Below are 139,477 nucleotides of genomic sequence, written 5' to 3' on the forward strand. Positions count from 1 at the left end.
CAGCCCCGCGCCCATTCAGTAAACCAAAAGCCCGGAACCTGGAGCATCCAGCCCCCCAGAGGGGCTGAGCTGGGGACCTCCTCCCTCTTTCACAGGTTGTATGTTGCCAGCCCCCCTTTCCTGGGAATGTAGCCCCTGCTCCGATTGGGTTTTTACCCAGTCCACCCTCTGCGGGTTGGGTCTGCTTGGTCTGTCCCTGAGCTTGGGGCACTGGGCCCTTATGTGACCTCGTTGGCCACAGCGATAGCAGCCCATATCTCGTGGGTCCCCTTGAGTGGGTCGGAGGGACCTGACGCTGGATGTTCCCCTTTTGGGGGGGTTCTCCATAGGCCCCCTTTGGGAGGTCCCATGATGACTCTCTCTCTGCGTTGAGGCAGGCCTGCTCCTTCGAGACTCCTCCCTGCCATCCCCTGCCCGACTGTCCACAAATTGGTCGGCCAGCTGGCCTGCATGCTGTGGGTTCTCCGGCTTCTGGTCCCTCAACCACAGGCTCAGGTCGGACGGGCACTGCTCGTACAGGTACTCCAGTATGAATAGGTCAAGCAGGTCCTCTTTAGTTTGGGCCCCAGCTGTCCACTTGCGGGCATACCCCTGCGCCCAGTTGACCAGTTGTAGGTATGTGACCTCACAGGTTTTACGCTGGCTCCGGAACTTTTTCCGGTACATCTCAGGAGTCAGCCCAAACTCGCGGAGCAGGGCCTGTTTGAACAGTTCGTAGTCCCCTGCCTCCGCCCCTTTCAGTCGGCTGTACACCTCCACGGCTGTGGAGTCCAGTAAGGGGGTGAGAACTGCGATCCTGTCTGCAGGGTCAACCCTGTGCAGCTCGCAGGCATTCTCAAAGGCCGTCAGGAAGGTATCTATGTCCTCCCCCTCCTTACGCCGGGGCAGCAAGTGCTTATCAAAGCTCTTTGGAGGCTTGGGTCCCCCCTCACTCACCGCAGCCGGGGCCTCACTTCTCCTCAGCTGGGCCAGGTCCAGCTCATGTTTACGCTGTTTCTCCTTCTCCTCCCGCTCATGTTTACGCTGTTTCTCCTTCTCCTCCCGCTCATGTTTACGCTGTTTCGCCTTCTCCTCCCGCTCATGTTTACGCTGGTTCTCCTCATGTTTACGCTGGTTCTCCTCATGTTTACGCTGGTTCTCCTTCTCCTCCAGCTCATGTTTACGCTGGTTCTCCTCATGTTTGCGCTGTTTCGCCTTCTCCTCCAGCTCTTGCCTCTTTAACTCGAGCTCCTCCCGTCTCAGCTCCCTTTCATATTCCAGCCGCGTCCGCTCCACGGATGCCGAGCGTCGCCGGGAGGATCCCCTGCTGGCTGGGGGGGTCACGGTGCCCTCGGTATACACTGGGCTCCTCCCCGCCCTTCCCCTAGGCATAGGAAGGGGGGGTCTCGGGAAGCCCTCGTCCGCCGCCTGACCACTCCCAGCGGGGACAGACCCTGGTGCCTGCGCTGCATCTGCCCGGCTGCTTCCCTCAGAGACAGGGCTCCGTTCATTCATGCTGTCTCCCTGCTCCAGCTGGGCAATCAGCTGATCCTTGGTGCGTCTCCCGGGGGTCAGCCCCCTCTGCTTGCACAGCTCCAGCAGGTCACACTTGCGCCGCTTGGCATACATCTTCCTGCTGGCCACTCAGAGGCCGGGGTGCTCGCCGCTCCCCACGGTTTCCAGGGGGACCCCTAGTGCACCAGCCCTTCGTGAGGTCACCACCTCTCTGCCAGGGTTGAGCTGCAGACTCCTCCGCCCCTGGGACCGCTCGCTGCAATCCCCCGGGGGACCCTGTTACTGCAAAGTCCTTCTCACTGGGCACACACTCCCAGGGGTTAATCACCCCTTCGTTTTACTGCTCCCCAGTCACTTACTGCAGGAAGCGCCGTCCACGGGGTGCAGTATCTCCCGCCGCTGCCACCAGTTGTCACGGAGTGTGGGGGAGTCCGGCCCTGCACCCCTCTTCCTGGGACCCACAGTGACTCTTAGCCAGCCAGTAAAACAGAAGGTTTATTGGACAACAGGAACGCAGGTTACAGCAGAGCTTGCAGGCACAGTCAGGACCCCTCCACCGAGTCCTTCTGGGCTTTCAGGGTGCTTGGATCCTAGCTAGGATCCCCTGAATACTGCCCATCCAGCCCCAAGCCCAAACTCAAACTGCTTCCCTCCTGCCACTCCCTTCCTTTGTCCCCTTCCCGGGCAAAGGTGTTGACCTTCCCCCTCCCTTACCTAGCTCAGGTTACAGGCCCTGGCATCGTCCATCCCCTAAAGTCCTCCCCTGCTCTCCCACTCCCCACACAGACAGTCCCTACTGCATCACAGTGGGTGAATACCCACTTTGTCGGATGCATGTGGGACTGTCCACCAAGCGGCCAAATGCAGCCCTGCTTGGTGTAAGTGTGCGCCACGTCATTGAAATCAGTGAGTCACATCTGCTCAGGCCTGAATTTGGCCCAGTGTCTTTGTTTGCTGCATTGTTAACTTGTGAAAGTTCCCTGGAACAGGGAAGAGAAATTGGATTTAGGTTCCAGGTTATGGAAATGATTGCCTAATTATTATCATCAGTCCCTGAATTCCTCTACCATTTGTCATACAATGTACCTGACGGACAGTTTAGGCCTGTATAGGAACTTAGACAGATGTCACTTCCCCCAGGAGCTACATGCAGCCATGTCTGGGTTAGAAATCTGTACAACTGTCTAGTCACCAGTGACACTGCACAACAAATATTTGATTCATCTGAAAATCCAGGCAGGGATTTAGGGAGCCAGACTGTGATTTCCTGCATTGGAATCTGGCCAAGAAACCAAGGCAAACACTCCCGCTCTTGAGAAAAGGGTCCAGGGACCTCTAGGGATGGAGCATGGGTTCTGAACTTTCTCAGAAGCTAGAGGATCACCAGTGCCACTGCCTGCAGTACCTGGGTTTTTCTTGGAGGTCTCCCGTCTAAGCATTGACCTGGCCTGCTCATGCTTAGCTCTGAGATCTAACATCATGCCTCAGCAGTGTGGCTTCGGGCTGTGAAGTCTCAGTACATTGAAACCTGATCACTGTGTGCTATTGCTGGGGTAGTTTGATATTTCAGATCAATAGCTGGGTGTGTCCAGAGTGAGTTGTTATTTGCTGCAGTTCTCACCTCCCAGGGCACCAGCCACCTAGATGAAGCAATTAACTCAGTGGTGTTTATCCTGCATTGTTGTTATTAATCCATGTTAGACTGAAAACAACTGGCTGTTTGGGATGAAAGCCATAAAGCTGCAAGGTGTGGAATACTGGAAATGCAATAGAAGAAGGTGGATCACTCAGTGCTGGCATCAGAATTGAGCCACAGCCGGGAAGAGTGGAGCAAACCTGTACTTAAAACCTGCTTCTTGCAAGGAGCCTTCCCACACAGATTTCCTCAGCAGCCTCCCACCCCGAATTGCTGCCTCTCTCACTGAGCCTGACTGGAAGCACTCTGAGGCAGGGATCTTGTCTTTCTAGGTTTCATGTGAAGAGCCACATACTGGTTCAGAGGTAGAGAAATAATGTCCAGTTCCAACCAATTTCCCCTGCATACCTTGCTCCTCAGAGTTCGGGGGAATAAGAACTATTGCCCGGCCAAGCTGCAGCTTTCAAACTTCAGCCATTTCTGGGCTTGGTATCTCATCTGCTCCTCGTACCTGGTGCATTTGTGTCCTGTGCAGGCTGATCGTGAGGACCTCCTGACATGCTTCACCCCCCACCCCCCGCCATTCTCTCACCCGCCCTCCTGTTGGCCAGTTAATTGAATGCGGAAGGTTCTCTCATTCTGCCCTGGGTATATCCGACATCACCAGTTTTCTGCAGTTGCCGATGTCCCTAGGCATTGGTGGATCTCAGTCCTTCCACTTTCCTCCTTACGTTTCTTTACTTTATCTTCCAAGGCAATTTCTAAACATGACAAGGCCCTGTTCATATCCTTATTCTGTGTGGGCAGGGACAGAGATCTGGAGCTGGCTCCTTAGAACATGGAATTAGGCTAAAATATGGGAGGTCCTTAAAGCTGCTTCCTCCCACACTGGAACCAGCTCCACCTGGGTGTGACTTTAAATTGCAGCTGGCTCAGCTCTGGGCACTCAGACCCAGCTCTTGGCAGCACCATGAAGTCAGGGGGCCTCTTTCTTCTCCTGGGGCTCTTTACCTTCTGGACAGCGCTACAGGGTGCACCAACAGAAAGTGAGTACAGGCAGAGATGGGATGAGGGCATGGAGGGTAGACCTGGCATGGAGGGGCAGGGGCAGTGGGTGCTTGGAAATACCTGACACCTTAGTTGGTTTGTCTCATCAGTGGCCTGACGCAGGGACCAGTAGAAACATCTCTGTTGTCAGAGCCACTGGCACAGGGATAGGACTGACCAGAGCAAAGACAGGGTGAGGGGATGAGATTCCCTCGGAGCAGCAGACAGGATTACAGACCAGCTGGACTGGCCGCACACTGCGAGTTCCCGAGATGCTGAGTGACAGGCACTGAGGGCCAGGCATCCGAGGGCTCAGGCTGGCAGGCTCTGGACTGTTGTAGCTGGAGCCTTTTATTATCAATATAAGAATATGCAGGTGCCCAAACTCTGCACCACAGCGTCAGCGAGGGGGAACAGGGTTGTCTGAGGTTGAGGAACCCAGGTGCAGATGGGGAGAGAAGAGGGGAGGCTCTACTCCTGGTACTTCATGTGGGTCCACAAGGCTGTTTTTGCTCTGAACTCTGTTTCTCTTCTCAAACATGAAACCCGGCAGGGAAGCCCATCAGGAACAGCCTTTTATGGGCTGCTGGGTGCTCCTGATTGCTCAGGACACACACACCTGCTTTCAACGTACTCTCTTCTTGGCAGGGTTTGTTAACACAGAGCAAGGCTTCAAGCCCATCTTGTTTGTTAGGCCAGGTGGAAGTCCAGTCCGTAATCTCCCCACCCCACCAGGTTTGATGACCCTTAATATGTTGCCTTGTAATGATGGATCCATAGCGCCATCCTCTGCTTCTCTGAATAACCTTTCCCAACAATATCTTCCCAGGCTGCTCAGAACTCAGACATGTCACTGAGGCCGGCTGCCAGGCTGATATAGTGGCTGCCTGAAGGACGAGCTGGTTTTTCAGGAGGAAGGCTGACCTGTCTCGGGTTATTGGGTGGGGGTTGTTGTGTTTGTAGGCTGAGCTGACGTTAATGCCACTGGTCAGTGGAGCTGGAGGTGTAATTTCCATCTCGGGTAGATGTACCCGCGCTAGCGCTGACTGAGCTCGGGTGCTGAAAATAGCAGTGTAGCTGAGGCTGTCTGGGCAGCGGGCCAGCTGCAGCCCCCTACATGAAGGGATGTAGAAATTCCCATCCAAGAGAGACACTCTGGTGGCAGTGCCCTTTGGAATCCATCCTTTCCAAGAGACCAAAACCCGTCTTCCCCACAGCCCTTTCCCTGGTCACCTTAATCTGGACTGTCCATGGTTCCTGACTCACTGAATGCTAGCTTTTAAAGTCCCTTCAGGACAAGAGGAAATAAACTCCATGGCCCACTGACCACTGAGACGTCTGTCCACGTCCTGCTATGGCAATGGATTCTCACTGGAGAGCGAGGTGTAAGCAGGGGAATGGTCCCATTATTGTGGGGAACTTTCCTGGCATATGCACTACCCCAGTGAAATGGGCTAGCGAACGGATTTGAGTCCTCGCACCTACTCCCTTCACCTGCAGGCCAGCCTGCCCTTGAGGACTCCCCTTCCTCCCTCCTCGTAGCCCTGACATGGCTGGGCCCAGGATTCCTGGGGGGCTCAACTCCCAACCTTGTCGGGGTCACATAGGACATGGGTTAGGATGTCCCCACTCTGGGGCACTGTCTCTGCACCAGACACTTCCTTGCCCCACTGCTCACCGCAGAGTTTAGAACAAATGCGATTTGTTAACCTGCAACTAATGAGAACACAGGAAAAGGGGAAGGTGAGAAGGAAACATGTCACCTCTCCGGGGGCCTGGGGCACCACACCCAGCCATCTCGGGGATGCAGGGACATTCCCAGCCTGCTCCTTGCAGGGCCCACACCCCTGCCCAGGCCCTGGCTGCGCTGCCATGACACCGGGGCTCACACCCTGCTCTGGCGGTGCCCACACATCTGCAGGCGCTAGGGGACAGGTCCCATCCCCCCAGCGTCGCTCCCATTTGGATCTTCTCATGAACTCCTCCCAGCCTGGCCTGCAAGGCCTTGTACCTGGGGCCTCCCTGCGCTGGACCTGGGGCCCCTGGACTCCCCAGCCTCTCACAAGCCTGGCTCTGCAAGGCCCCAGCCCCACTCACAACCTACCTCTATCTCAGCTCCTGGGGCTGCTCCTCTGGCCCCGCTCCCAGGCCATCCAGGCTCCTGCTTTCCCCTTAACTCTGCCCCTCCGGCCCAGCAGCTCCACCTCACATGGGACCCCCACACTCCTGGCTTCCTCATTGGCCTGCCTGCCCTGTCAGTCAACCTGACCTGGAGCATTGGTATCTTCCCATTGGCCCTGGGGACCGTCAGTCTCAGGGTCCTGATTTCTCGTTGGCCCGTCCCCTTTCTTTTGGCCCTGGGAAAGGGCCACTGAACAACCCCCTCTAGTGTCAGGGAGGGGCCAGCAACCCCTGACCCAGCATTATCCTGCTTTGTGTCTTAGGTCTGGGAACATGAGGTTTTCTATGGGCTGAGTACACGATACCCCAGCTGGCCTGTGTGGGGCAATGGCTGGCTTGCAGCAGAGCTGTCTAGTGAAGGAAATGTCCTGGCCTGGAGCAGGGCCTCAGGGCTGAGAAGAGGGAGGCAGAGGTCTATCATCAGTGATCTTTTGGCCCATTTCTTCAGGATCCTCTCTCATTCCACATGGAGTTGTTATTTGGCTGCCATGTGACACCTGTGAGCTCACGACTGCATGGCTCCTTCGTGGGGATGAATCAGTGACAGGAATGTTCCACGGGGTGCCAGTGCAGCAGTCACAGGGGTGTGGTCACGAATACATGGCAGTTACGCCTAGGCAGTGTTCAGGGGACAAGAAGTACCTGTTACATAGCTGCCTAGCGTCAGTGCCTTCATGATAATCTACTCTGTGTTGAGAAATGATCTGGACAAGAAACCTCATGCAGACACTGAACGTGGGAGACTGGCTGGATCTACGAGAGCCACCACCTTTGAGACTTCTTAGTGACGTGCAGGATGATATGAGCACTACGCATGGTCAGACATGGAATCCCATCGTCACTGTGACGAACTGGGAATGTTCTTAATGTTTTCTCTGAATACTGTGTTGGTGCCTCAGTGTCCCCATGGCAGTTCTTAAGTATCTGGCAGAGCAAAGGGCCAGTGCACCTAAATGCCTGACCCTCTGTCTCCTAGCAACTGATGGCCTGGGCCCCTCCTCTGCAAAGGTGCCAGCTGAAGGTGTTGGAGACAAAGGGATCAGGTGACCTCCTGGCCCGGGAAAGGAGCTGAGCAGAGAGGAGGGGCTGGGAGGGGCTGTTAGTCTGGAGCTGGCTGGGGTCAAGGGTGGAGGGCAGACCTGGGGGTCTGGCTCACTGCCCCCCAGAATGGACCCGGCCGAGGGGTCTGGTTCGCTGTACCTACAAGCTCTGTTTTAGACCCTGTTCCTGTCATCGAATAAACCTCTGTTTTACTGGCTGGCTGAGAGTCACGTCTGACTGCAAAGTGGGGGTGCAGAACCCGCTGGCTTCCCCAGGACCCCGCTGGGGTGGACTCGCTGTGGGAAGCGCACAGAGGGGCAAAAAAATGCTAAATGCTCCAAGGAGAAACCCAAAAGGTGAAGCTGTGTGAGCTGCTTGCCCTAAACAAGTCTGCTCCAAGGAAGAGGAGGCTCCCCAAAGTCCTGACTGGCTTGGTGGGGAGCAGTTCCAGAGCATCGCCCGGTGACTCCGTGACAACTGGTGGCAGCGGCGGGATGTACTGCACCCCGTGAATGGCGCTGCTTGCAGTAAGTGACTGGGGAGCAGTAAAACAAAGGAGGGATAATGAGGACCAGGCGTGCTGAAGGCTCAGAGAGGGACGGTTTCAGGGGGCGGTTAACCTCTGGGAGTGTGTGACCAGCGAGGAGGACTGTTGGAGTAACGGGGTCCCCCTGAGGATTGCAGCGAGCAGTCTCAGGGGCGGAGGAGCTTGCCGCTCGACCCTGGGAGAGAGAAGGATTTTTGCAGTAGCAGGGTTCCCCGGGGGATTGCAGGAGCAGTCCCAGGGGCGGAGGAGTCTGCAGCTCGACCCTGGCAAAGAGGTGGTGATCACGAGAAGGGCTGGCACACCCGGGGTTCTTCCTGGAAACCATGGGGGAGCGAAGAGCACACAGGCCTGTGAGTCCAGAGCCACTTGGGAACGGTGAAGTGATGGCCTATCACCATCTCCTTGAGAAGGACATTGTGATCCTGTGCACAAAGAGAGGGTTACGCATGGGGACGTTCACCAAGGCACAGTTAATCGTGCAGTTGGAGGAGGAGGACCGCTCTGAGGAGCAGATTCCTGACCCAGATGGGGCTACAAGAGGATCTGAGAGCAGCTGAAGCATCAGCCAGGCATCCCCGGGAGTCTGGTCCCCAATCAGACGAGGGTCTTCACGATTGGGTTCCCCATCAGGAGATTGAAGACGGATGGGATGGGAGCAGAGCCCGAGAGAGCGAGAGGACCGTGAGAGAGAGCAAGAGCCTGAGGAAAAGCTGCAGGAGAAGCAGCAGCAGCGTGGACTGGTGATGCTGGAGCAGAGAGACATAGGGGGCTGCCCAGGGGTCAGTGGGGAAACAAGCCTGCGGGGGCAAGACCTTGGGACAGAGAGAACTGTGGTGGTGCAGCCCCAGATGCTGAGGGACTGTGGGACCTGGGTGAAGTTCCCTGGGGTGAAGCCCCTCGCCCTGCCTATGGCCCAGATCCCTGTACAGACCCAGAAGGGGTCAGGCTGGCTGGTGGTTGGGGTTCTCCAGGATATCAGCTGGGAGGCCCTGTTGGGGGGGTGACTGTCTCCCCATGGGACAGGATCCAGGCCCCGCTCCTGTAACGGCCGAGGGTTTGAATTCAAATCCAGGGAACCAATTGGCTGGGATGGAAATTGTCAGTGAAAATGCAAATAACCTGGCTGGCAGGGGGGAGGGGCTGCTGGGCTCAGGATACCTGCCTACCTGTAACCAGCCCCCTGGGGCTGAGTGGGAGGGAGAGATGCTCCCCGCCCCCCTGCACACCGGAGAGGGGGCTCACGCTGGCTCTGATGCTGGGACCAAAGCAAAGAGCTCGCTGCCTGCCCCACTGGGACAGCAAGGGCAGCGCTGAGCACGGGGGGAGCTGAGACCCCAGCTGAGTGGGGGGACACCCAGGCAGGGCAGGTCAGCTGCCAACCAGGTTTGCCTGGTCCAGACGTGCTGCTGGAAAGTAATTACACAGCAGGGAGGGAGCTACCAGGGACAGGGCTCAGGGGGGCTGTAACCCCAGGCCCAGCCAGCAAGAGGGAACAGGTCCCACTCCCTGCCCCAGCTGCTGAATCCCAGACCGAGCTGCAGAGGGATCCCTCCTTGGAGAAGCTGAGGGAACTTGCTGGCCACAGCGCTGCAAACCCCCTTGGGGAAGGCTGCAGGGACAAAGTCCTGCAGGAGGAGGGATTCCTGTACTGAAAATGGGCTCCCCAAGGGGAAGTAGAACTGGGGGAAATCGGAAGGCAGCTGGTGGTGCCCCAGAAATCCACAGGGTTCTTCCCATTCAAGCTGCTGAATGGGAGGAGAGTAAGGGAACCCCTAGACCTAAAAGAAAAGAATTGAAAGAAGAAGGGGAAAGACCCCCTGGGGGATCTCTTCCCTAAGGTGGGAGCCAATCTCCCCATCAGGTGTTCCCCATTCAAAGTCACTGAAAAAGCAGCCAAAAACCTAAAAAGAAAGGTCAAAAACCTGCTGGCTTTAGATGTAATCCAGCCGTTTTACAGCCCATGGGCCTCACCCGTGGGGCTGATCCCCAAAAAACCCAAAATAATCTGGTTTTGTGGGGGCTATCGAAAGCTTAAAGCCATCACAGTGTCCAATGCCGACCCCATGCCTAGGCCTGGGGAAATTCTAAACAAGCCAAGGGCAATAAAAAACTTGGGCTGGCAAACACTAATAACGTGTGCATCTTTAGCCAGACCTGAAAAAAACAGGTGTCCCAGGTAAAAAGGGGGCTGGGCTGCCTCAAGAAGGTGAAACTGACGGTTAAAGCTAAACAGTGTAAGGTGAAAACGGCAAAGGTGTTTTATCTGGGCCACAAGGTGGGAGGCGGCTGCCCAAGCCCAAAGCTGGCCAAGGCCAAGATGGGGGCTCTTAACCAAAAAAGCCCAAATCACAAACCAGAGGGCTGGGAAAAGACCCAATCCCAGCTTAAACCCCAGGGGTACTGGGGTGGCAAAGGGTGTGGGCTGCATAAACCTTCTCACATGCGGCCTGCAAGTGCCATCAAGCACACCCGACCTAAGAAAGGGCGTAAAACTGAACTGTCCTGGTGTAACTCACACCAAGAAATGGAAAAGATGCTGGTGCATCCATGAAAACGTTGGTGGGTTCGAACTTCCCCAGGTCACTGGCTGGAGTGACCTCGCTCAGTTCGGTCTCGAAGGGGGGAGAGATGTGACGAACTGGGAATGTTCTTAATGTTTTCTCTGAATACTGTGTTGGTGCCTCAGTGTCCCCATGGCAGTTCTTAAGTATCTGGCAGAGCAAAGGGCCAGTGCACCTAAATGCCTGACACTCTGTCTCCTAGCAACTGATGGCCTGGGCCCCCCTCTGCAAAGGTGCCAGCTGAAGGTGTTGGAGACAAAGGGATCAGGTGACCTCCTGGCCCGGGAAAGGAGCTGAGGAGAGAGGAGGGGCTGGGAGGGGTTGTTAGTCTGGAGCTGGCTGGGGACGAGGAGTGAACTGCAAACGTTGGGGGTCTGGTTCACTGCCCCCCAAAATGGACCCGACCGAGGGGTCCGGTTCTCTGTACCTACAAGCTCTGTTTTAGACCCTGTTCCTGTCATTGAATAAACCTCTGTGTTACTGGCTGGCTGAGAGTCACGTCTGACTGCAAAGTGGGGGTGCAGGACCCTGTGGCTTCCCCAGGACCCCACTAAGGTGGGCTCGCTGTGGGAAGCGCACGAAGGGGCAAAAAATGCTAAATGCTCCGAGGAGAAACCCAAAAGGTGAAGCCATGTAAGCTGCTTGCCCTAAACAAGTCTGCTCCAAGGAAGAGGAGGCTCCCCAAAGTCCTAACTGGCTTGGTGGGGAGCAGTTCCAAAGCATCGCCCGGTGACTCCGTGACAGTCACTGATTGTCACTGTCTTCCAGATGAGTCTCAACCCTCTCTCCCAGCTGCAGCATGCATCTCCCCTTGCCAGCAGCACAGCAGTTCTTGGTCAGTCATATTTGAATCTTGCAGAAGGGGAGACACTACGTTCTGTGTTAGAATCTCTAGTCTGTCCTACCCTACCGTCGGAGGCCAGGAATGCTGGTGTAACCCTTCTGCCCCTCTGAGTTGGCAGCAACAAGGGCCGGATTCAGTATCCAGGGGTTCAGTTTCAATAACACAGTGCATAACCGGCTCGAGCCCCCACCCAGTGACCTGGGACACTTACATACCACACCCCCCTGGGCGCCTCTAGGAGGCAATACTTCCCCTCTTGCAAGCACGGAGTCTGAGTGTAGCAAAATCCTTTTAATAAAGGAAGGAAACAATGCGGCATCCCATTGGAGAAACACCACAAACAGGATTATAACACAACCATAAGCAAAAACCCACCTCCAAGTACGTTTGGCAATGTCCTTTCCCCCTTAGGGTCTTAAGCCCAATCACCCCAAAGTCCAACAACCAGAAAGTCTCCGGTCAGTGCCACCCCAGAATTCAAAAGTTTATCTGAAGAGTTTTACCCCCCCAGCCTGGGTGGAAATGGGGGGGGGAGTCCACACAAGGTATTAAGGGGCACCTTACATGGGCCAGGGCCAACTGCTCCACCTCTCCGTGGAGTTATGCTGCAGCCTTCACCACGACCAGCTCCACTACACCAGCTGTGGCGCTCATCCAGCCGTCCCTGCAAACCACTTCACTCCACTCACTGTTCCATGGGCTGCTCCAACATGCTGCAAACTGCTCCGCTCTGCCACCTGCTTAACGATAGGTCTTCAGGCTCCCCCACTAGGTAACACAGCACTCCGTGATTTCAGCTTTTAGTAGGGGAGCCCTGGTGCTGGGACACCATTAGCCCAACATGAATTCAGCTCAGCAACCTCTAGATGGACTCCTAACAGAGTCAAAATTAGCTGTACTCTTTTATAATGGAGAGAGGAATATGTGCAGCCCTAGTCCCCAACCTCTCTCAATTCACTGGGTATTGGAACCCATGTCCCTTGTTTAGCAAGTGTCACTTAAGTGATATTGAGACATCTCTGTCATAAAGCAGTCTCAGAGTTCCTCATTTACATAATCAGGTGGCAACACTTTATTTATCCTGCCCCAATAACACAGAAATTGGGGATCCCAGAGCTGTCAAAATAACCATCCCAGGCTGCATTGGGCTATGCTGGGCGTGCCCATGCAAATATCTGAGAATTCACACTTTTTCTGAAATTCTTTCCACACTTCCCATAATTCACCACCAGATGTCAGGGCAGAGGGCATCCTGACTCTGCTTACCCTGGGATTTCATGATGCCCTGCCTGGCCCCCTTTCTGAGCAGTGGGCGGACTTGGAGCAGAGAATGAGAAGTGAGAGGAGGGGTAGGTGCGAAAAGAGGACGCAGGGCTGAATTCAACCTTCTCTATAAGTGTCACTGCAGGCCAGAGCAGGGCCAGCAGGTTTGTATAAGTTTTAGTAGTGCCCAGAATGGGTCCCAGTCTCATCCCCCCCACCAGCTTAAGGCTCTGGGAGGGAGTTTGGGTGCTGGAGGGGTTTAGGAGGGAATTTGGGTGTGGGAGGGGTGCGGGATCTGAGAGGGAGCTTGGATGAGGGCTCTGGCCCGGGGCAGAGATGCAGGAGAAGGTGAGGGGTACGGGGCTTACATTGGGCTGCTCCCAAAAGCGACCCGCACACCCCTCTGGCAGCGACTCCTAGGTGGGGGGACCAGGGGGTCTCTGCTCACCCCTACCCACAGGCACTGCTCCTGCAGCTTCCATTGCCCACCGTTCCTGGCCAAAGAAAGCTGTGGAATTGGTGCTGGGGGCGAGGGCTGCACACGGAGACCCCCCCGCTCCCCCAGGGCCACAGGGATGTGTGGGCTGCTTCTGCGAGTGGGGCGGAGTGAGAACAGGCAGGAAGCCGCCTTAGCCTCGCTGCCCTGCCAGTGGCGGCAGCCGTAGTCAGGGCCCCACGGACACTTTTAAATCACCTGGGGGTGGCAGGTGGGGCCGGGAAGCGCGTGGGGGCAGCAGGTGGGGCTGGGGGAGAGACCTGGCCCTGAACATTGGTGGAGCCAGGCCCCCGGGCCCAGGGCCGCTGAGAGCGGGTTTGGGCCCCGGTGAAAAAGTTTTTTCAGGCCCCCCAGCAAGGATGGACCAGGCTGACGAAGCTGGGCCCAGTAATTTGTACCGGCTTCCCCCCGCCCTCATCGGCCCTGCCTGGGCCTTGAATATTCCTGGAGCGTGGGCACCACAGGCCCATATAACTCGCCACCCCTGGGCCAGTGGTCATTTTAAAAAGAGTGAGCTTTTTGCTTCTTATTCCTGGAGAGTTTGGAGAGTTTTGTAACTGTTAACAGCATTTGTAGTTATACTTGCTGAGATCAGGAAATCAAATCTCATGCTTAAAGACAGGAGCTCATCACTGTGCTGTCAGGAGGGGATTTTAGTCCAAGAAACAACAATGCACAATTTGTCAGGAGAACTATGCAGGAGGGGTTCTCCCGTTCTCAGATGCATCAGATATTGGCCACTGATGGAGGTGCGATATTGGTCTAGAGACAGATCAAGGGATCCTGAGTGCCAGTGAGACTAGCTTTTGACGTTTTTCTGTGTGCCTGTAGGAGGAGTGGGATGGTGGTAGTGGAATGGGTTTTGGTGCCAGCTGGGAATGGGGGTAGGTGAACTACAAACGGGTCAGATGCTTGGGCCTCTTTTCGTTTCCTTTGAAGCAGTTCAGCCACCTGCTAGGAAAGGTCTTCCTAGCTTGCACAGAAGGCAGGAGGAGAAAAGATCCCTGACATCCAGGAAGTCTTGTTGGCGGCAAGGATCTGATCCCCTTGTGCCAGCCAAGAACAACCTGCCTCCATGAGCTCAGCGCATTGATGCCACGAGCACTGCACATCCTGAAGGAGACTCAAGCGAAGACCTGGGAGTTGGATGCTTGTTCTTCCTGGCTAATGAAAAAGGGCCACAAGTAACTGGTGCCTCTCCGGACTGAAAGAGCTTTACTGAAGAAATCTTCCCTCCCTCCTTCAAACTCCCAAGAGTCCAGCCAACAATGAAGAAATCCACCTCCCGGGGTGACCCCTAGTTTGTATGTTCTGTAAAAGGGTAAAGAACACTCCACTTTCTCCACCCCAGTCATGATTTTATAGATCTCTATCACAGCCCCCTTGAGTCATCTCTTCTCCAAGCTGAACAGACCCAGTCTTTTTACTGTGTCCTCATACGGAAGCTGTTCCATACTGAATCTAACCATTTTTGTAGTTTCTCTGGACTTTTCCCAATTCTCATATATCTTTTGGGAGATGGGGCAACCAGAGCTGCACGCAGCATTTTAGGTGTGGGCCGACCATGACTTTATATAGAGGCAATATGATATTTTCTCTCTTATTATTGTGACAAAGTTCCTCCTTTGCCTTGGTGGGTCCTGCGCATATTGGCGGATTTGCTTGCCTCAGAGATTCATGTCAGCCCTCAGTTTGGCCAGTTTTGCTAGTGGCTCAAACTTGCCATCCACTCAGCTAACCTCATCCTTGGCCAGCATAGGGGAAACTGAGTACAATCCGCACAGTCTGTGTCCCACCTAGTGGGTCGGGAACAGACCAGATCCCTTTCCAATTTAGACCTTTCCTTCTGATGTTTCTCACCGACCAGTCAGCTCCTCCTGTGTCCAGTCAGGAGTTGAGGGGATGGGGGGAACCCAGGCCTGCCCTCTACACCAGGTTCCAGGCCAGGGCCCTGTGGATAGCAGCTGTCTACAATGTTCCCTGTATCAGCTGCGTGACAGCTACAACTCCCTGGGCTGCTTCCCCATGGCCTCCCCCCAGCACCTTCTTTATTCTCAGTGCAGGATCTTCCTTCTGAAGTCTGATCATGCTTGACCTCTTCACTCCTCCAGCAGCATGTCTTCTCACCCCCTGCTCCTTGCACACCCCCCTACTAACTGATGGGAGGTCCTTTTTAAACCAGGTGTCCTGATTAGCCTGCCTGCCATAATTGATTCTAGAAAGTTCTTAATTGGCTCCAGGTGTCTTGATTAGCTTGCCTGTCTTAATTGGTTCTAGCAGATTCCTGATTGCTCTAGGGCAGCCCCTGCTCTGGTCACTCAGGGAACAGAAAACTGTTCATCCAGTGGCCAGTATATTTGCCTTCGTCCAGACTCCTGTACCCCACTGGTCTGGATCTGTCACATTATCTATCCCTTTCCTCATGGTTCCAGGATTCTGTTCACTTTTTTGACTGCTGCTTCACGTGGAGCAGATGTTTTCCGAGAACTAGCCACGATGATGCCACAATCTCTTTCTTGAGAAGTAACAGCTAATTCAGATCCCCTCATTTTGTATGCATAGTATGAGAGGATGCAGCAGCACATCTTTGTGACGCTCCCCAGTGGTCCCCAGGATTGGGAGACACCTCACCATTCCCTGCCCTTAGTGAGAAACAGTCTTGTCTCTGTCTGCTGTGGATCAGCTCTCTGAGTCCCCCAGCCTCCGGCAACACAAGTCCTGCCTTCCAGGCTGCAACAGGTCTCGCTCTCTCTGGACAGGCAGCGATAGGCACACAACAGCCCCTGAGTTCATGGACTGTTCCACTGGACAGTCACACAATTACCAGGTCTGCTATTTCCAGAGGACCAGCCCAGTCCAGTTTGTAAGAGTCAACTCAGGACCCGTCTCAAGGAGTTTATCACATCCAAAGTTCTCATCAGCATTTTCAGCCAAGCCTAGCAGAGAGCCCTTTTTCATGAAGCAAAAGTGCTGTCATTTTCTTCCTCAGGGAAGTGTGCCTGGGTATTTTCTCTACCCCCTGAAAGTCAAGCAAACCTTCAAAGTGCACCCCAAGATAAAGGTCTCTTGACCATTGTGTTTCTCTTCCTGACAGTTTACATTCAGTATAGACTGGTGGTGGGAGGTTCATTGTGTATGAGACATTACTCCTTAATGTGAACAGAGAGATGAATAAACATGCCTTGTCTGACAGAAAACCTGTTTTTCACCTCTGCTGGTGGGCAACCATCATACACAGGCTTCAGTGTACTGTAGATTCGTAACTCCCTAGTATCTGTACATACATTTCACAATGATACTGGTGACTAACATGACACTGGCTTTCATTTGAGACCTCACATGGCATTCTTTGGTGAACCAAAGTGTACCTACCAGAATCAAGAGATTTCTGCCACCTTTCCCTCCCCACATCCTTTGGCCACTTGGCATTGAGAGGTTCTTGAGTCACAGTCTGCTTAGCGTCACAGGGTTTCCCGAACACGTCAAACGTTCTCTACTCATTACACTAGCTTTCCATAGGCTACTGAGTGAAATCCAAGGTCTTGGGTTTTTACGGTACAAAATAGCGTGAACCTAAGACACCTAAACAATTGCCAAAAGCGCTGGGATGAGGCCTGGAGTTGACGCCTCTGCTCCTCAGGTACAATGAAGCTGTCCACTACAAGGGTAAAGCAGATGTGTACAGGAGACAGAGCTTTTCTCAGGGGCCAGTCCATGACTGGAATGAAGACCTGCACGATTTAAGAACCACCTTGAAGGTCACCATTTTCTATTTCAACTACAAAACTTGCCTGTTTGATCTGCCTTCAGTAATAAAAACACAGAGCACAGCAGATAGAAAATAAATAATAACAAAAAATTAAAATAACCCTCCCCCATACACAACATCCTCGTGGGAGAGGAAAGGTGAAACAGAGCAAGGACCATATTGTGAGATACTAGTCGTGTTACTTACTGCACCTCTGGAAGGTGCTCAGATACCACAGAGATGGGTGCAGTATAAGAACCAAAACAGAGCGGAACAGAATGAATGAGATACCATATGTACAGATACCTACAGACTATCCAAGGTAAGGGGCACTGCCCATAACCTATAGACAGGTTGCTGCAGTATAAAGAAAATGTGAAGGGTGGATTGGGAGCAGCCATATGTGACTGAGGAATATTTGGGTCTCTGATTCTCCTGTTTTCTCTCTGATTTTCAGGGATTCCTGGCACAGCTTCTCCTCTCCCTGGTGATGACCTAGGAAAACACATATCAGAGAAAGATGAGCTGAAGGAAAAACTTGTGTTGGGGGTAACAAAACCGGTGTCTGGAGCAGAACCTGAGTTTAATGGAAAACCCGTGTCTGGTGCAGAACCTGTATCCAGTGAAAACCCTGTGTCTGTTGTAAAACCTAGATCCAGTGGAGAACCTGAATCTGATGAAAGACCCGTGTATGGTGGGAGAGATGATGATGATTCTGACCTGCAGGATGGTGACTTTGCCTGGGCTGATGACTTTGATGGGAGAGATGATGATTCTAATGTGAGGGATACTCGCTCTTATGTGGATGATGACTTTGACGAGGGAGATGTTGATTCTTACCTGCAGGATGGTGGCGCTGATGGGGCTGGTGACTTTGACGAGGGAGATGTTGATTCTTACCTGCAGGATGGTGGCGCTGATGGGGCTGGTGACTTTGACGAGGGAGATGTAGATTCTTACCTGCAGGATGGTGGTGCTGATGGGGCTGGTGACTTTGACGAGGGAGATGTAGATTCTTACCTGCAGGATGGTGGATCTGATGGGGTTGGTGACTTTGACATGGGAGATGTTGATTCTCACCTGCAGGATGGTGGATCTGATGGGGCTGGTGACTTTGATGAGGGAGATGTCGATTCTTACCTACAGGATGGTGGATCTGATGGGGCTGGTGACTTTGACGAGGGTGATGTCAATTCTTACCTGCGGGATGGTGGCGCTGATGGGGCTGGTGACTTTGACGAGGGAGATGTTGATTCTTACCTGCAAGATGGTGGCGCTGATGGGGCTGGTGACTTTGACGAGGGAGATGTTGATTCTTACCTGCAAGATGGTGGCGCTGATGGGGCTGGTGACTTTGACGAGGGAGATGTTGATTCTTACCTGCAGGATGGTGGTGCTGATGGGGCTGGTGACTTTGACGAGGGAGATGTTGATTCTTACCTGCAAGATGGTGGCGCTGATGGGGCTGGTGACTTTGACGAGGGAGATGTTGATTCTTACCTGCAGGATGGTGGCTCTAATGGGGCTGATGACTTTGGTGAGGCTGATGATGGGTTTGAGGGAGCAGAGTATTGAGGGGAGTTTCCTCAGACTTTACTGACCCGGATATGGAAACCTTCTGATATCAGATCAGCCGGCAAATACATTCCTGGCAACCAGAGCCTCTCTTTTCTGCCTGACTTTTTCCAGCTCTCCCTTCTCTTTTACTAGTGATTGCCTGGGAACATGCTGCCTCATTGAATGAGAAGGTTACTGATAAGGGATCACTCTCTCTGGGTGAAGGAAATCAACATTCAGGGATCTTTGGTCCCTGGCCTGAGTATGGTGCAAGGGGATATTGGGGTTCTCTCTCTGGGCTCTTACTCTAGGCTCATCACCCTAGTGTCTGAGCACTTTGATTCAGCTTTCAGGTCATTTTTTCTTGAGATATATTTTCTTTCTTATTAAATCTTTCCTGATGGGTTAGACAGCCCCTGGCATTGGTGTTCTCCACTCCTAACAGTGTCCAGGTTCAGGACAGTTCTTCTCGGGTGCCTGTCCCATCACATGGTGCACCAAGAGCCATTCCCTCTGGACACCTTCAGGCTGGGCCTGGGGCCAGTATCTTCACCTGGGAGCTGAAATTCCAAGCTGAAGGAAAACTCATTTACTCACAAATTCTTCTTCTGATGTGGCTCTCCCTGCCCCAAGGTCAGCCAGACCTTCTGGCAAAAAGTAATCATAGCCGTGGTTTGGTATCTTATACATCCTCTGCTGGGTCCCCATGGAGTGAATGGTCTGAATGAACTAACTGGCATTTTCGATCTCTAACTACTGTGACTCTCTTCTCTAATGGATTGTATTTACTGAGGGACAACATATCCTACATTCTCAATTACTGAGGGACAGTATACACTCATTGCTATATTTGCTTTCCACAGACTACTTTTAGTATAACCTTTTATGAGGGATGTACCTGAATATTTGGCTGCTAATATCTAAACTGTACTGTTAAATTTATTAACCCTAATCTGGGATATTGAAGATTATGTACTATAGGTATTTTATGACTTTTAAACCAAACTTCCTACTTTTGCATAATTTAAGCCTCATACCCAGATGTACAGACACTCTTTCCTTAAGCTGTGTATTAGAGAATTTTAACAGTAGCGTTAATAAACATTTTAAAATCTGATACATCCTCTGCTGGGCTGGTGCCCCATGGAGTGAATGGGCTGAATGAGCTAATGGGCATTTTCCATCCCTACCTGCTGTGACTCTCTATGTTCTCAGTAAAGGCATCACTTTATTAGCACTCATGCCAAAGGATCTTCAGCAGTCCCCGGACACTGGTTATGTCGCACAACCCCATTAGATGGCGGTGTTAGGCCACGCTCACTCGGCAGTATCCTCCCCAATGGAAGCTCCCAGGTAAAGCCCAGACGTGTAGAGCTATGCTTTAACATGGTTTCCCACATTGTCTAGTGAACTGGGTTTAACCAATGCAGCCTGAAGAAGTCAGAATTTATGGAGCAGCGGCAGTCACAAGATTTTCTGGACAAATTGCTGGGTTCTGTTTTGGACAAATTCTGCTAGTTTTAATCTGTATTAACAAGCGTCAGCACCATCTGTGGAGGTCGGAATCAGCACCAGGTGCCACAGAGTCCCCCTGAGATGCCTTGATAAGTCTGGAAGATCTAGGGAATTCCACTGAGCATTGGCCTGCTGCCAACTCACTCCACTAGCTCTTAACACTCATTTCCGTTCGAAGCTGCTCTCCAGGATGTAGGCCCAGAAGATGGTCTTTTGCCATAAAGCATCTTCTCTCACCCCTGCACAGCTCTGAGTATGTAACTGCTGGAGGTTTCTGGGAAGTTCCGTCCTGTGCTGCCCCTCAGTGTGGGAGCACGTGTTGCTCTGCAGCTCATAAGCTTTAGAAGCTGGGTTTTAAATCCATTTGGGCAGCTTGGACAGGCCTCTGCGGCTCCATTCTCCTGGGGACAGTGCAGACTTGAGGTAACGTGTTGGAACCCATACGTATGACTCAGTTACCCAGCTGTGCACATCAAAACTGAGCTCCCCATTCCTGGAAGGCTCCTGAGAAAGGATTGTGGAGGGAGCAAACAGGCAGTTCACACCTGGCACCTGAATCCAGGGTTAACAGTGTGTGAATAAGTCATGTCTTTACTAAACATGCAGAAAGAGAGCCAGGATGGCCTCGTGGATGAAACCCAGGATTGGGTCTGGGTATATTCCTTCTGTGCTCTGCCATGTTTGGAACCTCAGCTCTGCCATGTGTAACTGTTTGGCTTGGGGAAGACATTGTATATCTGTGTGTAGCTTTCCCCAGGTGTGGGATGGAATGGGGGGACCTACCTCATGGGGCCTGTGGGGACTCACCAGTTCAGTCCGGTACAGCACTTAGTAAATGTGTAACTGTAACTATTAGAATGTAGGGGAAGAAATTGTGTCTAGAGCTGTAGGGGCTGATTCTCCACGTCACCAGCCCAGTGCTGGGCGCAGTCGTAGGCTGCCTGATTTCCATGAACAAGTGTTGAGGACACACCTTCAAGCTGTGTATTTGGCCAACTGGGTGTTCAAACGGCCACCCATGCAGGGCTGATCCACACGTTGCATGGACAGGCATCTTAATGGTGCCTGCAGATTAGAGACACAATTATGCTTTGTAAAAACCCTTCTTGTTTTCACTGTTCTCTTCCTTGGAGTAAAAAGTCCCCTTCCCATAACACTGTTGTTAACGGAGCTGTGTGTTTCCCTCTGCTGCTTTGCCCCCCATTCTGCGTGTAGCTGGTGCCCGAGCCACCTTCATATCTGGTTGAGGCAGCGTGTTCCCTGCCACGTGACGTGCACTGGGAGTTGGCTTGGTCTCTTTCTTTTAGGAATGAAAGCCTCTCTTCAATAAATGTGGATAATAAAAATAACCTCTGCCGCGATATCGCAGTGAACTTCTGTCTGTGGTTTCATAAGTCTCTGTGTCCCTGGCCTGTGCTCTCCCCTTCCCCTGCCAAACAGGACTCATAGACTCATAGACTCCAGGACTGGAAGGGACCTCGAGAGGTCATCGAGTCCAGTCCCCTGCCCTCATGGCAGGACCAAATATTGTCTAGACCATCCCTAATTGACATTTATCTAACCTACTCTTAAATATCTCCAGAGATGGAGATTCCACAACTTCCCTAGGCAATCTATTCCAGTGTTTAACTACCCTGACAGTTAGGAACTCTTTCCTAATGTCCAACCTAAATCTCCCTTGCTGCAGTTTAAGCCCATTGCTTCTTGTTCTATCATTGGAGGCTAAGGTGATCAAGTTTTCTCCCTCCTCCTGATGACACCCTTTTAGATACCTGAAAACTGCTATCATGTCCCCTCTCAGTCTTCTCTTTTCCAAACTAAACAAACCCAATTCCTTCAGCCTTCCTTCATAGGTCATGTTCTCAAGACCTTTAATCATTCTTGTTGCTCTTCTCTGGACCCTCTCCAATTTCTCCACATCTTTCTTGAAATGTGGTGCCCAGAACTGGACACAATACTCCAGCTGAGGCCTGACCAGCGCAGAGTAAAGCGGAAGAATGACTTCTCGTGTCTTGTTTACAACACACCTGTTAATGCATCCCAGAATCATGTTTGTTTTTTTTTTGCAACAGTATCACACTGTTGACTCATATTAAGCTTGTGGTTCACTATGGCCCCTAGATCTCTTTCTGCCATACTCTTTCCTAGACAGTCTCTTCCCATTCTGTATGTGTGAAACTGATTGTTCCTTCCTAGGTTCCCAGGAACTTCTCTTCTCTGTTGGGCCTAATTTCAGGGTACCATGAGACGCCCTTTCCGCTAGTCCCTCAGTTAGTGGCCAGGAACACAGACAGTGCTGATTCTGCACACGCTCAGTTGCTTAACTTCAATGGGACGACTCACGGAACAAAATAAAGACGGGAATGTTGGGAGGTCCAGGGCTTCCCCAGACGCAGCTGCTTCACCAGGAGCCTCAGACAGAGCAGGCAGTGGGACACATTCCCAAAGCTGCTTGTACACAAATATGCGAGTACACTTGGGAGCCCAATTCACGTGACTGTACGTGCAAATGTGTGACTTGCACTAGACAGCCAAGTGTGCAGCTGCACAGGCCAAATTAGGCACAAAAGCTGTGTAATTGTGAAAACATGGGCACTAGTGTAAAGATTGCTCTGCTCCATGTCGCTGCTCCCAGAGCACCTCATGCTTATCCCAGATCTTGTCTGTGATTACTGGGAAAAGGTTTCCCACCAGGGAAGTCAGCGTCTCTCAGTCTCTGGATTGCAGCCCTGAACTGAAGCATCTGCCTTGGATCCGGCCTGACAGACCCACGAGGGGTGGGGTGGGTTCAGCACAGGCTGGGAGAGGCCTGACCTGGAGAATGGAAGCAGACACCGTGGTGCAGGGATGTCAGGAAATGAGGAAAAGAAGGAATCCCAGGAAACCACGACCTGCTCTCCTGGCAACACCACCAGGGATGGGAGAGTCCCTTGGGGTCGGCGCTTTGTTTTCGGATTGATCCGATCTTGGCAATTATCCTGTGCGGTTCTGTGGGGCTGAGGCAGCTCATCCCCTGAGGAGTCCAGGTCCCAGCAGACGGGAGTTAGGGAGACCCTGGGAAATAGGACGAAGCCATCAGAGCCCTGGTCCCATATCGTTACTCCACGAACCCCCCGGGGCTCCCTGTGCTCAGCCACACTGTGACTGTAGGGTCTGGTGGAAACCTCCGCTGGAGTCACACAAGTGCGAAACCTGGGGAACATCTGGTTCAGCCCCACAGACCCTCAGCTATAGAGCCCCCTTCTCTGCCCCAGGGAATGAGAGGGATCCCAACCAGGAGAGCATTGTCCTTTCTCTGCTACAGCCAGGACCCTGAGCCCCTGGGGGAGTCAAATCATCCAGGATGGATTTATGGGCCTGGGTCCGGACTCTTTGCTGTGACCCCAATTTCTTCTGCTGCTCAGCTATCGGCACATACTGCCCCTCCCCCAGTTGCTCTTCTCTCAGGCCGTGGGGGCAAAGGTCCCACTGAGGTGTGGGGCACTACAAGGCCAGGCTCAGCTCCAGAGATTTTCATGTGCTGGTCTTCTTACTGCAGAACTTTTCTCCTTCACCACAAGAATTGTCCCCGCTGCACAATTCCTCGCAGAGCCCAGGATCAAGGGGCTGAGAGACACCTGCCCTGACATCTTCCCAAACTGTCGCGCAGGACTAGGGCCAGCCCAGCCCCCAGCCCTGAGCCTCACTGTGCCCGCCGCACTTCCTGAGACATTCTGCTTGAGTCTCAAAGTTGTTCTCTTCCCATCACAACCTCCGTAGGTGAATTTCTCACACTTCTTGGCCTGCCAGTCATGGAACCAGTGAGGGATCATGGCATAACAGGCCCCGGGGTCAGCAGGGAGTCTACAAAGGTCTGAGGGGCAGAGCAGAGAGAGAAGTGTCTGAAAGGCAGAGCAAAGCCAGTCGGAGCTGGGAAGCAGAAAATGAGGGTTTCTCCTCCGTCCCCTGGTCCCTTCTCCTCCACTGCCTGCTGCCTGCACTTACCCCAGCTGCAGGCAGCAGCTGGGCCTAGAGGGCCAGGAGCCCCAGGAGGAAGAAGGTGGTCCCTGACTTCATGGTGCTGCCGGGAGCTGGGTCCAGTGCCCTGCGCTAAGCCAGGCTGGGATTTAAACCCGGTGGGTCCAGGTTGGAAGGGTGGGAGGAGGCCGCAGTGATCTATCGGCTCCTGCCACGCTCCAGCTCCCAGCACGCACTGTCTGACAATAAATCAGTCCCCCCAGACGGAATGAGGAAACAAGCCGGATCCCAGGGTCTGGGAAACCCCCTCGAAGGAACCTGGAGAAACAGGAAGGTCCAGAGCGCCCTGTGGGGAGACAGCCTTGTGCAAAGTGAGGCTGATGGGGTGGTGAGCTGGGCAGCCCAGCATTCATGTGAACAGGGCACGGAGATGGGGCACGTTGTGCAGTGGGGCTGAGAAGGCCAAGAGGATTCTGGGTAGCAGGTGACACAGTGTACCGAAGGTGTGGTGACATGGAACAGGCTCGTCTGCCCGGCTGGTACCAGGGCGTCACACGCCCTGCGCTGCTCAGCCATGCTGGAATCTCCTCAGTGCACTGCTGCTGCCTGTGCCAAAGCAAACATCCTCCACACCTGGCATATTGTATGCCACACCAGGCATGGTACTGAAACCCTGCCCAAGGCCAGGGACAGGCTCCTCCTGGATGCCTACATGCAGCTCCGGCCTTGTCAGCTCCCTAGGGATGCACAAATTCTGGAGAAGGTGCAGAGAAGAGCAGTTGCCGAGGGTCTCAGCTAGAGATCTGAACCCTTGGCAGCATGGGGACCAGCAGCTAAGGAGAGGTGATGGCCTCAATGAGGATCTGTCAGGCTGAAGCAGTAGCCAGGGGTCACATGGGCTCTGCTGGGAATGGAATCCACTTCAGGCCTTTGCTTAGAGCCAATCCTGTCTGGGGAATCAGCGAGGAATGGGCTATGACCTGGCTCGCACCCTGTGTCTGGAGTAAAGGATGACTCGCACTCCTCCATGGGCCAGGTTGTCTCCAGATCTAGGATCGGAAAGGAATTACAAGTACACACACACACACACATGCCAGTGCATACAAATAGACACTCCCCCCCACCAATGTGCACATAGACACGCACACGTGTTCACCAGAGTTTCTCCTTGTCTTGGGCACTGAGCATAGACAGTCCCCTGGGATAGGGTGGGCATGTTCTCCCATCAGTCCCTGGATCTGACAGGATTTTGGAGCCTGGGCCTCCCCGTTTCTCCAGGTTCCTTTGGGGGTGTTTCTCAAACCACAAGATCTGGGTTGTTTCCTCGTTCCATGCAGGGACACTTACAGGTGGGACTGGTTTATTGTGAAATGCAGTGAGTTGGGTGCGGTGCCAGAGAAGGAGCCAAAAGGTCACCATGAACCAGCTCCCCTCTCAGCCGCAGCAGGGACAGGGTTTAAATCCCAGCCCTGCTCAGCACTGGGCACTCAGACCGAGTTCCCCACAGCACCATGAAGTCAGGGGCCATCTTCCTCCTCCTGGGGCTCCTGGCCCTCTGGGCTGAGCTGCCGCCTGCATCTGGAGGTGAGTGCGGGCAGCAGGCAGAGAAGGGAGCAGAGCATGGAGGGGAGACCTGGCATGGAGGGGCAGGGGCAGTGGGTGCTTGGAAATACCTGACACCTTAGTTGGTTTGTCTCATCAGTGGCCTGACGCAGGGACCAGTAGAAACATCTCTGTTGTCAGAGCCACTGGCACAGGGATGGGACTGACCAGAGCAAAGACAGGGTGAGGGGATGAGATTCCCTCGGAGCAGCAGACAGGATTACAGACTAGCTGGACTGGCCACACACCGCGAGTTCCCGAGATGCTGAGTGACAGGCAGTGAGCGGGGGCAGCTGTCCCAGACTCAGGCCGAGGGGTCAGAGTGGTCCTAGCTCTCAGCTCAGTGTAGGGGGCTCAGCTGCTGCAGGGATGAGCACAGAGAAAACAGCTACAGAGAGAGATGGTGACACAGATGTTAGATTAGAAGACTCCCATGATGAATGCTCTTGATAAATTGGAGAGACTTTATGAAATTCAGTAAAGGAAGGTGCAAAGTTCTGCACTGGGGAAACACACACATAGCATGGGGGGAATAACTGGCTAGGCAACAGTATGCAGAAAGGGTCGGGGGCCACAGTCAATCACAAATTGAATATGAGTTAACAAGGTGATACTACTGAAAAAATGGTACAAATCATTCTGGGTTGTATTAACAGGCGTGTCGTATGTAAGACACGGGAGGTCATTGTCCCACTCTGCTCAGCACTGGGGAGGGCTCAGCTGGATACTGTGTCCTCTTCTGGGTGCTGCACTTTTGGAAAGATGTGGAGAAATTGGAGAGTCCAGAGGAGAGCAATGAAAATAAGAGGTTTAGAAAACCTGACCTATGAACAGTGGCAGATTATCCACTGAGCCAATGGGGCCTGTGCCCAGAGGTCCTGGGCAATTGAGGGGCCCTGGAAAAATGGGAGGCCCCACCCCCCAACCCACTTCGCCTGCCCGGTGCTTCTCCTGGGAAACGGGGTCGGGGCATGGGCCCCCATGCCCCAACCCCATTTCCCTGGCAGGTGCATAGGGATGGGGGGCAAGGAGGACTACAGGCAGAATGGGTGGGGAGGGGTCCCCACTTGCTCTGGTCCAGGTCCCCACAAAACCCTAACCTGCCTCTGAGGAAAGGTTGAAAGAACTGGGCATCTTTCATCTAGACATGAGAAGACAGAGAGTGGAATCAGAAGCCCTCAGATCTGTAAAAGGTTGTTGTAGAGAGCGGGATCAGCTGCTCGCCAAGGGGAAGAGAAGGAGGAACCAGCTTAGCTATTAGGACAAGATTTCATATCTCAGACTAGTTAAGCTCTGGAACAGGTGACCAAGGGGGATTGTGAAAGCTGCATCACGGCGGGTTTAAGAGCAGATTGGACAAACACCTGTCAGGGCTGGGGTGGGTGTATTGGGTCCTGCCTCACCACAGGGGATGGACTGGATGACCTTCCAGGCCTACAAGACTCTATGATCCTGCTCTGTCCCCACGCTCCCAGGCCCTACGGTGGCTCATCTTCTGGGAAGTGCCTGGCTCAGACGCAGGGGACTGGGTAGTCCAACCCATTTCTGGCCAACACGGGCCACCCACAAGCCCTGGCCCTGGCTGGGCTGCACCCTGGGCTCCAGATGTCGCAGGGGACCTCTGTTGACAGCTCTGATCTGCAGGGATCATTAGCGTGAACCGGTCCTGTGACTGGCTGCTCCCTCAGGCCCCGCACCCCGGCTGAGAGGTAGCTCTGTGTCTCTGTGCTGTCAGCAGTGGCCCTTTGGCTCAGGTTGAGACGGGCCATCCCGCTGGGAACACAAAGTCTCTTCCAGCCAGGGCCCCCTCTTGGGCGCTGGTTTTCCAGGCCCTGGCTGGCAGCGCAGTCTTGGGAAGCAGGGGCCACACAGACGTTTGCCCCATTGGACTCCTGGGAGGAATTTGTTTTCCTGCTTTTAAAAAGCAGTGAGTTTTTTGGGTCCCACGTCACTACAAGTGGCTGAGGCGACGCTTCCTGGCGCGGGGAGGCAGTGGAGAAGTGCTGGCATTGCCACAGCGATGGTCACTCACTGGTGCTGACAAGCAGCCGGGGGGTTAAGCTGCCCTCCCTCACCTGGCCAGGCCCCTCTCCCCCCAGCGGCTCTGAGGGGGAGCAGAGGGATGAGCGGTGCCCAGGGCTCCCTGGCTGGGGTCTCTCTTCAGTCCTGCTCTGGTCCGTTTCCCTCGGCTCCCCCCTCATTCCCACAGCGAGCCGGGAGCCTTTAGCTGGGGCAGCTGAGCGTCAGGCGGGTGTCTCATGGCCACATGATCCTTCTGTGTCCCAGGGAGCCATGGGAGCTGCCCGGAGCCGCTCGGCTTTGGGCACTGCGCGGAGTTATGCGGCATTGACGGTTCCTGTCCTGAAGGAGAAAAGTGCTGCAGTAACGGGTGTGGCCACGAGTGCATGAGAGTGTCTGGAGGTGAGTTTAACGCCTGGCTCTGCAGTGAGCCTTGGCTGCCAGGGCCGGGGGTGGGTGGGGGGGATGTGCCCATATCTGAGCAGGTGGGAGGAATCGGGGGTACACAGTGAAGGGCCAGGACCCCAGCCCCATTAGCCAGCCCCTACCCCCTGGGCTTGGAGTTCCACACTCACGTGCCTCCCCTGGAGTCACTCTGGTTTACATGTACCCCAGTCATGGCGCTGGCCTGGGCGTGTGGGGAGCAGTGATATGGAAGCAGGGCTCTGACAGCTTCATGTTACTTCCCAGGGTCTCCCAAACGCCCATCTGCCTGAACCCAGGCGCCAGAGGGGACATGCTGCCTCCGTCCCTGTGACCTACACAAGACAATCGCCGAGAACGGATCAGCCTGCAAAGGCCCCACTTCCAGGGACCTCCCTCTGCTCCCCTCCCTCTGCCCAGCCCCTTTGGCTGCTCCAGCTGCCCTTGGACTCCATGTGCCACATGATGTCACTGGTGCCTCCTGCACAGAGGCTGGGTAGGTGTGGCGGGGGAGCGAGAGTGTGCCCAGCCGCTGTCCAGCAGCACCCCGTGAAGGGCTTAGTAAAGCCTGTTCCTGCATAACAAACTGTGTGTGCAAGTGCTTCGACCGTGTGGCTGCCAGGACAGGCTGGCTGGGGTGGCCAGGGACTAACCACTGCAGCAGCCCAGCCCCTGGATTCAGTCACTGCAAGCTCTCAAATTGCTCCAGGCCCAAATCCCCCATAGCCAGAACCCCACAGAGCATCTGGGCAGGGCCACTGAGGGGCTCTCCAAGGAGCTGCAGGGATCAGGCCCCCCCGTAGCTTGCTGCTCTGCTGCCAGGACCTTCACCCTTCTGCTCACCCTGTTTATGTCTTCAGCTCTGCCCCTGGCTCTGCCCTGAGGCCAATGGGGCTCGCACCGCGTGCCCCAAGCTGGGGGGCAGACACTAGCAGAGCCGGCCATGTCCCTGGCGGCACTGGGCAGAGTGGCCTGACTCCCGCCCCCCCCCCCCCCATACACTGTGCAGATCCTGGCACTGGGTCCGGCTGGGTAACAGGCAAAGGTTTGGGGTGAGCCAGGGGGATTTTCCCAGCCTGCCCTTCCCCAGTCACTCTGCTGTGAGACAGTGTCTGACAGGCTGTGAGCTGGGGGCTCTCTCCCCCGTGGGGTCTTTCTCCTCCCAAGTGGGGCCCAGGGGATCAGGCCTTTGGGGACAGGCACTTGCTCCATGTGTCTGGATCTGGGTTGAATCCCGGGTGGCGAGTGCCTCTCTGGGGAGGATGGTGGTGGTGGCCTGCTGATTGTGCAAGGTGGGTAACCCTCTTGCCCTCTCTGGCGGGTGCTGCTGACTACCCAGGAATGATTCGGGGGTAGCTGACAGCACGGTGCGTCAGCCCCAGTCCATGCTGCTGTTGGAGCTCAGAGCCAGAGCCAGACCTTTCCCAGACAGCTGAGAGGGCCCAAATGTGGGTGCAATGTTGTGCTAACGTGCACCGACTGTAGAACTTTGTGCTGATGGGCTGCTCCAGCCAGTTCCCCGTCTGCTTGCTCAGCCTGGACACCTGCACACACCCCAAACACGCCGGCTGCCCCTCTGTCCAAGGGACCACACCAGAGACGGACTCTGCCCAGCCCATGCAGCATGGCAGGGCTGGTGTGCTGTGGCCAGCATGCCCCATTGCAAGGACAGGCTGGAGGCTGGGCCAGGTGGGCACCATGCACTAGAGGAGTGATGAGTCACCGGGAGCTGGGATCTGTTTAAACAAGCAGCCTGTCCCCCATGCATTCAGCATCCCCTGTCACCAAAGCCAGAGCAGGCTCTTGTTTGGGATGCAAGGCCCAGACTGAACTGGTCTCTCTCGTCAGTTCTGACCTTACCCCGCATTTGCCTGTGGCAGGGAAGCCTGATTTGACCAGCGAGCCCTCCATGCACATGGACCAGCATGGATGGCAGCTGTGGGGCGGGTGGCTGCTAGAGATTCAGCTTGTGCTGCCGACCCTCTCTCTCCCAAGCTGGGGGAGCAGTTTGGATTCCCCCAGGCCGCACTCTGCCTTGGGGAGGGCCACAGGACTCTGGCTGGGCTGCCCTGCTGGTGCCCGCCATGGTGATCATGTGACTCCCAGGGGGCCAGCAGATCCCAGGGGTCACAGCCCCACTTTGCCTCGGAGCGTCATGCTGTCCCTTTTGTGAGAGGCCCTGGGCCTTCACTTGTCCCCAGGGCTCCGCTGGGTGCTGCCCCAACATGGGGTACCCGGCTTCAGCACCCTGTTTGTGGCCAGGGCTCTTTCCACCTCAGTAGCCCAGGACAGGTGACCTCCCTTCACCCGCCTAGTGGCAATCCCTGACCCCAAGGTACAGGGAGCAGTGCCACCTCCCCACCCAATCCTGCCCATGAGAACGAGGGGCCAAGAGATCCCAGGAAGGGACAGGGCATTCCCAGAAAGAACAGTGATTTGCCTTTCGCCCAGCAGCGGCAGCCTGGGGGTTCCGGGCCGTGGCTGAGCCCGGGGGCATGGACTGAAGTGGGCTGTGAAGGAGGCAGCGTGTGTGGCTCCAGTCTGTGAGCTCGGAGCGAATGCAACCCCAGGCTGCGTGGGACAGGGGGCCCCTTTCCCCCTTGGGACTGACTCAGCACATGCCTCACCTGCTCCCCAGCCTACCTCACAACGCACGTTGAGCTTGGTCCGCTTTGCTGCCCCTGCCCTGCTGGGGCGGGAGGTTGAGCTGGGGCAAACTGCACTAGGGTTGCTTGGCATTTATCCCTGATCCCCCTTAGTCATGAGTCCTCCAAGCAGGAGGGGGCCTCAGCCCTGCCGCCCCCCAGCAGCCATGTGGGGCTGAGGCTGCAAGCCTCCAGTGGGTTTGCTGAGGGATATCCTGTTACCAATGCACTATTGTTCTAGGGGACAAAACGTGCCAGGTCATCATGGCCTGATTCTCACCCCTCTGCCGACTCTGCAGGCTGCCCAGGGCACTTGCCCTCGCCTGGCTTCCACCCTGGGGATGATCCCAAAGGAGACCCTGACCACCTTGAGTGGGACAGGGGAGAAGGAGAGGGGCCAGATCCCACATACATCCCATACATTGCTCAGATCCTCCCACCTGGCTGCCCCCCTGGACACGAGGCTTCGTGTGTCCTACATGGTCATTGTGTTGGTGACAAATGCCAGGTGGAGCAAGAACAAAGAGCACTTAAATCACAGTGAGCTGGGAGCAAACCCTGCCACCGCCGTGCTGGGCTCCAGGATGGATGTGGGGGTGGCTGGAGTATGGCGTTATCGTAACATTTCTTCCCAGATCTGGACCTTAGCGTCCAAAATATGGGGGTTAGCATGAAAACCTCCAAGCTTAGTTACCAGCTTGGACCTGGTATCGCTGCCACCAGCTAGGAATTATACAGTGCCTAGCTCTCTGTGGTCTCCCCAAAACCGTCCCTGGGGGACCCCCAGACTCAGATGCCTTGAGTCTTACAACAAAGGGAAATAACCCCCTCCCCTTGTTTCCTTGTTACTTCCTCCCGGGCTCCCCTTCCTGGACGACCCTAGGAGATTCCCTGCTTCCAGTCCTGGAAACACAAGTACCGAGAGATCTAATCTCTCTTCCCCCTCACCCAGAGGGTATGCAAAGTCAGGCTTAGTAAATCTAACACAAAGATTTTTCCCCCTGACTTCTTCCTCCCACCAGTTCCCTGGTGAGCTGCAGACTCAATTCCCTGGAGTCCCCACTAAAGAAAAACTCCAACAGGTCTTAAAAAGAAAGCTTTATATAAAAAAGAAAGAAAAAGATATTAAACATAATCTCTGTATTAAGGTGACAATATACAGGGTCAATTGCTTAAGAAAAAAAGTGAATAAACAGCCTTATCCAAAAAGAATACAATTTAAAACATTCCAGCAACTACACACATGTAAATACAAAAGAAAACAATATAAACCTATTGTCTTACTATCCTTGTACTTACAACGTGGAAACAGAAGATTAGAAAGCCAGGAGATAGAAAAATCACTCTCAGAGCCGAGAGGGTCAGACCCAAGACAAAGAACAAAGAACTCTGTGCAGGGGTCTGTTTTGGGACCGGTTCTGTTCAATATCTTCATCAACGATTTAGATGTTGGCATAGAAAGTACGCTTATTAAGTTTGCGGACGATACCAAACTGGGAGGGATAGCAACTGCTCTGGAGGACAGGGTTAAAATTCAAAATGATCTGGACAAATTGGAGAAATGGTCTGAGGTAAACAGGATGAAGTTCAATAAAGATAAATGCAAAGTGCTCCACTTAGGAAGGAACAATCAGTTTCACACATACAGAATGGGAAGAGACTGTCTAGGAAGGAGTATGGCAGAAAGAGATCTAGGGGTCATAGTGGACCACAAGCTTAATATGAGTGAACAGTGTGATACTGTTGCAAAAAAGCAAACATGATTCTGGGATGCATTAACAGGTGTGTTGTAAACAAGACACGAGAAGTCATTCTTCCGCTTTACTCTGTGCTGGTTAGGCCTCAACTGGAGTATTGTGTCCAGTTCTGGGCACCGCATTTCAAGAAAGATGTGGAGAAATTGGAGAGGGTCCAGAGAAGAGCAACAAGAATGATTAAAGGTCTTGAGAACATGACCTATGAAGGAAGGCTGAAGGAATTGGGTTTGTTTAGTTTGGAAAAGAGAAGACTGAGAGGGGACCTGATAGCAGTTTTCAGGTATCTAAAAGGGTGTCTTCAGGAGGAGGGAGAAAACTTGTTCACCTTGGCCTCCAATGGTAGAACAAGAAGCAATGGGCTTAAACTGCAGCAAGGGAGATTTAGGTTGGACATTAGGAAAAAGTTCCTAACTGTCAGGGTAGTTAAACACTGGAATAGATTGCCTAGGGAAGTTGTGTAATCTCCATCTCTGGAGATATTTAAGAGTAGGTTAGATAAATGTCTATTAGGGATGGTCTAGACAGTATTTGGTCCTGCCATGCGGGCAGGGGACTGGACTCGATGACCTCTCGAGGTCCCTTCCAGTCCTAGAGTCTATGAGTCTATGAGAACTCACACCCAAAACTTCCCTCCGCTCAGATTTGAAAAAGTCTTGTTTCCTGATTGGTCCTCTGGTCAGGTGTTTCAGGTTACTGGTGTTACCCCTTTACAGATAAAAGAACATTAACCCTTAGGTATTTGTTTATGACAGGCGTCTCCTGTCCAGCCTGACAGACTCAGCTCAGCCTGTGGCTTCTGGCTCCATGTGCTACGGGGAGCTCATCTGCATGCCTAGGCCAAGCCTGGCTGAGATTTACACGCTGTGAGGGCAGGAGGGGCCAACCAGAGGCATGTGATGGATCTGCTAAGCAGGGGCCTACAGCTCCCATCAATTCCATACAGTAATGGAAAAGTTCTTAGTTCAGCCTTGTAGCAGTGATGGAGTAAACAGCAGGTTTAAGTTAAGTCTCTGTAGTACATCCCCCACTAGGATGGGTCATTCAGTCCTTTGTGTAGAGCTTCCATTTGTAGCAAAGTCCCTCCAGAGGTAAGACGCAGGATTGAAGACCAGATGGAGATGAGGCATCAACCTTATATAGGCACTTCCAGGTGTAAGAACACTTCTTTGTTCTTACTGTGGAAAATTACAGCAAAATGGAATCTGGAGTCACATGGGCAAGTTCCTGCACACCCTGCTGAGTCACAAGGCGTATCTGCCTCCTCTCAATGGGTCAGTTGTGTAGCTGATGGTCCTTAATGGGCCATCAAGCAGGCTGGGCAGAGCTAACACCAACTTGTCTGGATCTTTCCCAGAAACACAGCACAAATTTGAAATACAAACAGTATAGAGCCAATACTCTTAACTTCAACTACAAAATGATCATAATCATAACCAGCAACCCATAACCTGGTCTTAGACACCTTATATGACCCCTTTTACATAAGATTTGGTGCCACTACAGGACCTTGGTTGCAAACCATGTTCTATATGGTCCCAGAGTATATCAATAATGTCACACAGGCAAAACCTTCCTTTCAGCCATGCTGATAGATGAGGATCAGCCCCGCCGGGTCTCCTCGCGAGCTGTGCTGCTGTCGGAGGCGCCCCTCTGCCCTGCTCTCAGCATCACTAACCTCAGTCTCTCTGCACTGCCAGGCCAGGCCAGCCCAGTGCGGTGCCTTGCGGAGGGAGACCCATGGCTGCGCAGCACCGCACTGTGGCCCAAGGCTAGGGTGACCAGATAACCCAATTTTATAGGGACAGTCCCAATTTTGGTTTTTTTTTCTTATATAGGCTCCTATTTCTGTCCCCCCCCCATCTCGATTTTTCACTCTTGCTGTCTGGTCAACCTACCCGAGGCCAAGGGCAGTGCAACTGAGGCCATGCTTCAGGTCTCAGTGTACAGCCATTGCTTCTCTCCCATGGTCCAAAGGAAAGGGACAAAACCTGAGAGCACTGGCAGCAGAGGGGGATGGTTATCTCTACCGCCTGCGTTCCTCTGTGACTCCACCAAGGTGAGCTTATCCAGAGCCCAGTGACCATGGCAGGGCATATCCAGGCTGTCCAAAGGGTGTGAACCCCAAGTCGTCCCTTCACGGCAGGACAGCCGCACCGGGGCCTGGTCTTTGTTGACTGTGGCAATGGAATAGGGAACCTAGGGCGTGGCAGGGAGAAAACCGGCCATGCAGGGAGCCGAGGCAGTTTGTGGAGAGAGAGCCTCACCCTGTGTGGGCAGATGGGAATGGTGTGACGGGTGGGGAGGGCTGCTCCGCTCTGTGCCTGCCTTCCTCCCCCTCACCAGACACAGGCAGCAGCTCACCCCAGGGGGAGGAAGATGCCCCTGACTCCCTAGTGCAACCAGGAGCTGTGTCTCAGTGCCCGGAACTGGGCCAAGCCAGACTTCAAACTCTGCCCTGGGTAGGGCTGGGACCGCAGGGGGAGGGACCTCTCTGCCCCGCAACCTGGAGTTGCATTCGCTCCGAGCTCACAGACTGGAGCCACACACGCTGCTTCCTTCACAGCCCACTTCAGTCCATGCCCCCGGGCTCAGCCACGGTCGGAAACCCCCAGGCTGCCCTCGCTGGGCGAAGGGCTAATCCCTGTTTTTTATGGGAATGCCCTGCCCCTTTCTGGGATCTCTTGGCCCCTCGTTCTCATGGACGCGACTGGGTGGGGAGGTGGCATTGGTCTCCCTGCGCTTCCATCCACGCCCTGTGACACGTCTCCTTTGCACCTGAGGAACCCCGGGGCAGGTGATCTCCCTTCCCCCATCATCGAAAATCAGGGACTTGGCAAGTGTCCCACAGAAACCTGGGGCCTTTCCTGGGCCTCTCTTCCTTCAGTGTGGCTTGTCAAAGTTAGAATCAGGACTCACAATTTGTCAGACCACTCTGTTTTATTAGCACAGCGCTCTGCCAATAACATTCAGAATATGTGAGCGCCCATGCAAGGCTCAAACAGTCTTATTTATACAGATAGAGCGGGAATTAGACAAAGGGACAAAGATACCAAAACAGTAAAATTCACCTGGGGCACAGCATGCATATCCTATTTCCTTACTAACTGTTATCGATCTAAGGCTAATGCTTCACCAATTGCCCTTAAACGGTGCAATTGTTCTATGTTAATGTCTGTATTCCTGACACCTGGTTGCAACATTCCAACATCTTTGCTTAAAGATACAGACAACATTTCTTTAATCCTTTCTATTTTCACAATATAATTCATTCTGCTTTCACAATCCCTCCTTTTGGTCAAGCGCACGCCATGACCAACAATTACTGGGTTCCACAAATTAACCGTTCCTTATCTCTTTGTTCATCAGTGATATTCAAAATCATCATATTAGCACTCTGTTTTGGGGCAGCCATCTGAGTGACACAATTCTGGATACAACAGGAGATTAACTGAAAGCATACAAAAATCACTAAGATTCCGAACAGGATAGTTAGGGCTCCCTGAAACAACCAGTTTCCTATGCCAGAGAAATTGAACAGGTTACTTAGCCACTTCCATAAAGAACTCAGCTCTTCATGAGGAAGATATGCGATTTGTTCTAAGTGGCTATAGCGATCTATTACCTCATTGGTATTGTATAAACATACAACATTGTTTTCCAGTGAGAGCACAGGTCCCTCCTTTGGCCGCCAGCACTATGTCCAATGCCTGACGGTTCTGGAGGGCCACCTGTCCGATCGCCCCTGTTTCTTTGGCCAGGGCTCTTAAACTTTCTCTGGTTTTATTTGCCATTATTTAACTACTTAGGAGCCTTTTTTTTTTTGCCTGGTGTATTGCTCCCCCAAGTGGGATAAAGGAACTGCCAATAGCCTCTTCCAGGTGTCATGACTGTTCCATATTGTGTTAAACGGACAAGGTCCTCCAGTGAGGTCTGGGGAACTGAGTGGGATAGCCAGGACAGGAACACCAGTTTGAGAGTGGGCTGGGATGTGGCTGCAGACCCAGCATTTAGAAATAATAAGGGTCTGAGCTATCCACACTTGCTGTTGGATAAAAGAATTGTCATTGTGGACTCCCCAGACCTTAAGATACCAGCAGCCGAAGAACAGGCACCACAAGAGGTGCATGTTGGAGGCAGGGCCCTTCTGGTTCTGACAACCTCAACTGAGGGAACTGCAGTCACAGTTTTATGTCCACCAGGCAGCAGGCGCTAGGCTCACTACCGCTTCTTCTTGGGCCTTGCTTTATGTAGTCATCTGCTTCTGGCAACCCTTACGAGAGCGTAGATTGTAAGTTATTGCAGGCTGTTCCTCTACATCTTCTTCTGGAGTCAAAAAAATTGACTCTGCATGGTCCTGAGGTGGTGGTTGGTTCACTGGGGGTGGTGCATTCTTACACTGCGAAGCATGTATCCACTCGCAGGCCTTGGCTACACTCACACTTTACAGCGCTGCAACTGGGGTGTGAAAAAACACCCCCCTGAGCGCTGCAAGATACAGCGCTGTAAAGTGTCAGTGTAATCAGGGCGGCAGCGCTGGGAGCGCGGCTCCCAGCGCTGCACGCTACACCCGTAAGGGATGTGGTTTACATGCAGCGCTGGAAGAGCTCTCTCCCAGCGCTGCCGCTCCGACCACACTCACACTTCAAAGCGCTGCCGCGGCAGCGCTCCCGCAGCACTGCCGGGGCAGCGCTTTGAAATTCCAAATGTAGCCATACCCTGAGATGCCAGACAGTTTAACAGCTGTCCCTTGACTCTGGCTGTAACAATGGCCTTCACACCTTGTCTTTTCCTGATGCATACATTCCTCATTCACACAAACAGATTGAGAATACAAACAGTAGTATTTTATATAGAACAAAAAAAAGCATTGCAAATTAAACCTTGCTAAGTTTTACAATTGATAACTAAGACAATTTACATTGAGACCCAGGCCTTCAATGTTTCTCTAATTTACTTAACACAGACACAATAGAGAATCCTGTCTCTTACTACCTAAATCTTAAAACAAAGAGTTAGAGAGGGCCCAATTTGTAATGCATATGGGAAAACAGAATCTTATAGTCCCAGGGGATCAGTTCTTTCTGCTATTTAAAAAAAAATGGCTAGCAGGATGAAATCAAATTATACTTTAGTTCTTATGGGACATTATAAAATCCTGCTCCTACATATCCCCCTTTTGACACTAAGATTATTAATCGCCACTGTCACTTCTTATTTAGTCCACGTAATAGAAAATACTGGGAGGTGATTTGGGCCTGTGGCTTTAGCTTTACATACATTTGTTTTATCCACCAGCACATTTTAAACATTTCAATTAAACACATACAATTTAAAACCAAAAACAATTAGGGGTAGTAACATTAGTATGCCAGTAGTTGTGGGAGACCATCAGAAAATATGTTATACCAATGCTGAGCTGTTATGCTTTTCTGCAGTGGCAATTCTTAACGTGTCCCCATTTGCGTGTATAATATGAATAGTTCAGTTTTCCACATTTTTGTTTTTATTTTATTTATTTATTTATTTATTTTAGGAACTATGTTACCTTTTTACCTTTTAACAGATGATTGGTAACTGTTTGCGATTCAATGCCAAGATTGATAGAGAACTCAGCTAATCAGTGCTCACAGTAAGCTGAGACTCTTTTGGTGTTGTTGTTGTTGTGGCAAATAGTAAATGCGATTATTGGTAAACACAGTACTTACATTACATTTACATTTGTCTTCTGGTGGGTTGCTAACACTTTTTAAACACTTTTCCCAAGAATTAACACATACACATAGTCCATTATACAGTACTTTGGATTATCTGAAAGACAAAAAGAACAGTTTTCTACCCCTTTTGGGGTGGCATTGATTATTGCTTAAGATTCCTTTCTTTACAAATACCCTTCCTGACTGCAGGCAAAACAGAGGAATTACCCCATATTTTCCTGTTTTGTTTTGTTTTTTTTTTATAGGCAGGCCAGGTTTTAATGACTTCTACATTTTAAGGGTTATGCAAAAATTATTCCACTGTTTAGTTATTAAATTCATGAGGTGGTGTACCTCAAGTTTTGCCTCTTATATAGCAGACCAAGTTTGTAATGTTTTTCCTGCTGTGTTAAGCTTTAAGTTTATTCACAGGTAATAGCTGAGAAGCATCATTACCATATTACTTTAAAGGATTTTTCCAAAAATCATACACACTACAAGTTGTTACAGGGGTACTCACTAACATTAAAGTTATTTTAATGTTTAATATTAACAGTAACATTAGCATCAAATCTATTAAAGGTATCTTGTTATACCATGCCTTTTATGTAGGCAGTTTGTTTGCTGACCAGGTATGTTCTTTATTTGCAGCTTCATTTGTGCTGGCAGTTCTCACCTTTCTTTATCAGTTAGGTAATTTGCATCAACACAGGCTAGGCTTTTGGATTCAAAGCCATCAGCAGAGCTCAGAGACTCTGGCCACGTCCAGACTAGGTATTAAAATCGATTTTAGATACGCATCTTCAGCTACGGGAATAACGTAGCTGAAGTCGAATTTCTAAAATCGAGGTACTCACCCGTCCAGACGGCGTGGCATCGATGTCCGCGGCTCTCCGTGTCGATTCCGGAACTCCGTTCTGGTTGATGGAGTTCCAGAATCGATGTAAGTGCGCTCGGGGATCGATACATTGCGTCCAGACTAGACGCGATATATCGATCCCCGAGCAATCGATTTTAACCGCCGATGCCGCGGGTTAGTCTGGACGTGGGCTCTGTCTTAACACACAGGGATCCAAAAAAGAAAACACAGCCTATTGCGGCTCTGTTTGGAGCCCTAATAGGATTTTAATTCAGCAGCATGTTTCATTTGCATTTTTTTTTTACATCCCTTTCTACAACATACGCTGCACATGTCCTACGGAAAATGCACATTCTTTCTATACTATAACTTTTCAAAAACATTAGCCATATTAATTTTTACATAAGGTATAACTGTTTGTTTTGTTTTTACAGAGTTTTCATGTACTTTTATTAAAGTGACAGTCTGATTACACAGAGTCATTTTAAGGCTCAGTGTTTTTAACATTGCTTCTTTTTGTTTTGTGCACCTCACCTCTGCTGTTGCTTCAGAGGGTCACTGTTAATTTCTTATTCTGTCATTACAGCTCTTATCTGCTATTGTTACAAAAAAAACAAACCAAACAAACAAAAAGACTCCAGAATCTCTACCTATTCTCCTGATTCTGACTGCCCTATTGCAGCCATGACTTGGTCTTTATTTAAAAACATTTTAATTTTTGTAAAGAATCAAGTTACCCCTTAAGGGTTAAATGCTAAATCCCAAAGCCAAACAACACTAATTACCTGTGTCTTGCAAAAAGGTCTGTCAGTTTTGCAACTTTGAATTAAAGAGTCAAATGAATTTTTAGTGGCATTAAAAACAAAAACAAAATCAATTTATCTTACACCTACAAAACAATAGTTTTACAAACCAGATGTGCTGGTTTAGATTCTTAGAACTTTACATATTTTCACAGACAAATAGATACATACACATTTTCTTTTCCTTAACATTTTTTTTACACTGCTTTGTTTTTGCATAGCTGTATATATATATGGATTATTTACAGGCATTCTTCTGGAAAAGGGCCCATTTTCCCTTCAGAATGGCTGCAAAGAAACCAAGAATTCTCTCTGTTTAACATGGTCCTTTTTAACATTTTCCACAAAATTTAACTGCTTAATTCTCTCCAGCCTCTATAGAGTTAACTTTTACTCTCTTTCCTTAAATCAATTGTTTATGTCCTAAAATGACACCTTTATCACCTCAGATTTCACCATTTTAAGTATTGTTCCAGGGGTTCATGCCTGCACTTACTACTTTTCTTACTCCTGACACTATTCCCTTAGGGCTTTCAACCTGTTTCTTTATCTGTTGCTTGCCTGCTTGTCTGGGCCCGATCCTGCTTTTTTTTTTTTTTTAACCATTTGTGAGTGATATTGTGGTCATTTCACAATTTTGAAAGAAATGTTCAAGGAAAGGGACCAGGAAGGGTGGGGGCTAGTTGAGGAGCTCTCCCCGCCCCCAGCCTTGCTGAATTGGTAGTGGGACACTATAAAGAATCAGTTTCTGAGGCAGACAACAAAGGGGAACAGAACAAGGGACTTTTTGTCCTTTTTACAATGAGATGGGAGTATGAAGGGGTTTGGATCGATCCGGGGTTTGGAGAACAGGGTAAAGGGGAGCGCTCGGTCTAGTGGTGGGAGAGGAGGCTTTTAATAAAGCTTTTAACTTATTATTTGAATAAGTGAGAGAGGCCAGTTTTGATTTTGTCCACCTATGATTTGCCTCTTCCCACCACTGCATGAAACAATTAACCTCTCCTTTAGCCAATTTAGTTTTAGGTTGGCCGAGTTTGTCTTTTAAGACGTCCACTCAGTCTTTGTTCCAAGATTTTAACAGTGGCCACTGAGTTTTGGGATCCCCCTGAGTTAGCCTAGACCATTTTCCCAGAAATTTACAGGAGCCTGGACCCTTTTTACAGGAGTCTGGACCCATCCTAAATACATAAAATGAGCCGGCGTTCATTTAGGGAACTGTCCCGACTTAGACGTCTGGTTACCAGTACAGGAGGACTTTCACACACCAATCACACAAGAAGGAAATTCAGGTTCGTCAGAGCGATGCCTGCTGCAACACACAAAAGGAGCTACTGCCTCAATCGCCCTTGCTTTCACACTAAGGGTTTTACCCAAGGTGTGGTGCGGCTGCAATTGTGCAGATTTCACTCACTCAGACCGTGGGGACAGGAACCCCTTGGTCGGCCGATCCCCAGACAGAGACGGCACCCAGACTCAAACACTCCACAAAAGGACAGATAGACACAGAGACAGGACAGTCCTCGGTCCGGACAAAACATAGAAATAATTACCTGACCAGATTCCTGATGTCAGATCCCGGGATCCCTACCAGAACAGAGTGGGAACCAACAGGTTCGATGGCGTAGACCTCACTGTGGCTGTGCGCCTTTCCGCTCTAGTGGGGGACCGCTTGGGCCAAACGCCCAGGTGCCGGCTGCCACGGTCATCCTACAAAAACAGTCAGGAATCACACAGCCCCAGTGAAGATGGTTGCCATCTCGGTGGAACCTCCAAATTGTCAAAGTTAGAATCAGGACTCACAATTTGTCAGACCACTCTGTTTTATTAGCACAGCGCTCTGCCAATAACATTCAGAATATGTGAGCGCCCATGCAAGGCTCAAACAGTCTTATTTATACAGATAAAAGAGCGGGAATTAGACAAAGGGACAAAGATACCAAAACAGTAAAATTCACCTGGGGCACAGCATGCATATCCTATTTCCTTACTAACTGTTATCGATCTAAGGCTAATGCTTCACCAATTGCCCTTAAACGGTGCAATTGTTCTATGTTAATGTCTGTATTCCTGACACCTGGTTGCAACATTCCAACATCTTTGCTTAAAGATACAGACAACATTTCTTTAATCCTTTCTATTTTCACAATATAATTCATTCTACTTTCACAGGCTGGATTAGTCACATGTAACCTGGACTCTGAATGTCCTGCCATGCCCTGGGTTCCCTATTCCATTGCCTCGGTCCTGGTTCTAACGGTGGGGTTGGGGAAAACTGCATCCGAGTGTGGTTCTTGCCCTGAGGAGACTGCCCCCTGCTCTCAACCTGAACTCCGACCATGGGTGGTTTTCGTCTGGTGAGGAGGCTGAAATCACCAGTGTGGGAAAAATCTGAGCAAAGTTGCAAGCTGAACTAAAGCCCTGTACTGCCCAGAGGTATAGTTTAGATGCAGCAGGAGAGAGATCCGAGAAACCATCCCAGTGGGATTTTACCCCAAGTTCCTCACTAAGCTGGGAACAGGCAGGAGACATTTCAAGCCAGGTGGGGATTTTCCCCAACAATTCTAAGTGCCTGAGAAGCTGGAAAATGGGAAGTGCCACCTCAGTGCCAGGCTCCTAGACCCGTCTCCCCGCGATAGCGCCGCTAACCAGACACTGTCGCAGCCACAGGGCGAGGCTGCAGAGGTTTCTCTCTCTCTTCACTTCCTGCTAGAGGGTCTCATGGGAGCAGCCAGGCATGGATCTGCTCAGGGCAAGCGCGTGCTGCACTCACGTGTCAGCCATGGGCTGGGGAGCAGCTCGAGCTCCCCAAATCACAGCAGCTGTTACACGTCACTCGTGATGGGCCTTGGCTGAGCACAGAGCTGGTGGCCATGCTGAAATCCTGCCAGATGAAACTCGGTGCCCTAGTTACTGGCCTGGCTGTCTGGCCCGGAGGACAAATGTGCAATGTATGCAAATCCTGCCAGCCTGGGTGTGGTTTCAGTTTGAAATGGCTGAGTGGGTGGAATAATGCTGCCATATGCTGGGAACAGGTTGGCGTAGGATGGGAGCCTCATTCCTCACTCACCCTTCTGCTGGTGGGCGGGGAGTGCGGCCATGAAAACAAGGAAGTTCTAAGAAGAGGCGGCCAGTCAATGAGATGTTTATCTCGGTTCCATTGGCTTCATCTACTGTCCCTCCTCAGGAGAGCCAGTCGTCACTGTGATGCTGGCAGACCCAAGTCTGCAGTATATGGGCCCAATCTTGTGATGCTGAGGAGACTGGAGGGAAGCAGCACCAGTCCCTAAATAAATGAATCTGCCCCATTCCAGGACAGTTTCCCCCCATTCCCCCATACATGAGCACTAGGGCTAAGCCACTGGAGAAAGTCTCTGATTTTATGCCCCAAGGGGCCAGCCAGGGCCTCCAGAGAGGAGCACATGGGGTCCGATGGGCCGAGGCAGCACATGGGAGCCTGTAACACAGATATCAGAGGGGTAGCCGTGTTAGTCTGGATTTGTAAAAAGCAACAAAGAGTCCTGTGGCACCTTATAGACTAACAGACATATTGGAGCATGAGCTTTTGTGGGTGAATACAGACCTGTGTCTGACGAAGTGGGTGTTCACCCACGAGAGCTCATGCTCCAATACGTCTGTTATTCTATAAGGTGCCACAGGACTCTCTGTAACACAGAGGTTCATGAGTGGTTCACAGTCCAGGGAACATGGGCAATGCTGAACTTCCCCTAATTCCAACAGAATTTTACTCCTGTGGTAGAAGCCTGCAGGATGATTCAGAAGCATATAAAAGCCATCACAATTGTAAGGGTCTAAATGAACTGAATGAATTCTCCCCTGACAGCTAGCTGGGAGAGGGGGAGACTTCCAGAGCAAACTGTATTTACACGAACACACCTACTCTGCCATGATATCCAGCAGCTAGAGCATGCTGCTCACAGTCCTCCACTTACAAATCCCTTTAGTACTGAATGCAGGAGGAGTGAAATGCTGTTACCAATGTTGTTGGCATTATTGTATGAATAGAGGGAAGCAGAACTGGGCTTAATGTGTTCCAAATGAGGGGGTCACCTCAGCAAAAAGGGCCTCGTTAAGCCAGGGGCTCGAATGCCAGAGCCCTGTGAAAGTAAGAGGGGAGAGGACAGGTATCCTAGCCAGAGGGTGTGGCTCCTTCCCCAAATGTTCTCCCTTGACTGGTTTAACCTGTTCCCCTCCCCTGTTCAAAGAAAGAGCTAAATAGGCTCCATCAGGAGCCTCTTTTATTTTAAATGCTCAATCAGAGCTGAAATCAGCTGTGGTAGGACTGTGTTTCTGCTCAGCTTGAAAAGAGCTGAAAATTATGAAGAAACTGATGTGCAGAGGTCACAGCTGAAAGGCAGGTGACTGGCAGGCAGCTGGTGAACGAGTGGCCAGCAGGGCGGCTGGCAGAGAGGTGCGGTGAACAAGTGCCCCAGCAGCGGAGCGTGTAAGGTGCCTTTTTACTCTCCTCCACCCAGGGTGGGAGATGAACTCTGCAGATGAACCTCTGAACTCTGGGGCTGCACTGGCCAAGGACAGCAACTGTGAGTGGGGTGCAGAAAGGGACGGGCATGTGAAAGGGACTGTTGGGTTGCTGGACTTAAGAACCTGAGGGGAAAAGGACACTGCCCACCCTACTTGGGGGTGGGTCTTTTGCTCATGGTTTATGTTTATGAGCCCTGTGTGCGGTGTTCTCCCCAAATTAACGCCGAGTTACTTCCCTCCTTTTAGTGAAAGTTTCTTTTCTACACTCAGACTCTGTGCTTGCGAGTGGGGAAGTATGGCCATGCAGAAGCACCCGGGGTGGTGTGAAATTGTCCCAGGTTGCTGGGTGGTGGCTTGAGCTGGTTCTGTGTTGTAGCGATGGAAAGGACACCCCAGGTATTGAACCTAGCTCTGGTTGCTGCTGGCTCCACCTGGCAGAAGGATCACATAATCACTGCTCCACTCTATAGATCGTTTTAAAACAAATTCTGTAGAATCTGTTGGCTTCATCCTGGCTCAGCTTCTCAAGGCCCAAACAGACAGAGTGGGGGAGATGCCAGGGGAAGAACGGGCCCTGCAGCACCCCGTGACGAGGCCAGAGGGAGAGTCGAAGGTTGCTAGGAGCCCTTCCCCGTGAAGACACTTGCAGGAGGGGATACCTGTCAAAAGAAGCAGGGAGGCCTGGAGAACTAAGAGAATTAACCTAAAATTCCCCAGGCTGCAGGTGCCAATCTCCAGCAGCTGCCCCCAGATCCCAGCTTGTTGATGTTTTGTTCCTGGATGCAACTGAGTTTTTGTACTGACTTGTGACTGCAGGTTTAATGCCTCTGGGAGCCCAGTGAGAGAGCAGCTCTGCAGGCTCTGCCATGGGACGGATTCCCCCGGCAGGGAGTGGGAATGGTGGAATCAGGATTCCACTGGAAAGGACAGTCTCAGCCCTGGCTCCACGTGCTCAGAGGAGGTGCAGTGACAGTTCTCACATCTTACAGCCTCTAACCCTGGAGTGGACCAGGGCTCAGTCGCACCTCACTCAACAGCCTCCCTACTGCCCTCAGGAGCCTGCTTGGGATAGTTACAAAGGCTATCATGTTTTGGGTGCAACCCAGCCCAGTGGAGGGTTGTGTTACTGCCTGCCTTCTAGTCCTGGACCTGAACGGTTCTGGTGGTGCGGTTCACAGCCCAGACACCAACAGCCAGCTGACAGGCATGCAGGTCCCTGTCTGCTGTGAAGCCCTGGGGCAGCACTCTGCCCCCAGCAGCCTGCCTACAGTGGTCTGCACCAGCCTGGGTTACCTTGCAGAGGCGACCCCAGCACACTTCCAGGCCCAGCAATTTCCCAAAGCCGCCTGCCCTGAGCTGTCCAGCCTCTCTGGAGCACACAGAGACACAATCCCATTTGTTTGCTCCTTTAGAGAGAAAAAAGCACATTACAGCTTAGTAACTTTACGTCTACGCCCTTCCCTTCAAGCACAGCACTGAGCTGGTTTCCTGTAAGACTAAAACAAATGTATTAACAGAAGGACATAGGAGAAGGAATAAAGTTGCAAAGGGTCATCAACAGACAGACAGTAAGAATACGCTGTCTAGTGGATAAGCCTTAACTAAGCAAGCATCAGCCTTGGTTCAAGGCACATTTCTTACCAACTTTTCCTTTCCAGTCATGGCTGACTCTCCATCAGGACCTTCCACCGCAGTGCAAGGGCTGGTTTCTCTTGTCTTTCTAGGTGAAAGAGCTTTGCCTAAGCAGCTTTCTCATGTATATTATCAGTTCCCAGAGACTTCAACCTCCTTGGCTGAAGGACCCTGCTGCTTTGTATGTAAATTGGCTCTTATTTTGCTGACATCTTGTCTCGCAGTCCCAGGACGATGCTCTGGAACTGCTCCTCACCAAGCCAGTCAGGACTTTGGGGAGCCTCCTCTCCCTTGGAGCAGACTGTCTCCAGGGCGAGAAGCTCACATGGCTTCACCTGCTGGGTCTGACCTTAGAGCATTCAGCATCCTCTGCCCCTCCGTGTGCTTCCCACAGCGAGTCCACCCAGGCGGGGTCCTGGGGAAGCCAGAAGGTCCTGCACCCCTACTTTGCAGTCAGACATGACTCTCAACCAGCCAGTAAAACAGAGGTTTATTCGATGACAGGAACAGGGTCTAAAACAGAGCTTGTAGGTACAGAGAACGGGACCCCTCAGCCAGGTCCATTCTGGGGCCCAGCGAGGCAGACAACCCCATCTACCCTCACTTCCCATCCCCAGCCAGCTCCAAACTGCCAAACCCCCTCCAGCCCCTCCTCTCTGGCCTTTGTCTCTTTCCTGGGCCAGGAGGTCACCTGATCTCTTTGTTCACCTTTTGCTATCACCTTGCAGGGGGAAGGGCCCTGGCCATTTGTTGTCAGGAGACAGAGTGTCAGTGATTTATGCACACTGGCCTTATCCCACCACCTAGAGACTTAAGACATGCATAGGGGAAACTGAGGCATCCACACAGCATTAGGGGAAACATTAAGAACAGTCCCACTTTGTCACACACCTTGCTTAGTTTCACTGCAGACAGACTGTCTTCCCTCCTTTGCAGCGCTGTTGGGAGTGGTGCATTATGGGCAGCTATCCCACAGAGCACCTCGTCCCATTTTGGCACCGTGGGTTGAGGGAAGGGGACGGAAGGGTGCGGGTCATTCCGCTTCTTGTCCCAATGCCCCGTGGTGCATCGCTTCACATCCCAGCAGTCACTATTTTTTCATCCACGTTTGGCGCCATTGTGAGTCTCCCAGTGGTTTGTGTGCAGCGCGATTTCTGTGGGAAATGGAGCCCGAGCTGCTGAGGACTTTGCTGATGAGTGTCGCCAGCACATCACGTTTGGCAGTTGAGCTATTCCTTCAGCTCCAAAGTGACAGTGAGGAGTCTGAAGATGATAGCGAGTCGCCTGACGCGTATGACACTACATTGCTCGTGGCATTCGCGGACATGCTCAGCACAGTGGAACGCCGCTTTTGGGCTCGGGAAACAAGCAGTGAGCGGTGGGATCACATCGTCATGGAAGTCTGGGATGACGAGCAGTGGCTGCAGAACTTTCGGATGAGAAAATCCACTTTCACGGGACTGTGTGCTGAGCTCGCCCCCACCCTGCGGCGCAAGGACATGAGATTCAGAGCTGCCCTGCCAGTGGAGAAGCGGGTGGCTATTGCAATCTGGAAGCTGGCAACTCCAGACAGCTACCGATCAGTCGCGAACCAGTTTGGAGTGGGAAAGTCGACTGTTGGAATCGTGTTGATTCAAGTTTGCTGGGCCATTAATCTTATCCTGCTAAGAAGAACTGTGACTCTGGGAAACGGGCAGGACATTCTGGATGGTGTGACAAAGTTCCTCCTCTACCTTGGTGGGTCCTGCGCTTATTGGCAGATTTGCTCACCTCAGTGAACTTCCCCACAGTCTGGATCAACTCTTCCTGTGTCTGATCAGGAGTGGGGACGTTTGGGGGGAACCCAGGTCCGCCCTGTACTCTGGGTTCCAGCCCAGGGCCCTGTGGATTGCAGCTGTCTATAGTGCCTCCTGTAACAGCTGCATGACAGCTACAACTCCTTGGGCTACTTCCCCATGGCCTCCTCCAAACACCTTCTTCATCCTCACCACAGGACCTTCCTCCTGGTGTCTGATAACGCTTGTACTCCTTAGTCCTCCAGCAGCACAGCCTCTCATTCTCAGCTCCTTGTGCCTCTTGCTCCCAGCTCCTCACACGCACTTCCTCTCCTCTGGCTCCTTCCCGCCTGACTGGAGTGAGCTCCTTTTTAAACCCAGGTGCCCTGATTAGCCTGCCTTGATTGGCTGCAGGTGATCTAATCAGCCTGTCTGTCTTAATTGGTTCTAGCAGGTTCCTGATTACTATAGTGCAGCCCCTGCTCTGGTCACTCAGGGAACAGAAAACTACTCGCCCAGTGACCAGTATATTTGCCCTCTACCAGACTCCTGTACCACACTGGCCTGGGTCTGTCACAATGGCTTTGCACAAATGGGTTTCCCTAACTGTGGAGGGGCGATAGATGGGACGCATATTCCTATTCTGGCACCACCCCACCTGGCATGCGAGTACATTAATCAGAAGGGGTATTTCTCTATGGTTCTCCAGGTGCTTGTGGATCACCATGGGCGTTTCATTGACATTTACACAGGCTAGCCTGGAAAGGTGCATGATGCACACATCTTTCAGAACAGTGGCCTGTTCAGGAAGATGCAGGCCGGGACTTTTTTCCCAGACCGGAAGATCACAGTAGGGGACTTCGAAATGCCCATTGTGATCCTTGGAGACCCCGCTTATACGTTAATGCCTTGGCTCATGAAACCGTATACAGGGAAGCTTGACAGGAGCAAGGACCGGTTCAACTACAGGCTGAGCCGGTGCAGAATGACTGTGCAGTGTGCTTTTGGCTGTTTAAAAGGGCGCGGGCGATCTCTATATGGGAAGCTAGACTTGGGGGGAAAGCAGCATCCCCGCTGTTATAGCCACGTGCGGTACCCTCCTTAATATTTGTGAAGGGAAGGGTGAAACATTCAGTCAGGCATGGAACTCCGAGGTTCAACGCCTGAAGGCTGAATTTGCACAGCCAGGGAGCAGGGCTACTAGAGAGGCCCAGCACAGGGCTACAAGGATTAAGGATGCGTTGAGGGAGGAATTTGAGGCTGAAAACCAACAGTAATGTTTGGTGCCTTGCACGGGAGTGAAGTGCAGTGGTTACAACGTTAGGAATCTGTTTTTCCTAAAATGATTTGCAGTGCCTGTTTCTTTCCTAGGCTACGCTATCTTTCACTTTCTGCAATAATAAAGACTGTTTTCAAAGCCAAGAATTCCTTTATTGAAAAGAAAATAACTTTCTTGACAGACACAACATTCTGGGAACCTAAAAGGGCAGGGGGGTGGGGTGGGGAACTGTACAGTCACAGGTTTGAATATGTCCTGTCTGGAGTGCTGTGCAATGACTGCTGCACTTCAGGATGCCTATACTGCATGGTGATGGGGGTTGAGTGCAGAGGGTAAGGGTCGTAGTTTTCAGGGCTGGTTGGTGAACGTACAGGTGTTGGGGGCAGCTGGTGATGGTAAGAACCTGGATGCTGGGGAAGGAGGTTTGGAGCTGACATTGGGGCCACAAGGGAAAGAGCTTTGGGACGGGATGGGGCCAGCACAGTAGTGCTCTGCCTGCATGGCTACGAGTGACTGGATAGAATCTGCTTGGCCCCCCCTGATGCTTATCAGCTGCTTTGTGCTTTTCTTCTTAGCCGCTGCGTTTCTCTGGCGGATCCTGCTTTCCCTTTCCCTCCAGTCCTGCAGTTTTTTACTCTTTCTGGCAGAGTGATCCACAACTGCTTTCAGCATGTCTTCTTTGCTTTTTTGCAGCTTCTTCCTGAGGTTTTGTAGCCTCTGAGCAGTAGATGATATGAGCAGTCGAGTAGTCAAGGACACTTTTCAAAAGGCAAAAATGGCGACAGTTAACAGAGGCTGCATTGTTTATAATCTCACCTAGATAGTTATTCCCACACAGTGAAGGAGTTTACAGCCTTCACTTTAGCATACTTTTCCCATACCAAACAGAGCGCACCTAACCCACAGGAGGCAGGAAATGGTGAGTAAGGGGGACTGATTGCTTCAGGGCTGTGCAGGGGTTTCTGTGTGTTGGGGAAAGCAAACTGCTGCAGGGTCATCTACACTGAACAGTCTCCCAACATTTTCCACAGGATTAATCCTGGAAGATATTTCGCTGCTGCGGGTCACCTGGGAAGAGCGGGAGGGTCTTCTACAGCAATGCGGATTCCACCCTGGCCCCTATGCAGCTTGCCTGTGTGCAGCAATGGTCCCCCCACCCCTCACGGCACAGTGGCTCAGACGCATTAGCCTGACTGGGACAAGGACCACAGTGGCTCTCCCTATAAACTTGCGCAAGCGCATTGCCCAAGCTCTGGCAGTAACGTTTGAAGAGATTACCAAGGCCGATTACCGTGACGTGATAGACCACATCAATGGGCTATTCCACATCTAAGCATGCATGCAGGCAGCCATAACCCCCGCTCCTCTCCTGAAACATTTGCATCCTGAAAATAAAAGCTGCTTACCGGGAACCCGCTCCTCTGCTTATCCTTCACCAAGTACCGGCTGCTGCGACTGGCTACCTTCCTCCTGGCTTGAGAAGAACTCCTGGCTGCATGCCTCCTGGGACTCCGGGGTGTCTCCCTCCACCCCAGTACCCCCACTCTCGGTTTCCTCCCCCTCCTCCCCCTCTCCCTACTCCTCCTCCTCCTCCTCCTCTCCCCCGCCGAAGTGTCTATTGTGGTCGTCGAATTGGCAGTGGGGTTACCCCCAAGTATTGCGTCCAGCTCCTTGTAAAAACGGCAGGTCGTGGGGGCAGCACCGGAGCGGCAGTTTCCCTCACGGGCTTTGCAATAGGCACTCCACAGCTCCTTCACTTTAATCCTGCACTGCACCGCGTCCCGGTCATGGCCCCTTTGCAGCATGGCCCTTGAGATCTGCCCATAGGTTATCGTAATTCCTACGGCTGGAGCGCAGCTGGGACTGCACAGCTTCCTCCCCCCAAACACTGATGAGGTCCAGCAACTCGCCATTGCTCCATGCTGGGGCTCGTTTGGCGCGTGGAGGCATGGTCACCTGGAAAGATTCTGATGCACTCCACACCTGGCTGAGCAAACAGGAAGGGGATTTTTAAAATTCCCAGGGCATTTAAAGGGCGGGTCACTTTAGGCCAGGGCAGTAGAGTGCGAAATGATGAGCAGAGTGGCTGAACAGGCATTCTGGGATAACTCCGAATACTCTGGAGGCCAATTACATCGCTTTTGGTGGCCACGCTGGTGGAGCAGTGCTGCATCACCAGCGCTGCAACCGTTATTCCCCGGGCAGAGCAGGAGTACAGCCAGCGCTGCAGCCAGGGAGATGCAACACTGTATGTGCCTTGCAAGTGTGGACAATAAGTTGCAGTGCTGTAAACCCACCAGCAGCGCTGCAACTCTGCAGTGTAGCCAAGCCCCCTGTCTTTGTAGCCCAGGCAAAGTTTCTCTCTCCTGCTGGTGTGTAGATGCTACACTGTCCTCTACTCTGCTTGTTAGCTTGCTAGCATTGCTTACTTTCTAATTAAATAGCCCTTCATTGTCTATGCCTGCCTGCGGCCCAATTAGCACACAGCTGTGGCCCAACTGCGTGCTAAAAACAATTCAAAATTTGCCGCTCTGATCTGAAAGGGGGTGGGGCTGGCTGAGGAGGAGACAGCATCTGGCAGCCTGCTGGAGTGCTTCTGCCAGCCGGGGAGGGGCGGCGGTGGTGAAGAAGAGTGGGTGTCTGGGCAGTTTTGTGGGGAGGGGGATTCTCTGGACAGTGAGGGGCTAGGAGCGCTGGGAACTAGGGGTTTGTAGGGGTGCCACCGCACTCCCAGGTTTTAGGCCATGCTCTGTGGAGGAGTCGATACCAAACTGGGAAGGATTGCAACTGCTTTGGAGGACAGGGTCAAAATTCAAAATGATCTGGACAAGTTGGAGAAATGGTCTGAGGTAAACAGGATGAAGTTCAATAAAGATAAATGCAAAGTGCTCCACTTAGGAAGGAACAATCAGTTTCACACATACAGAATGGGAAAAGACTGTCTAGGAAGGAGTATGGCAGAAAGAGATCTAGGGGTCATAGTGGACCACAAGCTTAATATGAGTCAACAGTGTGATACTGTTGCAAAAAAAGCAAACGTGATTCTGGGATGCATTAACAGGTGTGTTGTAAACAAGACACGAGAAGTCATTCTTCCGCTTTACTCTGCGCTGGTTAGGCCTCAACTGGAGTATTGTGTCCAGTTCTGGGCACCGCATTTCAAGAAAGATGTGGAGAAATTGGAGAGAGTCCAGAGAAGAGCAACAAGAATGATTAAAGGTCTTGAGAACATGACCTATGAAGGAAGGCTGAAGGAATTGGGTTTGTTTAGTTTGGAAAGGAGAAGACTGAGAGGGGACATGATAGCAGTTTTCAGGTATCTAAAAGGGTGTCATCAGGAGGAGGGAGAAAACTTGTTCACCTTAGCCTCCAATGATAGAACAAGAAGCAATGGGCTTAAACTGCAGCAAGGGAGATTTAGGTTGGACATTAGGAAAGAGTTCCTAACTGTCAGGGTAGTTAAACACTGGAATAGATTGCCTAGGGAAGTTGTGGAATCTCCATCTCTGGAGATATTTAAGAGTAGGTTAGATAAATGTCTATCAGGGATGGTCTAAACAGTATTTGGTCCTGCCATGAGGGCAGGGGACTGGACTCGATGACCTCTCGAGGTCCCTTCCAGTCCTAGAGTCTATGAGTCTATGAGTCTCTGGGCAGAGGGTGCTGGGCAGAGAGGACTGTGGGAGGTTTGGCAGAGCATGGTGGTTCTCAGCCTGTGACCCACAATGATAAAAGGTTGAGAACCACTGGTCTAGGCAGACTGGCCTTGTGCACTGCTTGCCAAAACCATTAGACCATCATTCGATCACATATCCACAACTCGTACTCAGCCTGCGCAGCCTGCACACAAGTGTGTTAACAAGTGTGAGGCACTAGTTTTCCAGTGATGTCTCACGTGCCACCTTTTAGCTACAGATCATGACACCAGTGTGTTAGCTGCAGTGAGTCTGTCTGGCCTCCAAGAGGTGCCCCCCGCAGGGAGAGCACTGGCTGAATCTCTCTTGTCGGCCCCCAGGCAGAGGGAGGGGACAAGAGCTCATGCTCTGGGGCACTGAAAGACAGGCAGGGGTGGAGGTTGCAGGGGGGCAGCAGGCCTGGGGAGGCCTCCCTTATTCTGCCCCTGGTCCTTCCTCTTTGCCAGGGCCCCCATAGGGTGAGCAGGGGGAGAGGATTCAGAGAGGTCCCTGGCTTTTACCTGAGTCCTGGCAAATGGGGATCCCTGTGCCTGCTCACAGTGCGGCCAGGTGCCTGGGTCCCTGCGGGGTGGGGCAGGGTAAGCGAGAAAGGGTGTCAATTTCTCTGTCTTTGCCGAGGAGCCAGTTAGATTTTAAAGCTGAGGCATGCTGGTAGGGGAAGTGTGATAGGCAATACCCCTTTGATGGAGCGTTAGCTCACGGACTGAACACTAGCGTTTTTTCAGGGCAGTGTTTAATTTCAACAGGATTTCTCAAACCAGGACACTGGGTTATTCTTAACCAACCTACTCACCCAGAACCACGTCAGTGCAATCGACAGATCGTTCACCACGCAAGGGTAGACACAACCACTGGTACAGGTGTGTACGACACACAATACAGTCTGGCCAGCAATTATCACAGACTAGGGCTGAGGCTCAAAGGTTACACCAAGGACCAATGTAATTACCAAGATTTCTTATTACACTGACTTATGATCAACTCTCAGCTCTTCAGTATCGAGCTGGCTCCTCACACCTCCAAGGTGCCCTTGTCTTTAAGGCACTTTGACAAGGGTGGGCCCTGCAGTTTGAATGGACAAGTTCAGACTAGCAAAAGCAATTGCTTCAAGTCATTGATTTCAGTCTCTCTTAGCCCTGCTCAGCACTACCAGTTTAGGTTGAATTTAGCAGCGTTAAATCAATTCAATCCTGCACTCGTCCACACGACAAAGCCATTTTCGATGACTCTTAAAATCGATTTCTGTGCTCCTCCCAGACGAGGGGATTAGCGCTGGCACCCACAGTGCGACACTCCGGAAGTCGATGCTAGCCTCGGTACTGTGGACGCACTATGCCAGCTTAATGTGTTTAGTGGGGACACACACAATCGACTGTATCAAATCGATTTCTAAAAAATCGACCTAACTTTGTAATCTAGACATACTCTTAGGCCGATTTGTTTGGATGTATAAAGGAGTTAAAGTGGAAACTCTGGTTACTTGGTGTCACGGAGTCCCTGGGCGATGCTCTGGAACTGCTCCCCACCAAGCCAGTCAGGACTTTGGGGAGCCTCCTCTCCCTTGGAGCAGACTTGTTCAGGGCAAGAAGCTCACACAGCTTCACCTCCTGGGTCTCTCCTTGGAGCATTCAGCATCCTCTGCCCCTCCGTGCGCTTCCCACAGCGAGTCCACTCCAGCGGGGTCCTGGGGAAGCCACCGGGTCCTGCACCCCCACTTTGCAGTCAGACGTGACTCTCAGCCAGCCAGTAAAACAGAGGTTTATTTAGACGACAGGAACACAGTCCAAAACAAGTCTTGCTGGTACAGACAACAGGACCCCCTTTAGTTAGGTCCATCTGAGGCCCCCAGGGAGGCCACAGCCCCGCTGGGAGGCCCGAGCCTTGGGGCTCCCCTCCATTTTCCAGCCAGCTTCCAAAAAACTGCCAAAACCCCTCCACGGCCAGGAACCCCCTCAGTGCCGTGTCTGAACACTTCCTCACAGTAGTTTATGGGGGAATTAGGAATACAGGAACTGCCAGATGAAGCAGATCCTGCTGTCTTTAGATGTTCACCTGTGTGTGTGTGTGCTCTCTGCATGCCAGCCCAGCTTTGTGCAAATATCTGGCACAGCAGACCTTGATTTAACAACCCAATGACCACAAGATCCGCTAAGGTACGAAGGCACCCGGCCAGGTTTATTGTTGACAGAGCACGGTTCTAGCTCCCCAGATCAATGTCTAGTTACACTAGCACATGTATGCCTGTAACAATGGATGCAGCTCATGAATGGGGGGGCTTTCCATTCCTGCCTAGTCCGGACAGAGACACTCCTTTTGAGACTCCATTTAATACACCAGTACAAGTTACGTGGTGCCCCTCTGACAGGGTTAGTTACTCTTCCCTGATGCGGGTTGCTACCACCTAGTACTTTGTACATGTTGGTTCGATCAAAACATCTCTGTCCATTATACTGTCATCCTGACCTTCCCTTTAGGAGGGATCCGTGCATTCTCGCTACTTTCAGGAGTGTGTTTATACCATACTTGGTATCGGGGTGTTCTGGTACCACCCTTCTGGAATGTGTTCTGTGCCCAGCACTTCTTAGGAATGTGTGTTTCTGCAGTATCAGCCCTGTTCTTGCCAGATTCTGTGAGCAGGGTCTGCCTCTCGTTCCTGTACTTTAGCCCAGGCCTCAGCCCTCACAGCGGACCTCTGCTACAAGGGCTTATGTCTCAGGCTCTCTTTCTACGCCACCCACTAGCCCTGTGTGTCAGAGTGGCTGGGCCCTGCTGGTCAGAGGAAGGTGGTGGGCTGTTATGGAGCAACAAGCCAGGCAATGTTGGTGATGGGATGTTGGATGGGATGAGATCTGAGCTACTGCAGAGAATTCTTTCCTGAGTGCTGGCTGGTGAGTCTTGCCCACATGCTCAGGGTTTAGCTGATCGCCATATTTGGGGTCGGGAAGGAATTTTCCTCCAGGGCAGATTGGCAGAGGCCCTGGAGGTTTTTCGCCTTCCCCTGCAGCGTGGGGCATGGGTCACTTGCTGGTGGATTCTCTGCAGCTTGAGGTCTTCAGACCACAATTGGAAGACTTCAATAACTCAGGCATAGGTTAGGGGTTTATTATAGAAGTGGATAGGTAGGGTTCTGTGGCCTGCTTTGTGCAGGGGGTCGGACTAGATGATCACATTGGTCCCTTCTGACCCTAGAATCTATGAATCTATGAATGTTCTTTCTAAACCCTCGCAGCCAGTGGCTGGCTTACGGCCTGAAATGAGGGTTTGTGCCTGACCATACTGAATGTAACCCTGGATATTTTCATTAATCACAGAAATACTTCAGCCTTTCTTTGAATCCTACGAAGGTCTTGGCTTCAGTGCTATCTTGTGGCAGTGAGTTCCACAGGTTAGCTATGTGGAGTGCAACTAAACATTTCCTTGCATCGGTTGTAATTATTGTTATTGCACCCATGTGTGGTGTCCACAGGCCCGTCTGCACCTGACTCGGTGGCTCCCACAGGAGTTGGGTGTGGGTGACTCTTGGAGCCTGTGTTTGCGATCAATTTGGATGTGCAATTGCCCACCTGCTCAGCACACACAGTCACCACAGTTGTGAGTGCATATAGGAAGATTTCACCTGGCAGCCTATGGACACAGACACCTGCGGCATGTACACACACACCCTCTCTCTCTCCTGGGGACTGTCCAGGGAAATGTTTGAATGCTTTGTTCATGCAGCAACCTGTGCTGCTGGTTGAGCTGCAATTCTCAGGGCCCACACCTTTGAACAAACCTAGTTAAAACTATCCTCAGTCAGTGCCAGGTTCTGCCCCACCCATGTTAGTTGTGAGCTATTTATTGCTGGGGGTGTGTGGGACACCTCCCCACGGTGTCAGGGACACAGCTGCTCTCTGGGAGGAACCATGCACAGTTGGGCCAGCCTGGGGGGAGGGGGGAAGGAGATGGATGCAGGGGACCTGTGCTTGCTCCAGATCCAGAGGGACTGGAGTCTAGGGAGAGGCTGGTGGCCATGCCACTTCCCTGAAGCACAGGCCTATCTGGGCTCAGGTGAAAAGAAAATACAGGGTGTGAGGATGAGACTGATTTGAGTCCCAGGCTCTAGAGGGGAGGAGGCTGCTGGCCTGGATCGTGTCCTTCACCCTGTTTGTTCTCCCTCCCTGCAGCCTGGAAGCTGAAAGGCACAAAGCACATTAAAGCCTCCCACACAGGCATGTGAGCGCGTGGGTGGGAATGAAGGGTGGTGCCAGGGCTGCTTCTTGTACATGGGAGATCCCAGGAGCCCTGCTGAGCTGCTGTGCCTGGGGCTGGGGTCTGTAAACGGGGCTGGGATACTGCTGGGGGAGCCGGGTTGTGGTTTTGGATGTTGATGGAGCTGGTCCGAGACTCTTCCCCGACCGAGTGCTGTAGAATAAATCCGCTGAGTGTCGTTCCCTTTCCATCGAGCTAGGACTCTGCTAGTAAAGCATTGGACTGCCTGTCTCCAGCCCTCCATCCCCAGGGGTCCCAACACCTAAAGATTCAGCCCTGTGCCACATCAGCTGCGTTACATGGATTTTCTTGGAGCTGAAGTAGAATCCCAGGCTCCAGCCTCCTGCGGTCTCCCAGCGTGTCCCGTTGCTGCTCACGCTGTGGCATGCCCAGGGTGAGGAGCTAGGCCAGGGGTGGCCAACCTGAACCGGAGAAGGAGCCAGAATTTACCAATGTTACAGTAACATGTTAGCAGCCCCCAGTCAGCTCCTTCTATCACGATCAGCTGTTTTGTGATGTGCAGGAGGCTCGGGGGGAGGAGGAGGAGTGAGGGCTCGTCAGGCTCCGGGGAAGGGGCAGGGGCCTTGGGGGACGGGGTGGAGTGGGCTGGGGCCAGGGGTTGAGCAGTGAGCACATCCTGACACATTGGAAAGTTGGTGCCTGTAGCTCCAGCCCCAGAGTCAGTGCCCAGACAAGGAGCCACATATTAACCTCTGAAGAGCCACATGCGGCTCTGGTGCCCCGGGTTGGCCACCCCTGCGGTAGAGGCACCCAGCTGTCAGGGCTTGGTCAATATCCACCCCTGTACCTTTCAGGGAGTGGCATGTGGTTCTGGGGAGCCCTGTCCCCTCCACCCCAGCAGCCTGTTCTCTCTGCCCAGCTCGGAGGGCATGAGCAAAGCCTTGGGCCCAAACCACTGCTGACGGTTGCCTGTTTGGCTGCTGGACCCCTGACCTGGGGCTGGACCGCTCTGCTGGGCCCATCCTCTGGGGCCCAGTGCACAGGGTCTCAGGAGATAACCAGGGTGCTCTGCCGCTGGGGGGCATTTTCCTTCCCCCTCCACCCCCAGCAGCCCTGGTGACATACAGCCCAGAAATGAGGCTCAGCACAATGAAGATCCAGTTCACAGGAAGAGCCTTGGCTTCCCTGTGCCACTGGCCAGCTCCTGCCCTTTGCCTGCTCTCCCCAGGTGACCGCGCAAGGCTTGGCTGGGCAGGGTGGATACCTGGGGCCACTTACAGTGGAATGGAATTAGCTGGGAGTCAGACTCTGACAAGTCCGGACAGGCCACCTGGGAGCCGGCCCCTCCCTGTGCTGCGCCAGCCCTGCTTGCCTGACAGCTTAAATCTGCCCTGCCTCGGCCCGGAGGATCCAGATTCGGCATCACAGCACCATGAAGTCAGCTGGCGTCGTGCTTCTTGTGGCCCTGCTCTCGCTGTGGGCCAAGCTGCCGGCTGCGTCTGGTGGAGACACGTCGACTGCAGCGCCTGGTGAGTGCTGAGAACAGGCCCTGCTGTGCCAGCGGACAGGTGGCTACCCCTTGGGGCGTTCAGCCCTGGGACGAACTCCCTTCTGTGGAGGATGGGAGTGGCGATGGGGGCTGGATTGCCGTGGGAGCTGCCCACCCATGCGCTGTGGAGGACATGGGGCAGACGGTGGATGTGCCGGGGGGGGGGGCAGTGCCTAGCCAAACCAGCCCTGAGACCCATCTGGGGATCCCCCCCCGGGCTCAGCCCACTGTCCCCATGCAGTGTGGAGTTGTGGATCTCTGCAGCCCCCTGGTCAGCACACGCTGACCCGTCTGTCTTTGCAGCTAAGGATGGTTTCTGCTACAAGGTGGCCCCGGTGGGCGGTGTGTTTGATGGGGAGAACTGTGCTGCCTGCCTGGGGAACAACTCCTGCTCCACCTGCTGCACCGACGCCGACTGCCCCGGCAGTGAGAAGTGCTGCCCGGACGAGTGTGGCTACACCTGCCAGATGCCAGTGACAGGTACGGGGGGTCCTGGCCCCTGCACCCCCTAGCTGGGAATGAGCCTGTCCCCTCAGGAACAGCCAGGGGGCTGCACCGGTCCCCCAGAGCAGAGTGCCCGGCCCGACGCCAGAGGTGGCACTGGATGCTCCGTTTCCATAGGGAGGCTGCGGCAAGGCGGGGTGCAGTGGCCTCCTCCTCCAAGCACAGGGAGCTGGGCTGAGACTGTGTGACCCCCCCCCCGTCTAGGGGAGCCCTGAGTCCATCATCCCCACGCCCTGCCCCAGGACCTGGTCCCATGGCCATGCCTGCAGGGCCTCTCGCTCTCACATGCTGCCGCTCAGGGAATGCGCTGACAGGTGCACTGGTGCAGGCAGAGCGCAGCGCGGGGTGGCGGGGAGGGGGATGGTGGTGACAGTCGTGGTGCTGGTCCTTGTGCAGAGGCTCAGCTGGAGGATGCCCCCCCCCCAGTCCTTTGGAGTGGCTCAGAGCACGGCCGGATGGCAGCGCAGCTAATGCACGGGTCAGGGATGGTGTCCCTAGCCTCTGTTTGCCAGAAGCTGGGAAGGGGCCACAGGGGATGGATCACTTGGTGATTCCCTGTTCTGATCACTCCCTCTGGGGCACCTGGCGTTGGCCACTGTCGGAAGACAGGACACTGGGCTAGACGGACCCTTGGTCTGACCCAGTCTGGCCGTTCTTATGTACCCGAGCCCTGCTGCACTCGCCTCCAGCATTGCTCCCCACAGTCAGTCCCCTGTGTAGACGTGCTGGAGGCACTGGCCGCTAGCTGTGCAGAGGGAGAATGGAGCTGGGCTTGCCCCATGATTTGGAGCTGGGGAGCCTCCCAAGTCTGAGTGCTTTATGGGGGTAAATCTCAGATGTTTCTCTGCAGCTGTAGGTCCGTGGCCACTGGGCCGTTCTGAGGCGAGTTGCTCTCTGGGTGTAGGGGCCTCATGCTGCCTCCCCATAGTCAAGGCTGCGTCTGATCCCTCCTTGCTCCCAGGGGTGGGAAGTCCAATGGTTCCCAGTCACTCATTCATCGGGGAGTGGCCTGTGGGGTGAAGCTTATGCCCGGGAAGCAACTTCTTCTCTGAGAAGCCGTGGTCCCTCCCCAGCTGGGACGAGCCCGTCCGACGGGTCCAGCTACCTACTGATTAACTCGCTCCAGCTCTTGGCTGGGCGGATGCTGCCCTCTGCATGGGGTACCTGGCGAACGGGCTGGACATTAGCAATGCGCCCACTGCCATGGCAGGTGTAACGCTCACACCAGCAGTGGGCACGGCTCCGGCTTCCCAGCACATCACCCCTTTGCGCTAATGGGCAGACACACCACTGCAGCCAGCCCGTGCCTGTGGGACTGGCCCTGACCCTTGGCAGGAGGCCTGGGGTAGCCGAGCTGGCACTGGGGGAAAGATGGGTCTGATGCCAGGTATGATCGTGCCCATGTGCATGGTGCCAGGTGACTGGACGAGGAGCATCTGCAATAGAACTGCCCTGCTGCCCGCCACCCCCACCCCACTTCACAGGCCCCTCTGAGTGCAGAGGCAGTTGGATCGTCCCCGTCTCCCTCTCACAGCCCCCCCTTTGCTCCGCAGATCTCTGCCACCTGCCGTCTGTGTGCGGCTCTTGTAAGGCCAGGTTCCCGCGGTTCTTCTACAACTGGTCCAGCCAGGCCTGTGAGGAGTTTGTGTACGGCGGCTGCGGCGGCAACAAGAACAACTTTGAGACGAAGGAGGAATGTCTGCAGGCCTGCAGGACGCCTGGTAAATGGAGCGTGCAGCCCAGGGCTGGCTTGGGACCTGGGCCTCTCAGGGCAGGACTCAGTGCCCAAGATGCCAGCAGGCCTCCAAGTCTGGGAGGGAGGGGGAGCCGCTGGGAAGGAGAGGTGCCGTGGGCACGCCCTGGGCCTGACCCCACTGCCTTTCTGTTGCAGGCACTGCCTAGCCCTCGCCGGCATGGTGGAGCCGAAGAGGAAGCTGCTGTTCCTGCCTGGTGACCGACTTCCTGGGAACAATTTCTGTCCCTTTCTGCAGGAAACGACTCTCCCTGCCTGGGGAGCCCAGACCTTGCTGCCCCGGAGAGTGCAGCAGGGTTTGCCTGGAGGCAGTTGCATAGTCTCCCAGGTGCAGAGCCAGCCCCTGCGGCCCCCAAGCTGGCCCCAGCCCCATTACCGTTCTGCAGCTAGGGACGTGTGTGCTGTCACAGAGCCAGGCAGGGGCTGCTAGCATAGCCCAGGCTTGCCTGACTGATAGCACCCACCACGCTGCCCTGCACAAACGCCCCTTTTCCTGGGACCTCGCAGGGCTCTGTGGGGTTAAATACAAGGACTGACTCTTTCCAAACAGAAGTAGGTCGTGTCACTCCCACCCTTTGGAAGGGAGGGAGCTGTGCATGCACCTCTGGCTGGAGTGCAGACTCTGCCACCGCTTCCATACTGGAGGGGGCTGGGGGCGCACTTGGACTCCAGGGCACATTGGGTGGTGGGAGTGCAGAGCTCCACGGAGTGTATAGGCAACAGGGCCCCCTGCGAAGGCCCCACCATGATCCTCTTCCTCCCTGCCTGCTGCTCTGCACCTTCACTGCAGTGACTCTCATGCCAGCATGTGCTTTCCTTGAAGTACCAGCTCCTGGAGTCAGGGGAGCACAAGAATCTCAGCTTCATTTAAAACAATGGCTGTGCAGAAAAGCCTGAAATCATAGCCGGGGCACGAACAACAGCCCCTACGGCAAAGAACAAGGCTCAGTGCTTACTACTTTGGACAGTCTCACGAGTTTCTAGTTCTTCTGGCTGGCAACCCTGCCACTCTCCAGTCTCATCCTTCGTGTCAGAAGCCCCCATTTTTATCTGCTGGGCCTGCTGTGTTCACCCACCCAGCTACAGGAAGAGGCAACCTGGTTAAGCTAAGGCACTGGGCTGGCAGCCAGAAGACTTGGGTTCTAATCTCTGCCCTGGGACTCTGGGCAGGTGTGACGAAGTGGGACTGGTTTTAATGGCTCCTCTGAATACTGTGTGGGGGCCTCAGTTCCTGGCCAACCCTCTGGCAACTAATGGCCAGGCCCTCCCCCTGCAAGGTGATGCTAAAGGTGTTGGAGACAGAGAGACCAGGTGACCTCCTGGCCCGGGAAAGAGAGACACAGCCCAGAGAGGAGGGGCTGGGGTGCGGGTTGGTAGTTTTGGAAGCTGACTGGGAAATGGAGGGGAGCCCCGAGGAGGCTTGGGCCTCCCAAAGGGGCGGTGGCCTCCCTGGGGCCCCAGATGGACCTAACTAAGGGGGGTCTTGTTGTCTGTACTGGCAAGACCTGTTTTGGACTGTGTTCCTGTCATCGAAATAAATCTCTGTTTCACTGGCTGGCTGAGAGTCACGTCTGACTGTGAAGTGGGGATGCAGGACCCTGCCTGGACGGACTTGCTGTGGGAAGTGCACAGAGGGGCTCTGCTGAATGCTCCAAGGAGAGACCCAGGAGATGAAGCTGTGTGAGCTTCTTGCCTAGAAGACAGTCTGCTCCAAGGGAGAAGAGGCTGCCCAAAGTCCTGACTGGCTTTGTGGGGAGCTGGTCCAGAGCATCACCTGGGGACTCTGTGACAGCAGGTCTCTGTGCTTCTATTTCCCTGCCACCCTTGTCTTGCCTGGGTGGGCGGAGTGTGAGCTCCCTGGGTCAGGGGCTGTCTCTTATGCATTTGCACAGCATTTGGCACAAGGGGCCTGATCCCAGGGGGAACCTTTGCCTTCCACTATAATAAAAATAAACTGTCATCCCCCTAGACGGGGTCTGGTGCCTTATCACTAAAATAGCACTAGCAAATATTTCTAGAGGTGCAAGGGCATTATCACCCCAGAATGCTCAGCTCCAGCACAAAAACTCTCCTTGAAAAGGGTTACTGCAAGTATGCTGCCATGCCTGTCTCCAAGCCCGCACCAGAGCTGGCCAGGGAGCAGCCAGGAGACCCCATCCCAGTAGAAGGAGTTGATGTGTTCTAAATCGGTGCATCACCCACAGAGGGGTCTTATAGCAGCAAACAGAGATGCTGCCAAATTCGCAGCTCAGGATGCGACCCGGACCCGGAGCCCGAGCCCGAGCCCGAGCCCGAGCCCGAGCCCGAGCCTGCCCCAGCCCCGCAAACCTGGGTAGGGCCTCAGGAGATGAATTTAAAGGCTCTGGCTCCACCCCTCCCCTGGGAGAGTCCACTCAGACAGGCTAGTGGAACCAGCTTGCCAGGCAATGGCAATGGGGAAACCAAATCAACACCCCCCGCTCCCCTGAGGTGGCAGGTCTGTTCTGCTTCCACTCACAAGAATCCAGCCCATTCTGGGCCTGGCTTCTCATTAGCAGGGCAGACAGCCATGCACACAAAGCCAGAGCTCCCCTTCTGGACCCAAATGGACTCTTCTGATCTGTGATTGGTGAGGCTGGAGAAACAAACCCTATAAATAAAGGGGGGTTCCCCTTCCCTCCTTTGCTAGGGCTTCTGGTGGTGTGGGAGTGGCTGCTTCCCAGGCCCCGCTCGCTTGAGTGATGCTAGGATGTGTCTGGGGCTCCTAGGACAGGGTCTAGCAGCAGCTCTGGGGGATTTGCTTGTAGGGAGTGAGGCCTGAGCCCAGGGCTCAGTAGAACTGGCTGGTTCAAACACATGGGCCAAAGGGAGGTCTCTTCTGGGAGCTTTAGAAGGGACTTGGGAACACATGGAAACGGGTCATGCCTGGAGTTTGGGTTCTGTGCAGGGCAGCCATGTCAGCTGTGCCATTCTGCTGAAACATGTCCTCAGCTCTGTGCCTTTGTTGATCTCCCTGCCTGTCCCCCTTTCAGGGCTTGCTCCGAGGCTGGAGCTTAGCTCAGCCCTGCTAGGCAGGGGGTTCGGTTTTGTGATGGTCAGGGGTTGGGGTTTCACAGCTGTGAGCTGGGATCCTCTCCCAATGGCAAGTGAAACCACAACAGCCTCCTAAAGCACCTGAGGGCAGCTACTCACAGCCTAGAGAACTGGGGAGATGGCCAGGCAATGGGCTGGGAGGCATGGTGGGAGTGCAGACCCCCTAGAAGGGGCAGTGATGGGGGGAGAATAGGGGCAGTTTTTCAGAAGATTTCTGGTGGGGGGACATGGAGAGCATTGCCTGCCTCACAGAGCAGCATGAGAAAAACGACGCAATTATTGCTTTCCTAACGATTGTCTCCCTAGTTGGGTGGGGGAGTGAAGAATAATGGAGCCTACAGCCCTAGTTAAGTCTGGAGGGGACAACTGCCCCCCTTGCCCATAGCAACTGATGTCCCTGGAGGATACCCCCTTTGTCCTTAGACTGCTGCTGGGTTGTTTTAGGGCAACTGAGTGCTGCTGCCTGGCCTGATGCTTCCTGGGGAGCTCAGGACCCGGGGGGCCCCATGGGCAGCCCCCAGCAAAGGTCTGTTGCCTTTGTTTGTCTACTTGGGCTCGGTCTGTTTCATAACCATGGTGGCTCAGCTCTGACACCGCCTGGTGCCCAAGCTGGGGAGCCGAGGGGATGAGGACCAGGAGTGGGAAGCTGAGCTGGAGCAGAGCTGCAGTGCGTGCCTGGGTTCTGGGGGGAGAGCGGTCTGCTCCCACCTGGCTACGGGGGCAGGACAGGAGGCACTTGGGGGCAGAGCCAGCAAGTGGCTTGCCTTCAGTCTGCATAACGGCTCCCAGGGCAGGACTCCTCCTGAGCCTGCACCCCTGTGCCCTGTTTTCCCGCGGCTCACCAGAGACGCTGGATGGCAGAAGCTCTGCTGAGGTGGCAGCAGGCATGAGGCTGCGTCTCTGCCCCAGGGGCTGGCGTCGGGCCTGCAGGTGGCTCCGCTCTGTGGTTCCAACAAGGCGGATTTGAGGAAATCTGGCACCTTCTCCGCTGCGCCCCCAAAGGGAACCGATGGGCAGGCTCACGGCTAGAAAGCCTCGCTCAGCAGGGAACACAGGACTCGGGCCTGGGCACTGGCACTTGAGTTTATTGCTGGGGAGTCTGTAGTGGTCTGGAGGTTACATTGGCAGAGCAGGCAGGAGAGGGCAGGGCCAGTGAAGGGATTCTAACGATGGGCTGTCCCGTGATAAAGGTGCGGCTTCCTTTCAGCTCGTTATACAGCATCTGAAACACAAACAAGCTGAGTGCTCACAGCACAGGCGGGCTCCAGGGCACATTTCTCCAAGCTTTGGGCACAGACTTACCCCTTTCCCTGCCCCACATTCTGCTGAACACCCCATTTCCCCCAAAAGCTCCTGGGGACCCTGTCCTGGCCCCATTCCAGCTCTGGGGGGAGGAGGACCCACGGGTTGGGGGAGCGTCAGGCTCTGCACCAGCCTATGCCCAGTTTCCCTGTCCCATAGGAGAGCTGGGAAGCAGCCAGGTCCCTGGTCCTTCCCTGATGAAGCAGGTCCTACACTGGGCCAGTTGGGCGGGGTGTGCCACCCCCAGCTGCTGGCACAGATCGCTGCGCCGGCCTCACTCCTATCCAGGGGCACCAGGCCCTGCTTCATCAGGGAAGGACCAGGGACCTGGCTGCTTCCCAGCTCTCCTATGGGACAGGGAAACTGGACATAGGCTGGTGCAGAGCCTGACGGCTGGGACCTTCTCCCGCCCAGCCCCCATCCTGCGTCAGCCTGTGGCTAATCAACTCTTTCCCCTTCTCCTGCATCCCCTGCGGCTGGAGTTACTGTGCCCTAGAGATTAGCTGGAGGGACCCAATCTGCTGCTGGGGGGGCGCTTGGCACTTGGGGGTAGGAGGAGCAGTTTGCAATGGTCACTGGATTCCCTCCTCCAACTGCTTCTCCCCATCCCAGCCCTGCCCCTTGCTCCCCGTTGCCTCCTCTACCACAATGCGCCCACGATGCTGAGGGCCCGTCCTGGCTCCGCTGGGAGCTGGCACCGGGGAGTGACGTCCTTAGCAAGGCCCAGCCAGCCAATCAGAACAAGGCTCTGGGCAGTCAGGGTCCCCAGCCAGATCCTAACCAACCCCTGGGTGCTGGGATCTGTGGGTGCTACCACGCGAGTAGGCCCACTCGCACCCGGGGCCACAAGCTCCCTAACACACCCCCGTACAAGGCCGTCTGGTCTCCTCCTGCTGCAGAGAAGCCTGGGACCTGCCCACCAGACTCAGCAAAGTGTTGACACGCAGCCCCCCCCCGGAGTGTGATGGTGACCATATGTGCCCTGAGAGGAAGAAGTGTTGCTTTAGGACATGTGCCATGCGCTGCATAGAACCAGAGGAAGGTACCAGTCATGCAGCCAATCACCGCGCATGACTGGTACCTTCCTCTGGTTCTATGCAGGAGGGAGTCCAGTGACCATTGCAAACTGCTCCTCCTGCCCCCAAGTGCCAACCGCGCCCCCCATCAGCAGATTGGGTCCCTCCGGCTAATCTCTAGGGCACAGTAACTCCAGCCGCAGGGGATGCAGGAGAAGGGGAAAGGGTTGATTAGCCACAGGCTGATGCAGGATGGGGGCTGGGCGGGAGAAGGTCCCAGCCGGCAGGAGACTTTCACCCTAAGAGGGAGGAGGTTAAGCTGTGAGAACTCTGCCAGGTTCAGGAAGGCCATTGGTGACCCGTGTCATGGCCTGAGCTGCAGGATGAATGGGGGTGTGCATGGGTGCACCTGGGGTGGCTCGCCGGTGGGCTCCCTCAGGCTCCTGATGGGAGTTAAGACGACACATAGGAGATGCACCCTCAAAGGGCCCTCTGCTGCTGCTGGCGACGCAACCCGTCTGCGTGGCGCCTGGACTCTTCCAGATGGGGCGAGCTGGCTCACCCTCATGGCTGGAGCTCCCCCTCCGAGCTGCACAGTGTCTGTGTCCATAAAACTTCCGACAGGCCCCCACGGTTCCCCCAGATCCTGTTGACTTCCCACTGCCGATCTCTGAAGGATCCGCCCAGACCCTGCCCGTGACGCTGGGAGGATCCACACCTCCCTGCTGGTGGCACAGCAGTCCAACAAACGCCATGGCAAAGAGGTGAGATGCCAGCGGACCCAGCTGTCGGTGCTGGGCAGGGCCAGTCTCCCTCAGCTTCCCAGCCCTTGTTCTCACAGAAAAGCTCTTGGTGCATATAGCAGGGCAGGGAAGGAGGAATAATTTCACAATGTTTGGTGGTGGCGCCGAGAGGCCAGGGCCCTGTGGTGCTGGGCGCTGGCCACACACGGGCCCTGCCCCGAGAGCTCAGAGTCGGCGTGTGGGGCAGAGCTCAGCTCTGGAGACGCTAACACTGAGAGATTAAATTTACCTGCAAAGATCGGGGACGTGCAGACGTGACCACACCCATTACTGCAGCACTTCTGCCCCCTGGGACACTCCTCATCCTCCCTGCATCGCTCCACACAAATGCCTTTCCCTTGGGGCTCTGGACAAAGGCCGGGTCTCTCTGGAACATAGAACAGCCCCATGACATGGGCTCAGGCTCCGGCCCGCAGCATCTTGAGCTGGGAACCTCCCCATGGGAAGAGGACCCAGGAAAGCGAGAAGCAGTTTGAGTAGAGACGCTGAGCCCCTGGGCCTGGGGGGCAGCGGGATCATCCAGGGCTGGTTACTGGGGCTCGAGTCCTGTCCCTTCCCTGAGTGACCCTGACCCCTGCTCAGCTAGGGGCACATCCCCAGGCCCTGCATGGACGGGACTGCCCGCATCTGGGGTAGGGCTGACCCAGCCTGAGCTTACCTCCAGTGATTGCTGTCATGCAGACGTGGCCACATCCATTGCTGCAGCACTTCTGTCCTCTGCGACACTGCACATCAGCAAAGCACAAATCCACGCATGGCCCAAAGCCCAGGGGACTCGGGCAGACGCCTGCAACACAGAGCGGCCACGTGCCCATGAGAGACCTGGCCTGCTGGACCCTAGCAACTCCAGGTGGGAAGAGGGGACCTGAGGGAATTGGCCCAGCCAGGGTGACGGAAGGCCCCAGAGCGCTGCCCTCTGGGTGCCCGGGAGACCCTTGAAGGGGCCCTTCCACTTCAAAGCCCCAGGCCTTATCTTCAAAGTGCTCAGGGCCTGGGCCCTGCACGTCCAACCAAGCCTAGAGCGCTGGGATGAGGCTGGGATGGAGCTGCCCTAGAAGGGTAAAGCTTGTCTAGGCGGGAGACAGAGCGGCTTTGGGGCTGGCCCCAGACTAGAACAAGCTCCCGCAGGAGCGAGGGGCCACCCAAATCTCCCCCCTGCCTGGGGCGCTGCTCCGACCAGCCTCTCCAGGATAAACACAAAGCAGCCTGAAACGACCAGAATAAATGAGCAACACCACCACAGCCAGCACAGACCCTCCCCTGCCCGGGGAGCAATCCAGCCATGGGACAGACGTCAGGCCTCCCGCACTCCAGGCATGAGGTGTCACGGAGTGTGGGTGCCAGGGCCCTGCACCCCTAATTCCTGCGATTCATCGGGACTCTCAGCCAGCAAGTAACACAGAAGGTTTATTAGACGACAGGAGCACAGTCCCAAGCAGGGCTTGTAGGTACAACCAGGACCCCTCAGCCAGGTCCCCAGAGGGTAGGAAGCTCATCCCTCAGCTTTGGGGTTCCCTCCACTTCCCCAGCCAGCTCCAAAACTAAAACCCCTCCAGCCGTCTCCTTCAGCCACCGCCCCCTGCTCCTCCTCCAGCCTTTGTCCAGTTTCCCCGGGGCAAAAGGTGTCACCTGACCCCAACCACCCTCCTGGCACAGGTTACAGGCTCAGGTATCGTCGCCCTAGTATCCCATCACCAATGCAGACAGTCTCAATAAAACTCTCAGGCAACATTCCCAGGCCAATCTGCCCGCCTCCATCACGCCCTCTGTCACACAAGGGAAGGACAGAACCTGGCTGGGACAGAGCTTGACCTGAGCAGGAACGAGGGTCCTGGCCAGGAGAGAAACACCCCTGCCAGCCCAGCTTCGGCAGAGAGACTGACCTCTGGGACAGGCGGGCTCGGTCAGCGCTGACGGGCAGGGCAGGACTCCCTGGAGGGGGCCTGACGCTGAGGGCTAGACCGTCACATCAGCCCTGCATGGCCTGTGAGCAGTGACTGCACAGGGAAGCCTCCCTTGCCCACGCACAGCGATACCAAAGCTCCTTTCCCTGGCATGGGGCCTCGCTCGAGTGGTGCCCCTTTGCATGCTGGTCTGTGGCCTGTGCAGGCCCAAACTCCATGCTGCCCCCTAGGCTCTAGGTCTAGCCTCACCTTGGGAGACGTCCTGGCAGACGCGGCCACAGCCATTGCTTCTACATCTTTGTCCTCTGGGACAGTCCTCGTCAGCCCTGCACTTGTCCACACAGGCGCCCGTGGGGCCATCCCCAGACTTGTCCTCGCTCTCTGTAAGACAGCAGGGGGCCCGGACACCCGATCACAGGGGTGCGCGGAGTCCAGGGAAGCCCAGGGCCGGGGAAGGGAGCGTGCCCATACCTGTGCGCACTGCCACGCATTCCCGGCGGCACCCCGTGTCGCAGCACTTCTCGTGTCTCTCGCACACGTGGTCGTCCAGGCACTGGTTTGAATGGCGCTGCCTCGGGTCGCTGCAGGCCTTTGCCCTGGGACAGGCACCGGGATGCTCTGTGGAGTGGGAGGGGATGAGAGAGGGACAATGAACCGTGGCAGGCGGGGGACCCTCCACATCAGCCTGTATTGAGAACCTTCCATGGGGAGGGTCCCAGCCAGACTCTCAGCCCCCTCCAGCCCAAGCTCAGTCCTGGCTCCTGCACCCCCATCCACCCTGTCTCTGCTGCACTGCCCTGGCACAGGGTCCTTTCTCTCCCTGGACTGCCAGTCTGCCCCTGGACGAATGGGGCTGGCCCCTCTGGGGAGGTCTCTGCAGCCTAGCCGGTTACCTTTGTAGTGGGGGCCGCAGCGCATGGCGCAGCCGGCGAAGCAGCACTTCTCCTGCCTGGGGCAATCCCGGTCATGAGCACAGGTGTCCTGCTCATTGCACGGCACCAGTGTTTGCCAAGGCTTCTGTTTTGGGCATGTGCCGGGTTTCTCTGATGAGAGAGGGGGGAAGGGCAGGTTTGGAGGCTGCTGGATAGAGGGTGCCACAGTGGGTACCCACCACATCTCCCTAGGGCAATTGCACAGCCAGCCCGGCCATCCTGCTGCACCCACCGGCCTCTCGGAGCTGCACTGGGGGATTCTTAGCGCTGCCTCTGCTGGCACCTGGCTCTCCAGCCTCGCCCTGGAGTCCAGAGGTCTGATGCACCGGGCTGCAGCTCTCCTCCCCACCACCCAGCCGTGCTCAGCAGCGGCACATCCTGACCCGGGGGTGCACAAAGCTGGGGAACAGCTGCTTAGCAGAGGTTTCCACATCTTGCGCCGGGCACCCCTGTGCTAGAGCGGGGGCTCCTGGCCCATCGGCGCGCTGCAAGCCCTGTGCTCTCTGGTCACACTGGAGCACAGGCAGCACCTGGCGTAGGGGTGGGGATGTCCTTGCACATGGCCGCTGGCCATCACAGCACAGAGCATTAACCCTTTGCATTAACTCTTTCCTGCTGGGGATGCACTGGCAGGGCAAGGGAGCTCCAGTGGATGCTAACGGGGATGACAGCCCCATGCCCCAGCCCCTGCTGCTCTAGTTACCTCTCTCTGGGGCCTGGCATGTCCGGCCACACCCACTGTCACAGCACTTCTGGTCCCCCGCACACTCCTTGTCCTCTGCGCACGAGGACTTGCACCAGGGGGAACTGGACGGTATCCCGTCTGTCAGGGGGCAGATGCCGGGTTTCTCTGGAAAGCAGAAGGCAGAGGAATGAGGGGGCTCACTGGGGTCTATATAACCCTCCCTACCAGATCCACTGGCTCTCCTGTGCCTAGAGCGAGCCAGGTCACTGAGCCCCACCGCTGAGACGACCACTCTCATCTGACTCGTCACGGGTTCTTCTGTCGTGATGTCACGTTCCCGACTGACTCGTCACTGGTCGTTCTGTCAGGATGTCACGTTCCTGACTGACTCGTCACTGGTCGTTCTGTCGCGATGTCATGTTCCCGACTGACTCATCACTGGTCGTTCTGTCGCGATGTCACGCTCCCCTCTGACTCGTCACTGGTCATTCTGTTGTGATGTCACGTTCCTGACTGACTTGTCACTGGTCGTTCTGTCAGGATGTCACGTTCCTGACTGACTCGTCACTGGTCGTTCTGTCGCGATGTCACGCTCCCCTCTGACTCGTCACTGGTCGTTCTGTCGCGATGTCACGTTCCCGACTGACTCGTCACTGGTCGTTCTGTCGCGATGTCACGTTCCCGACTGACTCGTCACTGGTCGTTCTGTCGCGATGTCACGTTCCCGACTGACTCGTCACTGGTCGTTCTGTCGCGATGTCACGCTCCCCTCTGACTCGTCACTGGTCATTCTGTTGTGATGTCACGTTCCTGACTGACTTGTCACTGGTCGTTCTGTCAGGATGTCACGTTCCTGACTGACTCGTCACTGGTCGTTCTGTCGCGATGTCACGCTCCCCTCTGACTCGTCACGGGTTCTTCTGTCGTGATGTCACGTTCCCGACTGACTCGTCACTGGTCGTTCTGTCAGGATGTCACGCTCCCCTCTGACTCGTCACGGGTTGTTCTGTCGCGATGTCACGTTCCCGACTGACTCGTCACTGGTCGTTCTGTCGCGATGTCACGCTCCCCTCTGACTCGTCACGGGTTGTTCTGTCGCGATGTCACGTTCCCGACTGACTCGTCACTGGTCGTTCTGTCAGGATGTCACGCTCCCCTCTGACTCGTCACTGGTCGTTCTGTCGCGATGTCACGTTCCCCTCTGACTCGTCACTGGTCGTTCTGTCAGGATGTCACGCTCCCGAGTGACTCGTTACTGGTCGTTCTGTCGCGATGTCACGCTCCCCTCTGACTCGTCACTGGTCGTTCTGTCGCGATGTCACGTTCCCCTCTGACTCGTCACTGGTCGTTCTGTCGCGATGTCACGCTCCCCTCTGACTCGTCACGGGTTGTTCTGTCGCGATGTCACGTTCCCGACTGACTCGTCACTGTTCGTTTTGTCGCGATGTCACGTTCCCCTCTGACTCGTCACTGGTCGTTCTGTCAGGATGTCACGTTCCCCTCTGACTCGTCACGGGTTGTTCTGTCGCGATGTCACGTTCCCGACTGACTCGTCACTGGTCGTTCTGTCGCGATGTCACGTTCCCGACTGACTCGTCACTGGTCGTTCTGTCGCGATGTCACGTTCCCCTCTGACTCGTCACGGGTTGTTCTGTTGCAATGTCACGTTCCCCTCTGACTCGTCACTGGTCGTTCTGTCGTGATGTCACATTCCCCTCTGACTCGTCACTGGTCGTTCTGTCAGGATGTCACGCTCCCGAGTGACTCGTTACTGGTCGTTCTGTCACGATGTCACGCTCCCCTCTGACTCGTCACGGGTCGTTCTGTCGCGATGTCACGTTCCCGACTGACTCGTCACTGGTCGTTCTGTCGCGATGTCACGCTCCCGACTGACTCGTCACTGGTCGTTCTGTCGCGATGTCACGTTCCCGACTGACTCGTCACTGGTCGTTCTGTCGCGATGTCACGCTCCCCTCTGACTCGTCACTGGTCATTCTGTTGTGATGTCACGTTCCTGACTGACTTGTCACTGGTCGTTCTGTCAGGATGTCACGTTCCTGACTGACTCGTCACTGGTCGTTCTGTCGCGATGTCACGCTCCCCTCTGACTCGTCACGGGTTCTTCTGTCGTGATGTCACGTTCCCGACTGACTCGTCACTGGTCGTTCTGTCAGGATGTCACGCTCCCCTCTGACTCGTCACGGGTTGTTCTGTCGCGATGTCACGTTCCCGACTGACTCGTCACTGGTCGTTCTGTCGCGATGTCACGCTCCCCTCTGACTCGTCACGGGTTGTTCTGTCGCGATGTCACGTTCCCGACTGACTCGTCACTGGTCGTTCTGTCAGGATGTCACGCTCCCCTCTGACTCGTCACTGGTCGTTCTGTCGCGATGTCACGTTCCCCTCTGACTCGTCACTGGTCGTTCTGTCAGGATGTCACGCTCCCGAGTGACTCGTTACTGGTCGTTCTGTCGCGATGTCACGCTCCCCTCTGACTCGTCACTGGTCGTTCTGTCGCGATGTCACGTTCCCCTCTGACTCGTCACTGGTCGTTCTGTCGCGATGTCACGCTCCCCTCTGACTCGTCACGGGTTGTTCTGTCGCGATGTCACGTTCCCGACTGACTCGTCACTGTTCGTTTTGTCGCGATGTCACGTTCCCCTCTGACTCGTCACTGGTCGTTCTGTCAGGATGTCACGTTCCCCTCTGACTCGTCACGGGTTGTTCTGTCGCGATGTCACGTTCCCGACTGACTCGTCACTGGTCGTTCTGTCGCGATGTCACGTTCCCGACTGACTCGTCACTGGTCGTTCTGTCGCGATGTCACGTTCCCCTCTGACTCGTCACGGGTTGTTCTGTTGCAATGTCACGTTCCCCTCTGACTCGTCACTGGTCGTTCTGTCGTGATGTCACATTCCCCTCTGACTCGTCACTGGTCGTTCTGTCAGGATGTCACGCTCCCGAGTGACTCGTTACTGGTCGTTCTGTCACGATGTCACGCTCCCCTCTGACTCGTCACGGGTCGTTCTGTCGCGATGTCACGTTCCCGACTGACTCGTCACTGGTCGTTCTGTCGCGATGTCACGCTCCCGACTGACTCGTCACTGGTCGTTCTGTCGCGATGTCACGCTCCCCTCTGACTCGTCACTGGTCGTTCTGTCGTGATGTCAGTTATGGGGTTACTTGTTTTTGCAGGCTGAGCCCTGGGATCCCTGGGCCCTGTCTCTCTGCACAGACATGGTGGCTCCAGGGCCCTATGCCTGGGATCTTGTCTGAGAGCCTTGGGCACATGCCTGGCTGGCATATCCCAGCCACCCCAACAAACCCACAGGGACTGGCTCTGCTCTGTCTCTCCCCTGTAGCAGTAGCTGGGGGCTTCTTCCAGGATCAGCATCTCACTGCCCTGCTGGGAGGCCGCACACGACCCCCGGCCTTGCCCAGGTGAGGGGCTGCCCGAAGGGCAATCTGAACCATGCCTCCTACCTTCAGAAGGAGCCAAGCACTCGTAGTCGCAGCCGCGCAGGCAGCACTTCTGGTCCCTGGGGCACTCGCCGTCCCCTTGGCATCTGGCTTCACAGTCATAGCTGAAGTAGAGCCCATTGTGCACGGGGCAGAATCCAGGCTTTCCTGGGCAGACAGAGGCCAGGGGCAGTCATGGAGCTGGCAAGAGGGAGGCCAAGACAAGGCCAGGGGATGAGGGAGGGGTCTGAGCCCACCGGGGCAGGACTGAAGAAGGGAGCGTCCCTGGCCCAAGCTGCCTGTGATCAGGTGGAGGGGCTAGGCGCTAGAAGCCAGGTGCTGCCGACGTGGGGAGTGTGGGATGCTGGCCCACTGGCAGTGCCAGGGGGTCACTGGGACCCTGTGTGCCAGTCTCATTGCACCAGGCAGCCAGATGCCTGTGGGGAGGGGGATTCCCTGGGCCTGGTGGGGCTGGCGAGTCACCTCAGAGACAGAGAACCCAGGTGGGTGGGTCCCCAGACAAAGGCACAAGGCTGCCAGGCAGGGCCTGGAGATGGCCATGGGGCGTGCCTGAGTCCGCACACGCTGTCGCTGCATGCCATGGCCCCAAATGTGGTGCATGGGACTGTCCCTCCCTGGGCAAGGGTGGTGCAGGTGTGGCCACAGCCACTATTGCAGCATTTCTGGCTCCCTACCGGCCCCACGGCTCCTTGTTCAGTGGCCTGGCAGGCTGCCGGCTGGAGCACTGGGTGGCCCAAGGCAGTCAGACCCTGATGAGCCCTTAATGCCTCCATGTGGGGAGGGAGAGGAGACCTCAGGGAAATGGACCTGCTGGGACAGGCAAAGAGCAGAGGCCCCGTTGCAGGCCCAGCCTCTAGCCCCTGTTCCTGTCCACCCCCTGTGTGATCCTGTCAAGGTGTTCCCAGCACGAGCCAGTCGCTGCCATTCCCCCAGCACGGGCAGAGAAACTAACCGCTGCCCTGCACTGGGCATGCCTGGCGGCACCGATGGCTGCAGCACCGATGGCTGCAGCACCTCTCTGCTCCCGGCCAGTCCTGGTCACTGTGGCATCTCTGCCCACTGTGTCCCTCGGGGGCAGCTGGGCCAGGTGTGGGGGTCCCTGTTACATAGAACAGCCCCATGGCAGTGAGAACCCGGCTGGGCACAGAGCCACACCAGCTGTCGCCTCACAGCTCCTCAGGGAAGGGGGTGTCCCGAGGGAACTGGGCCAGACCAGGACTGAAGAAGGACCCCGGTGCCTGTCTCATCCCGCTAGCTCCGTGCGCTGTTCATCACACTTAGCCCCCTCATTATCCTTTCCGTTCCCTCAGCTCCGTGCCCGGTAGTGCCTGGTAACAATGGGCAAAGCCGGGATCTCCCTGCCCCCAGGTGCTGCCACATTCTAATACCCCTGCAGCTCCCTGGAGTAACCCTTTTCACCAACCAGGAGGGAGCTGCCGTTCCGGAGCCCAGCTCTGCCCCCCAGAAGGTGACTAGCTGAAGGCTGGGGCTGCGGGCGGCATTAGTACCAAACCGATGGGGGCGAGGGATGGGCACAGCTCGGATTCCTGCTGCCAATGGCACGGCGTGGGGTTTACCTTCGTCCTGCGCGGGGCACTCTGCATGGCACTGATGGCTGCAGCACATCTCTGCTCCCGGGCAGTCCCGGTCACTGCGGCATCTCTGCCCACTGTGCCCCTCGGGGGCGGCTGGGCCAGCGCCGGGGTCCTCTGCAACACAGAGCAGTCACAGGGCAGTGATGCCCCATCCCGACAAACCCTAACGCTCCAGCTGGTATCGGGGGGACGAGGGGAATGGGGCTGACAAAAGACTCTGCTCTCTCCTCCATCCAGCACTGAGACCTTTCCATTCCCAGGATGGTATCTTAGGAGGAAAAGGCCTGGTTGCCTCTGTCCTCAGCCCCTGTCATAGGCACCCCACCCTCCCCATATGCCGTCAGAGGCCTCTGCTCTCTGCCTGTCCCCCCAGTCCCTCACTGCTCCGCCTCCTGGTGCCCTGGCCCAGCCAGTAACTCTGGGTACACCACACACAAAGGTCCTGGGCTCCAAGGAATCCCAGCCCCGCACTGGGAAACCGGCCCTTGAGCCATCAGCCCCTGGGAGGGAGTGACGGGGTGGGCAGCGGGTGCCCCTGGAGCAGCCCACACGGCACGTGCCGTCTCACCTGCCGTTGGGGAGGGCGGTGCACAGACGTAGCTGGAGCCCATCCTGCAGCACTTGTCTCTCTTGTGGCAGTCGCTGTCCTGCTGGCACAGCGTCAGGGGCGGCCCCTCGTCTCTGATTTTAAATGATGGGCAAAGCCCCGGTTTCTCTGAAACACAGGCCGGGCGCGTGGCGGTGAGGCCCAGCCCAGTTCCAGTGACTCCATGGGGGAATGGGGCGGCAGGCGGGGGATCCTTGGGGAAATAGGCCAGGCCAGGCCTGAAGGGTGGCCCAGAACCCGTTCCCTGGCCCGCTGCCTTGGCACCTTCCCTGGCCTCTCCTTGCCCTTCGCACTCCCAGAGGTTGCCCCCTCTCTGTCCTTTGACCCACGCCTGGCTTAGGCCCTGGCACATCCAGTCCTCTCCCCCCAGCCTCTCGCTGCCCCAGGTCCTGCCCTCAGCGGCCAGTTCCCTCTCTGCCTCAGTACACGTGCCCTCCGTGCAGCCAGTGCTCCCGCCCTGTCTGTCCTCACTCTTTGCTCCATCTTGGCCCCCAGTCCCATGTCCTCTGCCCCCTCGCCCCCAGTGCTCTGTGCCCCACGGCCCCATCCCCTGGGACTGAGCTCCCTGTGAGAACGATGGTCCGAGTCTGAGCCGCTAGCTGGGGCGTGGGGATCATTCAGGGCGTGTTTCTGTGGTGGGTCCTGGCCTTTCCCTTCATGTCGCAGATGCCTCTGCCCTGGTCAGCAGTGAGCCAAGGGAGCCTTGCCTCTGTGGGGCCGGGCTCAGCGCGGTCAGAGAGGGCAGCAGACTCACCTTTCTGAGGGGCGAGGCAGGTGCGGCCACAGCCGAGGGGGCAGCACTTGGTGTCTCCTCTGCAATCGCTGTCCTGGGCGCAGGGGGATAGACAGGCCTCCTCGCTGGCTCCTGGGGCTCCGGCTGGGCACACGCCAGGTTTCACTGAGACAGAGCAGCCAAAGGGTGAGACACACAGTGTGGTGGGAAGGGAGGGGCTGGAGAAATCAGTGCCCACCTCCCTCAGAGCCCACCTCCTGCGCCCTCTGCCCTGGCCTGTCCCTCTGCTGGGAGCAGGGCTGCCCAGGACAGCAGAGTCCTGGCAGGGTCACCAGTCAGGGCAGTTCAGGAGCAAACTGCTGGGGTAGAGCATCTTCAGATAACTGCACACATGCGGATCAGCTCCCGCCAGCACCCCCGGCCGGGCATCACAGAGGGGGAGGCTAGGGGGACATAGCGTGAAAGTTCAGGACAGAGGGTGGGCGGGTAATAGGTGCCTATATAAGAAAAAGGCCCGAATATTGGGACTGTCCCTATAAAATGGGGACATCTGGTCACCTTAGGGGAGGCTTGCTGGGGATGGGGCCATGTTGCCAAGATGTTAAAAGGAGGCTTCCCTGGGCCATGCCACCTCTGTGTGCACCAGGTAACTCGCAACCCAAGCCCCAGCAGTAAGCGAGTCCCTGAGTGCCCAGTGATATCAGTCTATGGCTAGGGAGGCACCGGCAAACACACTGGGAAGGGGCAGAGATGAGCCAGAGAGAACGAGTCTGTGGCTGGAGGACGCCCTGCAGGGAGCAACTGCAGACGCTCTCTCTGTTTAGTTTCTCCAGAAGGTTGAGGTGACTTGGTCACGGTCTGCAGCTGTCTGCACAGAGGGATCTGAGAGCAGTGCCTGGGAACTGGGACCCCACATGTCCAGGCTAGAAGCAAGGAGCAGGGAGGGAACTGCTCCCCTAGAGGGATGGTAGGTTCTGTCACCTGGGAGTTAGCTCAAGTCTGAACGTCTGCTCTAGCTCCACCAGGAGCTCTGGGCTGGGTGCAGGAGTCCCCGGGAGGGGGTCTCTGGCTGTGCTATGCAGGAGGGCAGATGGGTCCCTATGAGTCTGGGGCACAGCAAGGCCAGCTGAATGCCCTCTGAACACACAGGGTTCAAAATCCACCTGTGGATCTGAATGTGCCTTTCTAAGGACTGATCCATGACGGGCCCTGCACGAGGATCCACTGCCTCTCACCAACAAGGTTCACCGCCATGCAGGCCAGGCCACAGCCGTTGCTGCAGCATTTCTGGGCACCCGGGCAGTCGCTGTCGGAACGGCATCTCTCATCACAGGCACCAACAGTTCCTGCTGGTAATGCCGGGCAGACTCCAGGCCTCACTACAACACACAACAGCCACAGGGAGTGAGACCGGCCCACTCACTGAAGTGCAGCAGTGGGAGTGGGGGGGGAAGGAAGATAGACCCCACAGCCGCTGTTCTCTTGTGCCCTTAGCCTCTGTACCAGTGCTCTTTGTGCAGAGAAGGCCCCATGTCCATGTTAAGGATCTGCCAGTCCCAGAGTCTCTGAGGCCAGCCGGGAGTCAGCATCATTCAGGGCAGGTTTATGGGACTGGGCTTCTGGCTGCTGCCTGAGCGAGCCCCGGCCCCGGCCCCTGCTCAGGCAGGCGGCTGTCAACCCCTGGGGAGCTCTGTACTTGGCTCATCCCGGGATCCGTGCACGCAGCAGGGCTGAGCAGAGATGCTGACGTGAAAGGTCTGAACATACCTTCAGCGATGACTCCCATGCAGATGCGACCGCACCCGGTGCGGCAGCATTTCTGCCCCCCGGGGCACTGTGCATCCCTGCTGCACTTCTCCACACAGAGGCCAGGTCTCTGCAGAGTCGGGCAGATGCCGGGTCTCTCTGGAACACAGAATGGGCATGCAGCAGAGAGGCCCTGCCCGATCACCGAGCTGCTGTTGTCTTCAAGTTGGTCAAGTTCCCCCCACAACTGCCATAAACAAACGACTAATTTCCCCGAGCTGGAGGGGTGAAAGTGGCAGAAGCGAAGGCCTCCCCAGGGCCCATCTCAGCAGGGAGCTGGCAAACATGTAGGCCATAGTGAGGGATGGAACAGAGAGGGAGCCGACAGGGCTCTAGAGACGTGAATGGGGCTTTGCAGGGACCTCGCCACGGGGTGGCAGGGGATTGCAGGGACCCAGGGAGGAGCGAGGGATTCAGGGCACGAGGTGAAGCAGGGCTCAGAAGTGCACAGCTGGATCCCCTGTAGGTTTCAAACACCCAGGGGTGCTCCAGGGGGCTCTGCTCTGTCCCTGGGGGTGGTGTAGATGCTCAGGGTGCTGCTGTCAGAGCCACACCAGCCAACAGCTGATAACTCCACGTGGGGAACAGGGGGTGTCTTGAGGGATGGGGACAGAGCAGGACTGAAGAAGAACCTCAGCTGCCCTGTAATGCCAGGTAACAATGGGCAAAGCCTGGACCATGCTGCCCCATTCACCCTGAGTGGGACAAAACATAACGGCCATACTGGCTCAGACCAAAGGCCCATCTAGCCCAGTATCCTGTCTGCTGACAATGGCCAGTGCCAGATGCAGATGCAGAGGGAATGAACAGAACAGACAATTACGCAGTGATCCATCCCCTGTTCTCCAAGCCCAGCATCTGGCAGTCAGAGGCTAGGGACACTTGGAGCATGGGGCTCCACCCCCGACCATCTTCATTAAGAGCCATTAATGGACCTATCCTCCAGGAAGTTACCTAGTTCTCTTTTTAACCCATTATACTTTTGGCCTCCACAATGTCTCCTGGAAACTAGTTCCACAGGTTGACTGTGCGTTGTGTGAAGAAATGCTTCCTTGTGTGTTTCTTAAACCTCCTGCCTATTAATGTCATTGGGTGACACTGGTTCTCGTGATATGCAAAAGGCTAAATAACACTTTTTCTCCACACCAGTCATGAGTCTATAGACCTCTGTCATAACCCCTTAGTCATCTCTTTTCCAAGCTGGGCCTTTTCATCTTGGTGCCCTTCTCTGTACCTTATAAATTCTAATCTCTCTTTTTGGAGATGAGGTTGTCACGGAGTGTGGGGGAGTCCGGCCCTGCACTCCTCTTTCTGGGACTCACAGTGACTCTCAGCCAGCCAGTAAAACAGAAGGTTTATTGGACAACAGGATTGGAGGTTACAGCAGAGCCTGGAGGCCCAACCAGGACCCCCCAGTCAAGTAATTCTCGGGTTTCAGGGCGCTTAGATCCAGCATAGGATCCCCTGAATTCCCCTCACCCAGCCCAAAACCGAAACTGAACTGCCCCTCCTCCAGCCAGCCCGATTCCTTTGTCCAGCTTCCCGGGCCAAGGTGCTAACCCCCTGCCCCCCTGCCTGGCTCAGGTTACAGGCTTAAAGATCCTGTCCCTTGCTTAAAGACATTCCTGGCTCTCCCATCCCCCACACAGACAGCCCCTACTCCATCACAGAGGTGATCAAATCTTCCCGCAGTATTCAAGATGTGGGAGTACCATGGATTTACATGGCGTTATGATATTTTCTGTCTTCTTGTCTGTCCCTTTCCTAATGATTCCCAACATTCTGTTAGTGTTTTTGACTGCCACTGCACATTGAGTGGATGTTTTCAGTAGGGCTGTCGATTAATCGCAGTTAACTCATGTGATTAACTCAAAAAAATTACAGTAATTCTTCACTTAAAGTCGTCCCGGTTAACGTTGTTTCATTGTTACACTGCTGATCAATTAGGGAACATGCTGGTTTAAAGTTGTGCAATGCTCCCCTCTAACGCGTTTGGCAGCCGCCTGCTGTGTCCACTGCTTGCAGGAAGAGCAGCCCGTTGCAGCTAGCTGGTGGGGGCTTGGAACCAGGGTGGACTGGTATTCCCCACACAGACAGTCCTTACTTCATCACATCTGGTAGCCCCCCTATCAGCTCCCCCTATCAGGTCCCCACTCCCCTAAGTTCCCTGTGCAGCAGCTGCCTGCAGTTCAGCTGTGTCCCTCCCCCCACTGCCATGTGCTGCTCCTGCTCTCTGCCTTAGAGCTGCTCCCTGAGACTCCTGCTTGCCGTGCGGGGGTGGAGGGGGAGGGGAAGGTGGAGGGAAGGAAGAGGGGGGCTAATGTCAGGGTGTCCCCCTCCCCCCTGCTCCTGCATCTCATCTTCCATAGAGCAGGGGGGACAGACCAGGACTCAGGATGGAGGGAGCTTGCAGAGCTGCATTTCAGCAAGCTGATCTAATTAACAAGGCAGCGTACTTAAGACAAATGCGTATATCTCCCTCCATTCCTGCGGCTTTGTGTAGAGAGAGAGTTAACCCTCGAGGGCTCAGCCAATTGCTAGTTCATCATTTAGCAGTAAGGGAAATATCCCACCCTCTGACTCCTCCGCCTCAACCAAGCTTCACAATCATCATCACTGTGTACCAGTATTAAATTGCTTGCTTAAAACTTATACTCGTGTGTGTGTGTGTGTGTGTGTGTGTGTGTGTGTGTGTGTGTGTGTGTGTGTGTGTGTGTGTGTGTGTGTGTGTGTGTGTGTAATATAGTCTTTTCTCTGGTGAAAAAAATTTCCCTGGAACCTAACCCAGTCATTTACATTAATTCTTATGGGGAAATTGGATTCGCTTAACATCATTTCGCTTAAGGTGGTATTTTTCAGGAACAGAACTACAGTGTTAAGTGAGGAGTTACTGTAATCGCATTTAATCACTGTTAAACAATAGAATAGCAATTGAAATGTATTAAATATTTGTGGATGATTTTCTACATTTTCAAATGTATCAAATTCAATTGCAATACAGAATATAAAGTGTACAGTGCTCACTTTATACTATTTTTTATTACAAATATTTGCACTATAAAAATGATAAACAAAAGAAACAGTATTTTTCAATATGTCATACAAGTCTTTATCCTGAAAGTGCAACTTACAAATGTAAGCTTTTTTGTTACATAACTGCACTCAAAACCAAAACAATATAAAACTTTAGAGCCTGCAAGTCCACTCAATCCTACTTCTCGTTCAGCCAATCGCTAAGAGAAACAAGTTTGTTTACACTTACAGGAGATAATGCTGCCCACTTCTGAATTACAATGTCACCTGAAAGTGAGAACAGGCATTTGCATGGCACTTTCGTAGCTGATGTTGCAAGATATTCATGTGTGAGATGAACTAAAGATTTATATGCCCCTTCATGCTTCGGCCATCGTTCCAGAGGACATGCTTCCATGCTGATTATGCTCATTAAAAAAATAACGCATTAATTAAATTTGTGACTGAACTCCTTGGGGGAGAATTGTAGGTCTCCTGTTCTGTTTTACTCACATTCTGCCATATATTTGTTATGTTATAGCAGTCTCGGATGATGACCCAGCACATATTGTTCATTTTAAGAACACTGTCACTGCAAATTTGACAAAATGCAAAGAAGAAACCAGTGTGAAATTCTGAAAGATAGCTACAGCACTCCACCCAAGATTTAAGAATCTGAGGTGCCTTCAAAAATCTGAGAAGGTCAATGTGTGGAGCATGCTTTCAGAAGTTTTAAAAGAGCAACAATCTGATGTGGAAACTACACCACTAAAAAAGAAAATCAATCTTCTGCTGGTGGCATCTGACTCAGGTGATGAAAATGAACACGTGTTGGTTCGCACTGCTTTGGATCGTTATCAGGCAAAACCCATCATCAGCATGGACGTATGTCCCCTGGAATGGTGGTTGAAGCATGAAGGGACATATGAATCTCTAGTGCATCTGGCATGTAAATATCTTGTGACGTCGGCTACAACAGTGTGCGAATGCCTGTTCTCACTTTCAGGTAAAATTGTAAAGAAGAAGCAGGCAGCATTATCTCCTGCAAATGTAAACAATCTTCTTTATCTGAGCGACTGGCTGAACAGTAGGACTAGTAGGATTAAGTGGACTTGTAGGCTCTAAAGTTTTACATGGTTTTATTCTTGAATGCAGGTTTTTTGGTAATAATTCCACATTTGTAAGTTCAACTTTCATGATAAAGAGATTGCTCTGCAGTACTTGTGTTAGGTGAACTGAAAAATACAATTTCTTTTGTTTTTTACATTGCAAATATTTGTATTAAAAATAAAGTGAGCACTGTACCCTTTGTATTCTGTGCTGTAACTGAAATCAATATATTTGAAAATGTAGAAAGCAGCCACAAATATTTAAATAGATGGTATTCTATTATTATTAAATAGCACGATTAATCGCAATAAATATTTTTAATAGCAATTAATTTTTTTGATCGCTTGGCAGCCCTACTTTTCAGAGAACTATGCGTGGTGACTCCAAGAGCTCTTTCTCGGTGTTCACAGCTGTTTTAGACTCCATCGTTTTGTATGTACAGTTGGGATTATGTTTTCCAATGTGCATTACTTTGCATTTATCAACATTGAATTTCACCTGCCACTTTCTTGCCCAGTTACCCAATTTTGTGAGGTCCCTTTGTAGCTCTTCACAGTCAGCTTTGGGCTTAACTATCTTGAGTAATTTTGTATTGTCTGTAAATTCTGCCACCTCACTGTTTATCCCTTTTTCCAGGTCACTTGTGACTGTACTGAGACACCCTGCAGCTCCCTGCAGTGACTCTCTTCACCAACCAGGAGGGAGCTGCCATTCCCCAGAGTCCAGCTCTGGCCCCCAGAAGGCGACTGGCTGAAGACTGGGGCTGCGGGCCACATTAGTACCAAACCAATGGGGGTGAGTGATAGGATCTAGAAGTCTAAATACTAAGATGGGTGAACTAGAGCACCATGTATTAAATAAGGACATTGATATAATAGGTATCATGGAAACTTGGTGGAATGAGGATAATCAACGGGACACAGTAACACCAGGGTACAAAATATATCGAAAGGACAGAACAGGTCGTGCTGGAGAGGGAATGGCACCATATGTGAAAGAAAGCGTAGAATCAAATGAAGTAAAAATCTTAAATGAACCAAACTGTACCACAGAATCTCTATGGACAGTAATCCTATGCTCGAATAATAAGAATATAGCAGTAGGGATCTATTACCGACCACCTGACCAGGATGATGATAGTGATAGGCTATTAAAATAAAAAACTCAATGCCAGGCAGACTCCAGGCTCACTGTGATACATGGTCACCAGGCATCAGACCCTGGCCTGCAGCCCTGGGTGGGGATAAGGGTGTCCCTGCAGGAAATGGGCTGACCTGGCCCTGGCTCTGGCCTTCTGTCTGGACCTAGCCCAACCCCTGCCCCTGCTTGGTCTTGGCCTCTCGCATGTCCACCTGCCTCCTGGGACAGGGAGCACCTTGACAACGAGAGTCCTAACCAAAATAAATCCAGCAACCTGCCCTGCTCCCTCCTCACTCGCTTGCACTGAGCACAGTCCCACTGCCCTTGCTCCATATCCGGAGTGCTGACTCCCCCAGGGGCCGGAGAGAACCGTGTGGCCCTCCAGGAGAGTGCTCAGCGAGAGTCCAGCCTACCCTCCCTGGGAGCCAGGGGCACTTGGGGGTGCATGTGCATGCATTGAGGGGAACCCTTGTGAGCCCTGCCCTCCCCTCAGCAGCAAGCGGCTCTCACCTTCTGGGGTCACTGAGGTGCACTCGGAACCGCAGCCGTTCCCACAGCACTTTTGGGAACCCAGGCAGTCGTCGTCGTGGCGGCATTTCTTGTCACAGGCAGCAGCCTGTCCCTGTGCTACGGCTGGGCACTCGCCAGGCTTCTCTGGGGCACAGAACAGTCACACGGGCGGTGCTGAGACGCCCACACGCAGCCAAAGCCTCACAGCCCCATGGGAGAGTGAGCCAGAGCCCCATTTCCCTCCCACATTGGCCCTCTCTCTCCTCTTCATCCCCCTGCCTCGGGCCCTGCTCCAGCTCTTGGCCTCACCTCTGCTTCCAGCTCCAGCCCAGACTCCTGGGGCCTGAGCCCTTCTCGCCCCTCAGGATCCATTGATTCCAATGAGCAGGTGTCCCTGGTATCCTGGGGCAGGGGCGCAGGGACCCCCAGGCAGAGCCAGCTGCGTGGAAATGTTCTCCCTTACCGTGGTGTGCGCAGGCCTGGAGACACTCGGCTTTTGTCCTAAAGTTGTTGGCATTTCCCCTGCAGCCGCGGTACAAGAACTGCTCGCACCTCTGGCTGGTGGCATTGTAGAAGTACCGGAAGGAGTAGACGTCACAGAGACCCGCTTGGGCTGGCAGCTGGCAAATATCTGAGGGCACAGAACAGACCCTTCGTGGGAAAGCCCGAGAGACGTCCACAGGGCAGGAGCCTCTAGGGCACTACAGGGGGGCTGCCAACTTTCTACTCCCCCAAAACCAAACACCCCGCCCTGCCCCCTGCCCATGCCCCCCCTCCAAGATCCCACCCCATCCCGGCCCTTATCCGAAGCCATGCCCCCACTCACTCCACCCCCTCACCCCCCTGTTGCTTGCTCTCCCCACCCTCACTCAGTGGCTCATTTTCACTAGGCTGACTCAGGAGGCTAGAGTGTGGGGGAAGTGGGGAAGGCTCCAGCTGGGGCTGTGGGCTCTGGGGCAAGGCCAGAAGTGAGGAGTTCAGGGTGTGGGAGGGGGCTCTGTGATGGGGTTGGGGCATGAGATGGGCGGGGTGCAGGCTCTGGGAGGTGCTTTCACCTCAAGCAGCTCCTGGAAGCAGCGGCATGTCCTCGCTTTGGCTCCTATGTAGAGGCATGGCCAGGCAGCTCTGCGCACTGCCCATCCGCAGGCACCACCCCCGCAGCTCCCTTTGGCTGCAGTTCCCAGCCAATGAGAGCTGTGGAGCTGGTGTTTGGGGCAGGGGCAGTGCACGGAGCCCCCTGACTGCCCCTACACATAGGAGCTGGAGGGGGGGACATGCCGTTGCTTCCGGGAGCTGCCTGGAGCCATGGCAGGCAGGGAGCCTGCCTTAGCCCCGCTGCACCACCAATCGGACTTTTAAAGGCCCAGTGCTGACCAGGCAACCCTCCACTACAGGAATTGGGAGCATTCCACAGACCGAGAACGAGAGCCTTTCTACAGGCACCTTGAATGCCTCAGTAGGGTTTAACGGTGCCTGGGGGAGAGTGTCCCTGCTCCAGGGCTCCCACCAGATGCTGGCAGGGTGCACAATGCCAGCAAAGGGCCCCCCGGGCTGTCATTTCTGGGCGGCTTCCCAGACAGGGTGAACTGCCAAAGCTCTCACTTCCCCTCGCCTCTCCTCTCTGGGTGAGACCCCTGGGGCTGGGATCCCCTGCAGCTTCTCCTCACGGACCCAGCTGCGGGGCCTTTCCTTCATGCCTAGCAGCGGGCGTGAGAGACACTAAGGGCGGGGGGCCCGAGGCCAGAGCTCTAAGATCCTTGGGGCCAGTGCCTCCTTGGATGTGCCCCCCCCAAGCCCTCGGCCCCCTGCCCAGGCTGCCCCGTCTGTGCGGCAGAAGCGAGATGTTAAAGATGAGCCTGGCACTGGGGAACGTCGGAACCGGGCTGCCTGCCTTGGGGGCTAAGCATCTCCAGCCCACCCCAGAGGGTCAGGGCAGGGGGGGGAGGTTGGAGGTTCGACGCTGCTGGGCCTAGCGTCTGCCGTCCTTCCTCAGACCCCAAACCCCTGAGCTGCTGTCCAGTGGCCTCGCTCCTTTCCCAGGTGTTCTCCTAAGTCCCGCCCCAAAGCGGCAAGGGCGGGGGGGGGGGGCAGTGGCAGCAGCGATCTTCTGGCCAGGGCCTCTGGGTCACCTTCTGCTGCGGGCTGGGGGCTCTGCAGCCTGGAGCGGGGCAGCACGGGGGGGTCTGCAGCCTTGATGTCGTTCTGGGGTCCTGTTTCCTGCCCCTCTCTGCTCAGCCCGTCTTCCCCACGGACTCCTCCTGTCTCCTCCCTCGCCAGCCCTGCCTGCACCCACAGACACTGCCCCCTCCACTCTCAGCCATTGTTCTTAGCACCTGCCACCTCTTGGCCCCGGCTGAGAGCTCCTGGTGGACAGCGCATCCCACCCAGCACAGCGACTCCTAGCCCAGCCTCTGCTGAGACTGAGCCCCCGGGGCCTGGGGAAGTCAAGATCCCCCAGGGTGAGGTCCTGATCCATCACTGATGCCTCCTGCTGGCTCAGCTAAGGGTGGCCAGGGGGCCCTGGCTGTGAGCGCAGGGCTCTGTACCTGGCTGCCAGGACACTTTATCCTGCATTGGCTCCAGGCAGCCAGCACCACAGCTCAGGAGGCAACATTTCTCGCTTCCCAGGCAGTCCTTGTCCTCGGAGCAGTGGAAAAAGCAAGGATCAAAGCTGCCCTTTGGGGCCTCAGCTGGGCAGATGCCGGATTTCTCTGGAACACAAGGGGTTACAGGGCAGAGATGTGAGATGCGGGGTGGGCAGATGACATCCCCATGGGAGGAAAAAGAACTACATGCCCTCACTCCCTGCCCTTGGACTCCTGCTCTCATCCCCTGCCCTTGGACCCCTGCCCTCACCCCTTACCCTTGAACCCCTGCCTTCACCCCCTGCCCTGGCTGTCCCCTGCCTTCACCCCCTACCCTTGGCCTCCTGCCTTCACCCCCCTACCCTGGCTGCCTCCTGCCTTCACCCCCTGCCCTCACCCCCTGCCCTTGGACTCCTGCCTTCACCCCTGGCCCTGGCTGCCCCCTGCCTTCACCCCCTACCCTTGGCCTCCTGCCTTCACCCCCCTGCCCTGGCTGTCTCCTGCCTTCACCCCCTGCCCTCATCCCCTGACCTGGCTATCCCCTGCCCTCACCCCGTACCCTTGGACTCCTGCCTTCAGCCCCCTGCCCTGCTGTCCCCTGCCTTCATCCCCCTTGTGATGGAGTAGGGGCTGTCTGTGTGGGGGATAGGAAAGCCGGGGATGTCTTTAGGTGAGGGACAGGATCTTTAAGCCTGTAACCTGAGCCAGGTAGGGGGGAGAGAGTTAGCACCTTGGCCCGAGAAGCTGGACAAAGGAATCGTCGGCTGGAGGAGGGGAAGTTCAGTTTTGGTTTTGGGCTGGGTGAGGGGAATTCAGGGGATCCTATGCTGGACCCAAGCACCCTGAAAGCCCAGAAGGACTCGATGGAGGGGTCCTGACTGTGCCTGCAAGCTCTGCTGTAACCTGCATTCCTGTTGTCCAATAAACCTTCTGTTTTACTGGCTGGCTGAGAGTCACTGTGGGTCCCAGGAAGAGGGGTGCAGGGCCGGACTCCCCCACATTCCGTGACAACTTCTCTCCCCCCTTCGAGACTGAACTGAGCGGGGTCACTCTGCCCAGTGACCTGGGGAAGTTCAGGGTCCCCTCTCCGGGACAACGCATCCGCTGTCAGGTTGGCACTTCCCTTCACATGGACCACGTCCATGTCATAGTCCTGCAGGAGCAGGCTCCACCTCAGGAGCTTGGTGTTGGCTCCTTTCATCTGGTGCAGCCAGGTCAGGAGAGAGTGGTCGGTGTACACGGTGAAGTGTCGCCCAAAGAGATATGGCTCCAGTTTCTTAAGGGCCCACACCATGGCTAGGCATTTCTTTTTGATGGCTGCATAGCTTTGCTTCCGGGGTAGCAGCTTCTTACTCAGGTACACGATGGGGTGTCTCTCCCCCTTTTCATCCTCCTGCATTAACTCCGCCTCCAGTCCCGTGTCTGAGGCGTCAGTGAACACCATAAAGGGCTTGTCAAAATCTGGGTTAGCCAGAACTGGGCCACTAATCAGAGCCTCCTTCAGCGCCTGGAGAGCCTGCTGGCACCGCTCGGTCCAAACTACCTTGTCTGGCTTCCCCTTTTTGCACAGTTCAGTGATGGGGCTGGCTATGGCACTAAAGTGGGGCACGAACCTTCTATAGTACCCCGCCATCCCAATAAAGGCCTGGACCTGCTTTTTGGTTTGGGGAGCAGGCCAGTCTCTGATCACCTCCACCTTGGCTGGTTCTGGCTTCAGGCAGCCGCTCCCCACCCGATGGCCCAGGTAAGATACTTCATCCATCCCCACCTTGCACTTCTCAGCCTTTACGGTTAACCCAGCCTCCTGGAGTCGGTTCAGCACTTGTTTAACCTGGGACATGTGGTCCTCCCAGGTCTGGCTGAAGATGCAGATGTCGTCAATATACGTCACGGCAACACTCTCCATCCCCCTCAGTAGCTGATCCACCAGGCGCTGGAAGGTGGCCGGTGCTCTCTTGAGGCCGAAGGGCAGGGTCAGAAACTCGTAGAGCCCCAGAGGGGTGATAAAGGCCGATTTCAGCCTGGCATCTGCGTCCAGCGGCACTTGCCAGTAGCCTTTGGTAAGATCCATAGTGGTGAGGTACCGAGCACCTCCCAGCTTGTCTAGGAGCTCGTCAGGCCTGGGCATGGTGTAGGCATCAGATACGGTGATGGCACTGAGCTTTCGATAGTTCACACAGAACCGGATTGACCCATCCTTCTTGGGGACCAGCACCACTGGCGAGGCCCAAGGGCTGGAAGACGGCTGGATCACCCCCAAAGCCAGCATGTCCCTGACCTCTCTTTCTAGATCCTGGGCAGTTTTACCAGTGACCCGAAAAAGGGAGCATCTTATAGGGGGATGTGACCCCGTCTCTACCCGGGGGACAGTCAAATTAGTGCGTCCAGGCTGGTTGGAAAACAGCTGTCGGTATAGATGCAGCACCCCCCTGATCTCAGCGTGCTGGCCCGGGGTCAGCTGATCAGAGAGGGGAATCGCCTCCAGGGGGGAACCAGCTTTTGTCCCAGGGAATAGATCCACTAAGGGGTCATCTCCCTGCTCCTCCCAATGTCCACACATGGCCAACACCACATTCCCCCTGTCATAATATGGCTTCCTCATGCTCATATGGTACACCTGATGGTGATGTGCCCAATTCGACAGCTCCACCACATAGTTTACTTCATTTAGTTGCTTGATAACCTTGAAGGGCCCTTCCCAGACAGCCTGGAGTTTGTTTTTCCTCATGGGGATGAGAACCATCACTTGATACCCGGTGGCAAAGGTGCGGGTCTGCGCCGTGCGGTCATACCAGACCTTCTGTTTCCTCTGGCCTCGGACCAGATTCTCCCTGGCCAGGCCCATGAGCTCGGCCAGTCTTTCCCGGAAGATCAGGACATACTCCACCACTGACTCTCCATCAGGAGTGGCCTTCTCCTCCCATTCGTCTCTTATCAGGTCCAGGGGCCGCCTTACCCGCCTTCCATACAACAGTTCGAAAGGCGAAACCCGGTAGATTCCTGGGAAACCTCCCTGTACGTGAACAGCAGGTGAGGTAAGTACTTGTCCCAGTCCTGTGGGTGCTGGTTCATAAATGTTTTTAGCATTATCTTCAGCGTCCTGTTGAACCTTTCCACCAGCCCTTTGGACTGGCGGTGATACGCTGAGGCCCAGTTATGCCGGACCCCACATTTTTCCCACAAGCACTGGAGTAGGGCCGACATGAAGTTGGACCCCTGGTCCGTTAAGACTTCCTTGGGGAACTCCACCCGGCTGAAAATGGTCAGCAGTGCATCTGCCACGGTGTCTGCTTCAATAGAGGACAAGGCCACCGCCTCGGGGTGGCGAGTGGCAAAATCCACCACCACCAGGATGTATTTCTTCCCTGACCGGGTCGTCTTGCTGAGGGGTCCCACTACGTCCATGGACACCTTCTGGAAAGGTTCTTCTATGATGGGTAAAGGCCTCAAAGCCGCTTTCCCCTTGTCCCAGGCCTTCCTCATCCTCTGGCAGGGGTCACAGGATTGGCAGTATTGTCGGACTAGGGTAAAGACCCCAGGCCAGTAAAAGTTCTCTAGCAGCCTCTGCCTGGTGCGCCGGATTCCCTGGTGCCCTGTGAGAGGGATGTCGTGGGCCAGATACAGTAGCTTGTGGCGAAACTTCTGGGGAACCACCAGCTGCCTCCTGATCCCCCATGACTCTACTTCCCCTGGGGGAGCCCATTCTCGGTACAGGAACCCTTTCTCCCACAGGAACCTCTCCTTGCAACCTCTCCTCATGGTCTGTACTGCACTAAGGTCAGCCCGGTCCTGGTGCTTCCGCATGGAGGGATCTTTCTGCAACTCGGCCTGGAACTCTGCAGCTGGGACAGGGATGGGGACCGGCTCTCTCTTGCGGGCTGGGTCTGAGGACGCCGCCTCTCTGAGTCATGTCCCTGGGCTTTCCCCCCCCCCCAGGTTAGGATCCTGCACCTCGGGCAGAGTCCCTTCCCTGTTGTCGGGGCGCAGCGCCCTTCGCTGACTCTGACTGCGAGTCACGACCAGGGCACTCTGGGTGTTACTAGGCCAGTCCTCGAGGTCCTTTCCCATTAACACATCCGTGGGCAAATGTGGGTGTACCCCCACGTCCTTGGGGCCCTCCTTGGCCTCCCACTTCAGGTGTGCCCTTGCCACTGGCACCTTGAATGGGTCCCACCCACGCCCATCAGGGTCAGGTAGGGGTCAGGCACCATCCGATCTGAGGCCACCACCTCGGGCTGGGCCAGCATCACCTCTGCACCCGTGTCCCAGTACCCAGTGACCTTCCTCCCATCTACCTCCAGGGCAACAAGGCACTCTGTCCGGAGGGCCAGCCCTGCGCCCACCCTGTAAACCAAAAACCCAGAGCCTGGAGCATCCAGCCCCTCAGAGGAGCTGACCCGGGGACCTCCTCCCTTATTCACAGGTGGTATGTTGCCAGCCCCCCTTTCCTGGGAACGTTGCCCCTCCTCCGACTGGGTCTTTACCCAGTCCATCCTCTGCGGGTTGGGTCTGCTTGGTCTGTCCCTGAGCTTGGGGCATTGGGCCCGTATGTGGCCTCGTTGGCCACAGTGATAGCAGCCCATGTCTCGTGGGTCCCCTCAAGTGGGTTGGATGGACCTGACGCGGGATGTTCCCCTTTGGTGGGGATTCTCTATAGGCCCCCGCTGGGAGGTCCCATTGTGACTCTCTCTCTGCGTTGAGGCAGGCTTCTCCTTCGAGACTCCTCCCTGTTGTCTCCTGTTTGAGTGTCCACAAATTGGTCGGCCAGCTGGCCTGCGTGCTGCGGGTTCTCTGGCTTCTGGTCCATCAACCACAGCCTCAAGTCAGACGGGCACTGCTCGTACAGGTGCTCCAGTATGAATAGGTCAAGCAGGTCCTCTGTAGTTTGGGCCCCAGCTGTCCACTTGCAGGCATACCCCTGCGCCCGGTTGACCAGTTGTAGATATGTGACCTCACGGGTTTTACACTGACTCCGGAACTTTTTCCGGTACATCTCAGGAGTCAGCCCAAACTCGCGGAGCAGGGCCTGTTTGAACAGTTCGTAGTCCCCTGCCTCCGCCCCTTTCAGTCGGCTGTACATCTCCACGGCTGTGGAGTCCAGTAATGGGGTGAGAAACGGGATCCTGTCTGCAGGGTCAACCCGGTGCAGCTCGCAGGCATTCTCAAAGGGCGTCAGGAAGGTATCTATGTCCTCCCCCTCCTTACGCCGGGGCAGCAAGTGCTTATCAAAGCTCTTTGTAGGCTTGGGTCCCCCCTCACTCACCGCAGCCGGGGCCTCACTGCTCGCCAGCTGGGCCAGGTCCAGCTCATGTTTACGCTGTTTCTCCTTCTCCTCCCGCTCATGTTCACGCTGGATCTCGCGCTCCTTCAGTTCTTGCCTCTGTAACTTGAGCTCCTCCTGTCTCAGCTCCCTGTCATATTCCAGCCGCATCCGCTCCACGGATGCCGAGCGTCGCCGGGAGGATCCCCTGCTGGCCGGGGGGGGGGGTCACTGTGCCCTCGGTATTCACTGGGCTCCTCCTCGCCCTTCCCCTACGCCTAGGAAGGGGGGGTCTCGGGAAGCCCTCAGCCGCCGGCTGACCACTCCCAGCGGGGACAGACCCTGGTGCCTGCGCTGCATCTGCCTGGCTGCTTCCCTCAGAGACAGGGCTCCGTTCATTCATGCGGTCTCCCTGCTCCAGCTGGGCAATCAGCTGGTCCTTGCTGAGCCTCCCCGGGCGCAGCCCCCTCTGCTTGCACAGCTCCAGCAGGTCGCACTTGCGCCGCTTGGCATACATCTTCCTGCTGGGCACTCACAGGCCGGGGTGCTCGCCGCTCCCAACGGTTTCCAGGGGGACCCCTAGTGCACCAGCCCTTCGTGAGGTCACCACCTCTCTGCCAGGGTCGAGCTGCCGACTCCTTCGCCCCTGGGACCGCTCGCTGCAATCCGCCGGGGGACCCTGTTACTGCAAAGTCCTTCTCACTGGGCACACACTCCCAGGGGTTAACCACCCCTTCGTTTTACTGCTCCCCAGTCACTTACTACAGGAAGCATCATCCACGGGGTGCAGTATCTCCCGCCGCTGCCACTAGTTGTCTCGGAGTGTGGGGGAGTCCGGCCCTGCACTCCTCTTCCTGGGACCCACAGTGACTCTCGGCCAGCCAGTAAAACAGAAGGTTTATTGGACAACAGGAACACAGGTTACAGCAGAGCTTGCAGGCACAGTCAGGACCCCTCCATTGAGTCCTTCTGGGCTTTCAGGGTGCTTGGGTCCAGCATAGGATCCCCTGAATACCCCTCACCCAGCCCACAACCGAAACTGAACTGCCCCTCCTCCAGCCGGCCGATTCCTTTGTCCAGCTTCCCAGGCCAAGGTGCTAACCGCCTCCCCCCTACCTGGCTCAGGTTACAGGCTTAAAGATCCTGTCCCTCCCCTAAAGACATCCCTGGCTCTCCCATCCCCCACACAGACAGCCCCTACTCCATCATACCCCTGCCCTGGCTGCCTCCTGCCCTGGCTGCTTCCTGCCTTCACCCCCTGGCCTGGCTGCCTCCTGCCCTCATGCCCTACCTTTGGCCCCCTGCCTTCAACCCCTGCCCTGGCTGCCTCCTGCCTTCACCCCCCACCTGCCCTTGGTGGTCTCAGCCCCCTGCCTTAACCCTGCTGCCCAAGCTCCTCTCTCCCCAATTTTGGCCCAGCACTCATTCTTCCTGCCTTCCCTCTACCCTAATCCATGCCCACTTTGTGCCACCCTCAACCAATTTGCTGCTAATGGCTGAGGCAGTGCCAGTGGGCAATGGAGGCCAGTGCCCTTTGCCCGCCAGGGATTGCAGCCAGGGCAGGGCGTTAATCGCAGGCTCTTCCCCGGGTCTTTAGGGGCACCTTGGGGGGTAAAAAAGCTGCTCTCAGTAGGCGGGGACCTTGGGGGGCAGGATGTGGATCCCTGTGCTGTGGAGTGGGATGAGCCCAGTGCTGGATGGGGAGAGAGGTGATTTGTGGGGATTTGTTTGGGGCCAGGAGCAGCTGAGGGTGCCACCATTTGCCCTCACCCAGTGAACCGGGGGATTGCCCCAGTAACTGTGCCTAGCTCTTGTGCTGACAGCACGAGTGGTGCCGCCCACCATCTCTGGTACCTTCCTCCGGGTCCACGCAGCGGAACCGACACATGTTGTAGCAACATTTCTGCCGCCCCTGGCAGCTGGTGTCGTTGAGGCACAGAGGGGGCTCCGTGTAGAGACACTTCATGAGGTTGGGTGGGCAGGTGCCACGCTTCCTTGGCATCCCTGCAACAGAAAAGGGGCCCTAAGAACAACCGCCAGGGGTGACAGAACCGCCCTCCGCCCGCTGAGTTTCCTTTACTAGTGGCAATAACACCATGGTAGCATGTGGTACTCACTAGCCCCAGGCACCATCACTCCTTTCTCTGGTGGAGACACTGAGGTACTTTCCTTCCGAAAGAGGTGCATGCAAATGACCAGCTACTTGCATCACCGAAGATCTGCACCCGCCACTGCGGCAGCGACCCTGGCACTGGGGCACCAAGCAGGCCGGCTGGTGTGCATCCATCTCTGCACACACCAGCTCTTGCAAATGCACAGCCCGAGGGGACGGTCTAAAGGAGCCTGGTAGTGAACGCTGGGCTCCTAATGCAGCCCCTGCTCTCCCCAGCGCATGACGGTTGCCTTGGCTAATTCCGGCCCAGTTACAGTCACACCTCGCACAGCAGGAGGGCGCTTTCAGGTCTAGGCCTAATAAATAACCCTGGGCCCTTGTTCCCAGCACACAGGAAATGCCAGCGAGTTCAGAACACCCCTCCAGCTAGTGCAGGTGCCTGCTGGGCTGACAAAGCTGCAGTGCAGAGGCGCTGTTAAAAACAGCCTGTAAAACACAGGTTTCCCTCCGCCCGTTGCCAGTTTTGGTTGGATATATTCCTAGAGGTTTCATCACAGGACATAATTCCCGGAGACTCCTGGACAATCCTGGAGGGTTGGCAACCTGACCTGTTACTGACGGACGGTCGTGGCTGCACCCAGCACTGGCTTCAGGCATGTGCTGCTCCTGAGCTGTCCCAGTCACTGCGGCATCGCCCCTCCCAGGGATGGAAGGACCCAGCTTCACTGCAGAAGGGCAGGGACTCTCTAGGGGGTGGGGGAGTCACGGAGTCCCCGGGCGACGCTCTGGAACTGCTCCCCACCAAGCCAGGCAGGACTCTGGGGAACCTCCTCTCCCTTGGAGCAGACTTGTTCAGGGCAAGAAGCTCACACGTCTTCACCTCCTGGGTCTCTCCTTGGAGCATTCAGCATCCTCTGCCCCTCCCTGTGCTTCCCACAGCGAGTCCACCCCAGCGGGGTCCTGGGGGGGCCACCGGGTCCTGCACCCCCACTTCGCAGTCAGACGTGACTCTCAGCCAGCCAGTAACACAGAGGTTTATTCAATGACAGGAACAGGGTCTAAAACAGGTCTTGCCGGTACAGAGAATGGGACCCCTCAGCCGGGTCCATTCTGGGGCCCAGCAAGGCAGACCCCCACGTCTGCCCTCAATTCCCGTCTCCAGCCAGCTCCAAACTGCCAAACCCCCTCCAGCCCCTCCTCTCTGGCCTTTGTCTCTTTCCTGGGCCAGGAGGTCACCTGATCTTTTGGTTCATCTCTAGCTATTTCCTTGCAGGGGGAAGGGCGCCGGCTATTTGTTGCTAGAAGACAGAGGGTCAGTGATTTATGCACACTGGCCTTATCCCACCACCTAGAGACTTAAGAAATGCATAGGGGAAACTGAGGCACCCAAACAGTATTAGGGGAAACATTAAGAACAGTCCCACTTCATCACAGGGGGGATCTGGTGAGAAATGGGCCAGCCTAGGACCAACCATCCCCCCCTGCCCCGCCCAGTGCACTTAGAGTCCTGGCCGCTCTTCACCTGTAACACTGCCTCCCTCTGGAGTCTGTTTGGTCCAGTCCCAGCCCTCTCCGGACTGGGCAGGTGGCAGGGCAGTGCTGAGGGCACCTGCTTGTGGGGGGACACAGTCAAGGCCACAGCCGGTGAAGCAGCATTTCTGTTTCCCAGTACAGTTCCTGTCGTTATCACACTTGTTGTTGCAAGGAGCAAATGGTTGCAACACTTTCCTCTTGGGACAAACGCCAGGGGAGGCTGGAAAAGAGTCAGAGTCCAGTGGAGCCGAGTCAGTGAACGGGCAGGGCCTTCCCCACCCTGGCCTGAGAAGCACCTTGGGGTTGTCGGCTCCCAGGGGGAAAGCCCCGGCCAGGCCGGCTCAGGTGCAGAATGGCGTGACCGTGTGGGAGATGCTTGGCTCCTAGAAGCTGCTGGTGCAGAGGCTTTTTCCTTGTTGGTTCTAATCAAACTGCCCTGGCTGGGGAGCTGCAGGATTTTGGACCCAGATAAGGACTGGGGTCATACTGACCCATCTCTCCTGCATGGCAGTGCTCAGTGGGTTGCAAAAGCCTCCGTTAATCACTATCAGCCCAGCCCAGGGTCCTCCCCCTGGGCATTTTGCCTGGCTAGGCAGCTCCTTAGGTTCTGCTGCCCAAGGCCCGGGGCCAGCAGAGCACCTGACACCTGCTTCACGTCAAGTACCCGGGAAGCTGCACTGAAGGCAACGGGGCTGCTCGGGACTGAAGTTCTGCCTGTGCGAAAGCAGCTGGCTGGGCTGGGGGTTCTGATCACACCCACTGGGCTCTCTGCCTGCACGGGGGGAGGGCGCTGGCCTGGCTGGGTCCCAGCAGCTGTGGAGGCCTTGCCAGTGTGCAGTGGCATTTATCTACCCAGAACTACTTCTGTAGCGGGAGGAGTGGGGACTTCCTCCCATGGGCGCAGGCCTTCTCTGCCCCACAGGGCTGCTGCAGTGATCCCCCTCCCCCTGCATTTCCATCTGTGCTCACTGGAGAGCCCTGGCCAAGGAGAAGAGAGGCCTCGAATACATGGAGAGTCTGGATTGCATTGCCTCCACCGCCGAGCAGCAGCCTTTTAAGGACGAAGCCGCTCACTTGTGCCATGTGCTGTTTTTCAAAGAGGCTTTTCTCACTCCTCCCTGCAGTGCAGCCCTGGGGGTGGCTAGCGAGTGCAGCCTGTCAGCCCAGGATTGCTGTGGGACGAGGAGGGGGGAGCGATTTCCATAGGGTTCAGGTACACAGCTGCAAGGCCAGGTCATGTCACAGTGACCATGTTTGCACATGCAAACTGGGTCCGGGGGTTGGCAAACATGCTTGATTTGCCACATGAGCGGCCGGCTACCGTGACTGACGGCACGAACGCAGCACACAACTGTAAGTGCGAAATGTCCATGTTATCATGGCCTCACTGGTTTGGAAATCCAGCCTGCTGCACCAGGCTGATGCAGGGACCGTGCTAGGCCCAGAGAAAAGGGCCGTGGTGCCTGCCGCTAGCCCCCTGAGTTACTTTGCAGCATTTTACCTGGCTCAGCTTTGGTGCATTTTCTGTGGCAGCCAATAACGCAGCACTTCTCGTCCAAGGAGCACTGCGTGTCGTCGGAGCAGCTCACAAGACAGATGGTGACCAGGCCTGGGTCTGGCTTGGAGCAATACCCAGGGTGCACTGGGAAAGAAGGAAAAAGCACAGGGAATTTGTCAAGCCATGTGTACTTACAGCCCAGTTCTGGGGTGTGCGTCGCTCGGTCAAATAGGTGAAGGCCTGGCAGGTATATGTCAATGCAATGCCTTTCCGTGTGGCTATCAGCTGTGGAACTGCAGATCTCCCTAAAGCTCCTGTCACTTTGCTGCTAAGAAAGAGTTCCTGGTGTGTGTGATATGTTCATTGGAGCAGCCAGAGCGGCTACAGAATGAGCCCCAGGTGCAGCGTGAAAATGTAGCACACCTGTGTGAGTAACTGTCACGGAGTGTGGGGGAGTCAGGGCCCTGCACCCCCCCTCACCGATTCACTGTGACTCTCAGCCAGCCAGTAACACAGAAGGTTTATTAGATGACAGGAACACAGTCCCAAGCAGGGCTTGTAGGTACAATCAGGACCCCCCACGCAGCGCCGGTGCAAGAATATTTTGCGCCCTAGGCGAAACTTCCACCTTGCCCCCACCCCCCCCGTAACATCAGTTCATTGAGGGGCAAATCCCAACGAGCCTTTATTGACCCCAAGGGCCAGCCTGCCCAGGCGCTGCTCCCCAGACCAAGTTCCCCCTTTCCCACCCCCTGAACTCTCCTAGAGGGTGCACAGCCCCCCCCATGAGCCCTCCCCTCTGCACCCCACCCCAGCAGCCCCTGCCCCGAGTCCACTCACTGGCTTGGCCAGGCTTGGGCCGCTGCAGCAGCTCGCCAGGGAGGAGCCGCCTTCTGGGGGCTCCTGCAGCTGATGCATGTGGGCAGAGGCCCCTGTGCGCCCCCCCCCCCCAGTTCTCCCTTCGCCGTGCTCGGGCTCTGCAGCTCCCAGGAGTGTGAGCTACCACCGCTGCCCCTGCCCCTCCTGGAGCAGGATCAGGGCCCCACGCCCTGCCGTCGGCTCACATGCCCGGGAGCCGCAGAGCCCGAGCACGGCGATTGGTAGGGCGACCAGACAGCAAGTGTGAAAAATCAGGACGGGGGTGGGGGTTAATAGGAGCCTATATAAGAAAAAGACCCAAAAATTGGGACTGTCCCTGTAAAATCAGGACATCTGGTCACCCTAGCAAAGGGGGAGCTGGGGATGCACGGGGGCCTCTGCCCGCATGCATCTGCTGCAGCCTGCAGGAGCCCCCTGGGGGGGGCACCAGGCCACAGCTTGGGCAGGAGGGGTGAGGGGCGCAGCTGCTTCCTGCTAGAGGTGTTGCCACCTTTGCAGGGATCCTGCCCCCCTGCGCCGTGCTGGCTCCTCCATGGCTGGGGCTCGCCACCCCCACAAGCCAACGCTCTGGCTCTCCGGTGCCTCTGGAAGATGGCTCCTCCCTGCCAAGCCAGGGCACCACTTTTTGGTGCCCCCAGGGCTGTCCTTAGGATTTATGGGGCCCTGTGTAGTATTATTAAACTGGTGCCCCTATGCCCGATGGCAGCCTGAGCTTGCAGCCCAGTGGGGGCGGGGTGCGAAGGGACAAGGCAGAAAGAATAACAAGACGCCCGGCCCACCTCACGGTGGCAGAGAATCACAGGTCCCCGCAGAGACCCCTGTACCCTCTCCCTCCTGCAGAATGGACACACAGAAGGTACCTAATTAAAAGCACTAAACTTAGGGGAAAAAAATGTCAACCACAGGTTTTTTGATATGCCCTGAAGTTTGTCAGACGTTTATTTGCAAAAACTTTGTAGTAAGGGTGAGTCAGCCGTCCTGCTGAACACAACATGAAATATTATGGAATACACGATGCAGCTCTTCTCTGTTTTATATTTTCTTAACCGCTATTTCTAAGCTGATTTTATATTTTAAATGTACTCTTAAATGTACTCATTCCAGATTACTACATATGTAACTCACTGAAACCGACATTATTTTAAATTAATGTCACAGAGGTTTAGTGCGTTCATAACAATGTTCATTGCTTTTAGAAAAAGGGACACTAATTTACTGTGTGTGATCTCCAGAACAATACACGTTTATGAAATTTCACCAACTTTAAAAAAGATGTTTCCAAAGATTTTAGGCATCACAAAGGATTTTATATCTTACTAAGGAACAAATTTTGCTTAAAACTAGTTCATCAGATAGTCAGAAGTAAAGAAAGGGAAACTCTTTGTCCAGCTATGACTAATGAAATATTTTTAAAACAAATTTTAAACGAAGGTCCTGCAGACTGACATGTTCTGAGTAAACATTACAGTGACGCACAACTGGTTTTGTCAGTATATTCAGAAACTGACAGTAGATACCTGGGGGTTGGCAAATGCCTGTTGAACGGTCTCAGTGTTGTGTTAATAGCTCTGGCAGGCTGGAGACTTTTTCTCTTAACTACTGGATCCCCTTCCCAGGAGCCTGCAGGAAGGGTCAGAACAGGGAGAGGAAGGGCCAGCAGGGTGGACACTAAAACCCAGTGGTGCCTCAAATTTTCAGGTGCCCTAGCAGCTGCCTATGCCTGAGGATGGCCCTGAGCGCCCCCAACCCCTTGCTGCCCTAGGCCACTGCCTAGCTTGCCTAGTGGTTGCGCTGGCCCTGCCCCCCAGCCAGGTCCCTCTGGGGGGCAAGGATCTTAGACCCCAGACTTGGGGTTCCCTGCCTCTTCCCAGCCAGCCCAAAACTGAAACCAAACCCCCCTCCAGCTGGATCTCTCCCCATCCTGCTCTCCCCTTCTCCCTTTGTCCAGTTTCCCGGGCAAAGGTGTCGACTCCCCCCACCAGGGCCGACTTTAGGAAGTGCGGGGCCCAATTCGAACATTTTTGGCAGGGCCCTGACAGGGATGACTTAAAAAAAACATTAAAAAAAGCCTTTAATTTCTTAGTAACCAGTTTCCTATAAAAAGTTCTGATTTAAGGGATGTGCCACAGTATGTATTTTTTGTACCAATAGGGTTACTGTACGTCCGTATTTTCCACCCGGATGGCAATTTAAGAACCAAAAAGCCTGACATGTCCGGGAAAATACGGATGTATGTTAACCCTCCCTAAAGTTCTCTTTTTAAAAGATGGGCCTGAACTAGAAATGAGCTCCGTTTTACGTGTGGGTCCCTGCCACTCCCTGGGGGTGTGCTAGGGTGACCAGATGTCCCAATTTTATAGGGACAGTCCAGATTTTTGGGTCTTTTTCTTATATAGGATCCTATTACCCCTCACCCCCGTCCCGATTTTTCACACTTGCTGTCTGGTCACCCTAGGGTGTGCACATGTGTGGGTCCAGCTGCTCCCTGCCCCTCTCATTGAAGCAGGTGTGCAAGGTTACTGCCCTGGAAACTGCAGGGCACCAGTGGACATGGGGCTGGCTGGAGGCAGGGCAGGGGCTAATTGGAGGTAGGGTCTGACTGCAGACAGGGCAAGGGGTGCGGGGCTGGCTGGAGACAGGGGTTGTGTGAGGCGGGCTGGCTTCAGGGAGGGCCACGGGGGGGTGCAGCAGGGGTTGACAGGGTTGGAGACAGGAGCATGGGACTGGCTGGCTTCAGGCAGGGGGGTGCGGCAGGGGTTGGCTGGAGACAGGGCGGGGCTGGTGCAGGCAGGGCAGGGGGTGCAGGGCTGGTGCAGCAAGGGCTGGCTGGAGACAGGGGCTGGCTGTGGGCAGGACAGGGGGTGTGGGGCTGGCTGGAGACAGGGGCTGGCTGCGGGCAGGGCAGGGGATGTGGGGCTGGCTGGAGACAGGGGCCGGCTGCGGGCAGGACAGGGGGTGTGGGGCTGGCTGGAGACAGGGGCTGGCTGCGGGCAGGACAGGGGGTGTTGGGCTGGCTGGAGACAGGGGCTGGCTGTGGGCAGGGCGGGGGGTGTGGAGCTGGCTGCAGGCAGGGGCTGGTGTGGGCAGGGCAGGGGATGCGGGGCTGATGTGGGCAGTGCAGGGGGTGCAGCAGGGGTTGGCTGCGGGCAGGGGGTGCAGGTACAGGGAGTACAGCCCACCCTATACAGTGAGTGTGCCCTCCGCCTCCCTCCCCCACCGGGGTAGCAGCAGCAGCAGCCCGGGGCTCGGGAGCTATTTAAAGGGCCTGGGGCTCCCCTACTTCTACCACCCTGGCCCTTTAAATAGCCGCGGGAGCCCTGGGGAAGTGATGGGGCTCTGGGGGCTATTTAAAGGGCCGGGGCAGTAGAAGCAACGGGAGCCCCAGACTTTTTAAATAGCCCCCAGAGCCCCGCAGCCCTACCCCAGGGCTCCAGCAGCGGGGCTCTGGTGGCAATTTAAAGGGCTGGGAGCCCCAGGGCCTTTAAATTGACCCCTGGGGAAGCCAGACCACTCCAGTACAGTGCACCAGCTCTTGCCCGTACGCGGTACTGGGGCTTGGGCGTGGGGCCCTCTTAGGGGCGGGGCCCGATTCAAGGGAATTGGTTGAATTGGCCTAAAGCCAGCCCTGGCCCCCCCCCCCCGGCTCAGGTTACAGGCTCAGGTACTGCCCCTCACCTAAAGTCACCCCCTGCTCTCCCCTCCCCCATGCAGACAGCCCCAGTAAAACTAAACGACATTCCCAGGTCAGTCCACCCCGCTCCCTGCTGTGTCACAGTAACCACAGCTGTTATAATGGGCATGGTGATGTCGTGAACACACGCAACAGAGCACAGCAGCTCCCAAGGGCGGGAAGGAGAGAGCCTGAAGTCCAGGGAAGCTGTGGCCTGTATCAAGAGATGCTGTTTCCAGACTAGGCGGGTTCCCCTACTCTCCTTCCTGCAGGGACCGGGTCTGCTGACACCGATTGGCAGAAGCTGAAGTCTGCCCCTTGGCTAGCATAGCTTGGACACGTCTCCCTTGGCCTCCCCTGCAGAGGGAAGGACCTGGGGACTGTGAGCCAGGAGCTGAGGCAATGACTACATTGCATCATAGGTAGTGGGTTATTGTGACCAGAGGGCCAGAGCCAAAACACAGCACTTTTCAGCTGGCAGGACACAATGTCAGGCTCCCCCCACACCGCCTGGCAGGAACTGCTGTAGTCTGGGGGCATCGCAGGTTGGGCCTGGCTCTGGCTGATCGTGGGCAGCTGTTTCTCTGAGAGCCCTGAGGATCTCTGTTCCCAGTGCCCTGGTGCAGAGCTCATGGCCTCACTCCCCACCCTCCCCTTGGAGCCCCCTTTAGTACAGCTCAGCAGCGCCTGAGCTGGACCCTGCAGGGAACATGTCCTTGAAATGGCTGTGGGACCCAGAGCTCCCCGCAACCTGTCAGGAGAGAAAAGCTCTCAGCTTGGCAAAGCGAGCTCTTCAGAGCCGTTCCTGGGCCTGGCACATCGCCGCACGGCGACGGGGCCGGAGACTGGTGAGCCGGGAGAACAGCTGCAGATTTCCAACCTCCGGAGCTGCTTTTCTTTTTGCTGATTCCTAACTAACCAAAGACGAGTCTCCCCAGCCCCTGCTCTGATGCTGTCTCTGGCACTCCCCAGCGTCTGACGCTCCAGAGAAAGACAAACAACCCACAGTGTATCTGTCCAGCTGAGCAGGGCAGTACGTGGGGGATGAGCAATCTCTTCCTGACCCTTCTAACAGTCAGCGTATGCCCCGAAGCCTGAGAGCTGATCCCTCTAATCTTGACAGGTGTTAGCGCCATCCAGGCAAAGAATTCCACCGGCCGCTACGTCTCTGTGCAGAGACCCCCTTGTGATGGTGCTAGAGCTGCTTTTGTCTCATCAGCCCCACCCCCACCTTGTGCTTTTTTCTGGGGCAGGGCTGAAGAGACTCCCCTGCCCGCCCGTAGAGGGATCGCCCAGTACCTGAATCTGGGAGGATGCAGACTCTCCTGTCACCTTGGCTGCAGCACTTCTCGTTCCCTGGGCAGGACTCGTCCGAGAGACAGTAGGCCTGAGGGGGGCGTGTGGGCCCCTTCATTTCGGCCGGACACTCACCGTCCTTAGCTGTGGCTGTGCAGGAGACAAGAGCCCATGTCACTTGGAGGAGACAGTCATAGAACCATAGAATCTCAGGGTTGGGAGGGACCTCAGGAGGTATCTAGTCCAACCCCCTGCTCAAAGCAGGACCAATTCCCAACTAAATCATCCCAGCCAGGGCTTTGTCAAGCCTGACCTTAAAAATCTCGAAGGAAGGAGATTCCACCACCTCCCTAGGGAACCCATTCCAGTGCTTCACCACCCTCCTAGTGAAATAGTGTTTCCTAATATCCAACCTAAACCTCCCCCACTGCAACTTGAGACCATTGCTCCTTGTTCTGTCATCTGCCACCACCGAGAACAGTCTGGATCCATCCCCTTTGGAACTCCCTTTCAGATAGTTGAAGGCTGATATTAAATCCCCCCTCACTCTTCTCTTCTGCAGACTAAATAACCCCATTTCCCTCAGCCTCTCCTCATAAGTCATGTGCTCCAGCCCCCCAATCATTTTTGTTGCCCTCCACTGGACTCTTTCCAATTTTTCCACATCCTTCTTGTAGTATGGGGCCCAAAACTGGACACAGTACTCCAGGTGTGGCCTCACCAATGTTGAATAAAGGGGAATGATCACATCCTTTGATCTGCTGGCAATGCCCCTACTTATACAGCCCAAAATGCTGTTAGCCTTCTTGGCAACAAGGGCACACTGTTGACTCATATCCAGCTTCTTGTCCACTGTAACCCCTAGGTCCTTTTCTGCAGAACTGCTGCCTAGCCATTCGGTCCCTAGTCTATAACAGTGCATGGGATTCTTTCTTCCTAAGTGCAGGACTCTGCACTTGTCCTTGTTGACCTTGTTCAACCGCAGGGAATGCTCTGCTGGGAGGGGAGCAGCTAGCCTTGCTGCGCTCTCTCCACCCAGCCCCGGGAATGCAGGGTCCTGGCCAGATCCTTGAGGCCAAGTGCCTGAAGCTGGGGGCTCTTGCTCAAGAGGACTGTCATTACCCCAAGAGAAGGGAGGCATGGCAGGACGCTGCAGGGAGTTGCTGTAAGGTTTAGGCAGGTAAATATTTATTAACTATTCTAAAGCCCCCCCGTCATGTCCATGCCCTCAGCCCATTAACCCACCCCATCCCAGGCCTGCGCCGCAGGGAGCTGCAGCGGAGCAGAACGCGGTTCTGTTGCAGTTGTGTGACTGGGCTGCTGTGTGTCAGTTGCTCCTGGCCCGTTGAAGGTAAACAGCCTGCAGTGAGAGGCCGATGTTGCCTCTCCCAGGCCTCAGGAGGGTCGAGCAGAGATGTTCTGAGTTCACTCTAGTTCCCTGTGGATCCCCCTGGGGTTTTGCCGGGGAAGAACCTGCTGCCTGCTGAGGTCTGACACGTGCGGGAGATGGAAGGGCCTGGTCCTGCTCCCCCGACATCAGTGGCAGCAGGACCCGGCCCCTCAGCCATTGGTGCTGTCTCTGATTCTCGTGCTGTGCTACCTTCGGGCTAGTGCTGGGCGAACGATGGAGCTTTCGGTTCAGTGGCCAACACACACACATACTGTCACAGAGTCACCGGGCGATGCTCTGGAACTGCTCCCCACAAAGCCAGTCAGGACTTTGGGGAGCTCCTGTCCCTTGGAGCAGACTTGTTCAGGGCAAGAAGCTCACACGTCTTCACCTCCTGGGTCTCTCCTTGGAGCATTCAGCATCATCTGCCCTTCCATGCGCTTCCCACAGGGAGCCTGCCTTAGTGGGGTCCTGGGGAAGCCACCAGGTCCTGCACCCCCACTTTGCAGTCAGACGTGACTCTCAGCCAGCCAGTAACACAGAGGTTTATTCGATGACAGGAACAGGGTCTAAAACAGAGCTTGTAGATACAGCGAACTGGACCCCTCGGCTGGGTCCATTCTGGGGGGCAGTGAGCCAGACCCCCAGGTCTGCCCTCCACCCTTGACCCCAGCCAGCTCCAGACTAACAACCCCTCCCAGCCCCTTTCCCGGGCCAGGAGGTCACCTGATCCCTTTGTCTCCAACACCTTCAGCTGGCACCTTTGCAGGGGAGGGGCCCAGACCATCAGTTGCTAGGAGACAGAGGGTCAGGCATTTAGGTGCACTGGCCCTTTGCTCTGCCAGATACTTAAGAACTGCCATGGGGACACTGAGGCACCAACACAGTACTCAGAGAAAACATTAAGAACTTTCCCAGTTCGTCACACATACACACTGTCATTTCAGGTAGCGCAAAACCTTCAGTTTCCAGGTGGTTTTTTACCTTTATTTTTGTTAAATTAACTACATTTGAAACAAAATGTCTCAACGTTGTGTCCTCAGCAAATTTCATTAGCTGACTCTTACTTTCTGTGCCAACGTAACCAATCAAAATTAGGATCAGTCTTGGGACCAATCTTGAGGAGCTCCACCAAGAACCTCCCTACAGCCCAGCCTTCCCCCTTCCAGCACAACCCATGGTCATCTCCCCTTTCTTCAGCTCCTCTCCCACACCACAGTTCTTGTGCTAATCCCATCTTCTTCAGTGTAACTAGGTGCATCGTGTCAGATGCTTTACTGAAGTCCAGCTAGATTAGATCTTCCACATTTCCCTGGTCTAGAGAATCAGTTCTCTTATCAGACACTAGGTCAGTCAGGCACAATCTGCCGTTGGTAAACCCGTGGTGCATTTTATCCCATTTTCCATTTACCTCCATGTCTTTATTCTTTCCTTCACGATTTGTTCTAAACTCCTATGTTCTACAGAGGTCAGGCTAAAGGGGCTGTATGTGCCAGGATCACCTTTTTCCCCTTTCTTAAATACAGCCCTTATCTTCGCTATTCTCCACTGCTGAATCCACTGCTGTCTAGTCAATTCTTTCCCTCTGAAACCCAGAAGAGCCTGTTCCCCTAGTGCAGCTTGGCTGGGGAAGCCGGGCTGGCAGCTAGAGCGTGGACAGAGCTCCTGTGTTTACAGCATTGTGCTGGTCCCTGCTCTGAGCAGGGGGTGAAGCCAGGTGGCAAAAATGTCTATGCCTCTTAAAAACCAGCCTTACCAGGTTGAGCTGGTGCAGTGCCACCCAGACCTGACCGCAGCTGTCAGCATGGCCAGTCCTGGGGGGTGGGAGGCTCCGGGCTGAGGTGTTCAAACCTTGGCCTCGCTCTTCCACCTGCAACTTACAGATGTAAATACCTGTGTGCACTTGCCTAGCCCAATGGCTGTGCACCGGGGCTGCGTACTGCACGTGCGGAGTGTGCTCCGGGCAGATCTTATCGCATGCGTGACCCGGTCCCTGGGCAAGGGCCCAGCCGGAAAGGCAACCCTGTAAGCATGGTGCATTTCCATGGGCAGCATGTGGCTGCTCCTCCTCTGAGCCCACGTCAGTGCCATGCAGGACTATGACTATGCAGCTCCTCATTAACCAGCCATCGAAGGCCAAGCTACTGCTGGGCTCTAGATACTCCAGCGCCATGGCCTGCATAGCACCCTGACTGCACACTGCTCTTTCCCCCACACCCACCCCGGCTGCCCTGGGCCAGAGGAACAAGGCAAACCACTCACCGCGTTTTTCCTTCTTCCATGAGCCGTTCCCCAGGGCGAGGAGCCCCAGGAGGAGGAAGATGGTACCTGACTTCATGGTGCTGTCAGGGGCTATCTCTGAGCACCCAGGCCTGACCTACGTGGGGATTTAAACCCTGCATGGGTGGGGTGGGGCCAGCAGGGGGAAGGGCTGGATTCCATGTGGTGACCTGTAGCATCCTGCCAGAGGCCAGCTCCCAGCCAGTGCCAAGCCTGGGAGAAGCACAAACACAGCAGGGGGAGTTCGCAGAATCCCATGCTGGATGCCCTGCCAGGTTGTGTCAACAGGTTTATCGGCCAGCTAGCCGCGGGGTGCATGTCAGCGTGACCATCTGCAGCCTGGGCCTGCCCCTCAAATCCTGCTGCTCCGTGTCGTGGGCTCAGGGCAGAGCCCCACTGCAGCGGTGCAGGCCCTGGTGCCTGGCGCAGGTCTCAGGCAGCCCTTCTTTGCATGAATCCCCCTCTGCTCTCATGCCAAATGCCTCTCTACCCCACTTCTGCTCCAGCCCCATTGTTCTCCCTTGGGGGGCTCAGAAACGATAAGCATTTGGGTTATACTCTGACATGCCATATGCTTGTCTATAGGGAGTCCAAGCTGGTGGGCTCTCTGCACTGCTGTATTATATTGTCGCTCTGATTGCTTGGGGTTCGGTGAATATGGAAAATCCTTAATAAACAGAACTGAAACAAAGACCAAAGCGATGTGGGGCCCTTTAACGTGACAGTTGAGAAGCATAATGTTAGTGGCCAGGCCTGAAGGGCCTTGGAGGAGACACGAAATGGTGTCACAGAACAGAGAGATCATGGGAGCAAAAACGGTTTCCTTGGCCTCATGAAAACCGTTTGGCCTCAGTCTAGCAAAGCATGTGCCAAAGCTTTGGGTCTATGGATGGTCTGAGCTTGGACCTCACAGGTCAGACTCTGGTATGGGGGAGTGGGGCCTGCCCATCCTGGGAGTGACCCCAAATGGGTAGCGCATGAGACACCAGCAGATCTGCATCCGGATCCTGTTTCAATCCTGTAGGATACAAACGAAGTCTTTCCTGTGTGCAGGGAATCTGAATGCTATGGTCATGGTCATGGTCCCACTGTCTGTGTGATCTCAGACTGACCCGGTGCCTGCCCGAGACCCCATCCCGAGGGAGCACCTCAGCCATCGGATTGCTACTGCCCAGGGGCTGAGAGGTGTTGTGCTGGAAGGAGGTCGAGACAATCCAGCCAACTGTGGGGAACACAGACACCCTTCCCTGGCCTCTCCTTGCCCATGGATGAAGAATAAGAGGGGATGCAATTGGGCCCAGGTGTTAGGATGCGTGTTCAGTGGTGATATGTGCCCAGCCAAATAGCTGGCGGGGCATCTAGCTGCATTTCTCATGCGTGTGCATGTAACTGCAGGAGTTGTGCATGCAAATTGTGTTGCAAATTGTGACAAACTGGGAATGTTCTTAATGTTTTCTCTGAATACTGTGTTGGTGCCTCAGTGTCCCCATGGCAGTTCTTAAGTATCTGGCAGAGCAAAGGGCTAGTGCAACTAAATGCCTGACCCTCTGTCTCCTAGCAACTGATGGCCTGGGACCCTCCTCTGCAAAGGTGCCAACTGAAGGTGTTGGAGACAAAGAGATCAGGTGACTTCCTGGCCCGGGAAAGGAGCTGAGGAGAGAGGAGGGGCTGGGGGGGATGTTAGTCTGGAGCTGGCTGGGGTCGAGGAGTGAAGTGCAGACGTGGGGGGTCTGGCTCACTGCCCCCCAGAATGGACCCGGCCGAGGGGTCTGGTTCGCTGTACCTACAAGCTCTGTTTTAGACCCTGTTCCTGTCATCGAATAAACCTCTGTTTTACTGGCTGGCTGAGAGTCACGTCTGACTGCAAAGTGAGGGTGCAGGACCCTGTGGCTTCCCTAGGACCCCGCTGGGGCAGGCTCGCTGTGGGAAGCGCACGGAGGGGCAGAGGGTGCTGAATGCTCCAAGGAGAGACCCAGGAGGTGAAGCTGTGTGAGCTTCTTGCCCTGAACAAGTCTGCTCCAAGGGAGAGGAGGCTCCCCAGAGTCCTGACTGGCTTTGTGGGGAGCTATTCCAGAGCATCGCCCGGGGACTCCGTGACACAAATGCACCCACAGTCTACAAAAGACTCTGTGAAAATCTGACAAAATGAGAGAGAAAATAATCCTGAAGGGCAAAGGGCAGCACACCTCGATTGTATTCTTTGTGCAGTCCTAAGCACCCTGCTCTGAGTGGGGCCAGAGGAAGACACAGGCCCTGCTCCATGCAGCCAACTCTCTCCCCCGGGCTGGTCACATCTCCACAAGCACTGCCTGAGTCTGACTGGGCCACACTGGGATTCCAGTGCACAAGAGCAAACCCTGCTTTGCACACACCGACACGCTTCCTCAGCGTGCTGATTGGTGCCCGATGGAGTGGGTGGAGGTGAGGAGTGCCGGGGCAGGCTGTTTGCGGGCACAGTGTGGAAACGTTCTGCATTTCAGGCACCGGCTAATGAGCCAGACTAGAGGGGGAACAGGTTTGAAGTAGCCATATCCCTTTATCTGTAACAATGCAAGCGCCTCCGGTGAGACCTCATTACATGGTCAGGGACACAGTAATGAGTTTGTGAGAGGCATGCCCAGAAAAACCCATTTCCACACAGGACAGGGCCTTGACGGCAGAAGAGCATTGCATCAAAGGGTGGTGCTGGGTGAATGGGACCAGTCCCTGGGATGCCGCTTACCCCATTCTGGCCAGGGCTAGGCCGCACCTGAAAGAAAAAGAGAAAGTGGTTGAGGCAGGGCCTGCTCCAAGGCTGACAGGCCAGATCCCAGGGCACAGGACACCTGCTTCCCAGCCAGTTGAGGAATCTCAGCTCCTCTGGGCCCACCTGGGGCTGGCAGGCAGCTAGAATGGGTGCGGGCGATATGGGGGGCTAAGGGGAACCCTAAAGAGCTAACAGCCAGAGGGGCTCGAGTGCGTCAGCAGGAGGAAGCCTGCACCAGTTGGTGGTTCAGTGAGTGTCCAGGGAGCAAGGGAGGAGGGTCCCGACACTGCAGAGAGGCCAGCAAACAACATGCAGCCGGGCTCCGAGAGGGCCCTCGTCCCGGCAGGGCTAGCGGGGAGGCTCCGAGGCTGATATGTCCAGAAGGCAGGTGCTGAGGGTCCCCAGGCTCAGAAGAGAATCCCAAGTTCTGGAGAGACTTTCCGAGGTATGCGGCTGAGCCACTGACCAAACCTGCAGCTTGGCCAAGCCAGCGGCGCGAGGGGAGGGTGAGAGGCCCCAGTGGCTGAGCTGACACCTCACCGTGGCCTGCGCAGGCCTGGAGACATGCGGCCTCCGTCTCAAAGCTGTTCCTGTTGCCCTGGCAGCCGCCATATGTGAACCCATCACACTGCTCGGCTTCAGCGTTGTAGAAGAACCGGGGCAACGTGCCGTCGCAGCGGCCTGCCTCAGGAGGGAGTTTGCAAATGTCTAGTACAGAGAACAGAGGGTGCCCAGCACTGTGCGGGCTGGTGGGAGCGGGCGGGGGGAGAGCGGATGGCGCTACAGAGCGAGTCAACTCCCGTCCCCAGGCCCTGCTCTCACCAGGGGGCCCACAGGCCTGCAGACACTCCACTTCCTCAGCAAAGTTGTTCAAGTTCCCCTGGCAGCCGCCGTAGATAAACAGCTCGCAGTGCTGAGAGCTGGAGTTGTAGAAGAACCGCGGGCCCCAGGCTTTGCAAGGCCCAATGTCGGGGCTGAGCTGGCAGAAGTCTGGAGGTGCAAAGCAGAGCGGAGGGGGTGCGGGGACGTGACTCCATGTGGCACAGCTCTCTGTCTCCGACATGGCTTAGTGCCCCGTGGGCATGGCAGGGTCCGTGGGAAGGGCCATGCAGTATGGAACCCAAGAGGGAGCCCAGGGCCAGCGACAGCATCCCTGCAGCCCCTAGAGTGCTGAGCTCACTGCTAGGCAGGCTCCCAGCGCCGCCTCTGCCTGTCGGGCAAAGCACTAGGTTCTGGCCCTTCCCCCGGGCCCCAGCTTCTGAGTCTTGCTGCTCACAGATGGGGGAGCAGCAGGGAGGAAGGGTGCACACCCTGCTGCAGTGTCCTCTGCTCGGGCCAGGCTGGTGCCTACTGGAACTGTTCAGCTTGGAAAAGAGATGACTGAGGGGCACAGGAGAGAGGTCTATAAACTCATGAATGGAGCAGAGAAAGTGAATAGGGAAGTGTTATTTATCCCTTCACATAACACAAGAACCAGGGCGCACCCCGTGAAATTACTAGGCAGCAGGTTAAAAACAACAGAAGGAAGTATTTCTTCACCCAGCGCACAATCAACCTGTGGAACTCACTGCCAGGGGATTCTGTGAAAGCCAAAAGTATAACTGGGTTCAACAACGAATTAAGTAAGTTCCTGGAGGATAGGTCCAGCAATGGCCATTAGCCAAGATGGTTAGGGAGGTGACCCCATGCTCAGGGTCCCTAAACCCCTGACTGCCAGAAGCTAGGCCTGGCCTCTGTCAGGACCGGGTACGGGGCTAGCAGGACCAGTGGGCTGACCCTGTATGGCCGGTCATATGTTCTCTTACCAGAGACGGGCTCCCAGCAGCGGGTTCCGCACTGGCCTGGGCAGCACTTCTCCGGGCCCGGGCAATCCGCGTCCCGAAAGCAAGTGGAGCAGGATCTGTTCGCCAGGCAGGGGCGGCAGCGCTGACTGAGGTTCAGGCCTGCGGGCACGAGGACCGGGCAGTAGCCGGCCTTCTCTGCAAGCCAGGGACAAGCTCAGAGGGTGGGGGGCTGAGCGGAGCCTTGGGAAGCCTCATTCCATCCCTCACAGCACTGGCTGGATGCAGCTACGGGCCGGTCTGATCTGGTCAGGGAAAGAAATTCCCCCAGACTCCCGGCCCCAGAACCCCTCTCAGCCTGGTGCTTCCCCATCTCCCCCTGTTCTCCAGTCAGTCTGGAGCCTTCCATTACAGTCAGCCAGTCTGGAGCCCCCCCACCCTGTTATCCAGTCAGTCTGGAGCCGCCCCTACCCCGTTATCCAGTCAGTCTGGAGCCGCCCCTACCCCGTTATCCAGTCAGTCTGGAGGCTCCCATTACAGTCAGCCAGTCTGGAGCCCCCCCATTATCCAGTCAGTCTGGAGCCCCTCATTACAGTCAGTCAGTCTGGAGCCCCCCCCATTATCCAGTCAGTCTGGAGCCCCCCCACCCTGTTATCCAGTCAGTCTGGAGCCGCCCCTACCCCGTTATCCAGTCAGTCTGGATCCCTCCCCCCCATTATCCGGTCAGTCTGGAGGCTCCCATTACAGTCAGTCAGTCTGGAGCCCCTGTGACGAACTGGGAATGTTCTTAATGTTTTCTCTGAATACTGTGTTGGTGCCTCAGTGTCCCCATGGCAGTTCTTAAGTATCTGGCAGAGCAAAGGGCCAGTGCACCTAAATGCCTGGCACTCTGTCTCCTAGCAACTGATGGCCTGGGCCCCTCCTCTGCAAAGGTGCCAGCTGAAGGTGTTGGAGATAAAGGGATCAGGTGACCTCCTGGCCGGGAAAGGAGCTGAGCAGAGAGGAGGGGCTGGGAGGGGTTGTTAGTCTGGAGCTGGCTGGGGTCAAGGGTGGAGGGCAGACCTGGGGGTCTGGCTCACTGCCCCCCAGAATGGACCCAGCCGAGGGGTCCGGTTCGCTGTATCTACAAGCTCTGTTTTAGACCCTGTTCCTGTCATCGAATAAACCTCTGTTTTACTGGCTGGCTGAGAGTCACGTCTGACTGCAAAGTGGGGGTGCAGAACCCGGTGGCTTCCCCAGGACCCCGCTGGGGCGGGCTCGCTGTGGGAAGCGCACGGAGGGGCAGAGGATGCTGAATGCTCCAAGGAGAGACCCAGGAGGTGAAGACGTGTGAGCTTCTTGCCCTGAACAAGTCTGCTCCAAGGGAGAGGAGGCTCCCCAGAGTCCTGACTGGCTTGGTGGGGAGCAGTTCCAGAGCATCGCCCGGTGACTCCGTGACAGCCCCCCCATTATCCAGTCAGTCTGGAGCCCCCCATTAGAGTCAGTCGCTCCAGCGGGGTCACTCTTTACAGAGCAGGGCCCATGGGCTCGGGGCTGCACAAACTCAGCTCCCTGGGCAGCCCACAACAGGCTGCAGTGGGGCAGTTGGAGGACTCTGAGGGCTCCTGCAGGGCTCAGGGTCGCAGGCAGTGCAGCCTGTCTGAGGAGGGATTTGTGATGGGGGAGTGTCAGGCTCAGCCCCAGCCTGTCCCCAGTGTCATGGGTGCGGGGGAGCTGGGAAGATCCCAGGTACCTGGGTCCCCCTGGTGAGCCGTGCGCGGTGCCCCTGGATGTGAATCATGGCTGGTGCAGTGCAGTGATCTGTCTGCAGCTAGCGGCTGGTGCACCCCTCCTGAGGGGATGCTCGGCTGAGCCGGCGCAGGACACTCTCACTGCACTGAGATGCACAGGCACTCGCCATCTCTGGTACCTTCTGCTGGGTCCACGCAGCGGAATCTGCATGTGACATAGCAGCACTTCTGCTCTCTCGGGCACTTGGGGTCACTGGAGCAGTAGGCCGGTGCTGAGTGGGCACATCGGATTGGATCGGGGGGACAGGTCCCAGGCCTCGCTGCAACAGAGAGCGGCCATGGTGTATACAGTCCCTGGATATGCGGGGTTAGCAGATTGCTGTTCCTCGTCAGCTGTCCAGCTGGCTGGGGTGGGAGCTGGCTGCCCAGGCTGGCTGGTGTGGTAGCGGACTGTCTGGACTGGCTGTCTGGGGTGGGAGCTGGCTGCCTGGGCTGTCTGGGGTGGGAGCTGAATGGCAGGGGTGGAAGAGTTACAGAGGCAGCATGCCCCCCTCGAGGGGAGGAGAAAGTGCCTGATAGGAAATATCTGTCTGGGCTGTCTGTCTGGGCTGGGAGCTGGATGCCCAGGCTGTCTGGGGTGGGAACGGACTGCCTTGGCTGGCTGTCTGGGGTGGGAGCTGGCAGGGGTGGGAGCTGGATGGCAGAGATGGGAGAGTTACAGAGGCAGCATGCCCCCCTCAAGGGGAGGAGAAAGTGCCTGGTGTCACAGCTGAGCAGGATGCCCTGAACAGAGCCGTGCCGGCGTGCTCACATGGAGGGAGGGGTTTGATGGTGGAACCGGGAGCCAGAACTGGCGGTGACCCTGGGGATGCCACAGCCTGCAGAGGAGAGTTCAGGTAGAAGATTCTCCTCCACCCCCCTCTCATCCCAGGGCTGCCACAGACACTCTGGGACACACCGCTTGCCCGTTAGCCCCCCTCTCCCCTTGGCAGTGTCACTTACCCTGGTCATGGGCAGGGAGGAGGCTGCTGCTGCCTCTGGGTGCTGGGAACAGAAAGGAGGGGTTGTAGTTGTGACAGGTGTGAGGGACACCTGCCATGTGCGAAGCCTGCTGTGTGCAGGTGCCATGTTCTGCGGGTGTGTCTGGGCTGGTTCCGTGGCCGGATAAAGGAGGTTCCCTTCGGTCCTAAAGTGAGTGCGGGTAACTGACTCCCTGCCCCTGGGTAAGTCTCCCCGCCAGGAAACAGCATCTCTGGTTTGGCCTAGGGGCTCAGGAGACAATGAACATCAGTGCTCAGCAGAGCAGGGCTCATCAGCCCCCAGGCGGGAACTGACTGCAGTGGGTGACCAGAGACAGGAGCACTTGATGGACTGTCAGACCTGCCAGGGTCCCCACAGGACAGAGGGGCGCCCCTGCTGCTTACTGCTTTAAGACTAGTTTTCTCTGAAGTGTGTTTATGCTGAATAATGAGTGCTGTGCTGGCGGAGAGCTGGAAGGTTGCTGGGTGACCCAGTCACAGCTCCCAAGGCAGCAGGGCTGCGGGGCCTGAGCTGCAGAGCATGCAGCGAATCGCTGGAGTCTGCAGCCTCAGGCCCTGTCTGGGGAGAGGATGACAGGATCCTGCCCCAGAAAAGGTGATGGTTGGAGGCCTGAGCCCTAAGGCCACTCGGGGGTCAGAGGTGCAGCTATCCTGGAATGTGACAGTGAGCAGTGGGTGATGGGGGAGAAAGGTGGGTCGGCTCCGTGACCCCCATGGAGGAGGAGGGGCCAATGCCCCTGGGGAGGGTGGGGGGCCTCCTACAGCTGTGAGCTGCATGCTGCTGCAGGCTGAGTGATGCTACGTTTGATTTATTTGTCTCTTCTCACTTTACTCACCGGCCCAAATCATCTCCAGAGATACCTTCCTTCCCTTCTCTGGGTGTTTGCCAGGCCCAGGCACGCAGGGCCCATCCATCCGGGATTGTGGCTCTTCCAGCAAAGGCAGGGCAAGAAGCCCCTGGCGGCCCCGCCTCTTGATCAGTGGCTGGCTCGTCTTGCCCCCAGGTTTATTTTACCCCCTTGTTTTGGATTATGGGACATGGGCATTAGATGCAGTCGATGGGCCCTCTGTGCCCGTCATTTGTCAGTATCGGATTCCCCAGCAACCGCTGGCACCAGCGCTGGGCAGTGCAGTGATCTTGGCGCAGCCCTTCCCTGCAGGCCCCGGCTGTGCCGGAGCGGGCGATCCCCCCACTGAGAACCCGGCTGGGGTCACTCGCCGTCTCGGGTGCCTGCGGTGAGGCTGCCCAGTGGAATGTACAGGCATGAAAGCAGCACTGCCTGTTGCTGGGGCAGACCACGTCCTGCTGGCACAGGGGGGCAGCATGCGGAATTGGGGGGCAGGTCTTAGCCAAGTGGAAGTGTCATGCTTTTGGCATGGGGACCTCCTCGGGGCTCCACAGCGGGACGGATGGGCTCAGCTGGAGGGAAGGCAGCTGTGATGCCAGCTCTCCGGGAGGGTGGAGTTGGGGAGAGGGAGCAGTCCCTGTAGGAGAGCAGAGCCGTGCTCCCAGCCTTGGGCAGCTGCCTGCAAGACCCAACTTTGCAGGGAGTCCCCTACTGGGAATCCTTCTGCTGCCAAGGACATGAGCCCGCCTGGGGCACAGAGCCAAGGGATTCCACTCAGGGCTCCCTCTGACCACCACCCCTGGGGTTGAGGCCCTCCCGCCCCATCAAGCCTCCCCCCGGGCTGGGCTCCCCCACACCACTGCCCACTCCTGCCCACGGCACCTGGCCAGGGCTCCTGCCCACTCCATTATGTGCATCTATTGCCCCAAGTCACCCTGTTGCGCGCCCAGTGAGCAGGCTGGTATTTGCCCCTGTTGCTTGCCCTGATGCCCATGTGCTGCCCCGGCTGGGATGTGACTGAGATTGCTATGGGGGCAGCGGATGGGTGTAGGGCCAGGGCGCAGGAGACCTAATCGAGGCTAGAGAGGCTGTGACTGCAGCCTGGCTCGTCCTCCGCAGGAGCCGGGCAGGCAGCGCCACAGCTCACATGGCTTGGACCATCCCTGTGCCCGACACATCGAAAGAAGCGGGAGCTGAAGCTTCCCAGAGGCAAACCCCAAGCTCCCCTGGAGCACACAGCAGGCACACGGCCCAGGCAGCAGAGAGGGGGCATGGCTAGGAGTGAGGAAAGCCTGGCCCAGCTGTGCATCCTCCACCCTCCAGGAATCCCAGCTCACTGCTAGCCCACTCTGAACATAGAGATCCTGGCTATGCCAGTCTGGGCCGAGGCCCTAGGACGCTGGCACCAGCCTTCCTTTCAATGACTCCTGACTCGCTGTGCACTGCTGCCCTGCAGGCCACTGGGACTGCCCCTTGCAAGGCAATGGCAAAAGTGCCAGGGAGCAGTGGGAACCAGGTCAGTGCCCAGCCCATGTGCAGTGCGCTCTGGGATGCCAGGGGGCCAGCAGCTGTGTGTTGTGTGCAGTGCGCTCTGGGGTGCCAGGGGGCCAGCAGCTGTGTGCAGTGCAGTCTGGGGCACTAGGGGCCCAGCAGCTGTGTGCAGTGTGGAGTGCGCTCTGGGGCATCAGGGCCTAGCAGCTGTGTGCACTGTGCAGTGTGTTCTGGGGCCCCAGGGGCCCAGCAGCCATGTGCTGTGTGCAGTGTGCTCTGGGGTGCCAGGAGCCCAGCAGCCGTGTGCTGTGTGCAGTGCGCTCTGGGGCGCCAGGGGCCCAGAAGCTGTGGGAAGTGTGCAGTGCGCTCTGGGGTGCCAGGGACCCAGCAGCTGTGTGCTGTGAACTCTTGGGTGTCAGGGGCCCAGCAGCCATGTGTAATGCGCTCTGGGGCGTCAGGGGCCCAGAAGCTGTGTGCTGTGTGCAGTAGCTCTGGGGCAACAGGGGCTTAACATCCATGTGCAGTGACTCTGGGGCGTCAGGGGCCCAGAAGCCGTGTGCTGTGTGCAGTGCTCTCTGGGGCACCAGGGCCTAGCAGCCGTGTGCTGTGTGCAGTGCTCTCTGGGTCACCGGGGCCTAGCAGCCGTGTGCTGTGTGCAGTGCGCTCTGGGGCCCCAGGGGCCCAGCTGCCATGTGCTGTGTGCAGTGAGCTCTGGGGCGTCAGGGACCCAGTAGCTGTGTGCAGTGTGCAGTGCTCTCTGGGGCACCAGGGCCTAGCAGCCGTGTGCTGTGTGCAGTGCTCTCTGGGTCACCGGGGCCTAGCAGCCGTGTGCTGTGTGCAGTGCGCTCTGGGGCCCCAGGGGCCCAGCTGCCATGTGCTGTGTGCAGTGAGCTCTGGGGTGCCAGGGGCCCAGCCAGACAGGGAGAGCAGTGCCAGCCCTGTGAGCATGAGCGGAACAACAGTCTGTCCCTTTCCCCAAAACTGTTAAAATATCCCTGGGACAGAAGCAGAAGGACCCAGCGCTCTGATATCCCCCAGGGACCCAGCCCCCTCCCCAGCGCTCAGCTGGCGGTGCCCGCGAGATGCAGCCAAATCAGAGAGGGGCTCAGAGGCAAAGAGCCCAAACCATCAGAGGTCTGGACAGCAGGAACTGAGACCGAATGCGCTGGGCAAGAGGGTGGGGGCAGAGGGACCCTGTACCTGTCTCAGCAGGGGTGCACTTCCTGGCACAGCCGACTGGGCAGCACTTGTGTGTGCTGGGGCACTCGGCGTCGGTGTCGCATTCGGCGGTGACGACCCCCATGCACACGAACAGTGTCCTGCGGCACCAGCCCGGCTTCACTGCGACAGAGAGAAGGGGGGTAGAAGAGACCGTGCCGAGCCCCTGTGCCCCACGGCAGCGCAGCCAGGCACAGAGAGCCCTGCCTGGGACAGCGAAACCCACTTCTGGCTCCCGCAGTGCCCCTGGGCAGAGCTGGGGTCAGTCGGGGCGGTCAATGGGGCTGGGGTCCCGGCTCGGATTCCTCCTCCCTGCACAGACAAAGATGCCCCCTCCCGTCTCGTGGGTGGGCTGGAGCGGGCTCCTTCCTAGTGCCCAGGGGCCCTGGCAGTGTCGCCTGGTGCTGGAGGCTCCTTACCCTGCAGCGGTGGGGCGCAGGCCCGGCCACAGCTCAGCAGGCAGCACTTCTCGCTGGCGGAGCAGTCGCTGTCCTTGGAGCATGGCGATACACACTCATCAGCCTGGCCCAATCCGGCCCGGGCTGGGCAGACCCCAGGCCTCACTGGGCAGACACAGAGAGACAGTGCAAGGGCTGGCTGGGGCAAGGAGCCTCCCCAGTGGGCCCTGCCCTCCTTGGGGCCCCCTCAGACCCACCCAGCCCAGGGCAGCTTTGGGCCCCTCACAGGAACAAGCCTCAGAGGCTTCCAGGGGAGGGGTGAAGCCCCAGGCCCCTCATCCCCATTAATTCCCGCCCCTCTGGTTCCATCACTGCCCGCGGGGAAGACAGGACGAGCCGTCGCCTCTGCCCGGCAGCCCTCTGTCCTGTAGCCCTTCATGCGTCTCTTTCCCAGGTGGAGCAGCGCGAGCCCCTCTGCCCAATGGGAGCTGCTCCCCCGGGATCCTGCAGATCCTGGCTTCCCTGCCCTCCTCTCTGTGTCTGTCGCAGCCTTTCCTGAGCCCAGGCGGCTGAGGCCCACTCATGGTGGCTGGGATAGAGGAACCAGGACCAGGGAGGCCGGCAGGCCAGGGTCTGTACCTTCTCCCCCAGCTCCTGGGGCTCAGCCCTGGTGGCTGTATGGTGCCCTGTGTCCCTTACCGGGGCCCCCGCAGGCCTGGAGACACTCCGCTTCCCCCTCAAAGTTGTTGGGGTTCCCCTGGCAGCCCCCGTAGATGAATCTGTCACATGCCCCGGAACTGATGTTGTAGAAGAAGCGAGGGAGGTCGGCGTCACAGATGCCCATCTCGGCAGGGAGCTGGCAGATATCTGGGTGCCCAGGCAGAGAGAGGGGGGTCCAGAGAGGGATCTCGCTGCTCCCCAGGGGGTCGGGGATAGGGTCCCGCCGGGGCTGCGTGTGGCAGTGTGGAGGAGGGGTGCTGCAGCAGGAGTTCAGAGGCCAGCGCAGCTCTCCCGGCGGATGGAGGGGTGCAGCCTCAGCCTCGAGGGGACCCTGGGGAGGAGTGAGGTTTCCAGATACCTGGTTTGCGACCGGAACGCCTGATCAAAAAGTGATCCTGGTGGCTCCGGGCAGTGCAGCTGACTGGGCTGTTAAAAGTCCAGTTGGTGGGGCTGGCAGGCTCCCTACCTGGCTCCATGCAGCTCCCGGAAGTGGCAACATGTGCCCTCGGCTCCTAGGCAGAGGGCTAGCCAGGGGGCTCTGCTCACTGCCCCAACCCCGCCCTGAGCAACAGCTCCGCAGCTGCCATTGGCCAGGAACTGCGGCCAATGGGAGCTGTGGGGATGGCATATGTGCATGGAGGCAGCATGCACCGTGCAGAGACACTTGGCCACCCCTATGCCTAGGAGCTGCTTCCGGGGAGCCCCCCGAGGTAAGCGCTGCCTGGAACCTGCACCCCACACTCCCTCCTGCACCCCAAGCCCCTGCCCGAGCCCTGAATCCCTAATTTCTGGCTCCCACCCCAGAGCCCTCACCCCCAGCCGGAGCTCTCACCCCCTCCTGCACCCCGACCCCTGCCCCAGCCCCAGCCCTGGTAAAAAGGAGTGCGTGAGTGAGGATGAGGGAGAGCAAATGATGGGGGAGGAGGTGGAGTGAGCGAGGGCGGGGAAAGTTTGCTGCCCTTGGGTGGACATGGGACTCTCCGGTCCCCTCACCCTCGCTGGGTGGTTTGCAGACATGGCCGCAGCCGGTGCTGCAGCACTTCTCCGCTTTGCTGCAGTCGCTGTCACTGTGGCATCCCTCCACGCAGGGCCCCAGGGAGCCTCTGAGCACAGCTGGACATGCACCAGGCTTCACTGCAATGCAAGGCGCCACAGCGTCGGACCCTGCCTGCTGGAGCCCTCCCGCTGGAGCCCTTCCACCTCCGCCCGCTGGAACTCCCCTTCTGTCCACTGGAGCCCCCCCCGCTGGAGCCCTTCCACCTCTGTCCACTGGAGCCCCCCCGCTGGAAACCCACCACCTCTGTCCACTGGAGCCCTCCCTCACTGGAGCCCCCCCTGCCCACCAGACCCCCCCTCCTCTGTTCACTGGAGCCCCCTGCCCGCTGGAGCCCCCCATCTTCACCCACTGGAGCCCCCCTGCCCACCAGAGGCCCCCCCAACTCAGCACACTGATGCGCCCCCACTTGCCGGAGCTCCCCCAACCTCTGCCCGCCAGAGGCCCCCCACCTCCACCTGCCAGAGCTCTAATCCCTCCTCCTGCAGAGCCGCACCACCCCTCCAAGGGCTGAGGGGATGCAGGAGGAGGGATTAGAGCTCCAGGGAGGGCCAGGGAGACCCCAGTCTCTATTGCTGTGCCCTGTGGTGTCCTCTCCAGAGCTCCCTGCTGATGTCCCGCCTTCTTCACGAACCCCTCTCTGGCTTCCTGTGCCCAGAGACACAGCCCTTTTCTGTGCTCAGCTGCTGTCCTCAGCATTCGCCTGCTCCGTGGCCACAACCTTTCCGTGCAGGTGCTGTGAGCTCCTGGCCGACAGTGTCCCAGACTCTGAGCCCCTGGGGGGCCGGGATCCTACAGGGCAGGTCTGGGGTGGGGCCCTGGCCCCTCACTGACCAGCGATAAGCACCTGCTCCTTCCACCTGCACAGACCTGAGGCCATCATCCCCAGGACGTCCCAAGAGCGCTTACCCTGCATTGGGGAGAGGCAGGTGCGGCCACAGCTGATCAAGCAGCACTTCCCATTCCCTGGACAGTCACCGTCCTTCAGGCATCGAAAAAAGCATGGGTCCTCGCTGCCCTCAGGGGCTCGGGCTGGGCACAGGCCAGGCTTCACTGCAATGCAGGGAAAGACATGACAGAGTGTGGAGCCAAGGGAGGGGCAAAGCTAGGCCCCGGGCCAGCCGCCAGCCAAGCTCCATCCCTGTGCATCGCTGGCTGGGGCGAGTGCGAGGTCAGCAATGGATGCAGGGAGAGGCCAGGACCTTACCGAGCACGGGCGCCATGCAAAGCTGCCCACAGCCATTGCTGCAGCACTTCCTTGTGGCTGGGCAGTCTCTGTCACTCCGACACATCCGCCGGCATGAGACGAGAAACCTCTGGGCTACGGCTGGGCATTCACCGGGCCGCACTGGAACACAGAGCAGGTCCACAGCCTGGGCGCCCGAAGACAGCCTACCTGCCCCCGGAGGGGCTGGGGAGGTGGGTCCCACTGAGACTCCGGCTGGCAGCCTGCTCCCTGGGCTCCCTGTCCCCAGAGCCCACAGTCCACTCCTGTCCGGTTGGCTATTTCCCAGCCTGCTGCCCACGCTGCCTGGGGGTGCCAGACTGGCTCAGCCAGGGCCTAGCCAGCCCAGCATCCCACCTGGCCCCAGCCACGTGCCAGAGAATGGTGCAGCTGCCTCGTAGAGGACAGGGATGGACTAGCCTGGCCTGGGCTGGCCCTAACCATGTCCGTTCAGGGCTGGCTCAGGCTGGAGTACGGTGAGCAGAGAGCGCTTGGAAAAATCGGGACAGGAGGTGGGGGGTAATCGGTCCCTATATAAGACAAAGCCCCAAATATTAGGACTGTCCCTATAAAGTCAGGACATCCGGTCGCCCTAGGCTGGGGGTGGGTCTGTCCCTGTTCTACGGAGTAGATTTACGGACAAGGTGGCTGGGTTTCCCCTTGTTCTTTATTAAGAGGCCCAGAAGCGTGTCCCAGTCACTGCCACATACCCCCGCCTGGCCCAGGCCACATCGCGAAGGCTGCTCAGGGAATCCTAGCGTGGGATTCCCATCTCACCACTGGTGCGGGGTGGCTGGAAAACCCTGTGTGGCTAGGCACTCTCAGCACATGGTACCTGGAAGGGGCACTCGGCATTTATAGCCACAGCCTGTGGCACAGCACTTCTCATCCCCCGGGCAGTCAGCGTCATCCACACATGTGTCCAGGCACAGCCCCTCGGGCTGCTCCAGCTGCACGGCGGGGCACACGCCCGCCTTCTCTGGGGAAAGAGGAACCATGAGCACAGCCTGCCGGGGGTGGCGTGGGGGGGGGCGGCTTTCCCTTGGGACTGTGTGAGCAGAGCCACGGCAGCCGGTGCCACGTGATGCGTGTCTGGGTGTGCACACACATGTGGGTAGGTGCTTGGGAGCTGTGTTTGGGCTCATGGGATGGAGAGTTTAAGCACCCAGCGTGTGCAGCCCAAGCATGGGGCGCTCTGCACTGAATAGGATCAGGGCTGCTCCAGGGATCTCCAGAGGGACCGGTGTGCACGGAGCCAGCGGCAGGGGTGAGTGCGGGGGGCTGAGCCCTGGTGCCCCAGGGGTGAGTGCAGGTGGGGGGGTGAGCCCTGGTGCCCCAGGGGTGAGTGCGGGGGGCTGAGTCCTGGTGCCCCAGGGGTGAGTGCAGGTGGGGGGGTGAGCCCTGGTGCCCCAGGGGTGAGTGCGGGGGGCTGAGCCCTGGTGCCCCAGGGGTGAGTGCAGGTGGGGGGGTGAGCCCTGGTGCCCCAGAGGGGAGTGGGGGGGCTGAGTCCTGGTGCCCCAGGAGTGGGATCCGGGGGGGGGGAAGCAGCAGTGTGGGGGACAGACTCATGCAGGTACCTGTGTAGGGGCTCATGCAGGCCAGGCCGCAGCCAGCAAAGCAGCATTTCTGGCCCTCGGGGCAGTGCCTGTCATCGTGGCACTGGTTTGTGCAAGGAGTGAAATCCTGCGACACTCGTCTCTTTGGGCAGATGCCAGGCTTGGCTGGAAGCGAGACGGCAGCTCAGGGTGAAGCTCAGCAGAGACATAAGCACCCGACCCCAAGCCCCACCAGCTGTCCGCCCCCAGGCCCGCGTGGAGAGTTCTCTGGGCCACAGGCAGCCAGGAGGGAGGGCAGTGCCAGGGTCTCTGCCCTCGCTTCCTGACCCTTCTCCCCCTTGCTATCGGGCAGTTGTTATGCCATGCAGATCGAGAAGGGCAGGGAACATGCCACACTCAGCTCTGCCCATGGGCAGCGCTGCTGTCCCAGGCGATTCCCTCTCCCTGGGTCCCCAGGGAGGGACAGGTCTGGAGCTGTAGGTCATGGGCTGGACCATCAGGGCCCTCACTGGGGCCAGGCCCAGGCTACTGCTCAGCAGCTCCCACAGCTGGTGCCAAAGCACATTGGGGACTAGACCCACAAGCAGAGGGCAGCGCAGACACTCCTGGCCAGCGTTTCTCCTGAGAGGTGGGGCAGGGCACATGTGGGGCAATTCTTGTCTTGTGTCTGCACGGAGGGTGCAGCCCCTCCAGCCTGGCCCAGGGACAGACCTTTCCCCAGGCAGCAGCAGCCGGGCAGCAGCAGGGTAGCCCTGTTGCCACCCTCCTTGTACATCAGCCAGCCAACCAGCCTGCCCCATGGCACAGCTCAGGGTGGGGATCACAGAGCCAAGAGGCCATGCGCTCCCCTGGGGCCTACCTGGCTGGGCGCTCGTGCAGTGAACGCGGCAGCCCTCGGCACAGCACTTGGCCCCGCCGGCACACGCAGAGTCATTCTGGCAGCTCACCAGGCAGGGCTCTGCCACCCCAGTGTCAGGCTCCGGGCAGTAGCCTGGGTTCACTGCAGAACAGGAGACACAGTGCAGTCACCGTGCCCAGGACAGGTGGGCTTGCCCCTCCAAGGGGCCCTTGCAGCCGCCCCAGTGGGTGTGCTGGGAACGGAGCCTCCCTGTGTGATGCAGTAGGGACTGTCTATGTGGGGGATGAGAGAGCAGAGGGTGACTTTAGGTGAGGGACAGGTGCTCAGCCTGTAACCTGAGCTATGCAGGGGGGAAGTGTGTCAGCACCTTCCCCCGGGAAGCTGGACAGAGGAAGGGGCTGACTGGAGGGAGTTGAGTTTAGTTTTGGTTTTGGGCTGGGTGGTTGGAATTCGGGGGACTAAGCTTCCTGAACCCCAGCAGGACTTGATTGAGGGGTCCTGGCTGTGCCTACAATCTCTGCTGTAACCTGCATTCCTGTTGTCCAATAAACCTTCTGTTTTACTGGCTGGCTGAGAGTCACTGTGAGTCCCAGGAAGAGGGGAGCAGGGCAGGACTCCCCCACACTCTGTGACACCGTGCACATGCAAGATGAGGGTAGCACAACACAGGGGCTTCTGCTGCTTCCCTGGCTGTGCATTCAATGGTGGGAAAGCCAGCGGGGAGCTAGTGGCTGGCTGGTGGGGGCATGGGCCCAGGTACCAGAGCACAGGCTGCTGGGCTGCCGGCTCCAGCCCCTCCCTCGAGTTTGCACTAGATGCTCTGCAACCTTAGATATCCCAGACAAGCCGCTCCAGTTTGTTTGAACAGTCTCACCGGTCAGTCAGCGCCTTCAGCGCTCGGAGGGTCTGCTGCCCTGCTCAGGGGTGGCCACTCTCTGCCGGGTCGCCCCCTTGCCAAGCAGTAGCAGGCTTTGGGGCCTTGCAGACTGGTCTCCCGTTGGAAGAAAAATCTGGAGGCAGAGTCTGGGTGCTGGATGGAGTGTGTTTTTTTATAGTACATACAGCAGTCCTGGAGCAGAGGTGGTCACAAAGGGCACACACACAGCTTCCTCTTTTAGAGCGCTCAGCCCAAACCCCAGTGCCCAGGAGGTGGCTCCGGTGAGAGAGGAAGGCAGAGGCAAACTCCTCTGCTATCTGCAGCAGCTCGCCCCACATAAACAAGAAATGCTGTGCTCCTAGTCCTGTGATGCAAACCCCATACCCACATTGTGCACTACGAACAGGAACATCAGGCTAAGCAAACGGCACCATCTAGTGACTCCTACTGTACCAGCGGTATCCTTGGTGAATAAATCAATGGCATAGGGCCAAGGTCCTGCAAATGGCACCGACCGCTCTCCTGTAGGCTCCTGTGTGTTACTTTCCATCCCTGCCTATTCCCACCGTTTGCTTGCTCTGCTGCCATGCCCTGGGCAGCTCCCCCACTGTCCCTGCAGAGGGAGGGACCCTCCTGCAATCAGGGAGAGCAGGACATACCTTTGTCAGGGAGGAGGCAGGTTCTCATGTGCCCGATGTTGCAGCACTTCTCGTTCCCTGGGCAGCTCTGCTCTGAGAGACAGTAGATCCTGGAGGGACGCACAAACTCAATCCTCCCTGCTGGACATCCACCCACTTTACCTGTACAGAGAAAGGAGACTGGAGCCCCTCTGCTAGTGGCTGCACTGCGTGGACCCAGCTATATGGTTTGAGGAATAAGACCATAGCTACCTGCCTCCACCTGAGAGGACAGGTGCCCTCTGCGGGGCGGGGAGGTAACCCCTCTCTGTATGCACAGCTGCACAGATTCCCAGCTGGGCGGAGTCCCTGATCATCTATCTAGCCTCACCTCCAGTAGAGCGCAGGCCAGAGAACTGCTCCCGAGTGTGGCTCTGTTAGAAACCAGCCGCTGGCGTCAGAAACCGGGCAGTGGTGGAGACTCTGCCCCAAGGCTGGGAATGTTCCAGTGGTCACTGTTAAAAATGGACCAGGCCCTGCTTCCAGTCTGACTTTGCCGGGTGTCCACTTCCAGCCATGGACGGTGTTGGACTTTCCTCTGCGAGCCTGGAGAGCCCCGTAGTGACCGTTTGTTCCCCAGGCCAGTGCGCAAGAGGCCAGGGATCAGCTCACCCCTTTGTTAAGCTACACAGATCCCGCTCTGTGAGTCTAGCATGCGCCTGTTACTAACCTCCTTTCTCCTGCCCTGGTGCAGGCGGAAGCACGGCCCAGAGGGCCAGGAGCCCCAGGGGGAGGAAGATGCCTCCTGACTCCATGGCGGTGCTGGGAGCCGGGTCTGAGCGCCCAGAACTGAGCCAGGCCAGGATTTAAACTGTGGCCCAGAGGGGGCTGGGTCAGGCTGGGAAGGGGCTGGCTCACCTGCCAGAGTCCAGCTCATTCTATTCACAATGCGTTGGCTGGAGTACCGGCGCTGGGAGGGAGGCTGTGCCCTGGGCGTGCTCAGCACAATAGCAATCCGGACGGAGGAGACTCCTGGGAGCAGAGCTGGGCAGGCAGCCCACAGCGCTCTCCAGGGCATCTGCCTCCCTCCTGCTCACGAGTGGGTTGCTCTGTCTGCAGTGCCTCCTCCAGCACTTTGATGGAAGCATTTGGTACACCCAGGCCGGCCTGCTGTAATGGGCATACAAGCCACATGGCACACCCTGCACAGCTCCCAGCCCCAGGTGTGTGGTGCGAATCCCCCCACGGGGAACATCGGCTCTGTCTGTGGCTGGCTGCACTGTTCATTCCAAGCATCTGGTTCCCTGGGTCATGCTGTTGGGAGACCCGCTAGCCAGGATCTAGCCAGACAATGCCAGTGCCAGGGCCACAAGCCGTGGGCCATTGGAAGAGAGGCCAATGGACCGCAACGGGCGCCAATCGGGAGCATTCGCCATGTTCCAGGCGGGAAGCGCAGTGATAGTGGCCTGTTTCTCCCGCCTCCCACGGGAGCCAAAATCCCCACCCTGGCTGAGCTGCCTGGTGGAGACGCCAGTGGAGTGGGATGGAGGAAGCGCCCAAGCATCCTGCCGTGCCAGGGTCCAGGCTCCCAGGGGCTGGGGCTTCTAATCCCAGGGAGAGAGGAAACCAGTGTGTGCTTCAGCAAGGAGGCCTGGCCTCTCCTGGTGCTTGGTGCTCGGTTTCAACAAACATTAACCGGAGAACAATGCTGCATGCAGCGCTGCCAGCCCGCCTGGGACACTCTCCGGCTGGGGCATGGTCAGGCAGGGTGCTGGGCTCCTCCACCACACAACAGCGGCACTGAACTCCCCTGGGCTCAGAGCCAGCCACCAGATCCCCTTCAGCTCTGAGCCCCAGACCCGCTTCAGAGATGGCGTCCCGTCCCCTGCAGAGACAGGAACGACTCCCTTGCCTCAGCTGGGCCTGTGGGGGATCTGTGCTCAGGGATGGCGGGGGCCTAGGTGAGGGTGGAGCTTGTGGGCAGTACCTGGCAGTGTGCCTGAGAAGGGCCGGGGGGGCCCACAGCTCTGCCCTTGACTGTGAGTCAGACCCACTGAGGCCAGCCTGGCGCGGGGTAGGGTGGACCTGCTGCCTGGCCCTGGCAGTGCCCAGCCCTCTGGATGTGGCCCTTTCTGATGCCAGAGTTGTCTCCATCCCTGTGCTCTGAGGCCTGGGGAGCCCTTTCCCCATGTGGTCCGGGCCCCTGTATCCCAAGCAAGTGCGACCCCCGTCCTGGCGGCAGGGAAGGTGAGGCAAAGCCAGACGTAGAGGGGTCAGGACAGCTTGGACAGATCCCCGTGGAACGAGAGAATGAGCAGCAGGTGTCACCTCTCCCTGCGAACGGTTCCTGGGCACAGGGAGGCACGTGGGTACCAAGTCAGCTTGGCTACGTGTACCACGGCTGGGCCTGAGAGCCAGCCCCAGGGAGAATTACACAGGCAGAGCCCAGCAGGGGAGGAAACGACCAGCCCTGCTCTTGGGGTAACCTGGGCTTCCAGCAGCATCCCTGGGGTGCTCCTGCTGAGCCAGAATCCAGCCCTGCCGCCTCTAGGGCTAGGCCCGGCTGCTGAGAGCGCTGGGCCCCAGGGCAGTGTGAAAGGCAGGGCCGGCAATGGTGGGAGGGGTTCGGGTTTCCTCATTCCTTTGGCATGGGTGCTACTCGCCCTGCCTGGCTGCATCCCTGGCCCTCTGCCTGGGCGCCCCGCTCCCTGCCTGTTTGCTTGCCGCAGCAGCTGAACTGCGTGTTCAGGGTGTGCAGGTGCAGCCGCCCGCTGTCCCGGAGGGGCAGGAGGTGAGTTCCGGGATGATGGGAATGAGGCGCGTGAGGTGCCCTGTGTAGCTGCCCGGGCCTGAGGCTGAGACTCAGACAGCCCAGCAGGGCCTTGCAAAGAGCGGTTCAGGGATGTGTCGGCCTGGCCCAGGCCCTGGCTGTGGGGAGTCACCCAGCTGGGCAGTGGGCCAGGCCTCGCCGAGCTGGAAGCTGCAGGGCTGGATTCTTTGCTGCGTCACTTCAGGGCCACGTCACTCCGTGAAGCGCATTTGCATGACGGGTGCAAAGAGCCTATGCCCAGGCCGTCCCAGCCTGTGCTGCCCCATGTCTTACAGCTGGGAACAACCCAGGAGCCAGACGGAGGTTACAGTGCAGGAAGGGGCTGCACAGACTTGGTGTGTGGGGGAGAGCAAGGTGCCCAACTGCCGTGTCCCAGCCTGGCAGGACCAGGAGAGCACCATGGGGCACATTCTCAGCCCCAGCCCTGAATTGTGTGTGCCCAGCTCTAACTGAGTGTAGCTGTAAATTGGGCGTGCACCCACTTTGCAAGTCATCTGCATGGTGCAGACTGAGCTGGTGAGCAGAGATTTGGACATGTGCAATGTCTGTGGTGATGCAGGGGTGCAGGATTGGAGCCCAGCTGGTCACCTGGCCCTATGGGCGAGGCAAGTGTACCAGGGGAAACATGGGCACAGGACCAGAGCTGGCCAAGTACCTGGCCCAAAAGCTGGAGAAGATACAGACAAGACCACCAGAGCTGCAGGGCGAGGCTGTTTTATTGGGGTTGGGGAGAGTCTGGAGTCTGGATGTGCTGGTCTGTGAGAGCCCTGGGCAGGGAGCTGGGGAGCAGGACAGCTCCATGCTGGGGCACTGGGAGTCGTGTGCAGAGCAACAGGCATTTCCGAGCGCCGCTCCCCCTTTGCCTGGTGATGGGCAGAGCAAGGAGGCATCTGCAAAGGGAAGGTCATGCAATGAGACGGCAGGCAGCAGGCTGTGAACAGGGCTCCCTGCCCACCCCATCAGCATTGGGTGCAAGAATGGTGCTGACAGTGAATGGCCTCCTGGGCACTGCCAGGCCCTGCTGGCCTACAGGCTGTGTCCTGGGGGCGCTGACGTGCCCTATTCAGCGTAGGAGAGCCCTGCCAGAAGCCTGGTCCCAGGCTGAGCCCTGGGGCCGGCGGACATCTAATGAGGGTGAGGTGGGCTCGCAGGGTCAGCCCTGCTCGCAGGGACGCCCTGCCCTAGGTTGGGATTGGGGAGAGCCTTGTTCTCCAGCTCAGCCTCTATTGTCCCGGCTCTGCAATGCCCCAGTGACAGGCCGGCCCCCTGGGGCAAATGACACTGACTACCTGAGGGGGGACAAGGGAGCAGATCTCCCTCCAGGTCTGGCTGTCTGCCCATCCTCGTAACATCTGGGCTTCTCGCATAGCTGTGCAGTGAGAAAGGAGGTCCCGCAGTGCCTGGCCATGAGACCTACGCACGGGAGACAGGGCACGGGGTGCCCTGCCACCTAAGTTCCCTGTAAACTGTGTGGCCATGCAGCAGGTCAGGACCTGGCACGGCCTGGGGAGGGGTGCCCCTCCCTCAGCCCCAACCTACCCCTGCCCAAACCCAGCCACAGCCGGGGCGCCCCTCCCCTGGCCCCCACTCTGCAACAGCGGGGGCACCCAGACCAGCCCGGGCACCCCTACGTCAGCCCAAACCCAGCCACAGCCGGGGCAGCCCCGCCAGGCCCAAACCCAGACATGGCTAAAGTGCCCCTCCCCTAGGCCAAACCCAGCCCCGGTCCGGACCTGCCGCAGCACCCCTCCCCTGGCTGAAACCCAGGGCCGACCCGGACTGCTGGAGGAGGGGCGCCTATCCTGCGACCCCAGCCCTGGAGCTGCCGTGGCAGACAAAAGGACCTCTCCCTTCACCAGCCCAGGTGTTGATGTGGGGAGAGAGAGCTGGGGGGAGTCCTCTCTCCCCACCATAGCCCCAGAGCCCCCTCCCGCACCCCAAACTCCTCACTACCTGCCCCACCTCAGAGCCCTCACCCCGTACCCCCAACCCTCTGCCCCAGCCCTGAGCCCCTGCCCACACTCTGAACCCCTCGGCCCCACCCCCGCCACAAGAATTTTGTTCTGTGCATCAAATGGGGGGATGTGTCACATAACATTCATTCCGCACGTGGGTGGGAAAAATTAGAGGAACACTGACCAGCCCCCCCACTCCACACTGCCACTCCGAACAGGATCACATGGGGGCTGTGCTATCTACCCCGCCCCCCTGGAGTGCACGCGGGGGCTGTGCTATCTACCCCGCCCCCCAGGAGTGCACATGAGGGCTGTGCCACCCACCCACCCCACCCTCCTGGAGCACATGGGGGCTGTGCTATCTACCCCGCCCCCCTGGAGTGCACACGGGGGCTGTGCTACCTACCCCGCCCCCAAGGAGATCACACGGGGGCTGTGCCACCTACCCCGCCCCCAAGGAGATCACACGGGGGCTGTGCCATCTACCTCGCCCCCCAGGAGCGCACGCGGGGGCTGTGCCATCTACCCCGTCCCCCTGGAGCGCACACGGGGACTGCTATCTAGCCCACCCCCCCGGAATTCACACGGGGGCTGTGCCATCGACCCCGCCCCCCAGGAGCACACGCAGGGGCTGTGCTATCTACCCCACCCCCCAGGAGTGCACATGAGGGCTGTGCCACCCACCCACCCCACCCTCCTGGAGCACATGGGGGCTGTGCTATCTACCCCGCCCCCCTGGAGCGCACGCGGGGACTGCTATCTAGCCCACCCCCCCCGGAACTCACACGGGGGCTGTGCCATCTACCCCGCCTCCCAGGAGCGCACGCGGGGGCTGTGCCATCTACCTCGCCCCCCAGGAGCGCACGCGGGGGCTGTGCCATCTACCCCGCTCCCCAGGAGTGCACACGGGGGCTGTGCCACCCACCCAACCCTCCTGGAGCGCACGCGGGGGCTGTGCCATCTACCCCGCTCCCCAGGAGATCACACGGGGGCTGTGCCATCTACCCCGCTCCCCTGGAGATCACACGGGGGCTGTGCTGTCTACCCCTCCCCCCAGGAACTGCTATGCTCACCTTTAGAAATTTGGGCGGACACACGCCAGCTTGCGACAGCCGTTCATGCAGCACTTCATGTTCCCTTGGCATTGCGAGTCCACTTTGCATTGGTTCTTGCACAGGCCCAGTAAGGGGATTCCACCTTGCACCACTGGACATGAGCCATGTTTCTCTGAAACGGCAGGAGACAGTATGAGCTTCGCATGAGGGGCCCTGGCCCCTGGGCTCAGGATCAGGAACGGGACTCGCTGCTCTGAAAGGAAAGTGTCTGCATCCCAGGGGCACAACCTGGCTCAGGGGCTCTGTGCAAAGGAGACGAGGGGCCTCACTTTCCAATCTGCCTCCTTACGTGCCCCTGCCTTGCCAGTGAGCGGCCTCAGCCCTGTGCACGGAGCCAGTCATGGGAACACATGCATGTGCTTGGGGTCAGACCTGGAGCGCTCAGGGCCTGTCTACACAAAACGCTGCCGTGATGCTGCAGTGCCGCCTGAGTGACAATGCCCAGCCACACGGCCACCAGGGTGCTCCTGTTGCTGGAGAGAATCCAGCTCCCCCGGAGACGGGGCACTAACCTGTCAGCCTACAGCGGGGGGAAGGCGAGACAACAAATCAGAGATAACAGCAGAAAAGCCCAAGATTAACTTCACTTAAGGACTAATAAGCACCGAACCCAGCTCCTCAATCTGGAGAGGGGATTGTGTGTGTGTGTGCGCGCGCGCTGTTGTATTTTCAATAAATGCAGCGTTTTGCCTTTTTCCCAAAAAAGATCTCGTGTGCTTCTTATAAGTAAAACATTTTTGGTAGAGAATTGCGAAAGGGGGAAGACGTGTCACGGAGTCCCCAGGCGATGCTCTGGAACTGCTCCCCACCAAGCCAGTCAGGACTTTGGGGAGCCTCCTCTCCCTTGGAGCAGACTTGTTCAGGGCAAGAAGCTCACACGGCTTCACCTCCTGGGTCTCTCCTTGGAGCATTCAGCATCCTCTGCCCCTCCGTGTGCTTCCCACAGCAAGCCTGCCCCAGTGGGGTCCTGGGGAAGCCAGAGGATCCTGCACCCCACTTTGCAGTCAGACGTGACTCTCAGCCAGCCAGTAACACAGAGGTTTATTAGATGACGGGAACAGGGTCTAAAACAGAGCTTGTAGGTACAGAGAACGGGACCCTCAGCTGGGTCCATTCTGGGGCCCAGCTAGCCAGACAACCCCGTGTGCCCTCACTTCCCGTCCCCAGCCAGCTCCAAACTGAAATCCCCCCCAGTCCCTCCTCTCTGGCCTTTGTCTCTTTCCCAGGCCAGGAGGTCACCTGATCTCTTTGTTCACCTTTAGCCATCCCCTTGCAGGGGGAAGGGCCCTGGCCATTTGTTGCCAGGATACAAAGTGTCGGCCATTTATGCACAGTGGAGGCTTAAAAAATGCATAGGGGAAACTGAGGCACCCACACAATATTCAGAGGAAACATTAACAACAGTCCCACTTCGTCACAACATGCACTGTGATTGTTGAAATTACTGCTAAATACTGCTAAAAGGTATCCCATCCATACCAAGTGATCCATCAGTCAGGTGTGTGCATCCTGTTCATAGAAGTGCCGGACAATAGGAGAAGGATTAGAGTCCTCGCTCCGACCCATCTGTCGGGGAAAACTATACAGATAAGATATATACAAACTGTCTAGCTATATAGCCCCCCAGTCGAAGAGGTGCCAGGCCATAAGGGGGAGGATTAGAGTCCTCACTCCCACCCATCTGTCAGGGAAAAATTGCACAGGTGAATATACCCTCGGTCATAGCAGGATCAAGCCCAAAAGGTTGGGTGCTTAGCGTTCCCCCCTCCTGCTCTGTCAGGCAGAGTTTTTAGAGGGTGTAAACTTTGTGTGTTGTGTACATCCCAGCACAAGTGTGGGCACATAAGGAGCAGGTTTCTGGAAGACCTCACTCTGAAGGATATAGGTGCGTGAGATGTTGTAATTTCACAAATTTGAGAGAACTGTTTAAGGAAAGAGACCACGAGGGGTGGGGGCTAGTTGAGGAGCCTCCCCCCGCTAACTGGTTAGTTGGACAAAGCCTATGCCCATGGGAAGGGACGGTTCAGTGAGGAAAGCAGGATCAGGCCCAGACAAGCAGGCAGGCAAGAGATAGCGAGATTGGAAAACAGGTTAGGAGCCCTGAGTGGCAGAGTGGCAGGAATAAGGGAAGCAGTAAGTCCAGGCCTGGAGAATTCAGATCCCTGGGACAATATGGGAATGGTGAAATCTGGGCTGATGAAGGAGTCCGTTTGGGACTAAAGTAAAGAGAGTGAGAAGTTAACTCTGCAGAGGCAGTGGGAATTAAGCAGTTAAACGTTGTGAAAGCGTTAAAAAGGAAAAGTGTTAGAGAAAGAGAATTCTTGGTTTCTTTGCAGCCATTCTGAAGGGGAAACGGGCCCTTTTCCAGAGGAATGTCTGTAAATAAGCCAGGCAAAGAGACAATCTGATTTAAATCATTTGACTATGAACAATTCAGTCAAATTTGCTAAAAGAACATGAGGAGTTTCTATTGGAACTTAGCTGCCCTAAGTGTATAACCAAAGCTGTGATCTGTGTACAGCTGTGTGAAAATGAAAGCAGTGGAAGAGGATGTTAAAAAAAGAGTGTGTATGTACCTGTGTGAGTGTGTAAATCTATTGTGTAAACAGGTGAGGTTTTAAGGATCTACATCAACACTCCTGGGTTGTAAAACTCTTGGTTTGTAGGTTTTGTTTTACTTTTAAATAATCCCACTAAAAATCCATTTGAATCTTTCATTCAAAGTAGCAAAACTGACCGACTTTTTGTCACATGCAGGTAACTGGTGTTGTTTGTCTTTGGTATATAGCATTTAACTCTTAAGGTACCTCAATGCTTTATAACGTTCAATATCTTTTCAAAGACCAAAGCCGTGACCGCAGCAGGGCAGTGAAACCCAGGAGGATGGGAAGAGAGTCTGGACTTCTTGTTTGGTAACAAAATAGCAGATAAGAGCTGTAGTAAAAGACTAAGAAATGAAAAAAGACAGTGCCCCTCTAGAGCAACAGCAGGGGTGAGGTGCACAAAACCAAAAAAGCAGCATTAGGAACACCGAGCTTTAAGGTGGCTCTGTGTAATCAGACTGTCACTTTGATAAAGGTACATGAAAACTCTTGGAACACAAAAGAAACAGTTACACCTCATGTACAAATGGATATGACTAATATAAAGTTATAGACGTTAAACGATGGAAGGAATGTGCATTTTTCCAGGACATGTGCAGTGTATATTGCAGTAGGGGTGAAAGCAATGCAAACATATCATCCTACTGATTTAAAATCCTCTTAGGGCCCCAAAAGGAGCCACCATAGGTTGTGTTTTCTTTTTCAGATCACTGGGTGTTTTGGAAGCAGGAACTGAAAGTGGAAAGAAATCAAAACTCTGGTGGAAGTTGGTTGTGTCCCTAGTCTCTCAGCTCTGATGGCGGCTTTGGATCCAAAAGCAAACCAGAAAGCGTCTGTGTTAGTGCAAATTACCTAGCTGATAGAGGAAGGAGAGAACTGCCCATAAAGGCAGCACAAAGGAGCCGCAGATAAAGGACATACCTGGTTTGCAAACAAACTACCTAAAACCCAAATGCTCAAATTCTGACCCTCCAGAGGAAGGCGGAAAAAGGAGTCAAACCTAAGAATAAGAGAGGGACTGGTTAAACCTAAGTAGAAGAATGCCATATGCAGTGCTGAAATCTGCAGACAGGTACAAAACGGGTTCTGCTTATACACATGACACTCCTACCTTTTAATTCACCAAAAGCCCAAGGATATAATTCATGGTATAACAAGATACCTTTAATAGGTTTGATGCTAATGTTATTGTTAATATTAAACGTTGGGATACATTTAATGTTAATAAATACCCCCCTATAACAATGTGTGTATGATTTTTGAAAAAAAAACAAACACAACTTTAAGGTCATATGGTAATGATGCTTCTCAGCTATTACCTGTGAATAAACAATGATTAGCACAGCAGAAAAAACATTATAAACTTGGTCTGCTGTATAAGAATGGAAACTGAGGTACATTACCCCATAAATGTAACAACTGAGCAGTAGGATAATTTTCCCTAAACCTTTAAAAGGCAGAAGCCATTGAAACTTGGCCTGCCTATAGAACAAACCCCCAGGAAAGCCTGGGGGTAATTCCTCTGTTTTGCCTGCAATCAGCAAGCGTGTTTGTAAAAGAAAGGGATATTTTAAGCAATAACCTGAAACATGTTCTTTTTGTCTTTCATAAAATCAGGAAAAGCTGGTACCAGCTGAAGAGCAGCTCAGAATACCATGGATCTACTGTTGTGACAAACATTGTGTTTTGTGTTTTATCTTGTGTTGTTTTGTTGCTAGCATTGTTGTGTATTGTGCTATAGATAAGCCCAAGCCCCCCTACTGCATTAGGCAGAAAAGGATGAACAAGCATTTTAACTGTATTTACAGAAGCCAACGTTGCAGAAGGGTGGAGGTCAAGACATGCCAGTCTCTTTCACAGGGAAACATCCTCAGGTAGCAAACACCATGTTAGGAGGGATTGGTTTGGGAGCAGGGATTATAAATACTAGAGACCTGGAGGTAATTAAAAATAAGTTAAGTTCCTTGTCACAACTGCATGAGAGTCTCATTCACAAGCAGGCAGATATTACTGTGGACTTGGTACAACTGGGTCTGGGAAACCTAAAAGCAACATGGAATATATGGCGGTGGCAAAACACCACCTCCTGGCTGCTGTATAACAACAAATAGCGTTAGGGAATAAAACTGCCTTGAACATAGGATGTACTGAGGTCCATCACTTGGACACGAAATGTTTTGGGTGATATCTGGGAATGTTCGGGTATTAACGCATCTTTATAAAACAATGGACGAGGTCCTTGTTTGACACCTACAAATATGAATGGAGGCATTATGTTTTCAGCATGGTTAAGCCTGATTTGTTATTAGGTGAAGTTATTGTTAAAATTGCTCATCAACAGTCTGTGGAGACAGAAATATGGAAAGTGAGCCAGCTTCCCAAACTGACCTTTTGGCTACCCCGGGTTATGAGTCAGTGGGCTGGGAACGAGGAGAAATTATTGGACACCCGAGGGCGCATGGAGTGGAGCCCTCAGAAATGGGTGTGCTTGTTTCTACCTGTCACCACAGAACCATGCAGCAAGGACACATCATTGGGAACATGTGTATGGGACGAACTAGAAAATGTGATGTGTTTTGTACAATGGACAATATGCATGTGTTACATCCTGGGAAACAGTATTTTGGGAGGATGAAAGTATTAGCCAACCCCCAGTGGATGAATGTAGATGTCTTGCCTGTGTATCATATACTAGCAATCACATGTATTATGTACCAAAGATAGAAACAGCACAGAGCTTTATAACAGGTACCCCGGTTAATTTCTCTGTTACCCATGGCCTGGATTGGCACAATCTAACTGATCACTTGTTGTTAGAAACAACGTGGCTCAGTTTTTACCACAGACACAGAGGGATATAGGGAAGTGTGTCATTCAAATATTACATGCAAGTAGAGACATACTAAAAATTGCTAAGTCTGAAAAAGAGCTGACAGCCTAGCACTGGTACAACATGTAAGGGCATATTGTCTATTATGTTCCACCCATTGCTAGTTGTGTTAATATTGTCCTGTGTTTGCTTGCTAGGAATGTGTTGTATGTGCTGTTGGACGAAGAGAATGTTTGTTAAATTACAACCACAAGCTCAAATTGTCTCTCAGTATATTGCTTGCTATGAAACAATTGTATAAAATATGACCCAGTCAAGAATTGTTCTTGAGGGGTCAAAAGGGGGATATGCAGTAGTAGGATTTTGTTTGTATTTTGGATCGTTTCGAATGAGGGAAATAATACTATAGCACGTATTAAATCTATTGATGGAGGATTTGACCCTATCCTGCCAGCCACCCTTTTTGAACAGCAGAAAGGAATGGCCTAAGGGATCATTGATAGAAACGCATCAGCCAGGCTGCCTGTATCTGAACTGATGTTAAGGCAGGAACAGACCAGACCAGTCCTTATGGCTGATTCTGGTCACCTTTTGTTTTAGGAAATGTTTTCATTACAGTATTTGCTATAAGGTCTTGTTTCTTATCTGCATGGCAGAGGAAGTTGGGTAAGGTTCTTTTGTATCCCTTTAGTAACCATATAACCCTTTCTAAAATGGAATCCTGTCTGAAATTCTCTGTACAATTGTTTGGGGTGAGTAAAGAGGTGTGCATGGTTCAGGATGAGTGTGAAAGCCATCCCAAGTGTCCAGATGGTCAAAAAGAAGTGAGATACTTGGAGAGACAGCAGGAAACAATCAGAAAACATCCATTGTATCTGATGCTAAACGAGTTAGCAGCATTGACAACCTCAAAGGTGAGGCAAACACCCCCACGGCAAGACAACAAATAAGAGATAACAGCGGAAAACCCCCAGATGAACTCCACTTAAGGACTAACGATCCCAGGATTGCAAAATCCACAGACTAACGTGGGAATGTACAAGTCTAAAGCTGGCATGTTTTGCCACAGAACTCTGGGTTCAGTCCTGCAAAGCCTCAGTGCATTGGATCGCGACCGGCAGAGCCCAGCTCCTCACTCATGCTCAGTAAACATGGTGTGTTGCCTTTTCCCCTGAAAAAGAGCCTGTGTGCTTCTTATAAGCATAACAGCCCACTCCATGTCCCTGCTGGCCCCTAGGCAGGACTCTCCTCTCTCTGGGGATTATCCTCAGGCAGCAGCTTTCCCTAGCATGGCAAGTAGCTTGAGTGTTCCCTTTCTTACAGACTCATTGACTTTAATGTCAGAAGGGACCATCCTGATCCCTCCTGGCTCATGGCAATTCCTCGCCTTCAGGCATTGCTCTCATAGGATCATAGAATCTCAGGGTTGGAAGGGACCTCAGGAGTCATCTAGTCCAACCTCCTGCTCAAAGCAGGACCAGTCCCCAACTAAATCATCCCAGCCAGGGCTTTGTCAAGCTGGGTCTTAAAAACCTCTAAGGATGGAGATTCCACCACCTCCCTAGGGAACCATTCCAGTGCTTCACCACCCTCCTAGTGAAACAGTGTTTCCCAATATCCAACCTAGACCTCCCCCACTGTAACTTGAGACCATTGCTCCTTGTTCTGTCATCTGCCACCACTGAGAACAGCTGAGCTCCATCCTCTTTGGAACCTCCCCTTCAGGTAGTTGAAGGCTGATATCAAATCCCCTCTCACTCTTCTCTTCTGCAGACTAAATAACCCCAGTTCCCTCAGCCTCTCCTCGTAAGTCATGTGCCCCAGCCCCTTAATCATTTTTGTTGCCCTCCGCTGGACTCTTTCCAATTTGTCCACATCCTTTCTGTAGTGCAGGGACCAAAACTGGATGCAATACTCCAGGTGTGGCCTCACCAGTGCCGAGTAGAAGGGAATAATCACTTCCCTCAATCTGCTGGCAATGCCCCTACTTATACAGCCCAAAATGCCGTTTGTCCTTCTTGGCAACAAGAGCGCACTGTTGACTCATATCCAGCTTCTCATCCACTGTAATCAGTGGCTCACCAGCATTGTGTGTCCCCAGCCTGGAGACGGGACCGAGTCTCACAGCGGTGCAGAGAGCAATATACATGGGCTTGGGGAGAAGGGATTCCTGGTTTCCTGAAGCCCAAACACGTCCCTGCTGGCCTCCCTTTGGCTGGAAGGAGGCTGCACAGTTTGCTGATGTGCTCTGAAGGGGCTGGAGGTTGGAGGAGCAGCTATAAGCGGTTCCTGACTCTCCTTGGCCTGCTGTGGTGACTGACAGGCAGAGCACAAGGGCTCCCGGGCTCCCCACGGGGCATGGGGCATAGGGCTGCCTGCCACAGCTTCCAGAGCATGTAGGGCAAAGTGCAGCTGCCCTGTGCCCACTGGATCTGAGCAGTCAGCCTGGCACATTGCATGCATGGCTCTGTAGGGCCTGACTGGGGGTCTCAGACTAGTCTAACAGCACTGTAACTCCATTGACCTCACTGAGGCCCTCCTGCCCCCATGCTGCACAGGCGTGTAAGTGACAGCAGAGCCCGAGCCCAGGCTGCAGTCTGCTTCCCAGCCAAACTGGGCTCAAAACTGAGCAAACTCTGGGCAACTTCTGCTCAGAATAACTGCAAATCGTGGGGGGCAGAAGGGGGCCCGGGAACATGGGACAGTGCATTTCTGTGCAGGAGAATACAAATTGCCCTCAGACATGCCTGTCTGCCTGAATCTGTGCCCCACCGAAGAAGAACATCAGAACGGCCATAGTGGGTCAGACCAATGTCCATCTAGCCCAGTATCCTGGCTTCCGACAATAGCCAGTGACAGATACTTCAGAGGCAGTGAACAGAACAGGGCAGTTATCGAGTGATCCATCCCCTGTCATCTACCCCCAGCTTCTGATAATCAGAGGCTTAGGGACACCCAGAGCGTGGGGTTGCATCCTTGACCGTCTTGGCTAATAGCCATTGATAGACCTGGCCTCCAGGAACCTAGCTAATTCTTTGTGAACCCAGTTATACTTCTGCCCTCCACAACATCCCCTGGCAACGAGTTCCATGGGCTGACTGTGCGCTGGGTGATGAAATACTTCCTTGTGTTTGTTTTAAACCTGCTGCCTGTTAATTTCATTGGGTGATCCTGGTTCTTGTGTTATAT

General features: G+C 55.7%; 4 protein-coding genes across 4 annotated transcripts in view; 2 read left to right on the forward strand and 2 right to left on the reverse strand.

The window, feature by feature from the left end:
* The first annotated feature begins 25,326 nt into the window (after positions 1 to 25,326).
* Positions 25,327 to 28,502, forward strand: WFDC3 (WAP four-disulfide core domain 3). Its single transcript, XM_030532876.1, has 3 exons — positions 25,327 to 25,471; positions 27,776 to 27,910; positions 28,199 to 28,502. The coding sequence occupies exons 1-3, from the start codon at positions 25,399 to 25,401 to the stop codon at positions 28,222 to 28,224; spliced, it is 234 nt and encodes a 77-aa protein (XP_030388736.1). The 5' UTR covers positions 25,327 to 25,398; the 3' UTR covers positions 28,225 to 28,502.
* Positions 28,503 to 58,125: 29,623 nt separating this feature from the next.
* On the forward strand, positions 58,126 to 61,827 carry SPINT4 (serine peptidase inhibitor, Kunitz type 4). The gene is made up of 4 exons (XM_030532874.1): positions 58,126 to 58,307; positions 58,631 to 58,807; positions 60,385 to 60,552; positions 60,723 to 61,827. Exons 1-4 carry the CDS (start codon positions 58,211 to 58,213, stop codon positions 60,731 to 60,733), a joined length of 453 nt encoding a protein of 150 aa, XP_030388734.1. The 5' UTR covers positions 58,126 to 58,210; the 3' UTR covers positions 60,734 to 61,827.
* Positions 61,828 to 64,769: 2,942 nt separating this feature from the next.
* LOC115635182 (uncharacterized protein ZC84.1-like) lies at positions 64,770 to 106,853 on the reverse strand. The gene is made up of 20 exons (XM_030533526.1): positions 106,778 to 106,853; positions 103,129 to 103,275; positions 97,284 to 97,424; positions 93,991 to 94,140; positions 86,838 to 87,002; positions 84,755 to 84,922; positions 84,292 to 84,435; positions 78,481 to 78,618; positions 77,949 to 78,092; positions 76,735 to 76,878; positions 75,942 to 76,088; positions 75,356 to 75,487; positions 73,782 to 73,925; positions 70,317 to 70,463; positions 69,575 to 69,724; positions 69,153 to 69,299; positions 68,931 to 69,062; positions 67,436 to 67,564; positions 67,007 to 67,144; positions 64,770 to 64,878 (listed from the first exon to the last, which is right to left on the reverse strand). The coding sequence occupies exons 1-20, from the start codon at positions 106,851 to 106,853 to the stop codon at positions 64,868 to 64,870; spliced, it is 2,694 nt and encodes an 897-aa protein (XP_030389386.1). The 3' UTR covers positions 64,770 to 64,867.
* Positions 106,854 to 128,483: 21,630 nt separating this feature from the next.
* The window catches only part of LOC115634890 (WAP four-disulfide core domain protein 2-like), a 13,804-nt gene continuing 2,810 nt past the window's right edge, over positions 128,484 to 139,477 (reverse strand). The window contains exons 3-4 of the mRNA XM_030532875.1: positions 130,814 to 130,967; positions 128,484 to 128,675 (exon numbers count right to left, since the gene is read on the reverse strand). Coding sequence (XP_030388735.1) covers positions 130,816 to 130,967 — 152 coding nt within the window. The 3' untranslated portion in view covers positions 128,484 to 128,675; positions 130,814 to 130,815. The remainder of the gene's footprint in view (positions 128,676 to 130,813; positions 130,968 to 139,477) is intronic.

The sequence above is a fragment of the Gopherus evgoodei genome, chromosome 14 (assembly GCF_007399415.2).
Source record: "Gopherus evgoodei ecotype Sinaloan lineage chromosome 14, rGopEvg1_v1.p, whole genome shotgun sequence".
Taxonomy (NCBI): Eukaryota; Metazoa; Chordata; order Testudines; family Testudinidae; genus Gopherus; species Gopherus evgoodei.

Coding starts and splice junctions, on each gene's coding strand:
- WFDC3 (XM_030532876.1), top strand. CDS start 25,399: ATGAAGTCAGGGGCCATCTTCCTCCTCCTGGGGCTCCTGGCCCTCTGG. Junction 25,472..27,775: donor GCTGCCGCCTGCATCTGGAG/GTGAGTGCGGGC, acceptor TCTGTGTCCCAG/GGAGCCATGGGAGCTGCCCG. Junction 27,911..28,198: donor GTGCATGAGAGTGTCTGGAG/GTGAGTTTAACG, acceptor GTTACTTCCCAG/GGTCTCCCAAACGCCCATCT.
- SPINT4 (XM_030532874.1), top strand. CDS start 58,211: ATGAAGTCAGCTGGCGTCGTGCTTCTTGTGGCCCTGCTCTCGCTGTGG. Junction 58,308..58,630: donor CACGTCGACTGCAGCGCCTG/GTGAGTGCTGAG, acceptor CTGTCTTTGCAG/CTAAGGATGGTTTCTGCTAC. Junction 58,808..60,384: donor CTGCCAGATGCCAGTGACAG/GTACGGGGGGTC, acceptor TTTGCTCCGCAG/ATCTCTGCCACCTGCCGTCT.
- LOC115635182 (XM_030533526.1), bottom strand. CDS start 106,853: ATGAAGTCAGGTACCATCTTCCTCCTCCTGGGGCTCCTCGCCCTGGGG. Junction 78,093..78,480: donor CATGGGAGTCATCGCTGAAG/GTATGTTCAGAC, acceptor TGTGTGTTGTAG/TGAGGCCTGGAGTCTGCCCG. Junction 69,063..69,152: donor ATGCGTGGCAGTGCGCACAG/GTATGGGCACGC, acceptor GCTGTCTTACAG/AGAGCGAGGACAAGTCTGGG.